Source organism: Staurois parvus, unplaced genomic scaffold (genome assembly GCF_062004578.1).
Source record: "Staurois parvus isolate SC_StPar_1 unplaced genomic scaffold, SC_StPar_1.0 ptg000249l, whole genome shotgun sequence".
NCBI lineage: Eukaryota > Metazoa > Chordata > Amphibia > Anura > Ranidae > Staurois > Staurois parvus.
In genome coordinates, this window is record NW_028318045.1 from 9,373,984 (window position 1) to 9,518,162 (window position 144,179).

The 144,179-nt window shown below is 43.6% G+C and overlaps 1 protein-coding gene across 1 annotated transcript; it reads right to left on the bottom strand.

Moving 5' to 3' along the window:
- Positions 1-907: 907 nt before the first annotated feature.
- On the bottom strand, positions 908-100,036 carry PPARA (peroxisome proliferator activated receptor alpha). Its single transcript, XM_089680759.1, has 8 exons — positions 99,914-100,036; positions 40,296-40,394; positions 36,662-36,916; positions 26,090-26,247; positions 22,786-22,924; positions 15,810-16,009; positions 13,104-13,551; positions 908-10,018 (listed from the first exon to the last, which is right to left on the bottom strand). Exons 3-8 carry the CDS (start codon positions 36,888-36,890, stop codon positions 9,771-9,773), a joined length of 1,422 nt encoding a protein of 473 aa, XP_089536885.1. The 5' UTR covers positions 36,891-36,916; positions 40,296-40,394; positions 99,914-100,036; the 3' UTR covers positions 908-9,770.
- Positions 100,037-144,179: the final 44,143 nt, after the last annotated feature.

The following is a 144,179-nucleotide window of genomic DNA, read 5'->3' on the forward strand; positions in this document are numbered from 1 at the left end:
GCTTGTGTGTTCTAATGGCTCCAATCTTTGCAGTTGTCAGGACTGCAAGGTCTCAAAAGAGATTGTGCCTGTCAAAAGTGGGTAAGGCATGTCAAGATTTTGGCAGACATTTGGGTGGATGGGACGTGGGATGGGTAAATGCCTGCCAATTTTTAATTGCTGGAGATATTGTTTACATCACTGTTTGGTGCTGTAAACTGAGGTAGCCTCCAGCAATGCATTTTTCAAATATCCAGGTTTAAGTGTACCACTTAGTTAAGTACACATAAGGTCCAATTGAACTTTTAGTTTAAATTGATTAAATACATTCCAGGTGCATTATAACCAAAGTGCAAAGTCTTAAAATTTGTTTTGATTAGAAAACAGCCACAGTAGAAAGTGTGCCCCTGCCAACCTGCTGTAGAGAAGGACCCGTGATACATGTGTTGAAACGGTGGTCTCTCTTCAGAGGTTCAACACACCCCCTACTGAGTGCTCTCTATCTTACTCAGTAGGGGGCATGCCAGACCTCTGCAGAGTGACCACTGCTTCTTCAACAAGAGCAAATTTGCCTCTATGCAACATGCTGGCATGGGACAGGCTTTCCTACTCAGGATGTTCCTGCTTTGTAGAAAAATGAACTGTAAGACTTTACATGTCTTTACACACCTTTTGGTTTGATGCACTTAAAACATATTCTGCACATTTGACATGAAAGTTCAGTTGAGCTTTAAAAGTCACATTTTAAGTGATTCTGGGATCGGCAAAACATGCATCGTTAGCAGTCACCAGCAAGTGCCATTGAGAATTATCGGACTTGGCAAATCCCCCTCCCCAACCACCAGTGAACTATCAACCAGACCAGATATAACGGACAGACGAAAACCTGGTAACACTTTTGTCTTAAAACAAATATCAAAACAACAGATTCTTAAAAATCATTTGTTTTACTACTGCAAATGTGAAATGAAAAAAAATGTTGCACCATCATCCCTGTTTATACTTTTGGTTATGCCCTCCCCTCCCAAAAGGTTACAAGTTTAAACATTTTGTTTACAAGTTACAGTTTTAATTTTTTACAATGCCACATTAACTACTATACATTTTCCATCATAAACACAGTTTTACTTTTTTTTTGCATGATCTCTCAGAATCCACATGGAAAGTAAAAGCAGCAATTCAAATAAAGTTTTATCAATAAACTTTGGAAATAGGAATTTGTATTGTTAATGAAAATAAAGATAATATAACTTTTTCTATGGAAGACGAATAGGAATTCCCTTTACTACGTACAAATGATGCCATATTGCCACAAAGATGAAAGGATTATGGAGTAGCCCTGCTCTGCACAGCAATGTCACCATTATATAATGCGCAAGATCACCTCTTAAAGATGAGTCACAATTGGGTTTTTGCAAGAATCTTGAGAATTAGTCTCATTACCCATGTAGGGCAAACCCAGTTATTTCCTTGTAAAAGTAATAGTGACGTTAGTACTATGCTGTGCATGACCTGTGTAGAAAGAAGAGCTGTGGGAGGGGCTCAACAGGTTCAACCAATGATAGGCTGCCTGCAGAAAACTGCAGGAGGAGGACCAGTAACCCTGCACAAGGAGAGAGCTCTGCAGTGGCCGGTCTTTATTACAGGAAGCTCCTGCACTAAGGCAAAGTGAAGGAGTTGTTTATTACTGGATTACTGCATAGATCTTGCTCAAGCAGGAATATGCTTGTATTTATACAACCTTTGTTTAGCCCAGATTTCAGTCTTCGAGTATTTACATTTGTCCCCTTATTTAGCTTTACTTTGGACCTTTGCACTTTTGTTGATGCCATAGTTTGAGATGCTTCCAAGATCAGAATTCATTGATAGGTGCATTTGACCTGCTGTTTACCTGCCTGTGACTTGGATTTTCCCTGCTTCAAAGGGGTTTTGCATTCCCATAGACTTGTATGGATAAACCATTGGTTTGCACTCCTGTAATGCTGGAAGCGAGGAGCCAAAGATTTTCATGCCCTAGCAGCAAGGCAGGATGTGGGGATTGCTAACTGGGAGTTTTTCATCCAGGCCTCCGGGGACCCAAATGGCCTACTTGTATGACACTAAAATTAAAGTGGAACTTCACTCTCTCAATCAACACTGAATTTTTGTAATCTGTATGCGGTTTCCTATCAATAGATAAAAAAAAGTAAATATGATACTTTCCTAACATTTCTTCAGTTGCTTCCTGCTTTCCATGCCTAGACAAATTATATCATACATCCCATGACTCTTCAGGAGAGAAGGAGGAGCTTTCCCAGCTAAGCACACTCTCCTGCCTGCATGAGCAAAGGGCAGATGGATTCCAGGGCATAAATGCTACATAAATCATCTGCCCTTACTCACGATTACCACAGCCAGCAATAAATGCTGGGGGGGTCATAGTAATTTCTTAGCAAAAATAAAGCATGTATGGAGACATTGATGGATTGGGGAGTTTGCTTTGAATGTTAAAAATGAATTAAATAGCGTTTATAATTCTCAGATGCAGTGAAATTCTGCTTTAATGAACATTTTACAAAATCTTTAATATTTATTAGGGCCCCTTGACTGAATAGACTATTTTCTGGTAAAGGTGAACTTAGCCCCTAAAATGTACTTTTCTGTAGCTTTACAATTCTGCATGAATACATTCCTAAAATGTCACTATACACAGCATTAGTATTTATATTAGCAGTCCTGGGGCTCCAGCCCAGTGATTTTGCCTGGTTTGCAGTAATGACTGCAACAATGTAACTTTACAGCAAGTCACATGGTGAGAAGATGCAGCAAGGACAAATCTGAGTTAGGGTCCATTCATACTTGTGCGACTTCAAAAGCCTGCGATTTTCATTGTGACTTTACAGGACTTTGAATGAGTGTGGCTTTGACAAAGCATCATTGTTTCTGCTGTACAAAGTTACATGAACATTCAGGTGTGACTTTGGAGGGTTTACATTGAAGGCTATGGTGCTCCAGTCGCATGAAAGTCAGACCAAAGTGGTGCAAGAACTACTTTGAAGCCACACAGATATGAATGTTACCCATTGGGAAACATGGGGGCGACTTGTCATGTGACTTTGGACCCCAAAGTCGCCTAACTGTGAATGGACTCTTACGTGAATACAAGCACTGAGCAAACTGTTGGCGCTGTATAAATCCTGTATTATAATAATAACAACATAGCTAAGAGTTACACAGACACCAGGATTCACATTACTGTGTCATCTATGAGCTGAAATCTCAGTCCAGGAACTAGATGGTGACCCAGTGATTCCTGAAAAAAGATGGTTTTATTCAAGAGAGAAAAGCAGGTGAAGGCATTCTCAGTGTAAGTTCAGTGGTTTCTGTGAGCAGAAATATAGTACTTGAAATTTTAAGCATTTGGCTGCTGTTTACTGGCCATCTTAAGAGATTCACAGTGGAATGTTTTTCAGGGGCCTTTAACAGGCATCTCGGAAGTGGTATGTCGCTACTTCAACATCTGGGTCAACCATTGGAAGTCTGCAGCACCACATTACACACTGCTGCACTGTAGTCCCATGCACTTTAATGGGTCGCATTTGAGGCGATTCCATCTTCCAACTAGGACAGATGGTATAATTTTCAAAGTGCCACAACTGCAGTAATGTGTATTAATATAGCTGCTGACCATGTTAACTTGTGGTTTGCGGGTGGCACAACCAGCAGTTTTTACAGCCCCTCAGCCAACAGTGTAAATGAGACTTTACAGATTACTTATCACAAAAACCTAGATCTTAGGCTGGGTCCACATGAGGTGCCAGATTTAAGCTAAATAAGGGGACAAATATAATAATTTTATACCTCCATAAAACAGTACTTATTCAAGACTGGGTATTCAGATTCTTGCATAAGCCCATGAGGGATGGGTTCATTTAAAAAGTAATATACCTCTATTGTAACAAAAAAAGAACATTATACAGCATAGTGCTTTATGATCCAGAAATAAAAAAAAAAAAAAAAAAAAAAATTGGAAGAAGAGCCTCTGCTCCATTAAGTACAGAGAACTCCAGGAGGCTTCATTGACTATACACCACAACCCGAATTTTATGACCAGGATGGGCCGCAGTGCGTAGTGTAACAGAACGGAAAATGATATTTGCTCTCTGTTATAAATGAGCCCCTATTGTCTCTGTTAAGCCATTTGAAACATCTCTGTATTGCGCCTTTACCCCTGTATCCCGTTCAGGCTGCACCAGAGGTTGGGAAACTCCAGAGCTAGGTTCAAGGCTCCTGTTCGCCCATACACAAAGCAATCCTCCAAGGAAAGGCACAAGTCCTCTTGATAAATGATTAATTATTACACAAACAGCTCCATAAAAACAAGGCAGTTACGTCAACATGTTGCAGCCAGAAAGACCTTTATCATAGCTAACTGACAAGTGAACACACTACATTCATAAAGCCCTGAACATATTACGTGGAGTAACAATTAAATAATACACACCTATGAACAACGGAGACACCTATGAACTATCAGATAGCCATGACTGAGGCCTTTCTGACTGAAACGCATTAGTGTAAAGCATAGCTGCCTTATTTTTTTGGAGCCATTTGTGCGATTATCAAGAAATTTAATAGGACTTGTGCTGTGTACAGGATTTCTTTGGAAGATAATATTCTGTTGTATGGTGTAGACTTCTATAAACAGCATGTCTACCAGTAAAATTTGAAATTGTCCCACTGGGCAAAAGCTGTACAGGCATAACACAACAAGACAGGTAATGAATATTATTGAAAAAACACCTTCCCAATTTCACAAAATCACATTTCTCAAAACAGCAGAGAAAGTTGGTATTAAGTTTTAAGACAGTATGCTGCCTTCTAACATGCCAATCTAATACCAGCATTGTACATTGAGGGCCTGTTCACACCAGCCAACATAAAACATGACATTTTATTGGTTCCTATGCACTGTACTGTGGTGACTAGTGTTTACTTTGGGGAAAAATTCAGCATGTCTTCACAATTGTTTTCTAGCAATGAACCTGTATTGATCTGATCAGAATGATGCAGGTCACCACACAAACATTAAAAATCCACCTTGCTGTATGAGAGAGGTGACTAAGTGGTCTTCCTCGACCTTTTTATACCAAAGGATCTCTTTAAATAATTTGCAGGTATCAGGGGAACCTGAAGACCACAGTGGTGTTTAGAATGCCACCCTTACAGTCAGTTAAAATTATCATTGGTGTCATGATACTAGCTCTGGCAAGTGGGGATGGACCTGGAAATTTGAAGGCACCATCAGAAGGGAAGTCACTTAGCCACAGCTCAAGAAACCTAGCAACCTCTACAGGAACCCTGGTTGTGAATGGTTAGACTTAAGTGTCAGTCTAACCAACCTGCATACCAGTTCAGTGTACCATTCTAAATGCTCATTAAAATGTAGTAAGCCCATAAACATTATATATAGCTTGATGAATGTTTTGACATTTTGGACTCATGGACACATTTTTTTTCATATGCTAGGAGGCCACTAAATGTATTGCTGAACAAACCATAAAACTTGCTTATTTATAGAAAAAGAATGTTTCTCAAGAGTTGAGAACTTGCCTCTAGTGACCAACTTTTTGATCTCTGTAAAAAAAAAAAAAAAAAGAAGAAGAGGATCTGTCTAGTAATCTCAGTATCTTTGTCCAGTTTTTGTAAAGTTGTCATCTAGCTATATGAATAGGGAGAGCTACAACTATACAGTAGCTTTTCACAACCTTTTCAACACAGAGAAACCCTTGAAATAACTTTCCAATCTCAGGGAAACCCTGCTAAAAATGAATATATCTACAACTCAGGTTACATTAGTGCAGGGGTGATAAACCTGTGGCCCACAGAGCCCTCTGATGTGGTGCTCAACCTGAATGCTGAGCGTACTTTCAGAAGCTGCACTACACCCACAAAATATAATTGAAGCCTATGACAAAGAGCAGCTTCCACAGTGCATGTAAACCACAGTGCATCAGTGTGAAAGCAGCCTTATAGGGGGCTCAGGACAGTAAGTGCCTGTTTACATTTGCAGTTTGGGGGGCAGTAAAACTCCATAGTTGAGGCATGTCTTTACCACACCCCCTCCAACCACTGATGCAGCATCAGGGGTTGCAATGGCAGTCCTGCCTCCAAGGGGCCATGTGGCCTCTGTTATATTCTGTTTTACACTTGAACAAGACAGGCAGCAGGGGGTGGCATATACTAGAAATGATCCTCTTCATTTCCTCCTGCAACTACTGAAAGACAGTTTCTTCTCTCCCTCCAGCAGCTGAAGGAGGAAAACATTCATTATGCTATTCAAAATTTAAAAAAATGAAATTCTGAACCATTTAATTTCACTGTGGCCCACTACCAGTTACTAAATCCCATAAGCAGCCTTCGCTCTTCAAAAGGTTGGCGCACCCCTGCATTAGTGTGACGGTCAGTAGGGAGAATGCTCCTTATATTTGTGATCATTAGGAAGAATTACCCCCTTACAGATGGCTAAAAAGAACAATGGTGTCAGTGGGAACTTATCAGAATGGCAGAAATTGCTCATCACTCAAGGAAACCCTAGCAAACTAATGAGGAACTTGAGGGTTCCATGGAATCTTGGCTGAGAAACCCTTCTCTACAGGTTATGACTTTTCTTAGGCTGACAGATAAGGTAGTCTACAACAGTATAGATTTATTTTGTTAAGGAGGTGCTTTCCTAACTTATTTGTAAGGTTATGAAAGACAAGGAGAAAAAAATGAAAATATCCCTGAGAAAAACATTCAACAACCAAAAACACAAAGAAGTTTGTTCTCTTAAAACAGGTTCTACATTTTGTCAGGACACAATTTGTTTCATTCCTTGGTTGGAAACAAATATATCTTTTTTTTTTTTTTTTTTTAAATCAGGAAGGAAAAAATATATCTGAAAGGTTCTTCCTTTTTGTTATAAACCAAGTTTACTTTTAAGAATATGTTACTCCCATATTAAGGGGGTAACACGCAATATGTTCCTAAGCACCCACTTCACATTTATGATCATCATGGCATTCATTCATAGAGATCTTTGAGTGAATAAACTACAAATCCCATCTGTCACTGCAGCAGATGTACTCAAAGTTCTTACTGGACTTCCTCCAGCTTTTAAGTGAAAGCTCAAATAGGGGTAGGGGCACAGAGCTGAAGGGAGTGTCTGCAGAAGCATGACATTGCACCTGCAATCCACTGATTGTGGATGCAATGCTTTGCAGAATCATATGTTAAATAATAATAATAATAATAATGAATGCACTTTTTTTCATGCAAAAATATGTGGATTTTTTTTTTTTCTTAAAGGTGAACTTAGCCTTTAACCAATGGGGGGGACATTTATCAAGCAAATTAGCAATGCAATTAGATGCAAATCAGGCTGCCTCTCACTAAGCCCCCAGTCACATCAACGCTGATTTTGAAATTGTGTGTCTTACAGTGAAGTTGCACGATTTCAAAATCGGGTGACCTGCCGATTTCAGTTGCAATTTGCAAGACATCTGACACAGATGTCTATGCAAATCGCACCAAAAGTAGTGCATGGACTACTTTAGAAATTGGTGCGGCTCCAACCAAGTCGGAACCGCACTGATATGACCGCTCGAATAGCGGACAATAGGGTGCGACTTGGCATACGATTTGCAAGTCGCATGGCATGCAAATCGCACCCGATGTGACCGGTGTGTAAGCAAAGTTTAATCGACAGGTTTTTTTTGTGTATTTTTTGACTCCTGGGCCAGAAATCCTGGAAAGCCAACTGAAAGACTTACACAGAAGATGAGGCAGATCACTTTAAACAGATGCACAAAATATTGTACATGTTCACATTTACTCGATAACCCTCTTCCCCCCATTCTCCTCAATAAGATCAGCTGTGTCCCCAGTTTTGTCTGTACCTACCTTCTCCTTCAGCTGCAACCTCAACAGACCATTTGCAGCCCAACCTGGATAAAAATCTAGTGCTGTGCTGCCCAGCACTAACATCCCAAAGCCTTCAATGGGATGTATCCATACTGCAGGAGCAACATCCCTTTCAAGTCTGCATTACTGTGCAGGCGCAGGCAGCAGAGCACTAGATTTTTACCAGCCGTGCTACAGAAGGTGTGAGGCTGTAGCCGTCAGAGGAGAAAAGTATGAATCTCCGCAGCAGTGACACAGCCGATTGTTTTGTGAGGGATAGGGAGATTTTTGCATAAATGTAAACTTGTACTTTAAAGTGTATCTAAGTAAAACAAAAATGTAATATGTTGCAGCTTACTAGTACATAGATGTGGTTGATACATTTTTTTTTTTTTTTCCTTAACTTTTTTCTTTTATTTTTACCTGGCAATTCTGCCAGTAACACTTTCAGTTCTAGAATGACAACTTTCAATCACCATTCAGTAGCAGAACAACATAAACAAACAGTCACAGGCCAAGAGCACAGGAAGTTATAAGCTCACAAGATTTCTGGCAGGATCAATATGTATTTATCTCACCTTACAAAAAAAAAAAAAACAAAATGCTCTCAATTGTATATTTCATTGGGCAGCTGAGGAAGGACTTTATGCATAAAGTTGTATAACTATAATAAATTTGTCTATTGTTTCTGTTTTGCCTTGCAATGCAGAATTGATAAATGCCCCCCCAATGAGTTTCTGAATATTAAAAGTATAGAAAATACATCCATCTTCAGTACATTTTAGTGTGACCTTTTGTATTCTCCCCCCCATAGAATTCCGGCGGATCTTCGGGAAAGCAGTGGTTCTTTTTCAAAAATATGCCAACATATCTTCTGGTAGTAAAGATCCTCTTTTTTACCACTTGCGATCATGTGCTGTAGGTTTTGTAGTGTGCAGGCTTTACAAAATAACTTTTATTTTTTCTTTTATATCAAAGTACCTTACAAATATATTCCATAAACATTTCTAAGTATTTAGCATAAAATTCTGTAATAAAATTCTCTATTTCTCAGTTTAGGGAGCCTGAAAGCCCATCTCTAGGACCATGGTAGAGATGCATCATATAGTGCCTTAACCGAATCTCCGCTCTCACCGTTAAAAGTGAACTTTTTCTGTGTAGAAGCAGCCAACTTTACCCGTGTACCAGTCATATGCATTTGCGCTTAGTACAAAAAAAAAAATATGCCAATGGTATCTTCATTCCCCAATCTCCAACATTTAGCGCCATTAACGTCCGATGTGTGCTGGAAAGTTTTAATTTATCTTTACAAAACAAAGGACGGCAGTGAGCAACAATGGTTTCTGAGAAGTAGAACGGTTTGTGTGATACTCCAAACCTTGATCTAACCATAATAGCAAGTCTGCTTTTAAAAAGACATCAAGGCTCCTGATTTTGACAGTCTTTGAAATGGTATGTACTAAGAGTAGGTCAGAAAGTGAAAGGACTGTGGAGTACCACGATACCAAGGACAACCCTCTCCTTGGATTAACCTGAGTAAAACCTGATTTATATTGCTAGATTTTATAAATCTAGACTGCTTGCAAAACTGGAGACCTCCTGTGACAAAAATTAAAATATAGTTCTTTTTCTTTGATTTATTTTTCTAGGAAGACTGATACGATTAAAAGGAAATTTTTTTTTCTCCAGGAGATCGGTTTGTGACATGTTAAAACAGCTGGAAAATCTGTCTTTTAGCACTGGCAAAGTAGAAGGCACGAATGCGTTTTAACCAAACCCACGAAAGGAGGAAAATGGTTACGTATAACCTTGCTCCCATCAGAACGATGAATAAAAAAAATAAATCTTTGAAACAATTCCTCCAGCCCTTAGTACATGTCCCTGTAGATTTCTTGCAGTAATGGGTGAAGGGAGGCATCAGTTTCAGTCTTTTTGATGGTCTGGACGAGGAGGGCGTGTTCTGTTACAAGCTGCCTCAGGTCGGCCATTTTCTGTAAGAGTTTGGGGAAGAGGAAGCTGTCGTCTGGGTGGTTGGATTGGAGGTGAAGCTTCAGTACATGGACAATGTTTTCTTGCATTTTCTCAATGCTAGGGACATTCAGCAGTCCAGGACGGTCTGTTAAAAGAGAAAAAGAGTAAGTGTATTGTGGAGCTAAAACCCAACACCAGTTTCAATTAATGAAAAAAAAACAAAAACAGTAACCAAGCACTTATAAATATAAAAAAGTAGATATCGATGCAATACTCACCTTCACAAAGCTGTCTTGTGCAGACTACCTGCTCTGCAATCTAATGCTGGTCCTCTACTGGGCTAAATAATGCCCACTGTCCCACTACCTGTAAGTGCACAGTGTCATGAGCCCACCCCCAGGGTTTGCACCATTATGGTTGTCTGCACTCACAGTGAAATGAAGCAGAAAACTGTGCTGTTTCCACTTCAATGGCGATCACTGCATCATTTAGAACCACCCCGTGCAGAAGAGGACCCTGCATATCACATGACCAGCCTGAAAATTTCAGAAAAGAAGACTAGTATATTTGGTGCACACACTGTGGTATGTGGCTATATACATAGGATCACTTCAAAGTGTGCACTCTATATGGTCTGTGGACACGAATGTTGGAGCCAAATTACCTGTATAAAATGGAGTGTGAGATAGAGAGATTGCTCAGTGGTCTTCAATTTGTTCATGTTAACCTGCAACCAGACCTGCTGCTTACACCTTCCTGTATGCGACCCAGCTTGCCCTCTGTCTTGTCTGTGGATCTGGTCCTTTACAGCCTGTATTTTGCACTCTGCTTTCTGCCATATGATGCTGTACCCCATTGCCAGGCTATTATTACCTCAGCTTGTATCCTAACATTGTCTCTACTTCCTGATTCAGTCATTTTCTGTCCGTCTGTTACCGATCTTCAGCTTGTGTGGACTATGTTCCTGCATTCTACTTGGGTACTGCGGTGTTCCTTCATTTGGTCTGACGCTCACATCTGAAAGCTGGTACTACCTGCAATATGGGCCTTTGTGCCACCGTGTCCTCACATTTTCGGTCACCACTTCCAGAGGGGATGCAAAACGAGCCCTATCTTCAGTTCGGTCTCCAGCAGATATGTGACAGCTAGCCTTGACATTAACTAGCCAGTTGAAATTAACTAAAAACTACTGGTAATGTGGTAATTAGTCTCTTCCCAAATATCTAAAGAAATCCCCTCATATCCTGCAACTTGTTTCAGATGATTCTCCATGCAGTTCAAGTTTGGACATATATGGTGGGAATGCCCAACTGTACAAATGTATTGGACCTGTGTGTACAAATACAATAAAACAATACCGAAAAATCTGGGTTTCCAAGTTCAAATGAACCCATTAGAGGCTCTCTACAGGTGTAAAAACTTGACTTGTTTCACAATCGCCAGTGCCAGCTGATAACCAATACATAATTTGCAACAGCTAAATTGTTGATTGTAAAAGCAAGAAAAAACCATCTACATTGTCCTGTGCAGACCTAAAAACGTTCTCAAAATATATCTTTTGGATCTCAGAAGGCTTTGCAAAGAACAAATTGTAAACGTTTCAACAAATATGGGCTCCGTGGATAATTCGCTGCCTTTTTCTATCAAAACTCGCTACTGATTGACAAATATGCCACTTAATTCCACAGAGATCTTCTTCACAGGATAAACATCAGATGTCAATCAATATTATTTAATTAAACACAACTTGCTTCTTTTGTACTATCATGGTAAATATTTTAGTCATAAATCTACAGACAAGACGACTTTGTTTTTAGTGTTGGATAAAGTAGGTAAAGACTACAAACATCCATCAGCTTATTATTGCCATGTTCCAGTCGCCACCAGAATAGGCAAATGGGGACGCAAGTCCTGTTTCTCAAGGTGACAAATTCTATTCAGATAATGGTTTCATACCTGCCAACATCTTCATCCCAGTCCCGAGATCAGTGACACCCATGGCCCACACATATCACATTCTCCTTTTGGGCAGTCCCATCCAGATCTTCATCAGCTCTACCCCATTTTCTGTGCAGTCCCACCCTCGCAGTCTCAATCCCCTCAGTAATACCTTCAATTTCAATAACACTAGCACCCTCCAAACCTGCCTTCCACAACACACACAGACTAATGGAGATTGACATTTTGGTGGTCATGATGAAATTCATCAATAACTTTGAAAACTTGCCTAGTTCTGGAAACCAGAAAAAATACTTATGTTTTAAAGCTAAACTCAAGGCACAAATAAAAGGCACCAAATTTTGTGGTTCTGTAAAAAATACCATCCAATCAACAGACTGGGGATGGAGAGAGGTAAAAAAAAAACCCAAAAATTTTAGTTGTGAGCTGAAAAGTCTTTTCATTGGTGAAAAAGACATAATTGGTCTGTTCTGCAATAAAAGATTTTTACCTTTCTCCTCATAAAGTCTACAATGTACAGTGACCTGCGCATGCACAGTTTAGGAATCCTAGGATAGGCTTTGTGCGCAGGTGAATTAAACAATCGCGACTCTCCACATTGGCCAATCAGAGAATGCTTTATATTCATTGAAAAAATACAAGACTGTTCCTGAATGACTGAGATGCCATACAAGCAACTCTCTCTCTTTCCGGCAGTAGAGAGTCACTGTTAGCTGTGCAGGAAGACAACAGTGCTTGCTGTGTGCAGCACAAGTTTCTACAATCTTTTACAGCATCCCCAATGGCCAGACTGTTTTGCCATGGAAAGAATTAATTTGAGCCAAGCTGGCCCAAACAAAATATTTAAAATTAAAGGAAACCTTGAGTTTTGGTTCAACTTCTTTGCACATGTCAATCAAGATGGATCAAAAAGCTGGGAGAAGCCTGTGAGAAGATGTCAGAGTAAGCTTGCGGACATCGTATGGTTGGAGCAGAGTTGAGTATAGCTCCATAACGGTTTGTGGTGCCTTCCTGGCTGTGCTACGTAATATGGCTGTATAATGCTTAGAAGTGCATGGACAGAAATACAAATTTGTTTGGTAGGTAATATAGTTCCCTTTTATGTATTTCATCTGTGCATACCATTCACTGCTTGGAGTTTAACTTTAATGACAACAATAAAACTGACTGCTTGTATGGCCAAGAAGAGGGTAAGAAGTCATTGCTGTTGTGATAGCAGCAGAAGTACTCTGATGACATTATTATATCTTATCATATAGAGAAAGTCTTACCTCCACAACAAATAAGAGCAGCAACAAACAATGCAATATCGCTGTCATCCAGTTCCAGGGCATTGAACTTCATGGCAAACTCAAACTTCGGTTCCATCATGTCACCAACTGGCTTCCTCAAACTCTTCAAGAACTCCCGGGTAATAAAACCATTTCCATAAGCTACCAACATCCCATCTTTGTTCATCACTGAAGCCAGCATGGCAAACATGGCTTCATAGACTCCGTATTTTAACAGAGTCACCTGATCGTTCAGGTCCAAGTCAGTAAAACCCGGTATGGATTTGGCAAACTCTGTAAGTTCTGTGACAGTTTCCACAGAAGTGCACTGACAACAGTGGAAGATGCGTACCTCGGCTTCTTTGTTCTGAATACCGTTGGCCACTAGTTTGGCTACCAGTGTTTTCTCTGCCATACACAACGTCTCCATGTCATGTATCACAAATGGCTGCAAGGAAGACAAATGTAGATAGAGTATGAGATTCAAGTATATGTAAATCCCAACAACTTCTCTTACTTGCTTCCTTTTGGATTGTTAATTATATAATATGAAAACATCTTGTTTTATCTGTTCTAGAAGTGCAAAAAAAAGCTTGTTGATCCTACTAGAAATCTTCTCAGCTGAAAAATTCCTATGCTGTCTCATTGTGCTGCTGCATTTGTATCAGTTACCTTGTTTCCAGCTCTCTGTAAGGTCTAAAGAACACCTCCCCTCTATCTAGTCTATTATGAATGCTGCTGCTAGATTTATATACTAACCTATCCTTGACTACTGCCCTTTTCTGCCAATCCCTTTCACTGGCTTCTGCTAGCCCAGTGTTTCTCAACTCCAGTCCTCATGGACCCCCAACAGGTCATGTTTTCAGGATTTCCCTCAGATGAAACAGCTGTGGTAATTACTAAGGCAGTGAAACTGATCAAATCACCTGTGCAAAATAATGGAAATCCTGAAAACATGACCTCTTGGGGGTCCATGAGGACTGGAATTGAGAAACACTGTGCTAGCCCAACGTATAAAATTCAAAATACTGACCAAAGCATACAAAGCCATCCACAACATTTACCCCGGCTACATCACCAACCTCATCTGCAGATATTGCCAAAATCCTCCCTTGCTCCTCCAAAGACATCTTGCTCTCTAGCCCTTGTTACCTCCTCCCATGCTCACCTCCAGAATCTCTACCATCCTCTGGAACTCCCTACCCCAGTATGTCCAGTCTGCTACTACCCTGGCCGCCTTTAGGTGATCCTTGAAAACTAATTTCAGGGAAGCCTACCCTGCCCTCCTATTACTTCTGTATTGAACTGTGTTGCCATTGTGCTGTCTCCCTTTATATTGTAAAGCACTATGCAAACTGTTGGCGCTATATAAATCCTGTATTAGAATAATATTAATGTTACAGAGAGGAGATGGGGGTGTTTTATAGTTCTTTCCTAGGCTTACAATGCTGTTTCTCCTTAGATATAGCGCAGTGATTGAGTGTTGTCACCCTAGGACAGGAACTGTGTTACTGGCAGGATCACCAGGTGAAAAGAAAGACTGAAAAAAATGTATGCAGCCATCACATCCAGGGGGCGATCAGCTGCAATATATTATATTTTTTTCACATACGCCATGTCAACAATGATAGCCCCCATGTTTTTGTCCACAAATTAAATTTTTTAGGACAAGAGTCAATGTGCAGTAACCCACAGGAACAAATCACAACTCTTTTTTTCCATACTTCAATACTTTGCAGCCTGATTGGCCGCTGAGGGTCAGCGCCCTCTGCGCACACCATTGATCTTTGTACAGTCTAACAGAATAATCCCAATCATGTTTGCACTGAAACATTTACCCCAGAGGCTGTTGATCACAAAGCAGCATAGAGGTTAGGCATAAATACTTGTGGGTGACTCCATACAGGTACACTGCAAGGTGAACAAGTTCATTCACAAACTGAGCGCCTGAACTTTGTATATTTGCTCTGTATCTATTAACCAGACACTGCCCTTCATAAAGAACTGCTGCAAGGTTGAGCCAGGATGACAAAGTAACTTTTTGCTTATGAATTTACCTGCTAGTGAGGATCAGTCCTCCCTTGGTATTTTCCCAGTTCTTTACATACCCGCTAGAGATCATTTTTAAAATGTGATAGGGTCACTTTAAATACAAAGGTTTATCAAAACTACATTTAAGCCCCGTACACACATGAAACGACACTCGGCTCAGATGTACACGGCTGGCTTCTGTCAAATGGGCATGCTGGAAAACCAGCATCCGATCGGTATTCAATCAGTGCTGGCAGCGAACGCTGACCAGTGTGTTCAGGTGGGGGGGGGGGGGGAGAGCTCCCAAACTCTTTTTTTTTTGTTCAGCCCGCTGGATTGAACGAAAAATAACGGACAGTGTGTACCCAGCATTAGTTTGATACAGTCTTGACATGTTTACAGAAATATCTACTTAGGTAACTGATTGTTCTTTTATGCAAGCCACATTGTAAATTTCTTTGTAACAAAAAGTATTCTATTTAATGAAGCTTTCTCTATTGGTTGGAGGGGAATGCAGAGTTTTTATCAGTAAAGTGAGCAGTAGAGGACACACCTGCACTGCACAGTCCACACACAAGTTCAGGGAAGGTCAGAGTGACCTTGAGAGCTGCCAAATGCATCATAGGGAACCTTTCGGATCTCTGGAGAGAGAACAGCAATTAAAAGAAGACTTACTGGGTTGCTGCCTTTCCCTGTGAGAATGGCCCGAGCTTTTAATTTGTTCATATTGAAGTTTTTCTGATAGGCGTCATAGAGGAGTTTGGCCAGGGACAGAAGGTCGGCCATTTGAGAGTCCTTGATATCTTGCTCGCTGGTCAAAATTTCGGCTGTCAGTTTTGCTTTTTCTGAACGAGGCATTCTCCCAAATCGAATTGCTGAAAAGACACAAGAGGACTTGTAATTAGCAAAATAAAAGAGGTCCTAGCTTCTCAAAGTGCTGTGTTGTGACCAGGGGAAGACTGACCATTCAGGAACTCGAGCACTGCCCAAGGACCCAGGGTCAGTAGGGGGCCCCATGAGATGCCCCTGGTACCTTTCATAGGCTTTTTGGGTGTGGTTTGAGTGTGGGCGAGGATACAGGGGCCCCATGATCCCCTAATGCTCGGGGACCCCATGAGTTGTTAGGCCCCTGGTTGTGACGCAGAACCAACAAGATACAGACATTCATTCTCCACCAATCTAGTGCAGGTTCAAAAAGGGTTCTGCTGTCTGCCAAAATCTGTATTTCAGTATATTTGGTGTCATGCTTCATTGTACATAGGTTTTCCTATACAAATCATTTGAAAATTTTTTTTCTCTAGAGATCCTTCCTTCTTGCAGGATGACAGTGCTAAGCCACTGCCTAGAAAGTAGCAGCAGCAATGTCATCATACCATGTGTTCCTTCAACTGGCTATTGGGTTGCTTATTGGATAGAATGGATAGACAGCCCAACAGCCAGCTAAACAAGCACACATGGTAAGCTGATACTGCTGCTGCTTAATGTAAGGCAGTGGTTTAGTGTGGTCAGCCTGCAATAAGAAGTGCTGTTACTAGCGGGATCTTTAGGAAGAAAAAAAACACAACAACTTTGCAATAGATTCATAAACAATTATTTGTATACTTTGAGACATAATATTAAACATACTGAAAAATAGATTTACATATACTTTAAATGAACGTAACAAACAACACAAATTCCTAAATGGAGATATAGCTACCAGGGAAATTAATCACAACCCAGTCCCAGTGGGGAGGAAACATGTTAGGGAAAACATTTCATGACATCAGCATTCCTGTACAGCACCCGGCCACAGATACAGTTATCAGTATTGATAACTGCAAGCGGTATGATGCACATGCATTCATAAAGATCTAGATTAGTGTTGCACAGAGGTCAAACTAGAAATGTTACACAAATATATGGGGGCCAAGCAGTATGTCACTACGCAGAGTGTACTTTAGCACATGCCCCATTGAGCAATTGACTATTAGAGCAGCTAATATGGAGATACAGTACTACTATAGCAGAAATATATAGGCGGCATTAAATGGGGGAGGGTAGCCCAGCACCTAAGACCAAATTTCACCTTTATTTGTATATAGAGACAACATTATACAGGTATAAATGTGCGAATGCGCAGAATTAGAACTGTATGGTATCAAATTTGGAAGATATGGGAGTAACATAGTGGAAGATTTAGATGTGACATCATGAATTAAAATATATGTCTCCAGCACACAATGGATCTGTAGAGACACTGCAAGATTATTTTAGGAGGGGTCCATGGTTTTCTGGCAATATATATTCTTATCCATGTTGATACCAACTTGCTAGCATTTGCTGCAGGACCTTGCCCAGAAACATATAGCGGGGCAGCACAGTGGCTAAATGGTTAGCACTTCCGCCTGGCAGCACTGGGGTCATAGGTTCGATTCCCATACACGGCACCACCTGCCTGGAGTTTGCATGTTCTCCCTGTGCCTGCGTGGGTTTCCTCCGGGTACTCTGGTTTCCTCCCATACTCCAAAGACATGCTGGTAGGTTAATTGGCTCCTTTCTAAAATTGTCCCTAGTATGTGTATGTATGAATGTGAGTTAGGGGACTTTAGCTTGTACGCCCCTTGAGGGTTAGGGACTGATGTGAATGTACAATATATATATGTGAAAGCGCTGCGCAAATTGATGGCGCTATAAAGGTACCTGAAATAAAATATAGTAATATTTTATGTGGATCTAACAACACTCATGTGAGAAACTGCTCAGGTGATACCTTAGTACACCATCAAGGCTTGTTGAAACAACACACAATGTATCCAGTGTATATAGAAAGAAGACTTCTATGGACTTTATCTCCACACGATTATAGCCATTATCCATTAGTCTGACCAGGTACAGTGGGTTCTATTATAGTATTTCTGCATATTGCTGTGATGCCATATACTGTACTTGCCTCACAACTGAAGAGCTTACTTGATATATTGGCTACAATATACCCCTTCATTCACACACATATTTATTATTATTATACAGGATTTATATAGCGCCAACAGTTTGCGCAGCACTTTACAAAATGAAGGTAGACATTACAGTTACAATACAATTTGGTACAAGAGGAAACAGAGGGCCCTGCTCGTTAGAGCTTACAATTATCTACCGTATTTTTCACCGTATAAGACACACTTTTTCTTCCCCAAAACTGGGGGGGAAATGTCAGTGTGTCTTATGGAGCGGCCGGTCCGGTATTTCCACCGCGGCCGTGTCAGAATACCGGGCTGGCCGCTCAGCTCTGCAGCGGGACCTTACCTGTTCCTCTATCCAGCGGCGTGCTGTCTTCCCGGCTTCTGTAGTGTGGGCACTGGGCATGACAGCCAGGTGCCAAGTGCGCATGCGCAAGAAGCAGTGCTTTTTGTGAATGGTAAGGCGGTACCTGGGACACATGACAGATCCCAGAAGCCGCCGGACCAATCACAAAGCGCAAGTGCTTCTCGCTCATGCGCACTGGGCACCCGGCTGTCATGCCGAGCGCCATTACAGAAGCCGGGAAGACAGCGCGCGGCTGGATCGAGGAACAGGTAAGATCAAAGAACAACTGTGGAAGTAAGAGCGGGTACCTGTCAAATTCAGGTACCCGCTCCCCACCTCCCCAAAGGTCAGCAGTCATCTGTACTGTCCGCAGTCTCTGGTCATCCCTGTGCTGTCTGCAGTCTCTGGTCATCCCTGTGCTGTCTGCAGTCTCTGGTCATCCCTGTGCTGTCCGCAGTCTCTGGTCATCCCTGTGCTGTCCGCAGTCTCTGGTCATCCCTGTGCTGTCCGCAGTCTCTGGTCATCCCTGTGCTGTCCGCAGTCTCTGGTCATCCCTGTGCTGTCCGCAGTCTCTGGTCATCCCTGTGCTGTCCGCAGTCTCTGGTCATCCCTGTGCTGTCCGCAGTCTCTGGTCATCCCTGTGCTGTCCGCAGTCTCTGGTCATCCCTGTGCTGTCCGCAGTCTCTGGTCATCCCTGTGCTGTCCGCAGTCTCTGGTCATCCCTGTGCTGTCCGCAGTCTCTGGTCATCCCTGTGCTGTCCGCAGTCTCTGGTCATCCCTGTGCTGTCCGCAGTCTCTGGTCATCTCCTGTACTGTGTCTGCAGTCCATTAGTTCAGAATTTTTTTTTTCCTGTTTTCTGCCTCTAAAACCTAGGTGCGTCTTATGGTCAGGTGCGTCTTATACGGCGAAAAATACGGTATATAAATGCTTAAACAGGACAATTATCTATCTAGCACACCTTCAGCCATTATAAAACCTATGGATTCCTAATAGGAGCTGTATCTATGACCAAAGTACTCTAATGCAGGCCACAGATGAGTCGAAAAATGAACAAAATTTGTGTCGAATAGTTTTTCACATCATTGACCTGCCAGCTGCCACGCACGATTTTTGAATCAGGCAATCGAAAGTGCCCAATCCAACATGCTGGGGTTTTTTTGGTGAAAATCAAAAAAACAACTGATGGCACCATCGTATGAGCTATTTTCATTTTTCGATCAACAGAACTTTTGTTTTTCAACTCATCTATGGCCTGCTTTATGGATTTATGAGCACTCTTGTGTACCTGGTTGCTAGCAATCTTTCAGTTATTGCGTTGTTTATGGTTCTTAGGTATGCTGCAATTTGAATAGCATTATGTGAAAAACATCTTAGTTACCATCATTTTATGTCCCGCTTGTGAATTTACATGAATGTCAAACAGGATTAGCATTTTAAAGTGATTTTTAAAAAGTCTGTGGTATTTGCTTGCATCTTTTTGAAATTAAAGCCATAATAACCCAAAACATAATACATTGCAGTTTACCAATCATTAGATGTGATTACTGCATCCATTTTATTTTCCTAGGCTTTTTTCCCCCTCTGTTTCTACCTGGTGTTCTGGTAAGTAACACACCTCCGGTATTAGAGAGACACCACTCTGGATGAAGGAGCACAGGGGCACCTTTGGATAGCAGCACTGTTAATCTGGGGGGGGTTAGATGTAGTAGCAAATATAATATTCTCAAAAAAGTGTAAGCCAAACTCCAGCTAATACTGTATAAGCAGTTATAGCAAACATTTTTTTCCTTTTGGAATAAATGTTTTACATAAATTATTTAAAGTTGATCATTGTAAGCTTGTTCTTTTGAAAAACAACAGACTGACTGGCTGGATCACCAGGTGAAAATAGAAGAAAGAAAGAAAGACTAAAAAAAGAAAAATAATGTAGCCATCGCATCAAAAAAATTGTAAGCTATAGTATAATAAATGTTTGCTTTTGGGTTTAACACTACTTTAAATATATTTTTGTGCTCTATTATATTAAAAGCATCATATTACTGTTTTTATCCCTGGTAGATAGATAGATCTTAGTTTGGGAAATTTGTTTGTTACAGGTGATGGAAGCAGTTTATCATCCTAAAACCTCATTGATTTTAATTCCCGTGATCCTTTATGATTTTGCTGATCACAAGGTCCCAGGGATTACAGTACGTGATGTGTCAGTAGTATGACACATTCCCCCTTTTTTCTCCATAAGCGCTGTTTATGAACACAGTCCCTGCCTGCTATTGTGAGTATTTTCATCATGCCAACTGTTGGCTTTTAGGTGAAAGTAATAGAGCAACTATGAAGCAGCCCAATCACTTCCATATCCACCGTAACACCCTGTTGTATCGTACACCGCACAATCTTAGCTGTAGGAGTACAGGGGAGACCTCAGGGGTCTAATAGACCCCTGCTGCCTCAATTAAAGAGAAGCTGTCACAGGATATATGTTATCACATAGGGGGCTACTGGTTCCAAATGTGATAACAATATTGTTTTGGTTAAAAATGGAAAAAAAATACATTTTTAAAGCTTAAGTGCAGCCAAAATCACATACAGAAAAATCAGCACAAGGGACATAACTTACATCAGTAGAATGTGTCCCTTGTGCAGATTCCTCTTCAGTTGGTGAAAATCGTCCTCCATTCTGCCCCTCCCGACCAATGTAATCTTTCAGTGCAGCTTGAGTTAATACAACTAATAGGCTGTCCAAGCCCCTCATCAAGACAGCCTGACTATGCCCACCCTTTCCGCCCGGCTACTCCTTTCATAAAAGTCATATGAGGCTTTAATGAATTAATCAAAATTTATAAGTGAATTGGGCAGAGCTATCCAGAATCCACCTGTCCTTCATTCCTAGATAGTGTTTCATTCATAGAAACTGTAATATGGCTTCTATGAATGACAGCCTTTCAGATGTATTAACCCCCACTGCACTGAAAGATTATGGCAACGGGAGTGGGGGGACAGGTCAGAGGAGGATTTTCACTAACAGAAGAATCAGAGATTCATACGACTGACTTTAAATTATGTCCGTTGTGCTGTTTTTCCTGTTTGTGATTCTGACTACACTTAGGCTTTAAACATTTAAAGTGACAAATAATACAAAACAAAAATTTAAATTTTGAAAGCACTCCTGCCCCTGCATACAAACATGCATGCATAAACGCATGTGTTGGGGCACCTATGTACGAAAAAGGGCGATTACACTACACATGGTATATATCACTGTGCACACAACGCAGGCCTATTATTCACAGTTAAGTCTAAACCAATAACCTGTAGGGGCTTTTAAAGCATCACCTATGGACAATTTTGGGTACCACAGTTTGTCACCATTTCACTGGCAATTTTAAGGCTTGGCATGGTTTTTGATTTACTCAGCACAACCTCATTTTTTGGATTTCACAAAAAAATTGGGTAATATATTAGATTTCAGTTTTTTGGGTTTTTTTGTTTTGTTTTTTTAATATGGGTTTGATAAACCGTTGTATTGAAGCAGAGTTTCAGTCATTTGTGTTTGTTAAAAGTCAGCAGCTACAGTTTTTGTAGCTGCTGAGTTAATAAACATTCACCTGTCCCAGGGTCCAGCGATGTGTTCACCCGCGCTGTCCCTTCTCTCCCTGGCATCTCAACTGTGGGCACCAGGCTGTGACCGCTTGCTTCACAGCCGGTTGCTGACTGCGCATGCGCGAGCTGCGCTGCACGTCCTGATTGGTCCAGCATTCTTCTGAGACCTGTGAAGTGTCCCAGAAGACTGCAGGAGATAGAAGGGGGCCGAACTTCCAGCTCACTTCACCTTGACGAAGTGAGCCGGAAGTGGGAGCAGGTACCTGTCAAAACCAGGTATCCGCTCCCCTCTCCCCCCAAAAAGTGCCAAATATGGCAGTGGGGGGGGGGGGGGAAGGAGGCAAACAAGCAGAGCTTCCACTTTTGATTGGAACTCCGCTTTGATGTCATGTGACATAAAAAGACTGCAACTACCTCCATTTTATTTTGCAGGGTCTCGGCTTTCAGAAAATGTTGGGGGGAGGGTTAACTAATCTTCTGGCCTAAAATTTGCATTTAATTAATGAGCAAAAGATTAAAAAATGGCTCCGGGACTGAGGTGGTCAAACTTTGAATTATTATGGCAAATTGATCAGGGAACTGTAACATCCTGAGATAAGGGCTGGATTCAGTAGCCCAGGGGTGACTGACAGCTCTGCATTTACCCATGGAAGGATCTTGGAAAGAAGAGTTCAAAAGACACAGTCCATTGTAAAGAATGGTTGTACAAAAGGACCTGACATGTCCATAGATGGAGGTCAATGTAAGTAACAGGTGCTGGTAGCTTACCATTATGAGACATTCCCACACTAAGGCACTTTTCGAATCGGCAATATTGGCACTTGTTCCGATTTTTCTTCTGGATTTTACAGAGCCGCTCACACCTGTCATAAGCCAGTTTGAGGCGTATTGTTCTTCGGAAAAAGCCCTAAAAGAACAATATATTAGTCTTCATTGAAACAGGAAGCAATACAAACATAGAAAAAAATCCTGCATTCTATCAGTTATCTGCCCATTTACTTAGAAACATTAATCATCGGTGTTCTCAGTATCTTATTACTTGGATAGCCCACTGAAAACCTTTATCACAGTTATGCCTGGAAGCTGACGGGCTAAATAAATCACCAACTTCTTAAATCCCTTGGGTTCTTCAAATAAACAAGGAATGAAAATGGAAGATTGAGCCCCCCTTGTAATGAATGAAAGAGGGGGCAGATCCTAAAACTTGGATTCTCAGTTTTCACCACTAGAGTCCTCCAGATACATACGGAGTTGGTGGTCCGTTTTTGGTGGACTGACCCTTGAAGATGAAATCCTCACAGACATCAGATATTCAAATTTACTAACAGACAGATTTACAATATTTAAATAAATTCTCCACTCAGTGACAGACTGATTGTGCTTACAGCTATGCTTTCTCTTGAACCTTTTGCAAATTATGCCATATTTTCTGTAATGTCATTCACAAAACTATCCTCCCACTGGCTCTTTGTAGACAGAAAAAAATATATCACTTAATTCACAAAACAGTAAAGAGGAGTTCTGTCTTGCACAATGGAAGATCAAGATTGAAGTTATTCCTAAACACTGGTATGAACAGTCTGTATACATAGTTAGCATCTATAGGTAGTATCTACCCACCTACAAAGGAAATCCAAGGCAGCAAACCAGTTAAAAGACCCTGCCAGGTCTCCAAATGTTTTGATTCAAAAGGCCCCTGAAATAAAATAAGCATATGTTTCCCTCTCTGGTAGCTTGTTTCTCCTACCTGTCCGCCGTTCCAGCGCTGCAGCCTTGGATACACTGTAGTATTTGGCCCTTTTGGGAGTGTTAGATGTCTGTGCCTCCTTCCCCAACCCTCCAACCTCACTGCTGAATCTTACATTGACGTAGGGGGTTGACGTAAGGAACCATTTCATGGTGGGGGATGCAGACGTCAAACACTCAGAGGCTGAAGTGCTAGAAAGCATTGAGTATACACTGTCTTTTAGGGCAGGGACCCTCTGGATTAAAATATTTTAAGACCTTACAGGGTATTTTTAAATTGTGACTATCACTTTAAAAAGCATCCAATAATCAAATAATATCTGTAAATGTATATGCAAAGAAAACACAGTACGGTTTTCCTTTGATGAGGGTGTATTTCCGTATTATCACTGAGATTTAAAGCAGTATTAAACCTAGGAACAAACGTATTATATTGCAGTTTACCAATTCTTAGATGTCATGGCTATAATAGTTGTCTTTTTAAGGATTTCTTTCTTCTATTTTCATCTGGCAATTCAGCCAGCAAGTCTGCTGTTTTTCAGAATCTCAAGCTTTCCAGCAGAATGTAAGAGTTTACATGGATGAGACCATCCATATACCACTGGCAGGGGTGATTAAAATGACCAGATTTTATTTATTCATGTAAAGCCTTTATCCCAAAAGGAAAAAGAGTTTGCTGTAACAGATTATAAATTGTGAGCTGGAGTTTGGCTTCAATTTTCCATTGCTATTGTATTCAAATCTGCTAATACATTTAACCCCCCCCCCCCCCCCCAAGACTGATCGTGCTGCTGTGTCCTGGCTCATTCCTCCACAGTGGTGTCTCACTAATATAGGAGATATGTTACTGGCCAGATCACCAGGTGAAAACAGGAGGACAAAAGCCTAAAAAATAAACTGATGCAACCACCAGATCTAATGATTTGTAAGCTGCAATATATAAAATTTTTGGTTTGGGGTTTAATATTGCTTTAACTGGACAAACAATGGGTAATAAGTGCATGTGGATTCCTGGAATAAATACCTTGTTACACAATGTATTGCATCTGGCAACCTCATCTGATAGTGAATATTTACAAAGCTCGGTTAAAAATTGCATTACATATACAGCACAGCAAGTGCTTCCCATAAAACAATGAAAGATGTTGATTTGAAAGCATGAAAGGGCCTGATGTATGACATGTCCTGGGTAATTCTGTAAAACGTAGAGTTCTGTGTACGCAGCCCTTTAGCAATCAAGCAGCAGTCACAGAGCTTCTGTACTTTATACCACCATACTATCTTCATTGCTGGATTGTCCTTTAATTAAACATGATAAAATCAAAATAAGGTGATATACAGTAATTTTGTAGCCTGAAAAAAAGACATGTCTATGTCAAGCCTTATAAAAAGAATTATAAGTTGTTGTTTTTTTTTGGTTTTGTTTTTTAGGAGCCTGTAAAGCATTGCACCTGTGATCAGCAGATTGCAGGCACAATCTCAGGCTCCTACAGTCTGTCCTTGTAGCTGTCTACCCATACCTCTGATACAGGTAGGCAGTTACAGAATGACAAGCAGAATCAGTGAACTATGAGCGTTCTCTCCAGCGCCCTGGTAGTTCATTAATAAATACAAGCTGGTAGTTGAAATTCTCTCATTCAGCTGGTAGTTGTAGTTCTCTCCTTCACAGAACTCTATGAATTAATGATGGGGCCAGGTGGGCAGAGTCCTGCATGGCCGTTTTTTTTTATATAAATTGTGCCAGTGGGTGCAGGGAGAGGATCCCTGATCCGCTGCCACAATGGGGGCTGCTTATTTAGCAATAAGTTACACTTTTAAGTGGTTTTGACCCTACTTCTCCTATGGATCACAGGAGGGCAGTTAGTTCTGTACTCCTGTGACCCTTTTTCAGCCAACAGCAGGCTAAAGACATTACTCAGCTGGTCCAGGCTCCGGCAGCTGGCTCAGCCACTCAGCGAGCCGATGGGAGACAGCCAACCACTCCTTCCCTCTCCACAGCACAGCCCTCCAATGAGCACTGGAGATGCAGAGCAGAGGGCCACTGACTGACGGTCATCTTTCTCTGCTCAAAGCAGGGGGAGAACAGAGCAATCAGTGGTCTTTGATTGCTCAGTTCTCAGTGCAGAGCTGGTGGAAACAGAAGCAGAATCGGACCACCTTTTAAATTGTTTTTTTTTTTTCTAAAAAGCTGCAACACTCCTTTCCTCTCCAGAGTTGCCCCCTGCAGTAATCCCTTTTTGCGCCTAGATATCTTCAGTCTTTCAGGTTGAATGACATCCAGTGTATTGCTAATTTATTTTATTTTATACATTTTATTTTTCCACACCTTGCAGCCCTCGCAGGCATGCACTCCATAGTGAAATCCTGATGCCTTATCTCCACACACCCGGCATTCGATGCTTAACGATTTGGTTGGGTCTTCTGTGCCACTCAGTGCTGCTGGGAAGGAAATAGAAGATGGACTGGATGCTGGTGAGAGGGTATCTGCAGCAAAACATAGGAGAAAGGGGGGATTTAATGAATTGTATGAAAAATCTCTGATAATCTTTTATTAGAATTTTCCACTTTTCTTCTGAGATCTCTGGTGTGCACAAACAGGATTTCTATGAATTCAGCTGTAGAGCTCATCTGCAAATATAAACGATTTAAAGCTGAAGTTTAATCTGCTGATATTTTGCCTTCCCTGGCCCCTCCACCACCATCAACATGCTAATTAAATATTTTAAATAAAAGCTTTTCATAACATACCTAAGTTTAGACCCTGTGATGTCATCACTAGGTCTCTGTGCTTCTCTATTCACTGCAGGCACACCATGGTTGGTGGGAGGGTTGGCAGGGTGCTGTACATCGCCTCCTAAAAGCATCACAATACCTAGCCTCAGTACTCCTCTAAAGAGCCTTTAGTCTTGATGCAAGCAGTGGGTTGGCTCTTGGGGACAGTTATGCAAATATCAAAATGCCTTGATGGGTGGATGAAAATCTGGCAGAATGGCCATTCCTAGGCTGCATTTGCCTGCCTAGGAATGCCACACCAGGAACAGCGACGTTTTAACAGAAAAACCGACTGACGCGACTAAATGCGCGTTATGCGCTTGTAGTTAATGCCCACATATGATGCTAAGCCTCAATGATAGAAAGTACTGAAATCCAATTATTTATCGGGGGTAGGCCAGCTGGGAGGAGAGAGCAAGATGATGATGCAATCCATTCACTATATCCCTCTGCCCCTCCCAAACAATTGTATATTGTGTCCTCACTGCTTCCTTCGCCCCTCTATGGCACCCACCACCTCCTCCTATTACTCCACTCTCCCACTGACCCCAACACCTCCACTAGTAGTTTCTCACGCTCCTGCACATCTCGCTCCCATGCCACCTTTCTCACCCTTCTCCTCCTCCTAGCCGCGGGGGACATCTCCCCGAATCCTGGCCCTCCACCTCCCTCACCCGCTCAACACCCTCCCACCTCCACGTCCTACTGCAACCCCCACAACTTAGTATCTGTCCCCCTGCTCCCTAAAATCTCCCCCCCCGTTTTCATGTGCACTCCTGAACGCCCGATCGGTGTGCAACAAGCTTACCGCCATCCACGACCTCTTTGTTTCCCACTCCCTCAACCTCCTAACGATCACGGAAACCTGGATCCAGCCCACTGACTCTACCTCCCCTGCTGCACTCTCCTACGGAGGTCTCACCTGGACCCACTCACCCAGGCCTAACGGTCGTAAAGGTGGTGGGGTTGGTCTGCTCCTGTCACCGCAGAGCACCTTCCGAGTCCTCCCAAACCCCCCCTCCCTATCCTTCTCTTCCTTCGAGGCCCACTGCGTCCGACTATTCTCCCCAACCCCCCTGAAGATTGCTGTAATATACCGGCCTCCTGGATCCATACCCCGCTTCCTGGATGACTTCTCCTCCTGGCTACCCTTCTTCCTCTCCTCTGAGCTACCCACCATCATCCATGGGGATTTCAACATCCCTGTCAACCTCGACAACCCAGACACAGCCCGTCTCCTCCACCTAACCTCCTCCTTTGCACTTGCACAGTGCATACAATCCACCACCCACTCCGACGGAAATATCCTGGACCTTGTCTTCTCCAACCGCTGCGCTCCCCACAACCTCACTAACACCCCCTTCCCTCTCTCTGACCACAACCTGATCACCTTCTCCATCTCCTCGTCCTCCAACGCCTACCCCTCCAAATGTCACACTACTACCAGCCATAACCTCCGCAACCTTAACCCTGCCTCCCTCAACTCTGCAGCTGATCAACTCCACGACCGCATCCTCCCCCTGTCCTGCCCCGACTTGGCTTTGACCGCCTACAACAATGCGCTCTCAACAGCCCTTGACTCACTAGCGCCTTTAACCACACGCAACATCAGACCCCGACCGCTCCAGCCCTGGCAGACTGATCACACCAAAACCCTCAAACGACAAAGTCGTGCCCTGGAGCGACTATGGCGCAAAACCAAATCCCAACAAGCCTTCACCTGCTACAAATCTGCCTTCCACACCTACACCTCCTCCCTCCATGCTGCCAAACAGGCCTACTTCTTGACCCTCATCAAGACCCTCTCCTCCAATCCTCGCCGACTCTTCTCTGCCTTCAACTCTCTACTCTCTCCACCCCCACCTCCACCCAGCACATCACTCACTGCCCTTGAGATTGCCAATCACTTCAAAAACAAGATTGACACAATTCGCAAGGACATTGCCGCAACTTACACACCCTCTCAACCCATCCCCTCTCACACAGCTACCCCCTTATCCCCCCTCCCCCTCGACATAACCCGCAGGGACTTCGTCGCTGCTCAAACTCTCTCCAACCCCCTTCACCCTCACTCAGCTACCCCCTCATCACCCCTCTCCCACGGCCCCACCACTGCTCTGACCTCCTCTTCCACCCCACCCTACATTCCTCATACTGAAGCTCCCCCAACACTCCGCACCTTTGACCTTACTACCATCGAGGAAGTCTCCAAGATCCTCTCTGATGCCCACCTCACCACCTGCCCCCTCGACCCTATCCCCTCACAACTCCTACGACCTTCCTCCTCCTCCATCCTACGCTCCCTCACCCACATCTTCAATCTCTCCCTCTCCTCAGGCACTTTCCCCTCCCCTCTGAAACATGCACACATCACCCCCATACTTAAAAAGCCCTCCCTGGACCCCAATGACCCGAACAACCTCAGACCCATCTCCCTGCTCCCATTTACATCTAAACTCCTCGAGCGCCTAGTCTACACCCGCCTATGCTCTCACCTCAACGACAACAACCTCCTCGATCCCCTACAGTCCGGCTTCCGTCCCCTACACTCCACCGAAACTGCCTTACTCAAACTCTCCAACGACCTGCTAACCGCCAAAGCTAATGGCCACTATTCAGTGCTCCTACTCCTTGACCTCGCTGCGGCCTTCGACACAGTTGACCACCCCCTCCTCCTCAAAAAACTACACTCCCTCGGCCTCAGAGATTCTGCTCTCTCCTGGCTCTCATCCTACCTGTCACAAAGCTCCTTCAGCGTTACCTATAATGCTACCACCTCCCCCTCACTCCCCCTCTCTGTTGGGGTCCCTCAAGGCTCTGTCCTTGGGCCCCTTCTCTTCTCCATCTATACCTCCTCCCTTGGCCAACTCATACACTCTCACGGCTTCAACCACCACCTCTATGCCGACAACACACAAATCTATCTCTCAACCCCCCACCTCACCCCCTTGGTCTCAGCCCGAATCACACACCTACTGAGCGACATATCAGACTGGATGTCGCTCCACTTCCTTAAATTGAACCTCTCCAAAACCGAGTTTCTTGTCTTCCCCCCAGCCCGGACACCACCCCCCATTGATTTCTCCGTCACATCCAACAACGCTACCATCAAACCCGCCCTGCAGGCCAGAGTACTGGGTGTCATTCTGGACTCCAACCTATCCTTCCAGCCCCAAGTCCAATCTTGAACAAACTCGTGCAGACTCCACCTCCGCAACATCGCCAAAATCCGCACGTTCCTAACCCCAGAAACCACTAAACAGCTCATCCACTCTCTCATCATATCACGACTCGACTACTGCAACTCCCTCCTCACTGGCCTGCCTCGCCGCTGGCTATCCCCGCTTCAGTCGATCCTGAATACGGCTGCCAGACTCATTCACCTTTCCAACCGCTCTGTCTCCGCCACCCCCCTCTGCCAATCCCTCCACTGGCTTCCGATTGCGCAACGGATCAAATTCAATATCCTAACGCTGACGTACAAAGCTGTCCACCATACTGCCCCGAACTACATCACTGACCTAATATCCAAGTACCGCCCAGCACGCACACTCCGCTCCTCACAAGACCTCCTTCTCTCTAGTTCCCTAGTCTCCTCCTCCCATGCCCGCCTCCAGGACTTCTCCAGGGTGTCACCCATCCTCTGGAACTCCCTGACCCAACCCATCAGATTATCACCTACTCTCCTCTCCTTTAGGCGCACCCTGAAAACCCATCTCTTCAGGGAAGCCTACCCCACCCCCTGCTAACTTGCCGACCTCCTCCACTCTTCCTACCACTCCATCCCCCATAGCTATCTCCTCCTGTGCCACCACCCCCTCCCTCCTAGATTGTAAGCTCGAAAGAGCAGGGCCCTCGAACCCCTCGTGTATCACATTGTATTGGTATTGTTCTGTCACATGTTCTGTCCCCCTTTGTAATGTACAGCGCTGAGCGAACTATTGGCGCTTTATAAATACTGTATAATAATAATAATAATGATGCTGGATGTCCTCCAGTCAGGAAATGAGGCAGGCTCTGAATTGCTACAACCTGAGAAGCTCACAGTGTGCAGTGAAATCATAGTAAGCAGTTCCAGTACAAAAGAAGAGCCTGTACAACTGTGCAAGACTGAAGGGAAGGCTGGAGATCAATTACAGTATATCTAAAGACCAGACTTATTTTTGCATTTTGAATTGAGTAGGGATTGATTTAAACCCTTTTTTTGCCACCTGGGTTTCATTAGGAAGATTTCCTTCACTCCCTATCCTGCAGACACAACAGGAAGTGAGGAAATATCTCCAAAATTTAACAAATCCCCTCTCAGTCACCAGAACACATATTCGCATTGGAAGATTTCACCCTTATTCCATGTATGGTCACAACTTAAAATCTTGGATTTTTCTTTTTAGTCAGATGACAAAAAGTCACCAGGACCAATAGAGGGGTGACTTTCCCTAGCGGGTACCCAGACAAAAGTAAAGACCTAACAGGGGTTCTAATCCTTCCATACTTCCCATAACAAATTGCCTGTATATGTACTTTAACCATCTCCCGTCCGGCCGTTGTATATAAACGGCCGGATGGTGGCAGCGCAGGGTCGGGTGGCCGTTTATAAACAGCCTCCCCGCACCCTGCTTGTGCGCGCTCCCTGGGAGCACGCAGCACCTCGATTCGGTGCCCGCTGTGTCCGGACACTGGAACACCAATCGTCGGACGGGACCTCTGTACAAGGTCCCGATCACGTGTTCACTGTCTGGCCAATCAGTGATCACATGCAGAGTAGTAAGCAAGATGTCACTTGTGACATCATTGCTTACTACGTGTGAAATCTGTGAATGATCACAGAGGCCACATGGTACAAGGCTATTCACAACAGCCTTGTACCATGTGACAAGCTGTGACCAATCACAGCTCACTCAGTAGTTCTCAATGGCTGCAAGAATGCAGCTAGAGAGAAGGAGAAATGATTGCTTTTACATCCTTCATGGGTATAAAAGCAATCAGTGTAAAAAAAAAAAAAAAAAATCTTCATCACCCTCCACAAGTAGTACAGTGTCACTATGGTGACACTGTACGGCTAGGGTGACAGTATGTAAAAAAATAAAATAAAAATAATATAAAAAAATAAAAAAAAAAAGTAAAGAAAAATGTTTAAAAATTATAATTTTTGGTTATAAACTAATTTGGGTTATTTTTTTTTGCTAAAAATATAATGGAATATATTTTGGCCACAATTTATGATGAAATACTATTTGCAAAATTTTATAAGAAAAACACTTTTTTTCTAAATTTTTGGACTTTTAATTTACATAGCAAAAAAAATAAAATCCCAGTGGTGAATAAATACCACCAAAATAGAGCTTTATCTGTCTCAAAAAAATGCTAAAAAATGAATATGGGTACAGTGTTGCATGACCGCGCAATTTTTATTCAAAGTGTGATAGCACTGAAAGCTGAAAATTGGCCTGGACAGGAAGGGGGTAAAACTGTCCGGACTGGAAGTGGTTAAAGTGGAACTTCACTTTCTCAATCATCATTGACTATGTTCTATCCTTATGCTTCCATCATTAGTAAATAGAAAGTATATCATATGTACTTGTTCAAAACATTCTTTTTAATTTCTTCGGTTGCTCCCTGGTTTCCATGCCTAGGCAAATGAGGTCATACATCCCAGCAGTCTTTAGGAGGGGTTTTTTCAGCTAAGCACACCCTCCTGCCTGCATGTTTGAGCTAAGAACAGATGGATTCCAGAGAATAATTGCTACATGAATCATCTGCCCTTACTCAAGATAAACAAAGTGATTTCTCAGCAAAGTAAAGCATGGAGACATGGATGGATGGCTGAGTTTGCTTTGAATATGAGAAATTAATTGAATAGCATTTTTGGTTTGTGGTGCTCAGGTGTAGTGTAGTTCCACTTTATCTTTGTCTTAGATTCTGGCTCTTGGGAGAGCTGCTAATACACAAAGTTATCTGACGTGTGTGATTTTCCACTCCTCTTTAGAAAAATAAGATTTAAAGAGGAAGGTTAGTCATAAATACTTAATAATGTTCTTTAGCAGGAACATACATTCCACATTAATAATTGTGCTACCAAAATTAGTGTGTGCTGTAAATTGTCTCCAGCATTGTTCCTGTATCTTCTTGCTGGAGGCTGCCATTTTGCCAAACCCCAGAGCCCTAGAACAACAGTAAATCATAAAGCGGAACTAAACCCATTGAATTAACGGATTAAAAAAAAACAGTTACATTCCTGGAATGCTGGGATCCCTAGGACCCCATTCACACTTTTCATACCCTTTCAGCTCGAAGCTCAAAAACGCTCAACAAGTAAAATCCCATTATTGCTAATGGTCCCTGTTCACACTTAAGCGTTCTGTTGCCTGCAGCAAAACACCTGTCACTCAAAAAAGTACTTGCACTACTTTTCAGGCAGATCTAAGAGTTTTGTTTCCATAGACTTGAATGGAAAATGCCTGAACAGTGGGAATGAGCATTTTGTCAAGCGTTTTTTCAAGTGTTTTTTTCAGGTGGTTTCAAATCAAAAGAGCACCTATTTCTATTGGCCACAACAAAAACACCTGAAAAAAACGCCTATATCATCTGCTAAAAAAATACTCAAAGATGCCTAAAAAGAAACGCTTGAAAAAACGTCTGAAAAATGCTCAACTCAGTGTGAATGGAGCCTAAGCTCAGTTCACACTGATGCGGTGATTCGTATAGGAACCGCACTGCATTCCTGTGCAAATCACATGCAATTTTTGTGCGGTGCAATTTGGGCCATACATTTTGTATGGCTCAAATCACACCGCATTTGCCCCGAAAAAGTGCAGGACCCTTTTTTTGCCCACACCAGAATTGGATTGCATGGATGCTCACATCCATGCGATCCGATTCTGCACATCGTACTGCGTTTTGCGAACTGATTTTGGGGTGACGTTAAAATACACACCCGCAGCGGTTCATATAAACGGGTTGTGATTACGATGCAGTGCGGAAATCAAACAGAAACCTGTGCAAATTCCGCACATCAGTGTGAACCTGGGCTTACTGTCACATTTGCTTGTGTCCTCAAACTATCAAACCATCAAATGGCTGGAGTCATAACTGATCACATGTGCAGCACCATGGCAGTTGCAGATCAAACAGAAGCAGCTTCCTTGGCTGTAAAGGATAGGGAGGGTTTAATTCTGTTTTAAGGCTGTCAGCAGATGGGCCTCTACAAATTTAGCTGTGCCAAAAAATAATGAGCAACTGAGCATGTGCAAAGCAGGGTGAGACAGTGTATTACTAGATTTTAAACTGTACAGGCACTTATTTTTAATGTTTTACATAGCTATACCTGCAAAAGGGGCCAACCAGAACTTATCTAGCAGGACTTCGTTTTCTGACTAAAGTTCCGCTTTAAGCAGTTTTAAATCAGAAAAGAAATGAAATGCTCAACTGCTTCAGTATATGAAATTGTCCAGTTTGTAACCCACTGAAACACAAGCAAAAGGTTAAATTGTTCAGTAACACAAGATTAAAAGTTCCTGTGCAGTTTAGTCCGGACAGGCACAAAAGCCGATAAATGCTTATGAGGAGCAACATTAAGCCTCTGCCAGGATCGAAGTAGTATTTGTAGACAGTTCCAGAGATATTGGGGAAGATGGTTGCAGTAAACAGACCAAGCATAAAGAATAGGCCAGGACTGCTGCAGATTAAAAGGTACCAGCACTTTCTTGGGGACCATGAAGCATTCACAGTGCTCTATAAAATTAATCGGTGATAGCACTCTCTCAGCTAAACCAGCATTCAGCAGTATATCATTTGTTTTTTTGGGTTTTTTTTAAACCGAAGTACATTTTAGATAGTAGATCCTAAACTGCAAAATAGTGTGTGTTCAGACTGGAGGTCTACAAGCTACTCTTCATTTTCAATATCTGAGTCACTGCAGAAATCTCATGAATGGCAATGCTGTAATTCATTCCACAGTTCATTCTATGGGTCACCTTCTCCCTCCAATAACAGACGGAGATGTATTCCCACAAATTCCTACAGCCTACTCCCTGTTCTTCCAGGGAGCTACCTCAATTTCCAGTTAGTCACCTGATGCTGCCTTGACTTATGGCTAATTCAGAGTTGACTCATGATGGTCAATACATTGCTGTTTACTAGAAAAGTTAGTGCTAATAATAAGTAAAACAAATTATTTATGCAATACATTTGAAAAATAGAAGCACCAACTCTATGAAAAGGTGAAGCGGGTCACAGCTCAATTCTTAACTGGGTCATTACTGCCGTTAGATGGTTCCAGGAGCCCAGTAGGAAATACGCTTTTGGCCATGTGCATGGCTGTGATATTGCTAGCCATAGTTCTCCATCTAGAGATTATCCACTACATGATCCACTACTGTGTCCTGCACCTCTTAGCTGTTTCTCCCAAGCAATGTGTAGTGAATTCATTAGTTGTGGACAACTCGACCGGTCAGTGCTGTGCTCGAGGTTTGGGGGTGATCCTACCACTGGGTCTCCCAGCAGAGAAGACCCAAATGAGCCTCCAATGTATGCAAATAGGCCACCCTTTTGGCATCACAATCGTATAAAATTTGCTGAAATTCTAAAAAACCTACCTGTTTGTTGCAGCTCAACCTACTCCATGATTACTCAATGCAAAATACTAATTCCATCCCACCAGATGTCTTAGAGAATCATCTCTGGTCTATCCAACTGACAAGAAAAGTCCTGGCTCAAGCCACGGTCCTCCTAGAAACCAGCTCTTTTTTCTCCTTCTGCTTGACTTTACTCTCCATTATGCTTTATATTTGATCATTTCCCCTACTATTCCACTCTTCATTTCTGTTAATGGCTGAACATTCATTACCTATAAAAAGGTGCAGAATTATACCTTTTGCTTACCTTTGCATGGAATTGCTTTTTTATATCAGGGCAGTATTTCCCATTTGTTTTTACCTCTTTTATTTATGTCCTGTTAGCACTGTGACTCTGACTCTGTACCTCTGGTCATATTTAAGGTGGACCAACATTCAAATGGTAACATACTGTAAATCTAAGTTAGGAATGTTATGAAAACACTGTTTCAATCTCCCTTCACCGACACGTGTGAAAGGCTAAATATTAGGTCACATCTCTGCTGATGTCATCTATTCTAAACGTGTATCCCTTCATCAGATATCACATGACTAGGCCTTCTGACATGTGGCAAGCACTGAAGGAACTAAGATCCTCATTTTGTCCAGGAAAAGTATGTATTTTAGCCCTTCTAAGCAGCAGTCTTGCCTCCAGAATTTACTTTGATGAGAAGCTCACTAGAGAGCTCTGATGAAGAGGGCACAGCGCTTGAAACGCGTAAGCTATGCTCCTTTGGATGGAAAAGCGCCATAGCATCAAGGATTGGACTAGATAGTAATACATGCATTTTACCCTGTACCTTTGTGAGAATACTGGAATTTGTTTTAATAAAAGGTCTTATAATAATGCACTAGGCTAGTGCGTAGTCTTTTTGCTTTTGTTCCAGTTTGGTTTTCTCCGATCTGAAATGGATGGTATTTTGGCTCAAAGTGGTGAATGTTTGTTATTAGTTCCATAAAAGAGAAGAGGAGCTTATTTTGGGTCATTTTTGTATCCCTAGCATGGAGGGTTCTTCCGTCTGTAGTGCTGACAAGAACATTTAATTTGTCAAGAAAGTAAAGTGGATATAAAAAGTCTTCACATCCCTGTTAAAATGTCAGTTTTCTGTGATGTAAAAAAATGAGACAAAGATAAATCATTTCAGAACTTTTTCCACCTTTAATGTGACCTATAAATTGTACAACTCAGTTGAACAACAAACTGAAATAGTTTAGATGGAGGGAAGTAAAAATAAAAAAAACTAAAATAATATGGTTGCATAAATGTGCACACCCTCTTATAACTGGGGATGTAGCGGTGTTCAGTATTAAGAATTGGGAGGGGTCCGAAAACCTTCGCAACCCAAATCCAGCATAAAGGGGCCCTTAAATCCCTGAGGGCCCAAGGGCAGCTGTGGAGTTCTAAAGCCTGCCCCTGCATCTCTCACAGTATGATGTATAATGAGTAAACATTAGTAGCCAGATGAAGATGTAGTTGCACTAGTTCCCAGACACACCTTCTCCCTTACACTCACCCGTCTGGTCTGTGCTAACGGACCCATTGGAGCCGGGGCTATTTCCCAGATACTGGTACTCTGCCACACCGAATGAGTTGGAACCATCATCCCCAATATTCTGAGAGATATCCTGGATGTCCCCCAGGTCTGTGAAGAACTCCTTTGACAGCGGGCTCGCAAGATCATCATCCTCCAAGGGAGCAATGGAGCAAAACTCCACATCTGGGTCTACCTTGATGGTGGACATGGTAGATTGTGTCTGTAACCATTACACTGCAGATAAAATAAACAAATTTTTTCAAAAATACTGATTCAAAATCTGTTACTTATTCACAATTTAACATACAAGGATCTACAATATATGGGCAAAGGTTTATGAGCACTTGACCCTCGCATCTATCTACTGTATATGGCCAAAAGTAGGTGGACACCCTTCCAAATTATGCATTTCAAGTGTTTCCAGGAAAGAGTACTGTTAAAGAGGAGTTCCAGGCTCCCCCGAAAAAATTTAAAGTCAGCAGCTACAAATACTGTAGCTGCTGACTTTTAAGATAAGGACACCTGTCCAAGGGCCCAGCACCATTGTCACCCGGTTCTTCACTAGCCTCCGAGTTTCCAGTGCAGGCATCTTCAGTAAGGGAAACCAGATAAATCTTTTAAAAAGTAAATAAATGTTAAAAAAAAAAAATCTCCGTTTTTTATTGCAGAGGTGGGAGAGGAGTACAGGGAACTGAAAACAACTTGAATCAGTATGCGAAGTCACCTAATCTCAACAGAATAAAGTGAAAAAATTAATAATGAAAAAATACGTGTGTAGACAATTTTGGATGCTCTGCTAGACACTAAGGGGTTATTTACTAAAGCTGGAGAGTCCAAAATCAGACTCCCTTCTGCATAGAAACCAATCAGCTTCTAACCTCAGCTTGTTCAATGAAGCTTTGGCAATGAAACCTGGAAGCTGATTGGTTTCTATGCAGAAGGGAGTCTGATTTTGGACTCTCCAGCTTTAGTTAAATAAACCCCTAAAGGTCTTTTCACACAAACCTCTACACAAATATAAACCAAAGAACAGTGTAGCACAACCAAATCAATAATCAATCAAATAATACATCAATCAATAAATAAATACTGAGGCAGTCCCACCCAAGATGTAATGCGTATAGGGGGATGGAGTCACGCATGATGTCGCGACCAAATTACTGAGTTGTAACGTCAATGTCAATAAATGCTTCTTGTCCCTGAACAGTTGAGTGCTTTAATTTGTAAGTGTCAACCTACTTTTAGCCATATAAATTGATCAAATAGAGAGCACTTTTGGCTGTCTCTATTTTAAATAAATGTTTCTACATAACTGAGCTTTATGAGAATGGAGAAGAGCCGCATGTGAATGAGAACTCATGCCCTCAAAGGGAAATCGCTTCTGACCTACTGTTAGCTTAGAGGTCAAATTCTGGAGGTGAGTGGTCAATCTTCCTTTGGTGGAGGTGGTTGATATATTAGGAAGATTTACATTTACATCAAGCACTTTTTGGTGACTGGATTTTTGAACATTGATGAAATCTTTGCTGAATTGAATTAACAGACACCTTATTTATTCATATATTGATTTCTGTTTTATTTGAGTATAAATTTGGTTGCGCTACACTGTCCTTTGTAGAGTACAGGGACCTAAAGTCACCCAAGGAGGTGAAGGTCTACTTTAACACCTGGCAAATATGAATGCAGCTCTGTATTCATGAACACATTATTACATTTATTTTCTAAAATGTAAGTTGTGGAAGTACCTGAATTTAACATAACACCCTGTACAGTAAAGCTCAGATTGGGAGAGGGAGAAACAGCGCAAAGAACCAGTCAGTTGTGCTGTATTTATCATGTTTTAACAAGGAGACATGCTGATAGGAGGAGAGATCAGAGAGACAGAGAGATGATCTAATCAGTCTGCTGCTTCTCATTTTACTGTTCAGACACATGGCAGTGGCATATAAAAGAGGAGTGCTGTCTGCAACAGGTGCTGACTCTCTGAAGGGTGCTAGGGCTGCTCAACCAGGGGCGGACTGACAACTCATGGGGCCCCTGGGCAATAGGGAATCATGGGGTCCCTGTGTCCTTGCCCAAACTCAAAAAAGCCTAGGAAAAAAGGTACCAGGGACATCTCATGGGGCCCCCTACTGACCCCGGGCAATGCCCGAGTTTCCAAATGGTCAGTCCGCCCCTGTGCTCAACATTGTTTTTGTATTGCACGGCACTGCACCCTGTACACTGGGCTGTATAACAAGTTGGGAAACAGAAAAACAAGACATAAATGATTTCTAGTACTAGAGATGGCCATTTCAGGTAATGTTTTTCATCTATGTATTCATCTAGCAAACACAAGTACTGTACATAAACCCTGTCCTAATACAGCCTATAGCTGGTGACTCTACGGGGGTACTGCATTTTAGGATTTAACTTTAAATGGACTAAATCTGTGATGTATAACAGCAAAAGTGAATGAAAAACAAACTGCCAGCAAGCACAGGTTTTTTTGTTTATTTTTTCATTATGCGGCCTGTAGCGCATGCGCAGTGCAATGTAGACTCTCATCATCTGTAAATTGCCAAATTACAAATCTAAGTGCCGGAATAATGGGCTTCACTGTGTAAGCAGAATTTCATAATCACTGGGAGCTCAACTGATATACCAAGACGCAACACTGCCTGCCTTCACAGTAAACACGTGAAACAGATTTGGAGAGCTGGTGACTTTGCATCTTTTTGTATCTGGTTCTGACATGGCACCATCAGTGGCATTCACTCTGAGCATTCATCATTAAAAAGTCAAGTGTTGTGAGGAGTGCAGCTTCTATTTGGACTTATATTGTATTCCTGGGCAGTCAAATATGACACTTCCAAGACAGATTTACAGTATTTGTGAAGGTGATACAGATTTCCATTCTAGAGAGACACATATTTAGACATCAGGATTAGTAGTGCTACTTTAGGGCAGCCAAAGGAGGAATTTATGACTCAGGCAGTAACCTTGTTATAAATCTGTCTCACAATGCCTCTCACTGCTCTTATTTAGCATTGCTTTGTCCTGCAACAAGATTGATAAAAGGTCCCTCGTTGTCCCCAGCTCTCTGGACTACAGAACACCTCCTTCTGTGTTATGCAGATGAGAAAAGGAGGGTGAAGGTCAGGGGCGGACTGACAACTCATGGGGCCCCCAGGCAATAGGGGATCATGGGGCCCCTGTGTCCTCACCCACACCCAAAAAAGCCTATGAAACAGCCAATGAAAGGTACCAGGGGCATCTCATGGGGCCCCCTACTGACCCTGGGCCCTCGGGCAGTGCCCGAGTGCTCGAATGGTCAGTCCGCCCCTGGTGGAGGTGTTCCGTAGTCCTGTCCTAGGGTGACAACGCTACTCCTAGTCACCCTAGGACAGGAAGTGTGTTCTTGGCAGGATCACCAAGTGAAAATCAGGGAATAAAGCCTGAAAAAAAGAAGTCCAATGAAGCCATCACATCTAAAGTTTGGTAAGCTGCAATATATTAACTGGGTTCTTGGGTTTGGATACGCATTAGCTTACAGCATGTACTGATGGAAAACACATTATAATTTTCCTCTCCAATTTATAGCAACAGGCTAAGTAAATATGAATGAGCTTACCCTCTTATATTCTGCTGACCATGGGAAACCAAGAGTTTTGAGGCACCGGTTCACAAACATTCCATTTCTGGCCAGGCAAGAAAAAAAAAAAATGTTCCTCTGCAAAGTAAAAAAAAAAAAAAGTTAAGCAACACAACAAAATCTAAAGACTTAGAATAATGGCCTATGACAGGAGAGAAGTCAGGGCTCAGAGGAATCAGGGGCTGGAGGAAGGCGACTCCTGATGAAAAGGTTCCCCTCTATCTCTGTCTCAGTGCGATTAGCAGCAGGTAATGGATTAATCATTACAACTACACGTCAAATCATTAACCCGCTAACGAGTTCACAGAGCACCCTTACTAATGCATTGTAACACACCGGTTTATTGCTATGCCCTGCGCAGTGCGATTTATACCTATGCTGGAGTCAATTTTACCTGCACCGTAGTACAATTACAAAACCTCTAACATGGTACATTTCTTATTAGTAACTGAAGAGTACCCATTTTATAGTAGTACAATGCTCTGAAGGAGAAGGAAGATTTAAAAGTTGAACGGCGGGCAGATATAGAAAAAAAAAAAAATGAATACAGCTAAGTGTTTACTAAAAACATTATAACTAGTGCAAACACCTAAATGTGATTTGATATCAGCATCTCATGATCCTCTGTGCTACAGTACTCAGACTGAAAGGAAAGGGCAACTAAGGAGCCAATCACGTGTCCTGAATGCATATATGGTAACAAGGAATATTCTGACAGGAGGAAGAGAGAGGTGACCTCATCAGTGTGCTGCTGCTCCTTCACTGTACAATCACAGATTGGGGGTGGGGAAGTGACCTAGCTGTGTTGCAGAAAAGTCAGGTCTGATTGCAGGGGTATGGAAATTTAGATAAAAAAAAACTACTTGTCCAGAGACTAAATCAGGGCCCCAATCTACTTGCCCCTCATGACAATCTACTTGTCCAGATAAAAAAAAAAAAAAATTCACCAAAACCGTATTTAAAATCGGAGGTGATTTTAGGAATCTCTGGGGCTTTTAAAAACAAAAGAGGCTTTATGGCGACTTAAAAGTGTAATATTTTTAACATTGCGCTGTTTATCTCCTCCTCCCCTCCCTGCCTGTCTCCAGCACCGCACCCGGGGACTAGCAGGGAGGAGAGAGTCCTTGCAGTGTAATGAGCACTGATTGGCTGCTCCTCAGGAAAGGGTGGGTCAGTGCTTATACTTTATCCCTTTCGCTGCCAGAGCTCTTTTTGCACGTTTAAAAAATAATAATTTTAGGTCTGAAGATTACATAAAACCCCCAAATATATTTTTCTGAAAGCAGAGACCCTAGAGAATAAAATAGTGGTAGTTCCAATATTTTATGTCACATGATATTGCCGCAAAATTTCAGTAAAAATTACAAGTTAATTTTAGAACACAAAAAAGCAATAAATTGCCTTTTTTTTTTGTAAAATATAAAATATGAGGTTGTAGTAAGTAAACAGATATCCAACTTGTCAAACCTTAAATTTGTGCAACGAACTTCAGTACCCTATATTTTCTATAGGTCGACACATGTAAAGCTCCTTATAGGTCACCAGTTTAGCATTACGGACGAGGTCTGGTGCTAGAATTATTGCTCTCATTCTGGCGTGTGCGGCGGTACATAACATGTGTATGGCAATCGACAGTTTCATGCGTAGGTGCCCCAGCATGTGCTTTTAGGTTTGTACGTGCGTATATGTGGGGGTCTCAATATTTTTTTTTGGGGGGGTGGTATGTGTTTTGGTGTAACTTTCATTTTTACTTTTTTTGTTTTTCATCACATATGTGATGATTTTTGGTTCTCTGAGACATCCAAGGTCTAAAAGACCCTGCATGTCTCCCCTCTGCTCCACTGGAGATTGCATTACAATCTCTCAACGGGGACCCAGAAGTGACATCATAACTTCACTTCAGGGTCAGCACAAGAAGGGGAGGGGAGTGGACTTGTCCGCTCTTCTCCATCCCCTCTAGCTGATCGCAGTCGGGCCCACAGATGGGCAAGTGAAGCCCGGGAGACCTCACGCCGGGGGCGCAAAGAGGCTAGCACTGTGTGGAAGCAATCAGCAGCAGCGATGCCGCCAATTGCTTCACTTGACAGGTGAAGCGTGCAGCAGGGCTAAAGGTAGAAAGAAACTACATGTCCCAGGCATCGGGCGATAGGAATCCAACATCCCTGTGACTGTACTGTCTAGTAAGGCTGGGTAAATCTTAGGACTGGATCAACAGAAATTCAAATTCTTTGGAGATGAAACAGCTCTCAAGATGTATGTCAACTGTGTATTTAGCTTTTTGCCTGGAGATAAAGGATACGTTCACCTTTAAAGAAATATTAATTGCATATCTTTTTTCAGGTAAAAAAAAAGTGCATTTACTATTTTTTTTGTATTTGTAGGAGCCTGAAAAGCAATTTTACCTGCAATCAGCAGATCTCAGGTGCAATGCAGGGCTCCTGCAGACTGTCAGTGTATCTGCAGTCTCGTATCTTGTACAGGCATGCAGTTACACAATGACAGGAAGACCCAATGAACTACCTAGAGCGCTCACTAGCGCCCTGGTAGTTCACTGAGAAGTAAAAACTGTCAGTACTTGTAGTTCATTCATTCACAGGAAACTGTGAATGATGTGGCTGTATGGGCAGAGCTCTGCACAGCCACGTTCTTTTCCAATTGTGACAAAGCATGTGGGGAAATCTGCAAGGGAGGATCTGCAAGAGGCTGCAAGAGGCTGCAGGAGTGGGAACACCCTAAAACTGGGAGGAACACGTAACTTGTTTTCAAAAGGTGAACTTATCCTTTAAGCTTTAACCACCTCCCGTCCGGACACTGTATATAAACGGACGGACGGTGGCAGTCCAGGGGCGGGTTGCCGTTCATAAACGGCGCCCGCCATTTTGGACTGTGCACGCTCCCTGGGAGCGCGCAGCACCGCGATCCGGTGCCCGCTGTGTCCTTCGGACACAGTGGAGCACTGATCGACATACGGGACCTCTGTGCGAGGTCCCGATCATGTGATCACTGATTGGCCAATCAGTGATCACATGCAGAATAGTAAGCAAGATGTCACTTCCTGACATCATTGCTTACTCTGTGAATGATCAGAGAGGTCACATGGTACAAGGCTATTCACAACATCCTTGTACCATGTGACAAGCTGTGACCAATCACAGCTCACACAGTAGTTCTCAATGGCTGCAAGAATGCAGCCAGAGAGGAGAAATGATTGCTTTTACAGCCTTTATGAGTGTAAAAGCAATCAGTGTAAAAAAAAAAAAAAAATCTTCATCACCCCCCACAAGTAGTACAGTGTCACCATGGTGACACTGTACTGCTAGAGTACCAGTATGTAGAAAAAAACAAAACAAATAATATAAAAAAATTAAAAAAAATTTTTTAAAAGAATTTAAGTATTCTAATTTTTGGTTATAAACTAATTTGGGTTTTTTTTTACTAAAAAGATAACTGAATAAATTTTGGCCAACATTTATGATGAAATATTATTTATTTGCAAAATTTTATAAGAAAAACACTTTTTTTCAAAATGTTTGGACTTTTTCATTTATATAGCAAAAAAAAATAAAAATCCCAGTGGTGAATAAATACCACCAAAATAAAGCTTTATCTGTCTCAAAAAAATGCTAAAAAATTCATATGGGTGTTCATGACCACTTCAGTGTTGCATGACCCCGCAATTGTCATTCAAAGTGTGGTAGTGCTGAAAGCTGAAAAGTGGCCTGGACAGGAAGGGGGTAAAAGTGTAAGGACTTGAAGTGGTTAAAATACAGGTCCACTTTTCAGAAGCTAGGATAGAGGACTCTGGGGAAATGCAGACAGCTGACAGCACAGGGGAGTATGTAGTAAGTCCAGTTTAGTGTAGCGTGGTGTGTGACCTTGAACACGGTTATCTCCCATGTACTAGTTTAAACAACTATAATGGAGTTACAAGTGTCTCACATGATGCTGGTTTGTGTGACCAATGGCTGGGACAACAGAACAAGTTATTGTACAGAACGCACAATGCTAGAGTTCATTCATTGCTTGGAAGGGCTGAGAGTCCAGGAAAGTTTCCTGGATTAGTTTCTATATTCTGGACAGGCGTACTTAATCCATTTTTGTTACAGTAAAACACATGGGATCTCTCTTGATACAAAATAAATATTTCAACTGCCAAAAAAAATCCAATATTTTTCATACATTTTTTTTCTGTTCTTTTTTTTTTCCTTTTAACTTAAAACTATAGGCAAAACCTTTTTTTTCTTTTTAGATAGAGTAAGGGAGGGTTATAACCTCTATGTCTTTTTTTGCCATCTGCGTCCCAAATTCTTGTCCCAAAACAGGCAATTGAGGGAATGAATTAGAGCCCTCCCTCCCCAAGGTCCCCATTGTAAGGGTTCCCCACTATTATTGTTCTGGGGACAACCCAAAATTTGGAATTTTCTTTCATTTTCATGCTTGTTGAGAATGTTAAACAGAAGAAATAAAGGGAGTGAAGGAGGTAGTAATAAAAACCGGATAGGGGTTCTAAGTCCTCTCTATTCTGTCCAAATCTTTAAAAAAGTTGTGCCATTAGTTAAACTTTAAAGTGTTATTAAACCCACAACAGTAAAATCAGACTGTATATGCAGTAAAGCATGCTTGTTATACTCACTGAGGAATCTAAGGGGTTAATCCTCTGCATTCTGTAAAAATGGCCGTTTGATCCTGACTTCTCTTCTCCTCTTGTTTAGTCCTGGTTCACACTGATGCGGTGCTGAATTCGTAGCATTTTCTGTGCGAATTGCGCACCTCATCAGAATCGCACACCGTTCATGCGAAACACTGTGGATTTGTATGTTAACAACACCCCGAAAGCAGTTCGCAAAACACGGTGCAGATTCGGATCTGGTGTGAATACCCATGCGATCCAATTCTAGTGCGGACCAAAAAAAAAAGTGTCCTGCACCTTTTTGGTGCGGGTGTGGTGCGATTAGAGCCATACAAAATGTATGGCTCCAATCGCGCCACACACAAATTGCATCGGATTTGCACAGAAATGCGGTGCGGTTCCTGTGCTAATCACATATACTGCATATATGTGAACCCAGGCCCAAATGTCCACGTCTTATCTCCTGATAAGACAGACTGAACCGTAGCCATTCTGCACATGCTTAGTTTCGTGTGTATTGGTAGAGAGGTTTTTTTTTTTGTAAGAGGTTGCATGTGATCAGCACAAGGCCAATCCAGACACAGGGTCAGGGGTCATGCAGCCTCATAGGACAGTCAGAAGAGAATGAAATCTTTAACCAGTGCTCGGCCAGACACTCCTGGTCTTCCCCCCACCCCACGCCCCCCCCCCATCCTCTCCATCACTACTAACAACGTCACCATCTCTCCCACCCCACACGCCAAAGTCCTGGGTGTCACCCTGGACTCCCACCTCTCCTTCCTACCCCACATTCAACTGCTATCTAGATCTTGCAGGCTCCACCTCTACAACATCTCCAAGATACGCACATTCCTCACCCCAGACACCACCAAACAACTCGTACACTCCCTCATCATCTCACGCCTGGACTATTGCAATTCCCTTCTCACTGGCCTACCTAAACAAATGCTATCCCCACTCCAGTCTATCCTGAACTCAGCGACTAGACTCATCTACCTCCCCCCTCTGCCAATCCCTTCACTGGCTCCCGGTTGCCCAATGCATCAAATTCAAACTGCTAACTCTGACCTACAAAGCCATTCACAACGCCGCCCCAAACTACATAACCGACCTGATACCCAAATACCACCCTACCCGTGCCCTCCGCTCCTCACAGGACCTCCTACTCTCTAGCTCCCTGGTCTCCTCCTCCCACGCCCAATTGCAGGACTTCTCTAGGACTTCCCCCATCCTCTGGAACTCCCTCATCCATCAGACTGTCACCTACCCTCCTCACCTTCAGGCGCACCCTGAAAACCCTCCTCTTCAGAGAAGCCTACCCCAACCTCACCTAACACCTGACCTCATCTAACAACTAACCTCCTCCACTCCTCCCACCACTCCATCCCCCACAGCCATTTCCTCCTGTACCACCTTCCCCTCCCTCCTAGATTGTAAGCTCGAAAGAGCACGGCCCTCGAACCCCTCGTGTATTGTATTGTTACTGTCTTGTCTCATGTTCTGTCCCCCTTGCTACTGTACAGCGCTGAGCAAACCCTTTGGCGCTATATAAATACTGTATATTAATAATAATTTAAGTCAAAAGACTGCTATATAATGCTGGTGAGAAAAGGTATTTCACAGTTTATATTTACTAAAATAATTGCATTTCCATGTTGTGTGTACTGTGGGAGACCAGATATAGTAAATGTTGGGGTTTAGTAAGTGTGTGCGTGTGTGTGTGCGTGTGTGTGTGCGTGTGTGTGTGTGTGTGTGTAACAGGCCAAGCAGATAAGACGTAGTATACCTTAGAAAACATCCTCATTACCCAATATAGCTTTTAGTAATTGTCGGAACCCCCCCCCCATTAAATTCCTTATTCACTAATTCAAAGCCACTGTCTGGAAATAGTTCTGAGTAACACCAGCTGATTGCTCTATTCTTCTTTTTTTCCCCGAACACGCATTAACTTTTTTTAAGCTTCCTGTTTTGTAGACAGAATATAAACCAGTTTCTGTTTCAACAAACTAAAGGTTGTACAGCTCTGTAGTATGGGAGAAATATCATACGCTTGTTATAGCCATTAGTGATTAGTCTATTTAAACCCAAAGATAAAAATGTTTATACTGTATAGAGCAGCTCAACTGCAGAACAATTGTATATTGCTTGAGTAAACTGCTAATCCTCCTAAAGTAATGGTGATGAACAAAGCTGACCAGTCTGGGTGACAAAGGAGGCTGCCACCATAGATACAGTGAAGGAGTGAATGTGGCCACAAAGGAATAGGAAGTGTGCTGCTAACCACACGTGAAAAGAAAAAAAGACCAAAAGAGAAAGCCAATTAAGTCACCATATATTAGGAATGGTAAGCTTCACTATATTATATTTTTGTGTTTGTAAACACTTTAATTAAAGGCTAAGTTTAGCAAAAAAAAAAAAAAAAACAACAACATCCGCACAAGGGACATTAGTTACTATCAACATGATGTGTCCCTTGTGCTGATGGCCACTGACACACACACACACACCATGAGGTCCGCCTCCATTCATAGAGCCCTTTTCTTGGAAGCTCTAGTATGACTTCTAAGAATAGAGGAAGGGGGTTGAAAAGGTTGGCATAGTAGGCACTCTTGCTGAGTGTCTGTCACAGGTATTAACCCCCGCAGCACTGAAGGATTATGGCTTCAGGGGCATTGGTGGTGGGGGAGTTAATGCCTTTGGATTTCTACTAGCAGACTAGTCCGCAGCACAAGTGACAGAACACATTAAATGTAAGTACCATCCTTTGTGCTTAAAAAATATTTATTTTTCTTTTTACTAAACTTGGGCTTTAAATAGGAGTTCACCCTAAATGCCCCGTCTTTTCGTGGTGCTATATAAAAATAAAATAAAAATTATAACAAGCCCAGCCAATGCCCCATCTTAGCCACACCCATTCTTATTATGCCCACCCCTTTTTAAACATCCTTTTTTTTTTTATATCTTTACCAAAATGTATCTGGAAGTCTCTATCACTCAGGTCTACATCATTAAAGCAGAACTTCACTGCATCTGAACATATAAACCAAAAACACCATTTGGTTCTTTAATATTCAAAGTAAATCTACCCATCGATCCATGTCTCTTTGCTTTATTTTGCTTTGAAAACACCCTCTAGCATTTCTGACTGTTGTCATCTTGAGTAATGGCAGATGATTCTTGTAGCATTTATTTCCTGGAATCCATCTGTCCTTAGCTCAGGCATGCAGCCAGGAGGTTGTGCTTAACTGGGAAAGCCCATCCTTCTTTCCTGGAGACTCATGGGATGTATGACATAATTTGCCTAGGCCTGGAAGCCAAGAAGCAATCAAAGAAATCTATTTACTTATGCTAGCAGCAGAAGGATAAAGAATATTCAGTGTTGATTGAGAGAGAGAAGTTCCAGGTTAACAACCTCTAAACAGATTAGTTACAAAACACACCCTAAGACTAGGTCCCACTAGAATGTGGTGTGGGAAATCCGTGATCTGTGAGTGTTGACAGCATCGCGTTCAAAATGTACTGCAGTTATGATCTGCAGCAGGTGTCAATGTTAACGACACCCCAACCACAGGCTGAAAATGTTGTGCGTTTGCCTGCACCGGAACGCAAGTACTATGCAATCCGTTTGCAGTGCGTTTCCAAAAGCACTACTTTTGGTGCAATGCAGTATGGTTTAATCACATTCAAAATGAATGGGCTCAAACTGCACCATACAAAACTGCATGTGAATCGAACAACAATGCGCACTGCTTATTATTACAAAATTGTAATGTCTTACAGAAACGTACGGTATGCTGTGCGTATAGTTATTACACAATGGCTCTATGTGTCATAGGTGAATTGCTGTCCAGGTTTAAAAACAAATTGATGGTCACTGAACTTGACACAAAAAAGATTTCAATGCAGAATAAAAGGTACAGTATATTATGACCAACACTATCTTCATGGTAATGTTACTTTCCAACATATACAGACAGAAACTGCACTGCAAAGCAGAAATATAATGGAGGGCATCTATAGCCATTTTTTCTGGTTTTGAAAAGAGAAGGGAAGTATTAGACCTACTGTCATGTTTCTATTGCTGTCACTTTCCTGGTGGGTAGGCTCACCCCTCTATTTGTTCACATGATCATTGTCAGAGGTACAGAAAGTAATAGGAATGATGCTGGGTGTCATTTGAAACAGAAGAGCACTATTACTGAAGTACACAGGGCATGTGTTAGTATGCCCGCTTCTTCTGCCCCTTCTGTTCCCTCTCCAAACCGTCAAAATGAGTTGAAGTTGCTGTCTAAGGCTGGCCATATATTATACAATTTTCTTGAGAATTTTGCTTTAGATTTACCAAAAACCATATAATGAGGTCAAACCTAAACGCTTTCAATTGTATCCAATTAGGCAGGCCCTTGCACTACATAGTTGAAGGTAAATCTAAAGGAAATTGGGCAGAAATTGGACAGAAAATTGTATAATGTATGGCCAGCCTAAGACTCCTTTCACACGGGCGGTTAGATTTCAGCTTTTAGCTGCGGTTAGAGGAACTTATTTACCACAGCTAAATGCAGACAATGCATCCCTATGGCTCCATTCACACACTGCGTTTAGCAACGTTTTCATAAGATACAGTTTTATGCATTTAGGAAAAATAAGGTTGACGGTGTCCAGGAGAGATGTACCGCAGCAATTTGTACATAAGCACAGTTAATCGCAGTACAAAGAGAAAATAAGTAAACAGTTGCATTAGAAAAGGCAAGAATTTACTACCGCAGCAGCATGTACACGCACGTAAACGCAGATAAACACAATGTACAAACACAAGTGATCTATGTGCCGGGAGTGTTGGAATCTCAAAATAAAAAAAACATGCATTTACAAGCGACAGAACAACCACCCGTGTGAAAGAGGCCTTAAAAATGGACAGTCAGTTTTTATAAATACTTCTCAGACATGAGATAGAGACATACAAAACAACATGGTTACTTTTGTATCAACTGTGTTTCATTCATCTGTAAAATCAAAGTCATGAGCTTCACATATGTCAGTAGCTTGTTTCTATTTAACCCCTTATTAACCCTTATTTCACCCTAATCAGCCATTATTAACTCCTTCTTCCCCTTCTCCCCTCTAACTATTATTTTCCCTTTTTTTTGTTTCTTTATTCCTGTTTTTCTAACCATTACTATTTGGTTTTTTTTCCCCCATTTTTTTTACATTTTGTTTTTCATTATTTTTGTGTCACATTAAAAAAAGCCAAAATCGGAAACAAAGACTTGTATTTGTAAACAACTTTGCACCAGAATTATAATTCTAGTGTTATTTTAAACTCAAGTTTACTTTTACTACAGTAACTTTTTAAAATGAACACTGCATTTTATTTTCTAGTTTTGTTACACTTTTGGATATGGATGCAAAAATAAATTTAATTAATTAATAAGTAATCTTTAGCCTGGGTTCACACTTGTGCGGTGCGGCATACCGCATGTGATTCGCATTTTGTATGGCTCAAATTGCACCGCATTCGCACCAAAAAGGTGCAGGACCCTTTTTTTGGTCTGCACTAGAATCGGACCGCATGGGTATTCACACCTATGTGATCCAATTTTGCACAACGCACTGTGTTTTGCAGACCGATTTCGGGGTGTTCTTAACATACACACCCACAGTGGTTCGCATAAAGGGGTGCGATTGTGATGTGGTGTGGAATTTGCACAGAAACCACTGCGAATTCCACACCGCATCAGTGTGAATCACATGTGAGATTCGGGAGCAGCAAAACCAGGCAGTTGATTCACTGTATTACTGCCTCCCCAACTGCCCACTCATGGCCATACACATGCTATGGGTGTGATGCGGTGCTTCGTGGCCTCAGCAAAATTGAAACAGCATGTTGCTTTTGGCAGGCAGTGCCATGCCAGAACTGCACTACTATTGCGTGCAGGGCATTTGATTTAAGCGCAGTAGTATGACAATCATAGGGTTAAATCAGGTGGTAAGGAGGAGACATATTGCTTCCTCGCCACCTGTCAAACACCTCTACAAAGCGATCTGAGCATGGATCATTTTTCAGAGGAGTGGCAGTGGCTGCCACACTTGTGAACGATCCCAATAAGAAAGAATTGTACATTTCACTTGATCTTAAACAATGGCAAATTTATAAGTGTTATAAACAGGTCCATAGCAAAAACCTAAAAATTGCACTGGTCCATAATGGGTGTACAGGTTTAGGAAAACTGGTTAAAGATGGCTTTTTAATGATAAAAAGTGAAGCTCTTATGAAAAATACGGTTTCTGTATATTGCGACACGTCAGGAATGTATTCATGCAAATATATAAAATTATTGAAGGGTCCACTTTAAAAAGAAAGAACGCTACCTGTATGAGTATACAATTTGTTTATCTCAAGGGACATAAACTTTAATGTCCTCTAATTCCACAATAATCTCACAGATGCTGACTGTGCTGCTTGAAAATCCTTTCCACTAATCCACATCCTATTTGTTCCCAATGCAAACCAGATGCCAGCAATTTACTGTAAATACATTTTAAATAAAATTAATTAAGGGAATATGGAGACTGCCATTGATGATCTATCCTTCTAAAATGCTAGCTACCCGCTTTCCATACTCCAATATTTTCTGGTGTAGTAGCCTGGAACAAGTAGCAGGAGGCAAATGTGCTGCCCATGTAATAAAGAGTTGTATTTAGACATCACACTCCTATGTCCACACTTTGAAAGCAACCCTTTTTTCTTACAAAATCGGTGATTCATATCATGTGATTATTTTAGTAAAAACTAATGGTAGAATAAGCTACCGGAGGAAGGATAATAATACTAGAGATCCAATCCTAGTTTGGTGAAATGCATTGGAGAGGGTGGAGTCTTGCCGGGGTGGTGTTTCATGCATCATGTGGAATAAATTTGCCCATACTTGGGATTTTCTGGGGTGCAGCTGGATTTCTTTTTTGGTGCTGCATTCACAGAAAGCAGAACAACCTCTCACATGGCAACGCACCTGGCGGCAAAAAACAGTCGGTGAGCCATCAGAGGCCTATTTTCTTGGAGGGAGTATACGGTTTGGTGGTATGGATAGCTGCTAACTTTGGGGCATGAAATAAACGAGTGACACCTTCTAGCACATCATATAGGCAAAGGAAAAATTCCTCCTTCCCACTATGCCTTCAAGCTACACAGACCACAAAGCATTGGTGGAGTGTAGGGCAGCCCTTTGAAGTAATGGGATGCCCTATACACGTAGCATGAAAAACCACACTAAAATGCATGTTCAGGGAATACTAGGTGTGAACCTACTCTAAGAGTCTTTTGACTCCTCAACTAGAGATGTAACATTTCCAGAAATTTTGATGCCATGAGGAAAAAAAAAAAAACTTTTTACATATAGTTACATAGTTAGTCTGGCTGAAAAAAGACAAAAGTCCATCCAGTTCAACCAAAAAAAAAAAATGTTATAATCCCATACCCACAGTTGATCCAGAGGAAGGCAAAAACCCCAGCAAAGCATGATCCAATTTGCTCCAGCAGAGTAAACAGTTCCTTCCTGATCCCCCGAGAGGCAATCGGATATTCCCTGGATCAACTTTACCTATAAATGTTAGTATCCAGTTATATTCTGTGTATCCAAGAAAGAATCCAGGTCTTTTTTAAAGCAATCCACTGAGCTGGCCAGAACCAACTCTTGAGGGAGTTTATTCTACATTTTCACAGCTCTCACTGTGAAGAAACCTTTCCATGTTTGGAGATTAAATTTCTTTTCCTCCAGACAAAGTGTGTCCCCTTGTCCTCTGTGATGACCTCAGGGTGAATAGCTCTACACCGAGTTCACTATATGAACCACTGATGTATTTATACATGTTGATCATATTCCCCTTTAATCTCCTCTTCTCAAGAGAGAATAAATTCAGTTCCTCTAATCTTTCCTCATAGCTGAGCTCCTCCATGCCTCTTATCAGTTTAGTTGCCCTTCTCTGTACTTTCTCCAGTTCCCCAATGTTCTTTTTGTGAATTGGTGCCCAAAACAGAACTGCATATTCCAGATGAGTTCTTACTAAAGATTTGTACATAAAAAGTCTCAGAAATATTTTACTGAGGTCTTCATGTTATATACAGTAGTTTGAATACCATGTCATAGATATATTATTTATCATTGTAAAAGAACATAATCCACACTTTTTTAAAAATTTTCATGGGAAAAAGACCCCAAAAAAGGGCTTTGGAGAAAATCAGAAAAAAAAAAACTGTTTTCCCCCCAATTCTTCTGGTTTTTTTTCCCCCAGGTCTTTCCATTTATTCTCTCAACATCACCGGCACCTTCTTCTCCCCTTACTAAATATAGCCACAAATATACAGAGATGGACAGAAATGGGATACAAAACAATAATTTAAAAAAATGTAAAATGTCACAATTTATACATTTTCAGGCTTGATATTGCCACCTCTAATCTGCTGCCCTGAGCACAATCCATCAAGTTCCATTATAATTAATGCAGCCCTATGTGATATTATGTATACATGGTCGGGTTTTCTAAACAGCGTACTACATGACAGGACGGCTGTACGAGGCTGCAAAGAAAACCAGCTGCCCTCTCTCACCTATGCAAATAATACCTTATTCAGCCCAGGGCCCCCAGATGTGTAAACTAGACTGCAGCCACTGAGAAGTCACTTTTCCTGCTATTCAGGATTGTCGGAGCCTTTCTAGTAAATGGCGGTTTCATGTCATGGTATAGAAATGTGTCAAAGTTATACACAAAAAAGCTTTTCTAATGGAAGAGCCTTTTAGATCCCTGAATAATCTGTTTATAAACCTGTCTTGGCTTGGAATCTGGGACGGCTGTTGATATGCAAATCAGCTGAAGGAAACCAGAGCCCCAGAACCATCTCTAACCTGCACCTTCTCTGCACATTGGGTTTGGGATCAGTGGAAGTAAAGTTGGCCATACATACAACGATTTAGCCTGTTCAGCCTGCGGGTTGATCCAAAGAAATCTAACAGATGTGTCCATTCATGCTGAATACTGCAGATGGATACATTTCTCACTGCAGGTTATTGTACTCTGATAGCCAGTACTGGCAGATGTCAGAATACCTGAACAGTGACTGCAACTGATTAGCAAAGAATTTTCCACTGGTTTCTATGATGTGGTGCCAACAGGGCCACCCACTGATCAAATTTATCAGCACTTCCTGTTGGAGGCCGACAATGCTAAGCACCTGCCTTGCAATTTGCAGCAGTGTTGTCAGGCTGACATGCTCGTTCCTTTGATTGGGCACAGAGCTCCTTATCTGCAAGATCCGATAGGCAGCCCACCAACCAACTGAAGAAGTGTACACAGCTGGCTGACAACGCCGCTAACTGTAAGGCAGGGATTGGCCTGCAACAGGATGTGCTGTTATTGGTAGGATCTCCAGGCAGAAAATTGAAACAGATCAATGAAAAACAATTCGCTCAAGAAAACTGTATACAGTGAGGAATGATTCCACACATAAAAATAAATGTAGGGGTTACATACACTTTAAAAGTGGAGTTCCAGTCATGTTGTAAAAAAAAATAAATAAAAAAAAGCAGCTACAAAAACTGTAGCTGCTGACTTTTAAAAACAGCCACTCGCCTGTCCCACGATCCCGCAGTGTCCTCCCCGCAGCCCGTTTCACTGGCCATCTGGTGTTCCTGGCGCTGGCATCTTCAGTGTGGGCACCTGGCTGTGACAGCTTGTGGCTTCACAGCCCTGATGCCCGGTGCACATGCGTGAAGTAGCACTGCGCTTTCTGAATGGTCCCATAGTCTTCTGGGACCTGTCACGTGTCCCAAGAAGACTACAGGGAGGGGGAGGAGGGATTGGGGGGGGGGGGAGAGGACAACTTCCACTTCCAATCGCCTAAGGGATTGCAGCAGAAGTGGAAGCGGGTACCTGTCAATTTTGGGTTCCTACTCCCCTAAGGTGCCAAGCCTTGGAGAGCGGGGAACCAGTCTTTAAGTCTTTAAAGTGGAAATTCCCGTTTTAGGTGGAGAGTGCTTATAAAAAATTTCTACCTATTTAACCGGTGTACACAGAGGTCTTGTCTGTATGTGGCTAGATTTTAACCAGCGTTGAGCTATTTTTACATTATATTGGCAAGCATTATCTTCATTGCTCTAACTTGTACTGTCTAACTTGCAGTGGTAATTATTACATAGAATTTATGCCTCTATTTATCATCGTTTGCACAATCAGGGGCTAGGGTTGCTTTTCTGCCATAGACCTCATGCACACTGCTTATGTGAGTTTAGAGGCGTTTATGTGTACACAGCATTTTTTCTTCTGCAAGAACACTCCTCTCCTGAATGTGCAAGGGATTTTTCTTTTTTGCCTCTAAATGACCGTAAACACCTATGTGTGCATGGACACAGACATAGAAGGGAGTTTAAAGGCAGAGAACAAAAAAAATCCCAGAAACATCAAATGCCCTTAAAAGTAGTGTTTTTTTATGCACAATGTGCATGGGGATTTAGCAAACCTCTTATGATCACTGCTGTCTTAAAGAATTGCAAGTTATCTCTGGAAACCTTGCAGCAAAATATTAGGGCATCTGTCTATAAAAATAAATAAATAATAATAAAATAAATAACAGGTGAACCACTCAACAGGACATTAACTCAAAACAGGAGAGCAACTCAAAAAGCAGATGGGCTCCAAAAAAAAAAAAAAAAAAGGAAAAGAGAGAAGAGGAGAAGAAGAGAGAAAGAAGGAGAGAGAAGAAGAGAGAAAGAAGGAGAGAGAAAGGAGAGAGAAGAAGAGAGAAAGAAGGAGAGAGAAAGAAGGAGAGAGAAAGAAGGAGAGAGAAGAAGAGAGAAAGAAGGAGAGAGAAGAAGAGAGAAAGAAGGAGAGAGAAGAAGAGAGAAAGAAGGAGAGAGAAGAAGAGAGAAAGAAGGAGAGAGAAGAAGAGAGAAAGAAGGAGAGAGAAGAAGAGAGAAAGAAGGAGAGAGAAGGAGAGAGAAGAAGAGAGAAAGAAGAAGAGAGAAAGAAGGAGAGAGAAGAAGAGAGAAAGAAGGAGAGAGAAGAAGAGAGAAAGAAGGAGAGAGAAGAAGAGAGAGAGAAGGAGAGAGAAGAAGAGAGAGAGGAGGAAGAAGGAGGAGGAAGAAGGAGGAGGAAGAAGGAAGGCGAAGAAGGAAGGCGAAGAAGGAAGGCGAAGAAGAAGAAGGAGGACGAAGAAGAAGAAGGAGGACGAAGAAGAAGAAGGAGGACGAAGAAGAAGAAGGAGGACGAAGAAGAAGAAGGAGGACGAAGAAGAAGAAGGAGGACGAAGAAGAAGAAGGAGGACGAAGAAGAAGAAGGAGAAGGAGAAAGAAGAAGATGAAAGAAGAAGAAGATGGAAGGAGAAGGAAGGAAGAAAGAAAGAAAGAAAGATTAGTATATTCAGAGTTCTGACCTCCATCTCACTAAAATGCTTTGGTATGACCTGAAGGCCATTCCTAGAAGACATTTTAAAAAATTAACAGATTTACACACAAAAAAATGAGCAAAAGGATTCCTTACAGCTGCTCAGGTCTGGTTAGCATTTACAGAAAACAATTGTTATTTTCTCAATAAAAGTAAAAAAAGTTTTCTGCAGGCAGCCTGTAGTGTGTGGAACTTTTGGGTCCGTCTCACAGTCCTGCTCTCTGCACAGGCTCTGTACAGCACAGTGATAATGTCACTGCCACTTTTACAAGGTAATATCTGGATTTGAAAAGGCATTTTGTGCTCACAAAACGGATTTATATCATTTGTGGTTATTGAGGAGTAGATTTAAAATAATTATTTGTTCCTGGAGTTCAGTAAAATATATGTTGTTTCTCCCGTACACAGTGTGCCAATAGTCAGTCTGGTTTTGCCTGAAGTTACTTAGGGCTCTAAGAAAGGATGTCAACTATTAAAACTTTTTTGGACAGAATAGGGAAAAGTTGGAACCTCGGTCTGGTTTTTATTGCTACCTATGTCCCCACCATGATAGTTATTTGACCTAGTGACCAATGTCAGCAGGACAGAAAGATATGGAAATAATACTAGGGGTGTCATTCAACCCAAAAGAGGACAGACACTAAACCACAGAGTGGAGTGTCTACAGCGGGGGTCTCCAAACCTTCTAAACAAAGGGCCAGTTTACTGTCCTTCAGACTTTAGGGGGGCTGGACTGTGGCCATTGGGAGTAGAAATTGTCCTGCCATCAGTGGGAGCAAACATTGCCTCTTTGGCATTAGGGGGAGAAATAGTGCCCCATCGTCGGTGTTAGTGAGAGGAATAGTGCCCCATTGTTGCTAACAGTGGGCGGAAAAGTGCCCTATCTATGGTGTCAGTGGGAGGAATAGTGCCCCATCTATGGTGTCAGTGGGAGGAATAGTGCCCCATCTATGGTGTCAGTGGGAGGAATAGTGCCCTATCTATGGTGTCAGTGGGAGGAATAGTGCCCCATCTATGGTGTCAGTGGGAGGAATAGTGCCCCATCTATGGTGTCAGTGGGAGGAACAGTGCCCCATCTATGGTGTCAGTGGGAGGAACAGTGCCCCATCTATGGTGTCAGTGGGAGGAACAGTGCCCCATCTATGGTGTCAGTGGGAGGAACAGTGCCCCATCTATGGTGTCAGTGGGAGGAACAGTGCTCCATCTATGGTGTCAGTGGGAGGAACAGTGCCCCATCTATGGTGTCAGTGGGAGGAACAGTGCCCCATCTATGGTGTCAGTGGGAGGAACAGTGCCCCATCTATGGTGTCAGTGGGAGGAACAGTGCCCCATCTATGGTGTCAGTGGGAGGAACAGTGCCCCATCTATGGTGTCAGTGGGAGGAACAGTGCCCCATCTATGGTGTCAGTGGGAGGAACAGTGCCCCATCTATGGTGTCAGTGGGAGGAACAGTGCCCCATCTATGGTGTCAGTGGGAGGAACAGTGCCCCATCTATGGTGTCAGTGGGAGGAACAGTGCCCCATCTATGGTGTCAGTGGGAGGAACAGTGCCCCATCTATGGTGTCAGTGGGAGGAACAGTGCCCCATCTATGATGTCAGTGGGAGGAACAGTGCCCCATCTATGATGTCAGTGGGAGGAACAGTGCCCCATCTATGATGTCAGTGGGAGGAACAGTGCTCAGTTGTTGATTTCAGTAACAGGAATTATGCCCCATTGTCTGTGGGAAGAAAAATATCCAAAGGGCTGGATAAAAGGCAAAGGGCTGCATCCGGTCTTCAATCCACAGTTTGGAGACCACTGGTCTATGCGGACCAGTGAGCACTGTATAAAAAGCTGGGCTTTAAAGTGGCCATAAATGTAAAACGTTTGTGTTAGTTTTACAGTGCAAGGGGTTTTAAAGGTCTGTTTTTAATTTCTTTGTCTCTGGAGATTTACCCTCTCCATGAGTCCTGATGGCTGTTAGGAAAATCCAAAGTTTTGAATCATCACCAGAATAGGAATAGGGAAGAAATCTTCCAATGCGGAAACTTGTTCTGGTGTCAACTGTCTAAGAAGGGACTTTCCTTACTTTAGAGAGATTTTCCCACACTTCTTGTTGTGTCTGCAGGTCAGGAAGTGAAGGGAAATCTCCCCAATGGGAAACAGATGGCATGCTGACGGGGTTTTCAACCAATCTTTTGACATTCCATGCACACTAGCAGTTTTTTTTAGCTCTTAGAAGCTGTTAGCAGTTTTTTTCAGCTCCTAGAAGCTAAATGGTGTTATCCTATGTGTCCATACGCAGTATTGTAGGTGATTAGTGTTTTTCAAGCTTCAGTGATTAGAAGCAGAAAAAAACGTTTTTGTCAAGTTTTTGAGAGCGTTTTTCCAGCAGAAAAAAAAATATTGAAAGCTAAAATGCTCGGAACAGCTTTTTTCTAGCTTTTTTTTCTCCCTACATGTACTGTAATAATGCTAAGAAAATGCTAATGCTTCTAAAACATTACTTAACCATTACTACAAGCCAGCACAAAAACGCTATTAGCGTTTTTTTTTTCTAGCGTTTTGTGAACTTATAGAAAACACTAGTGTGCATGAAGCCTTAAACCCAAAAACAAAACATTTTATATATTGTAGCTTACCAATCAGATGTGGTGGCTGCATTAGTTTTATTTTTCCTAGGCTTTTCTCCTCTGTTTTTACCTGGTGATCTGGCCAATAACAAACCACCTGTAATAGAGTGCCTCCACTCTGGATGAAGGGGCACAGGGGAACTTTTGGACAGCAGGATTGTCATTCTGGGGGAAGGGATAGTTTGATGATCCTGCACATTTAGATACACTAACCAACTGAAGCCTGTAGTTATGCAAGCAGTTACAGCAACGTTTTTTTTCCTTTTGGGATAAAAGTTTTACATAAATAAATAAAAACTCATCGATGCAAGTACCCCTGTCAGTGGTAAATGGTTTGTTTAATCCCCCTAACTGACACATCTGCAAGAGAGCTTGTTTTTTTTTTTAAAAGAAAAAACAACAGACCTACTGGCTAGATCACCAAGTGCAAATAAGGGAAAGAAAGCCTAAAAAATAAAACTAATGCAACCACCACATCTAAGAATTGGCAAACCAACATATAATACATTTTTTCATTTTAGGTTTAATATAGCTTTAATACTTAAACTTGGTGTGATGGTTCGGAAATTTGTTCTGCACAGCACATTAGGCATCATACCGATGAGTGAACGCAATTTATTGTTTGATTGGAGCGGTCTTGTTATGTGGTGTACTTATGCGCTGTAGTACAGGGGAAAATGTCCCAAGAAAGAATTTTTTTTTTTTTTAGATTTTATTAATTTAATAATATTTTTTCAAAAATCTTTCTTTTGTTCCTCACAATGCACAGAGTAATGCTCTTTACGTATGTAAGTAGTAAGATGCAGAAAAATCCTTGGTGATCCAAGCCTGCCACAACTCTTGTACAGCTTGAATGACAGCTGCTCTGGGACATGTGATGTCATTTTCAGTCTCTGCCCTCAACCTTCAGAGCTGGGGGACAAGAGGGAACCATGTGACTGGCATTTATTTAGAATGTCTTATTTGTATTTTAAATAGAAGGCATGTTATAGATGGCCTACAGTTTCCAATGGTGGATTTAATATCCTGTGACAGATGCTCTAAACCTGCAGATACTACAACAAATCTCAGACAAACAGCAACCTTTGTGCATTCTGCCATAGCTGCCTCTGATAATGCCATGTTATCCCCCCAGTATAGGCTACATACTACATACATTAGGACACACAACTCCATATGTACTAAGAAATAGGTGCATGCAACACACTGGTTGAATGTGCCCTGCAAAGTGCATTTCATGTTTACTGTAGTAAATCTTTGATCTGAGAATAGGTAGATGAACCCAGGAAAGGGGAGTGTAGTCACAGACCAGGTTCTAAGGTCTCTCTTTAACAGACTGACAATTCCTTAATGTTTAACCCATTAATAAACATCACCCTGAAAACACTGTATGCAGCAAATTTCACAGTCAGTTCATGTGGAACATGCATGCAAATCTAATTTGACTTGAGGTTTGACAGACTGTGTCCAAAATGAATTCAGCTCATCAGCAAGGAAGAAGGTTGTTTCTCATAGTAACCAGAATTCAAATTTTTTGGGGCTTGTTAAATGTTGTGACAGTCTCATATACTTCACTTTGAGGGGACAGACAAGAGCAAATGGAGGACAGGAAGGCCGGCCAGAGCAGAGGCGGGCCGGAAAGGCCGGCCAGAGGAAAGGCGGGCCGGAAAGGCCGGCCAGAGCAAAGGCGGGCCGGAAAGGCCGGCCAGAGCAAAGGCGGGCCGGAAAGGCCGGCCAGAGCAAAGGCGGGCCGGAAAGGCCGGCCAGAACAAAGGCGGGCCGGAAAGGCCGGCCAGAGCAAAGGCGGGCCGGAAAGGCCGGCCAGAGCAAAGGCGGGCCGGAAAGGCCGGCCAGAGCAAAGGCGGGCCGGAAAGGCCGGCCAGAGCAAAGGCGGGCCGGAAAGGCCGGCCAGAGCAAAGGCGGGCCGGAAAGGCCGGCCAGAGCAAAGGCGGGCCGGAAAGGCCAGCCAGAGCAAAGGCGGGCCGGAAAGGCCAGCCAGAGCAAAGGCGGGCCGGAAAGGCCAGCCAGAGCAAAGGCGGGCCGGAAAGGCCAGCCAGAGCAAAGGCGCGCCGGAGAGGCCAACCAGAGCAGAGGCGGACCGGCCAGAGCGGAGGCGAGCCAGAAAGGCCAGCCAGAGCGGAGGCAGGCCGACCAGAGCGGAGGCAAGAGGAAGAGGCAGAGGAAGGCAAGAGCGGAGGTCGGCCAGGAGCGGAGGCGGGCCGGAAAGGAAGGCCAGAGCGGAGGCGGGCCGGAAAAGAAGTCCAGAGCAAAGGCGGGCCAGAAAGGAAGGCAAGAGCGAAGGCAAGCCAGAAAGGAAGGCAAGAGCGAAGGCAGGCCAGAAAGGAAGGCAAGAGCAAAGGCAAGCCAGAAAGGAAGGCAAGAGCAGAGGCAAGCCAGAAAGGAAGGCAAGAGCAGAGGCAAGCCAGAAAGGAAGGCAAGAGCAAAGGCAGGCCAGAAAGGAAGGCAAGAGCAAAAGCAGGCCAGAAAGGAAGGCAAGAGCAGAGACAAGCCAGAAAGGAAGGCAAGAGCAGAGGCAAGCCAGAAAGGAAGGCAAGAGCAAAAGCAGGACAGAAAAGAAGGCAAGAGCAGAGGCAAGCCAGAAAGGAAGGCAAGAGCAGAGGCAAGCCAGAAAGGAAGGCAAGAGCAGAGGCAAGCCAGAAAGGAAGGCAAGAGCAGAGGCAAGCCAGAAAGGAAGGCAAGAGCAGAGGCAAGCCAGAAAGGAAGGCAAGAGCAGAAGGAGGTTAGAAAGGAAGGCAAGAGCAGAAGGAGGTTAGAAAGGCAGCCAAGAGCAGAAGGAGGTTAGAAAGGCAGCCAAGAGCAGAAGGAGGTTAGAAAGGCAGCCAAGAGCAGGAGGTTTGAAAGGCAACCAAGAGGAGAGGAAGGCTAGAAAGGCAGGCAAGAGCAGAGGAAGGCCAAAAAGACAGGCAATAGCAGAAGGAGGTTAGAAAGGCAGACAAGAGCAGAGGAAGGCCAGAATAGAAATGAAGATAAAAGATGGAGTCCAGGAAGGTAGAAAAACACAGTTGGAGGACATGAAGGCAAACAAATGAAAAGAGTGCCACAAAATGAGTAAACAAAAGAAATATCAAAGAGAAATTATAAGAAATAGAACAAGTAAAACTGTGCAACGAGTCCATGAATGGAGACAAGAGAAATGAGAGGCCAAATAGGAAGACTTTCAGAGAGAGGATGAGGTTAGTGAACACACTTGCTCTATAGCACATTTGAAAATGAAAACAAAAAAATTATTACTAACATACCGTTATAAATAAATGAGCACACTTCATGTGCAGTCTATTACTACCGCTTGAGAGAACACAAGTATCCTACAATGTATGGTGCTACAAAAATCTGTCAATGGCTAATGAGCGCATAAGAAATAGGGACTGCAGAGGTCCAAAACTAGGTGCTGTGCCGGACAGACCACCTTCCGATCTAACACACACAACTTTTGACCAAAGATATTGATTTCTGACCAGTGAATTCTAACCTTATGATAAGATTAAAGTCAATGGTCATAGGACTATCACTGATTGTTACTAAATGGTTGTTTTGTTGAGCTATGAACACTGCAGTATTGACTTCTTCCATTGACCCCTCGTCTAGCAGAGTACTTTTTAAACATCCTGGTAGTCAAGGGGCTAAATCAAGCTCACAGTCCTATCATTAACATATTATCATTTTTACTGGAATGGCAAATCACAAATACATGGACTAGCTACAACTAGCATGATTTTTGCGCTATCAAATCATAGAATTAAAAAAAAAAAAAATCATAGTTGTTGATGTTATTCACGGTTCATCTGACACATTAAATCAGTTTCTCCACTTTCAGGTGTAAAATGCAGAGAATCCGGTTTCAATTTCTGAAATATTTCGGAGAACCAGGGACTGGTTCTTCACCTCCACCATTTAGTTCTCTGACTCCAAACAGTTATGACAACCCCCGGTTAAAGTGTATATTTAGTCAAAACATTTGTTTTTTTTCAGTTTTAGGTAGAATGGGGTAGGATTAAAATCCCTGTCAAGATTTTATTGCTGAATAAAATTGCTAAAATCACTAAACAGATTATGAGATTTATGTTTATAATAAAAAGACCTATAGTTCATTTTTTTTATTTTTCTAACTCCCCAGGGGATCAAGTGCAAATAGCATTTGGTCCCACTCTGACTGGTGGCCCCATTGTCCCCTAAATACACCTATCGCTGGTTGTAGCTCCACCCCCTTTTGAAGCCCATCTTATGGGAGTTCCTATGTGGAACATCACAGAGCCCCACCCTCCTTTAAATGGAGTGATCTGTCCCTATGATGACTGAATGATCAGCGCTGCTTGTTCATTCACATTAGTATTAGATCACTTGGAGCTTCCACTCTGTGTAAAGTATCTGCTGATGTCCTGCATGAAGAAAAAGCAGCCGCAGATACATTACACAGATTGTGTCATATTTTTATTTATTTTTTTCTGAATGGCCGTGTTAGTCCCTGCAACCACAGGCCAGAGCTGTCAATCACAAATCTACCTCCTTTCTAGCAATTTTGTGGGAAGTGGGAGGAAGCTTGTCTAACCATTTTGCTTAGAGATGAAGGGACGAATTTGAGTCTGACAGGACTCTCATAGCAGACTGGGACTTTGCCATCATTAGCAGTCACTAGCATGGTTCCTAATACCTGGAATTGGATGTACACAGTGCTCATTATAGTCTGGCTTCAATTTGCAGCTATTGGATGGCGGTTAGCTGTGGTTTAGTCATTCTGAATCAATCATTAACATTGATCTTTTTTTTTTTTTTTCATTCAACCAGCTAATTGAACAAAAAAAAAAAAAAGATCCAATTCCCCCCTACACACATACACACACACACACACACACACACACTCGATGTGGATGGGGTAATCCTTCCAATAGTGGTATTGTATTTTGACACCGTCAGAATAGAATGATCAGTGTTGCCGGTTATAGCCATGGCACTGATCATTTGGGAAAAACCCAACAGGGTGGTTGTACACAAGTCGATCAATACCCTGTTTCCCCTAAAATAAGACCTATCCTGAAAATAAGATCTAGTGCTATTTTTGGGAATTGCTAAAGTAGAAGACCTACCCTGTAAATAAGACCTAGTTGTGATCAGGGCTTTTTTTTCAGCAGAACATGGTGGAATGCCATTCCGCCACCTCCGGCACTGGCCTTGCGCACAACCAGATCTACTGTCTCTTATAAACACAGAAGTGCGGCTGAAGTGACAGCACTATATATATATATATAGGTCCATAAATATTGGGACATCAACACAATTCTAATATTTTTGGCTGTATACACCACCACAATGGATTTGAAATGAAACGAACAAGATGTGCTTTAACTGCAGACTGTCAGCTTTAATTTGAGGGTATTTACATCCAAATCAGGTGAACGGTGTAGGAATTACAACAGTTCGCATATGTGCCTCCCACTTGGTAAGGGACCAAAAGTAATGGGACAATTGGCTTCTCAGCTGTTCCATGGCCAGGTGTGTTATTCCCTCATTATCCCAATTACAATGAGCAGATAAAAGGTCCAGAGTTCATTTCAAGTGTGCTATTTGCATTTGGAATCTGTTGCTGTCAACTCTCAAGATGAGATCCAAAGAGCTGTCACTATCAGCGAATCAAGCCATCATTAGGCTGAAAAAACAAAACAAACCCATCAGAGAGATAGCAAAAACATTAGGCGCGGCCAAAACAACTGTTTGGAACATTCTTAAAAAGAAGGAACGCACCGGTGAGCTCAGCAGCACCAAAAGACCTGGAAGACCACGGAAAACAACTGTGGTGGATGACCGAAGAATTCTTTCCCTGGTGAAGAAAACACCCTTCACAACAGTTGGCCAGATCAAGAACACTCTCCAGGAGGTAGGTGTATGTGTGTCAAAGTCAATAATCAAGAGAAGACTTCACCAGAGTGAATACAGAGGGTTCACCACAAGATGGAAACCATTGGTGAGCCTCAAAAACAGGAAGGCCAGATTAGAGTTTGCCAAATGACATCTAAAAAAGCCTTCACAGTTCTGGAACAACATCCTATGGACAGATGAGACCAAGATCAACTTGTACCAGAGTGATGGGAAGAGAAGAGTATGGAGAAGGAAAGGAACTGCTCATGATCCTAAGCATAGCACCTCATCAGTGAAGCATGGTGGTGGTAGTGTCATGGCGTGGGCATGTATGGCTGCCAATGGAACTGGTTCTCTTGTATTTATTGATGATGTGACTGCTGACAAAAGCAGCAGGATGAATTCTGAAGTGTTTCGGGAATATTATCTGCTCATATTCAGCCAAATGCTTCACAACTCATTGGACGCCGCTTCAGAGTGCAGATGGACAATGACCCAAAGCATACTGCAAAAGCAACCAAAGAGTTTTTTAAGGGAAAGAAGTGGAATGTTATGCAATGGCCAAGTCAATCACCTGACCTGAATCCGATTGAGCATGCATTTCACTTGCTGAAGACATGACTGAAGGGAAAATGCCCCAAGAACAAGCAGGAACTGAAGACAGTTGCAGTAGAGGCCTGGCAGAGCATCACCAGGGATGAAATCCAGCGTCTTGTGATCTCTATGCATTCCAGACTTCAGGCTGTAATTGACTGCAAAGGATTTGCAACCAAGTATTAAAAAGTGAAAGTTTGATTTATGATTATTATTCTGTCCCATTACTTTTGGTCCCTAAACAATGCAAACTGTTGTAATTCCTACAGCGTTCACCTGATTTGAATGCAAATACCCTCAAATTAAAGCTGACAGTCTGCAGTTAAAGCACATCTTGTTCGTTTCATTTCAAATCCATTGTGGTGGTGTTTAGAGCCAAAAATGTTAGAATTGTGTCGATGTCCCAATATTTATGGACCTGACTGTGTATATATATATATATATATATATATATATAGCCATTTATAGACACTATAACTTTCATGTAAACCAATTTACACGTATTGGGATTTTTTTTTTTTTTAGCAAAGACATATAGCAGAATACATATTGGCCTAAATTTATGATGAAACTAAAATTTTTTTAATTTTTTTAATGGATATGTTTTATAGCAAAAAATCAAAAATAGTTTTTTTTTCAAAAGTGTCTTTTTTTAAAAAAATAACAAATGCAGAGGCGATCAAATACCACTAAAAGAAAGCTCTACTTATGGGGGAAAAAAGGACATCAATTTTATTTGGGTGCAGCGTTGCATGACCGCGCAGTTGTCAGTCAAAGTAATGCAGTGCCGTATCGCAAAAAATGGCCTGGTCAGGAAGGGGGGGTAAATCCTTTGGAGGGCAAATGGTTAAGTATAACCAATGTACAAGCTACCATAGAAAACTATGATCTTTAGGAAGTGTACAGTATCCACTATCCCGTAACAAACAGGTGTTCTGGGGTCAACAACCGTTTGCAAGTAATGGTGATTCACTAAACTAATAGAGAAGTTGAAAAGCTGTGCACCTGCCGTTTTTGAATAGTGTATTTACTGGATACATTGATACAACTGGAGACCTGCTACAAGGATACTGTGCTATGGCCATGTATGCCCATTATGTCACTGTGGAGGAGAACATAAAACTCACACAGAAGCTGATCCTATGTATCTATTGTTCCTTGTTGATCGGAGCACCTGTTTGATTGTTACATTTGTATTAATGACTACATGCTACAAGGACACAGAACTATGACAGTTTACTATTGTAGAGAGACATTAACCACTTCAAGTCCAGACACTTTCGCCCCCTTTCTGTCCAGGCCAATTTTCAGCTTTCAATGCTATCACACTTTGAATGACAATTGCGCGGTCATGCAACACTGTACCCATATGAATTTTTTAGCATTTTTTTTTAGACAGATAAAACTATTTTGGTGGTATTTATTCACCACTGGGATTTTTATTTTTTTGCTATATAAATGAAAAAGTCCAAACATTTTGAAAAAAATAAGTGTTTTTTTTTTTTTTTTTTTAAGAGTGGTACTCCCATGTATTTTACAGTCGAGCACAATACAGTGCACCACCATGCACATACCATGTGTTGTGGTGTGTTGCTTTACTAAAAAAAAAAGTAATGTAAGTGATTTGTTCTGAGGCATGGGCATGCCCTCCCACAGTACTTTATTCTGCCACTAGATGTCTTCTTTCAGGATCAATGACAGCCAGCATCATTCAACCAACTCCATCAGAGCCCAGGCTGTCATGGACCCAATCCCAGCCTTTGACTCTTTTCCTTCTTCCTATCAGTATGCTCCTTGACAGCATATGAACTGATTGGCTCCTTGCATTGCTTCTTTTTCTTCCAGTCTAAGTTCTACTCTACAGAGACTCCAAAAGCCCAATACCAGGGTTAATTCAGTTACTTGCGCTGCTTGTATTTAAAAAAAAAAAAAAAAACGCATTTAAATGTTGAAATAATGAATACAGAACTGTATTAATCTAGCCTCTTATAAAAAATGTTTTTTATGTTCCCACATAACACCTGAGATGTTCTTAATGAACCAACAGTTTAAAGCATCAGATGTGAGGGGGAAAAACTGCTAAATTTAGATTACAGGAATACTTCAATGCCATGCTGGCCAAAAGAAAAAAAAAAAGGGACTGACATTTCTCAAAAAATAAAAAATAAAAACCGCCTGTGAATGTATGAGGAAAGATCCAGTAAGAAGCTGGCTTAGTTAAAATAGGTTAATCACGCCCTGTCTGGCCTCGTGATTCAGCTAGAAATGACATGCACCGATTAGATTAAGTCACACCTTGTATGTTCAAAGATCACCAGATACAGAACGTATCCAATAGGGAAAGCCTACCATACTGCAGAGCTGGTGATAACATTTACTTCAAGCATATGTCAAACCAGAATATATTTTATGAGATGTGAAAGGGTTAAACTGACATCAAGTTATTTTTTTCTGTCCATATACAGTTGGGACTAAGGCTCCATGTACACGGGACGCTTGTAAAACTCTTCTGAACGATGGAAACTTCTGGAAAACATAGGTTAAAAAATGTCTGTTTAGCCGCGTTTGCATACTGCGTTTATGAGCATTAGCGTTTAGAAGCGTTTTTTTAAAGAGACCTTCCAAAATGCCCAGAATGCACTGAAAAAAAACTGTAAAAAATATACTATTTCAGACATTATGAGAGAAATAGAGAGAGCAGAAGCAGGGAGAGCAGTATGTGTTGAGATGACCTGTCTTTTCTGGTTGTATTCACTATGGATTCCATCATGAGCATTATGCAGCACGTTCTACCATTTTTTCTGGCACACAAAACCTGGAACTGACTGCGCTGGTGTACTGGGTCTATTTTAATACATGGAACACACTTTGCATGCATTTCTGATGAGGAAAAAAGGCTCTGGACAGCATTTGGATATTCAACAGTTAAAAAAAACGCAAATGCTTATAAACGTGGTTAGCCGCGTTTACACGCGTTTGAAACACTGATAAAATCTACTCCTGAACGCAAGTATGGTTTGTTCAAAAAAATGACTGTAACCTCAACTGCCTGTAAACGACTTCGTGTACATGGACACATAACAAAACATTAGGGAGAGTTCAGGGGCTGCTAAAAAAAAAAAAAAAAAAAAGCTGAACAGCTCCCGAACGTCAGTTTATCAGCTGCAGTGTACATGAGCCCTAAATATGCAACAAGAAGTTAAAAGGAAATTGACAACTGTCACAGGCACAGGTGTCCCCATTGGCAAATTTCCCTTCTATTCTGGTGAAAACTAAAATGTTGGATTTTTCCTCACTTCCCGTTTCAGGGGCAGTTCACACTGTGACTCGCACAGGAACACGCAGTGCATTTCTGTGCATGCGATTTCAGCCCATTTGAATAGGATGAAATCATGCCGAACTGCCACAGAAGTAGTGCATGCGCTACTTTACAAAACGCAGAGGGATGACTCTCCCCAACGGGGACAGAGACAGCAATAAAAACTTGGCTCTTCACCACTCAGGAGGAAAGGTTCTTCCTTTACATACATTTTAAATGTCTCTAAATAAAAGCTACATATAAACAAAAAATAACCAGTGCCAAAAAAATTTGAAATAATTCCCAATATAAAATGCTGCTGCTCCTTAATGACAACACTAATACAAATAAGAAAAAAAGAAAAAACAGCGCAAACCAATTTTAAATATACATAATATATCAACTCAATTGGTGCAGAAAATAATTGACCAATTGAGTTTTTTGGGAGTTGATATACATTATGTATATTTAAAATTAGTTTGCGCTGTTTTTTCTTTAAAGCTACATGTACTCTGTAGCATACTTCTCTAGCACCATCTCATACATACACAAAGGCAGGGGGATTGCAGGGAGATAGCCTTTGGTTGGGAACGTTTTGAGCCTTGCAAGAAATAGTTCTACAAGGGTTCCTCAAATGGCTCAATTTGCTCTGTGAATGTTTTGTTCAGACTGGATTCATTAGTAATCTTGGAGGCCCTTCAATAAAGCATTTTTTGCCACTTTTCTGTCGTTATGGCTGAATTAAAACATCCTGTGCCAAATTCATGAAAGCCATGCAAGAGTTGTCCTGCCTTATGCAACGCATGCAAAAAATTCAGGTAGTTCTTGTCTGTGACACTTTTACATTCTGGTACTATGGCTGCAACTGCGATTCATTTAGCTACGAATCTAAATTTGGACTAAATGTTCGTTATTCGGAGATTATGATGCATCTGAATTTCCAAATCACAATAGTAACAAATTTCAACGAATCCAAAATTAATTATAATGCAATGAAATAACATAATAATAATGAATTATCCAAATTCAAAAATGAATTAAAATTTGAAATGTGACCATATTGTCATAAATACAGTAAGGCAGGGGTAGGCAGCCTGAAAGAGGTGGAGATCTACCTGAACAACATGGGAGAAGTCAAAGATCACCGGGCACACTGTTGCCTCCTCACAGCTTCCCGACCCAAACTACTGCTACAGGGCTGCGCAAAATCACATTTTATATATATATATATATATATATATATATATATATATATATATATATATATATATATATATATCTCTATCTATCACACACGATTTTTTTATTTCCGGGTAGGGGGCGCGCGCAAGCCATTGGCAGCTACACTGGGGATGTCAGTGACAGTTAGTCAGTCCCCTTCCAGTGTCAGAATGCCCACTGCAGTTCCGCTATAAGTCGCTGATCGCTACCATTACTAGTATATTAAAATAAATAAAAATTCCAGTATATATACCGCCATTTGTAAACGCTATAACTTTCACGTAAACCAATTTACACATATTGGGATTTTTTTTTAGCAGACATGTAGCAGAATACATTTTGGCCTAAATTTATAGCGAAATTTGTTTTTTTTACTGGATATGTTTTATAGCAAAAAGTCAAAAAAATTTTTTTTTCAAAATTGTCAGTCTTTGTTTATAGAGCAAAAAATAAAAAACGCACAGGCGATCAAATACTACCAAAAGAAAGGTCAATTTGTGGTAAAAAGGACATAATTTTGGTGGAGGAGCATCAGTGTCTGCTGCACTTGTGATCAAGCCCATAGTTAATTCGGCAGCAGCACCCTTAGGGTTCGGTCACACGTAACCACAAGTTGTGGTTACGTCGCAATTTTACCGCCCCCAATCTCTAACTCAGCAGCCAAAGGAGTAAACGTGTCAGGAGTTACACCGCCTGTTGCTTTTGGTGGGTCTACCGCCTGCCAATCGCAATCCATTCAAGTAACAGGGCCACTCTGCAAGAACCCCACAACTGTATGGGATTTTACCCCCCCCCCCCCACTGCAAATATAAAGAATCTCTCATCATAATATGATGACTGCATCTGAAATGAATTTTGTTTTACTTGCTTTGTTATGATTCAGAGATTCTGATGAATCCACCTCCATCTAACCCAAACAGAGTGCATAAGTATTATCTCCAAAAATAATAATAATAAAAATGAATTAACATGTCAAATCGAATCCGAACATACAAAACAAATTCCAAAAACAAATCATTCTAATATAACAAATATGACAAAACGTAATTATTCGCTTAACGAGTGGATCCGAAACAAAACAAATTTTTCCATCTTTCACATTCTTAGCTGCAGCTAATTCAGTAGGAAATACCGCCATATCTGTGATAAGAAAAGTGGGGGTAAATTAGACCTCTAGCAGGTTGGAGTATTATTATTATTTTACAGGATTTATATAGCGCCAACAGTTTGCTCAGCACTTTACAATATAACGGGAGACAATACAGCAACAATACAGTTCAATACAAGAGGGTTAGGAGGGCCTGATCCTAGGAGCTTACAATCTAAGAGGGAGGGGCTGGTGTTACAAAAGGTAATATCTGTGTGGGATGGACTGGTAGGAGATTCCAATGTACATTTTACAGACAGTTACATGAATCTGCCAATTGTTGCACAGACAGGAGACAGATTTGCAACTGTTTATGAATTCCAGGTATTACATGCACCTGGTATATGTTACAATTTCATTCACAATAGCAGCCTTGCCCAGTGCAAAAAAAAAAAAAGGTAAATTGCCTAATGTCCTATGGCTTCAGCTCATATCAAAGCCCTTAAACAATAAGGTGTGATGTGAACAAGCCCTTAGAATGTGAAAACAGCTTTGAAATGCAAATCGGGGCTCAGCTTTCCTAATTCCTAATTCCCTAGGCTTGGCATTGACAGAGACCTTCCGCCATCCAGTGAAATAGAAAGACAGACCCCTTCCACCTCAGTATGTAGGCACGGGACACTACCATCTGAAAACAAAACAGTAATATAGTAATCTGTGGACAATGAATTATCATGACCACTATGGAATTAGTATTTTTTAGAAAAACAGATTAGAAATAGTAATCACAGCCTACATATTTTTCCCTAAAATCTCATACTTACCAAATTTTCGCTCCCCCAGCACAAGTCAGGAGAGGCAGTCTTGTGTAAGCTCCAAACAGAGTCAGAGCTTACACAGGGCTGAGGACCCCTCCCCCGCTGTACATAGAAAAAGAGCCAGCCTCTCTTTTTTGCTACCGAGATGGCCTATGGACTATGAGATTTGTGGGCATAGGGCAGTGTACATGACCACAACTAACATGCACTGCTTATTCCAAACAAACAGAAGTGAGAGGGAAAATGAGAGATTCAAGGGCTCACAGAGGGTGCTACAAGGGAGCAAAAAATACAATAAACTCACAAAAAAAGAATTACATGGATGTGTATGAATTATTTTGGAGAATAAGGATATTGTTTAGTGTCACTTTAACCACTTGCCTACAGGGCACTTATACCCCCTCCTGCCCAGGCCAATTTTCAGCTTTCAGCGCTGTCGCACTTTGAATGACAATTGCGCAGTCATGCAACACTGTACCCGTATGACATGTTTATAATTTTTTTCACACAAATAGAGATTTCTTTTGGTGGTATTTAATCACCACTGAGTTTTTTATTTTTTGCTAAATAAAACAAAAACCACCTGAAACTTTTGAAAAAAAAAAACAAAACAAAGAAAAAACTTTTTTTTCATTTTAGTTATAAAATTTTGCAACTAAATAACATTTCTTCATAAATTTAGGTCAAAATGTATTCTGCTACATTTCTTTGGTGAAAATAATAAGGGAATTTGTATTTTTTTTTCAAATGTTTCTATTTTGTTTTTTTTTATTACTTTTTTTACTATTTTATTTTTCAGAACTTATGACCAAAGCAATACAATGTTACCATAGTAACATTGAACTACTCTGGGCAAGTGATCAGGATTTTCTTTTTTAATACATTATGATTGCTAATACCAATGTATTTAATTGATATTTGCAATCATTGTTACTGAATTAAACTGATTCATTCAGTTTTTTGTTGTGATTAGCTGTGTTTGGGCAAAGCTGATCACAAGATACAGATGGTATGTGATTGGCCCTGTCTGTATCATGTGACTGTCTTGACCAGTCACAGCTTACAACATAATTGTATACAATGAATGGCATGACAGGAAGCCATCCATTGTATACAATCGACATGTGATATGCTGTGATTGGTCACATGACACTGGCAACGGGTCAGTGTAGTGATATGTCATCGGCTGTGTCCCGTGGATACAGCCAGTGACAGGCTGCGCGGCCCCACGAGCAGCTCGTTTTGATATGACACCCAGTCACAATGGCGAGTGTCCTGCCCGGCCATCAATCTGCTATAGGCCGAGCAGGAAGGTGTTAAGGGCTGGTTTACACCACAATTACCGAGTTCTGGAGGCCTTTCTGCACACATGTTTACATGCATTTTGATGCCTTCCAATGCGTTTTTGATGCATTGTTTGTGTGTTTTTTCCCCCCTTTTTTTCTTCATCTTAGTTCAAGACATATATACGTTTTCCATCCATTTTGCAGTGTTCCATTCAGAAAAAATTCAGCATGTCCTACATTTGTTGACTGCAGTGGGACACACCAAACTAGGACAATTGGAGTACATGGGAAACACTGTACATGCGTTTTTGATGCAGATTAAAAACACACTGCATGGCATCTGGTGTGAACCAGTCCTAAAGCTAAATTTCCAGGTCTATTTTTTTTTTTACATAGTTATATCGGTGCAGATTGCAAAAGAAAAAAAACACGCATGAAGTTCAGCTTTAGGCCTGGTTCAGACCAATGCATTTTTTATTGCTTTTTGCTTTGTCCAGAAATGTACTACAGTCCATTTAACATGATTTCCTATGGAACATGTTCACATCTATGCTTTTTCCAGCCACAGCATTTTTGGAAAGGGTCAGGGACTATTTTTAATGCAAATGGAGTGTTTTTAATTCAATAGAGATCAATGGAAATATGCTGAAATGCATGTAGTGTGTTTTTTTTACGTCTTCTGCTTTTTTTTTTTGGAAAAATTTGTTTAACTCTGATTCATTTATTCATTTTCTAACCAATACCAAATTTTCAGAATGACGAATTCAAATTGGTCGAAAATTGATCAGCCAATCCGAATTCTGTATAAAGAATTGCTGGTTGCTAAGGAGCGGACTGGGCATGTCCTTAACAACTGATGACTCATCAGTTGTCAGTGGGGTTCCCCGTTGACAGCTGAATGTAAAAAAAGAATGTTGGCAATTAAAAAATTTGAAAAGAAACTGTGTGGGTCCCCCCACCACCATGAAGGCTCCCACCTTTTTACACCATTTAAATAAGCTAGGGGGCGGGGCCACCCAATAACTTCACTGGGTGACCCCACCCCTTTGTGACATCATCGACCGTGGCACGTTGGGTCGATGACGTCAAAAGGAGACCACTGGGTGGCCCCGACCCTAATCTTAAGAGCGACCAGACGATCGGAGACTTCGTTGGGTGTGGAGCTCTTTTTTTTCCCACTGGTCAGCGGCGTTCATCATGATGGAGATTGGATCTACTTCACGGGAATTTTTTTTGTTTTTAGTTTTTTTTAATAAAGGACTTGTCAAAATGTATAGATTTTACGCCCCTTGAGGGTTAGGGACTGATGTGAATGTACAATATATATGTAGAGCAGTGGTTCTTAACCTTTTTGGAGGTACTGAACCCCACCAGTTTCATATGCGCATTCACCGAACCCTTCTTAATTGGAAAAATAAAATATGATTTTTAAAATTCAAAACATAGGTATATATTTATACATAGGTGCACAAAATGAACAAAACCATTAAGAACAAAGAACAAAACCATTAAAACATGATTTTCACACAAAAACAAAATAATGAATATTTACCGCAAATCAGTGTGACTTCTGCTGTTGTCTTTCAGAGGCCAGTTCAGAAATGCGCGGCATTACCTTGGCAAGTGCCACTCTCATGTCATTTTCGCAACAAAGTCTGTTCCTTTTCTTCGTCTTTATGTCCAGCATCCTCGAAAAGGATTGCTCGCAAAGATATGTTGTAACAAACGGTATGAAAATTCATCCCCCATAGTAATTCATCCCCCATATAGTAATTCATCCCCCATAGTAATTCATCCCCCATATAGTAATTCATCCCCCATAGTAATTCATCCCTCATAGTAATTCATCCCCCATATAGTAATTTATCCCCCATAGTAATTCATCCCCCCATATAGTAATTCATCCCCCCATATAGTAATTCATCCCCCCATATAGTAATTCATCCCCTATATAGTAATTCATCCCCCCTATAGTAATTCCTTCCCCATATAGTAATTCATCCCCCATATAGTAATTCATCCCCCATATAGTAATTCATCCCCCATAGTAATACATCCCCCATATAGTAATTCATCCCCCATATAGTAATACATCCCCCATATAGTAATACATCCCCCATATAGTAATACATCCCCCATATAGTAATTCATCCCCCATATAGTAATTCATCCCCCATATAGTAATTCATCCCCCATATAGTAATTCATCCCCCATAGTAATACATCCCCCATAGTAATACATCCCCCATATAGTAATTCATCCCCCATATAGTAATTCATCCCCCATATAGTAATACATCCCCCATATAGTAATTCATCCCCCATATAATAATTCATCCCCCATATAGTAATTCATCCCCCATATAGTAATTCATCCCCCCTATATTAATTCATCCCCCATATTAAGTCCCCAAGTCCCCCCTGTGTCAATTCACTTACCTTTGCTCCGCACGTTCCTCTCGCTGTATTCCCGCGCCGTTCCGGTCTTCAGGGCGGACTGTGAGAGGAGCCTAGCTCCTCTCACGTTCGTCACGCTGCCCCGCCTACACACATCCTGACAGCCAATCACTGGCTATCAGGATGTGAGTGGCAGCGAGACTGGCCAATCATTGCATTTGAGTCCCTGCCGCCCGAGAGGAGGGAGGGGAGCGGGCGCCCGGCACACAAGAGCCGCGGCTTGCCGACCACTGGGCTAAGCGATGTTGCGTGACCACCTGCAGCCAATGATGGACAAGCGGGGCATGTCATCACAAATCATATGAGTCGGGTGTGGGTCACCTCCGCCGAACCCCCGAGACTGACTCACCGAACCCCTGGGGTTCGATCGAACCCAGGTTAAGAACCACTGATGTAGAGTGCTGTGTAAATTGACAGTGCTATACAAGTACCTGAAATAAATAAAAAACTGCTTTTGTGTTTTGATACTTTTTTTGGCGAGTTGCAAAATTATTCACAGGGGTGGGGGGGCAGATCTGGGGGACCCTTTGTTTCAGGGGGCTTCCAGATTACTATAAATCACCTCCCGCACCCCCACAACCACTGAGCCAGGGTTGTGGGGAAGAGGCCCTTTTCCTTATCAGCATAGGGACATGCAGCTTTGGGAGGGGGCCCTGCTACAAAACATCCCCCCCCCCCAGGGGCGGACTGACCATTTGGAAACTCGGGCACTGCCCGAGGGCCCGGGGTCAGTAGGGGGCCCCATGAGATGCCCCTGGTACCTCTTTCATAGGCTTTTTTGAGTTTGGGCAAGGACACAGGGGCCCCATGATCCCCTATTGAGGGCCTGGGGTTAGTAAGGGGCCCTATGAGATGCCCCGGTACCTTTATCATAGGCTTTTTTGAGTTTGGACAAGGACACAGGGGCCCCATGATCCCCTATTGCCCGGGGGCCCCATGAGTTGTCAGTCCGCCCCTGTCCCCCCCCCCCCATGTTGGAGGCATGTGACCTGATGTGGATCAGAACCAAAAAACCTAGCGAAGATTAAGGGGACCCCCATGCAGTTTTTTTTTTTACCAAATTTTATTTGTCAGTGAGCACATCTGCATCACTGGGCAGTCAATGTTTCTGTGCTCACAGCAAAGACCAGGCTGTCATATATAGCTCTTGGCAGGGGCAGACTGACAACTCATGGGGCCCCCGGGCAATAGGGGATCATGGGGCCCCTGTGTCCTTGCCCAAACTCAAAAAAGCCTATGAAAAAGGTACCAGGGGCATCTCATGGGGCCCCCTACTGACCCGAGGCCCCCGGCAGTGCCTGAGTTTCCAAATGGTCAGTCCGCCCCTGGCTCTTGGTACCCACTAATGATCAGTAGCTGGTGGTACCCACTCCTGATCATGTGACCACTGTGACAGTCAATCACCATGGTCACATGACTGCCGATCCTTCCTGTCACCCCCAGGTGTTCAGAACCTTTTAAAGGGACGCCAGGGTGGGTGGGAAGGGGTTAAACACACTGGCAATTGTATGGTATACAGAGTGCTTTGACAAAACGAAGTGTCATTTAGTTCAGGCTTGCATCTCTTGTAAAGTTTAAACTGCGCACATAATTGTAGATGACAATACAAATGTCATTTTAAATTGCACACATCTTATTCTAAAATGTCTATTTTAGCTCATATATGGAATGAGAAGGGCGCCATGTAATTTACCCCCAGAGATGATGGCCTGTGAAATAACCCTTAATTACAGGCTACGCATACCTTCAAAAGAAGGCTGGAGTCTGAGGACCCTGCAATACGCCACTGTAAAAGATCTCTGTTAGGCCTCATGCACACAGGACGTTTTAAAAACGCTCCTCCTCTTGGCAGCAGCATTTTGGCAGAAAGAAAGAGCCTAACGCTTTTAAAAGTGCTTTGGTGCGTTTACAGGCATCAAGCACTTGGGCGTTAATTCATTTCATTGGCCAGTATAACAATTTATTCTGGCCATTGAAATGAATTTACACTCAAGCGCTAAACACGCCTAGCGTTATCATGCGTTTAGGCATGTTTACACGTCAGGCATTTTTTCTGCCGAAATACTGCTGCTTCTAGATGCACTGGCCCTGGGGGTTTTTGTCCTGCTGGTAAATGCTACTGCTTCTAAAAGTCTGTGTGTGCATGGATACATAGGACAACATGGAGGATCCTTTAGGAGCCAAAAAAAAAAAAAAACACATCTGACGCCTCTAAGGCCTCATGCACACTGGGCGTTTTTATAGCTGTTTTTGGCTTCTGGCATTTTTTTTTTTTATGGCAGTAAACTCCCCAGCATGTTATCCTATGTGTCCATGCACACATAGACTTTAGCGTTTTTTGGCTGGAAAAAAACTCAGAACTAGTGGATTTCAAGAGGGCAAACTGGCGTTTTTGAGCCAACATTTATTTATTTATTTTTTGCTAAAGAAAAAAAGCCTGCTGACGCGGACAAAAGCAGCTAAATGTGGCAAAACGCTAATGCAAAAACACTAAAAATGCAGAAAAAGTCAAGTTTTTAATGCAATTTTAGACAGCTAATGCTAATGGTGTTTTTAAAACGTCCGGTGTGCGTGAGGCCTAAAACTGGCTGCAAAAATGCCCAGTGTGCATGAGGTCTAAAAATAGCTGCAAAAATGCCCAGTGTGCATGAGGTCTTAGTCTGCAAAATAATGAAAATATGTTTCAGCGTCTTTTTAAGAAAACACATCTTCCCAAGACCTGTTGTTTTCCAGCACTTTTTGCTCCGCTACCACAACCAAAAATATCACCTACTTATTAGGTAGGGAGGTACCACACTGTGCATGTCTCAGCTGAAGCACACTTCATGACCTGGTGTGACCCAGGAGATAGGAGCTTTGTATTACAGGCGTGTGCTGCTGCTGAGCCTGATCACCAATATTTGGTGCGAGCAGTTTTTGCATGATTTTTTTGGCACAGTGTATGTTAACCCCAAGCAATCTGCTGTTGGCATATCACAAAATTACTAAAAGGTGAACTCCAGGCAGATAGAAGACACAAATTAACGCAGTCAGTATTCATTCATACTAGTTGTGTGTGAACCAGGCGAACTTTGCTTTCTTGGGATGTTTTACAAACCCGGCAAAAAACTAACAAAAAAGATTTTTTTTAAAGTTATTTTTTCTTTTCGATTTTTTTCTGTCTTTGTTTAAAGCTAATTTCCAAGATACATATCCGCCCAATGAATAAAATTCAAAACATTAACAATCACATATAAAGCCATGTATAACTCTGCCCCAAATTACATCACCAATCTTGTCTCCAAATATCACCCAAACCGTACTCTCTGCTCCTCCCACGACCTTCTACTCTCTAGCTCCCTTGTCTCCTCCTCCCATGCTCGTTTCCAGGACTTCTCAAGAGCCTCCCCCATGCTCTGGAACACTCTACCCCAATCTATCAGACTATCGCCTACTCTGCCCACTTTTAGGCAATCTCTGAAAACTCTCTCTTCAGGGAAGCCTATCCTGCCTTCAGTTAATAATGGAATCTTCTATTCTTTCTACCAGTCCATCCCCCACCAGCACCTCCCTCTTAGATTGTAAGCTCCAAGGAGCAGGGCCCTCCTAACGCTCTGGTATTGAACTGTATTTTTGCTGTACTGTCTCCCTTTATTTTGTAAAGTGCTGAGCAAACTGTTGGCGATATATAATAATATTATACACACACACACACACACACACACTTTTTTTGTTTTCTTTATGGAACATGGGTAACTGGACCACTGGGGGGAAAAAAAAAAAAAGCTTTTTCAAAACTACCATTCAGCTGACCATTTAATTTTAGGGCAACAATAAAATTGCACAAATCCTTTACATTTTAGGGATGCTTTAAAGTTGCATGTGAAATTAGGAACAGTATGATGTAGTTCTTTTTTTGCACACAGCTACATAAAAGTCAAACGTATGCTGCATTTAGATCCACATAAAAACAAAAACTACACAACAAAAACAGAAAAATCTGCATGTGAGGTCCTCAGCCTGGACCACAGATTGCCCTGTATGCGTGTAAACGTTAACATGTACACAGTGTAAACGTGCACTTTTGGAGTACAAGAGCTGTGATGGGATTACGGGGAGGATCATCGCACTCAGGTCATCGTATTCCTGTTGGAAGGTCATCAGGGCGTTAATTATCATCATTATTAACAATGGAATTACATCTCCGGAAGACAAAATTGATGGTGGATTTTACACCGTATTACTTTTTTTTTTTCCTTTTGGGGAGGGGTGGGGATATTTCCTTTAAACAAAATACTTTGTCAATGGTGTCTGTTTTTATTTACATTGTATTGATGAGTAAATCTATTGGCAGTGTCCAATTGACATCACCAATGATCATGAGCAATGCCCCAACGACCCACTGACATAAACATGATGACCTGCACTGATGATCCTCACCCACTGAACTGGCAACTGGTCAGTGATGCTGGCTGACATCACTGGTCAAATATGGTCATGACCAGATGTGGTCAATGACGTCACCCAGTATATGTCAGATTCTATGTTTAAAAACAGAAGTAGGCATAGGAAAGTGTCGTTTTGCTGCAATAGTATTTTTTTTTCCCTTTGAAAAATGTCATTTGTGCTTCAGAACATCAAACAGGTAAACAGGTGTACAGGTACTCCCCAATCATGTCATTTGAAAGAACTGCATATCTGTTGAACATTTTTCGCATTGCTACATGTCCTCCATGGCAATGCCCAGCTAAAAAAAAAAAAAAAAAAAAATTACAAGATTTGGTCCCCATAGATTTCAGTGGGGTTTGGTTGGTATGTGTGGCTCCATGCACACGGGGTGTTTTGATAACACTGGTAACGTTAACTGTGTAAAGTCACATTAACGTGAGTTTTTCAGATTTTTTTTAGTGTTTTTGCATTAGCGTTTAGCCGTATTCTCCCCCATTTGCATTTTTTAGTGGTCTTTTTTTACAAAAAAGTCCAAAAACGCCAGTTTGCGGCGATTTACTGCGTTTTTCAGTGTTAGAGCGTTTTTACAAATAAAAAAACTCCTCTACAAATCCACTAGTCCTGGCTTTTTTTTCCCAGCCAAAAAATGTGCCTGCCAAAAAACATTGATTACAGTCTGTGTGTGCATGGACACATAGGATAACATGCTGGGGAGTTTACTGGCCGTAGAAAAAAACGTCAAAAGCCAAAAGCTGTAAAAACATCTAGTGTGCATGAGGACTTGAAGTTTGTACATTTCAGTCTACACTGAAGACTAAACACAGGGAAGTTTGCTTATCACTACATATGACAGTAATGCCCCGTACACACTATAAGAATATCAGACGAACGATCCGGTTATCATCGATCGTACCCTGCTGGTTGAAAGCGATGTGCTTTTACGCATGAGAATATTGTACGATATAAAGGCATTGCGTACGAACGTCGTAGCGTAGCTGTGGAAATGATGTAATGTATGTGTGACCCTGTAGCCACGCCTTTCGGTGCCATATTTGTTTTCCCTCAGCGACGGATCTTTCGTGACAAATTTTCGGAATAGTCATGGATACCGTATCCGAATGTTCTGAAGATACTGCAATTGCCATTATGGGTTTTGTATATAGTGAATAATTAAGTTATTGTTGAAAACATAATTTTTATTTGTGGTTTTATTTTTACAACAACATGCAAACACACACATTCATTGTGATGCAGTGACATATGTAATGTTAGTTTTTTGGGGGTTGGGTGAAGAAAACTGATTAATGACATTAATGGCTGTAATGCTTCGAATATTCCGTGGTGTTTATTTTCTTCAGGTTCTTCCGGGTCATAAGTAGTTTCCGATTATGCGCGGTCTTTCATATCCAATTCTTCTCGTACGAAAACTGTACACATTAAACGAAAATCGTTCATTCTGTTCCCAAACGACAAAAATTTTGATGTTTGCGCCATTGTTAATTTTCGTTCGTAAGATTGGAATCGGCTGTTGAAAATGATGTACACACCGTCAGAAAATTGCACGATTGTTCGTCGGATTGATATGTTCGTCCGATTTTCTTATAGTGTGTACGGGGCATAACAGAAGTGTCCAGGATGATCACTTCAAGGAACCATCCTTCAAGGATCTGATTGAATGCTGAGGCTTACTTCACTTCGCACAGCACGATCACTCTGCCAGCCTGGGTAAGCCTGCAAACTGACTACGGCCCAGTCACGGGTCTCTCCTGCGTCATGGAGCACACAGATGGTTTCTTGTGTGTTGTCGCCTGCCTGCTAGAACTCTGTAGGTGGCTTTGCCAGTGCCAAGTTCAGCCAGGACATGCAAAGCCAATGATGTAATGTCATTGGAAAGTAACACCCGAGCTTTTAAGATCATCCCTAATTCCCAAGGTAGGAAAATGCAGAGGTAAATTATACTGACTCTGAGCTCATACAGCAAAACTGGGCATCAGATTCAAGGCTCATTTACATCCAAGGGCTCTCCTGAGCATTTCCATTCCAAAAAATTACTCCAATCTGCCGTCCACTAACAACTATTTGAATACGTTTTAAGATGTAAAATCAGGCAAAAGTGGGTCCAAGGCATTTGATATTTAAAGTTGTAAATTAAAACGTTAAATAACAAAAAAAAAACAAAAAAAACAAAAACAACAACAAACATGTCTATACTTTACCTGCTCTCTACGATAGAGCCAGTGCTCCTGGCTCCTCTGCTCTTGCTGGTTCCCCCAGTAGGAAGCTAATTCCCATAGCGGTGTGTGGGTTCACTCCTGAGTCCTGCTGCTGCGTCCATTGACACATGACATAGACAGTGGCACTCGGCCTTGGCCCCCCCGCTCCCTCGTTACTAGAGTGGACAGGAGTGGGAGTCAATGGCTTCTGCTGCTATCAACCTGCCCAATGAGGAGGGACAAAGCCAGGAGAGCTGCCGCTCTCATGCACAGTGCTGGATCATGATGGGGCTCAGGTAAGTACAGGGGGGGCAGGGGGATTCTTTTACACAGAAGGTTTTTTACCTTAATGCATGAAATGAGGATAATAATGGAATGAAGATAGGGGGCATCTGAAGATAAAAACAATAACAATAATGCCCCAGCTATGGGTATAGGCCATATACATACCTCATGAAGACTGGCTGGAAAACTCCCAGGACATTGCTAAGTGAGGCCCAGCTGTTACTTACATTTATTTTTGGATGGAATGCAGAAATTTTTGAAACTTTTTTAGGTTTTTACTGCCAATTTTGTTCCTTTAAGGGCCTATTGTTCACTAACTGCAGGTCACAAGGATGTATAAAATGCTGCATTCAGATCCCCATAGTGTTCAGTTTTATACAGAACTGAATGCAGCAGCATTGTAAGCTATGAGCCTGTTCACACAGCTGTGCTTTGGTTAGTAATGCCCTGTAGTGTTTAACAGTTTAAAATTTTGAATGCATTTTACAAAGTATGCATGTGAATGTTTGTGTGAACAATTATATGGGGATCAAATAAATGGACATGGCCATATGCACTGCTGCTTGTTGATTGGTTCATTCAGAGCTATCAGAGTGTAGACATCAACAATGTATAGGCATCCGTGGTGGTGCAGGCACAGAATGACATTGGCTTTAAAGTGGTTCTAAAGGCTGAAGGTTTTTTTATCTTAATGAATTCTATGCATTAAGGGAAAGAACCATCTGCAAGCAACTCCCCCTGGCCCAGACCCTGAGCCCGATGCCCTTGTTGCCATCTTCCATTGATTTCAAGTGCGATTTTGGGGCATTTTTTTTTTACAGCACCAAACCTACACCAAAAATGGTGCAAGCAGGATTTAAAAAATGCATCGGACCCACAACGGATCAGTGTAAAGAGTTCCATAGGAATATATGGTCGAGCGCTTTTCTTCTGCTTTTTTTTTTGTTAACACAAAAGCTGAAGAAAAACGAATCAGTGTAAAAGCAGCCTTAAGGGTGAGGTCATTCTGCACCGGCACAGCCACTGCTGCCTAGTAAACGACTGGTGGCCGGGGGGGGGGGGGGGGGGGATGTAAACGTCAAAGTGCAAGAGCCAGTACAGCTGCCTGAATGCATCTCATGTCTGTAGAAGTTGAGATGCGTTATGTATACCGTATTTTTGCCCCATAAGACGCACTTTTTTCCCCTAAAAAAATGGGGGGAAACGTCTGTGCGTCTTATGGAGCAAATATGGAGCAGCCGGCCGCTGCAGTGTTAGAATACCAGGCCGGCCGCTCGGCTCTACTGTGAAGAAGAACCTGCTTCCATCAGCCGTCTTCTCTCCCTCGCACCGGCATCTTCAGTGTGGGCACCCGGCTGTGACAGCTTCCGGCTTCACATCCGGGTACCCACTGCACATGCGCGAGAAGTGCTGCACTTTGTGAATGGTCCTGTAGACTTGAGGGATCTGTCATGTATCCCACAAGACTACGGGAAGGGAGGGTGGGGGGAGGACAACTCCACGTAAGTCAAATTCGGGTACCTGCCCCCCCCCCCCCAAAGGTCCGCAGTCTCTGGTCATCTCCTGTACTGTGTCCGCAGTCTCTGGTCGTCATCTGTACTGTGTCCACAGTCTCTGGTCATCTCCTGTACTGTGTCTGCAGTCTCTGGTCATCTCCTGTACTGTGTCCGCAGTCTCTGGTCATCTCCTGTACTGTGTCCGCAGTCTCTGGTCATCTCCTGTACTGTGTCCGCAGTCTCTGGTCATCTCCTGTACTGTGTCCGCAGTCTCTGGTCATCTCCTGTACTGTGTCTGCAGTCTCTGGTCATCCCTGTACTGTGTCCGCAGTCTCTGGTCATCTCCTGTACTGTGTCCGCAGTCTCTGGTCATCTCCTGTACTGTGTCCGCAGTCTCTGGTCATCTCCTGTACTGTGTCCGCAGTCTCTGGTCATCTCCTGTACTGTGTCCGCAGTCTCTGGTCATCTCCTGTACTGTGTCCGCAGTCTCTGGTCATCTCCTGTACTGTGTCCGCAGTCTCTGGTCATCTCCTGTACTGTGTCTGCAGTCCATTGGTTCAGATTTTTTTTTCTTGTTTTCCACCTCTAAAATCTAGGTGCGTCTTATGGTCAGGTGTGTCTTATGGAGCGAAAAATACAAATTTTTCTACAGTATTCTTCTGATATATTTCTGTTAGCAAGATCCTGAATAAATTTCAGTAACTGTTTGCAGGAGCCTATAATAAACTCAGAAGCATCTCAAATTGATGCCATTGACTCACTGTAGGGAGATTTCCCTTTACTTCCTGTGTGGTCAGCAGGACGGGAAGTGAGAGGAATAGGTTTTAAACCACAATCAAAATATATTTCAAACTGCATCCATAATAACTACCAATTCTAACTCTTCTCCATGTTATATAAAAAGAAGTGAAAGAGGATGATGTTGTCTTTACAACATAGGTTTCTATTAAAGTTCTAGCCCCTAACAAGCATCTTGATGAATCCCTGTCTTGATGCGTCTAGAAAAATGCCCTATTTGCTCCTTTGTTAATGCATTCCAGCAGCTTCCCTGTATAAACCTTTCTGGAGACCCAACCATTACACTTGCTATATGACCAAAAGTGTGTAGGCACCCCTACCTACAAACGACTGAATTCAGGCATTTCCAATGAAGGGTACCGGTAATGCTACAACATAAAAAGCTATTTTATACAACTGCATGCTTCCAACCTTGTATTCCCAGTTTCGGGAAGGTTCTTTTCTGTCCAGCATGACAGGTTCTTTTCTGTCCCTGTGTACAAATCCAGCTCAATAAAGACATGGTTTGACCAGTTGGTTGTGAAGGAACTCAAGTGTCCTGCACAGAGTCCTGACCTCAACATTACTGAGCATCTTTGGGATGGATTGGAATGCTGACTGTGAACCAGATCTTCTCATCCAACATCAGTACCTGATCTCACAAATGAACACAAAGTCCAGACACATGCCAAAATCTGTTGAATGCCTTCTTAGAAGAGAGGAGGCAGTTGTAGCCACAAGGAAGGGCCAACCTTCATATTAATGGCCATGATTTCGAAATAGGATGGCCAACAAACTCATATTGGCTTGATGGTCATGTGCCCACTGACTTTCAGCCATATAACGTATGAAGCATTTACTATATGTATAAAGGCTTGTGTTTTAGAAATGCCAATATACCCTTAATCTAACTTATTATGAAATTTGAAGCAAGTAACAGTCGAACCATTACCTAGGAACACACCTGGATTGAGAAAACTTAACGTGAACCTGTTACTTTGCCCTGGGCCATCCAGGGCTACAATGATGTCCTCCCTAGCAGTCTGAACCTTTTACTTCCCTGTTTTTCAGCTTTCAGGAGTGAGGAAAGGAGGCTCTTTGTTATTTCTAAATCACTGTAGTTGGAACTTACACAAGGCAGAGGACTCCCAACTCAAACCACCAAGCACCAGCGCGGTCACACAAAACTAAAGGTGAGTGCGTGGTGTGCTTGGTTACTGGGTCCTCCCATGCACTGAACTAAGTGGTAGGGCAGTAAAGGAAACACCAGTCTGCAGAGGTGTCACTAGGGTTGGTGTCACCCGGTGCGGTAACACGTGGTGTCACCCCTGTCCCGGGCTCTGTGCTGGGAGATGGAAGGATGTCCTGTGCAGGATACAGCCAGTGATATGTGATGCAGAGGGGTGGGGTCATTACTATCCATGGACTGACATGTAGAGTAGGAGCCGTCCAATCAGAGGGCAGGGGTGGGTTTCACTCCGGTGTACGGGGGACAGGCTGGTTGTGAATTGGCCTGCAGCCGCTGTGATCTCAGGGATCGCACACCCCCCACCCCCGGGACCAGACATCTCCCCACATGGCACGGCTGTTCCTGGGGCTGCAGGAGGGATGAGGAGCCCAGGTGACCGGGGAGAGGATGAGGGACACTCCACTGGGATGGATAACAGCCACTGACAGCTCTTCTTTTCATTTTGGTGTCACCCCCTGTGATAGTGTCACCCGGTGCAGCCCGCACCCCCCTAGTGACACCACTGCCAGTCTGTACTGCTGGTCAGGGGCGTATTTACCACAAGGCAAACAAGACATTTGCCTAGGGTGACATTTTTCAGGGGGGCAGCGCCGCCTCCTGAAAGAAGGGATGGAAGAAGGGACACACGCAGCATGGGGACCAGGTGGGATCTGAGAGAGGCTGAGGGCTGCTTGATGGTGTATGCAGAGCCTGACTCTTGTTCCTGGGGATGTCCGGAGCTGTGAAGGTGAGTGTCTTCTCTCTCGACGGGGTGGGGTGGCCAGTGTATGGGGGATGGTGGTAGTAGAATGCTCTCTCGAGTGGGGTGGGGGGGCTGTGGTGTTGTTGGTCAATGCCACGCTCTCTTCGTGGGGGGGGGGGGTGTTGGTCGGTGTCAGGGTCTTTCCGTGTGTGTGTTGGGGGGGAGACGAATTTTGTGTTGCCTAGGGCAGCACGAAACCTAAATATACCCATGCTGCTGGGGAGGGGGCAATAAAAGGAAAGTTATGATTTCAGTCCAAATAAGGGACAGTGCCTTCATGTGAGATGTCATCATGCTCCATGATCTTTGTCCTTATTTATCAAAGTGCCTTCCAGAAGATGTCACAGACAGTCTGCATTGTCTTACAGAAACTAATTACATTTTCAATTTTTAACCTTCCTTACTGGAATAAAGAATCTGGTTGGTTGCAGTGGGTCAATACAGCCTGCCCGTGAACCTAATACTCTAAAAATGGGGCTCACCTAAAAGCTGGCAGCTGTTATAGAACTCTCTGTGTAGTGAACCTTCCAATGACTCATCAAGGGTTGTCAAATATTTTCAGACGCTCACAAATAACATGTGAAGGACCCCAATTCAGTACTGTGGTATTGAGACAGCTGCCCACCAGCTCCAATGGGGACAAAGCCCCATTGATTCTCACAGCCCAGAAATCCCACTTGTATCTGTGGCAGTTCCACCATTGGCCCAGCAACGAAAAAGCTTCCAAACCTCTCTCTATATCTGGAGGGCATGTTACAAAATAAATGGAAACTCCTAGCTGCTAAGAGCACCAGCACTATGTATTTCCATAACCTTTGCACAGATGAACCTCCAAATTATTTTCCTAATTCCATTAAAGTGGACTTTCACCCTAAAGGTGTTGTTGAGCTGATCTGCATCCTTCCCCTCCATCTCTTATAAATGGAGGTTTTGTCTTTTTTTTTTTTAAACAAAGTAATTTATTCCTCCGGCGCTTCCGCATTTCTCACCTAGGTGAAAAATATGTTTGGTTCTCCCCACCCCCTGTATGTGCAGATGTGCTGAAGGGCTTCAGTTTCTGAGAAAGCCTCATGGCATATCTTTGCATGCCGACCATCAGCGTAAGCCTGTGCATGCACAAAGACTGCTTCCAAGGAAGTCCAATACTTTCCCTGTCTTTGTGCATGGACAAAAAAAAAAAAATTACTTGCATGAGCGCCAGGGGCGGACTGACAACTCATGGGGCCCCTGGGCAATAGGGGATAATGGGGCCTCTGTGTCCTTGCCCAAACTCAAAAAAGCCTATGAAAAAGGTTCCAGGGGCATCTCATGGGGCCCCCTACTGACCGAGTTTCGAAATGGTCAGTACGCCCCTGATGAGCACTAATGTGCCAGGCAGAGCCCATTGGAATATCTGTGCATGCACTATAATGGCAGGGGGTGAAGACACCTGGGAGGAGGTCTGAAGTTGCTATTTAAGTTTTATTTATAGAAGTGACCGAAATAGGAACTAGATCTCCTAGATTGTAAGCTCCAAGGATCAGGCCCTCCTAACCCTCTTGTATTGAACTGTATTATTGCTGTATTGTCTCCCGTTATATTGTAAAGCGCTGAGCAAACTGTTGGCGCCATATAAATCCTGTATAATAATAATAACTACATAATGTATGGTAACACAGACAGTTCTCCTTTCTAACTGCCCATAGCAACCAGATGTTTAATTTATATTATAATTTTATCCTGTACCCAGTCTGGACCTGCAGAGAGGCAATATAAAGTATGCCATTTGGGGAGTGAATAAGAATTATTATCTAAGTATAGCTACATTTTAAAAAACACAGATATAACATATTGCAGCTTATTAGTCCATAGATGTGGTGATTGCATTTGGATCCTTTTATCAGGCTAAAAATATTTTTGCAAGTACAGAATATACCCATGGACCCTGAAATTCAATATCAAGAAATGATGAATCCTTGTAACTTTCTCTGCACTGAACTGAAATCTGAAACGAAGTTATCAGCTTTCCAAGCAATTATCTGTGAACTACATCTCTTCTCCGTGTGTAATGGACATAAGAAGGGCGAGGTGTTTTGTAGTCATAACACACTTCCTGTCCTAGGGTGACAACAGCGCTCCTCTACAGCTATAGAACAGTGCGTGAGCATTGTCACCCTAGGGCAGGAAGTGAGTTACTAGCTAGATACCAGGTAAATAGAAAGAGGAAAAAGGCTTTAAAAAAAACAAATGCAGCATTTCTGTTTGAGTTTTATTGTGCTTTAAATCTAAACTCTAGGCATGAAAACTTTGGCTGCTTTCATACTGATCTTGCGCTTTTGTGTAAAAAAGAAAAAAAAAAAAAAAAACACCAGAAGAAAAGCATGTGATCATTTATTCCAATGGAACTCTTCACACTGATCTGCTGATGGTCCATTGCATTTTTTAAAGTCCTGCTTACTGCATTTTTGGTGCAGTAAAAAAAAAAAAAAAGAAAAAAAAAATACACCACAAGACACACCTCCCCATTGTAATCAATAGAATACATGGCAAAAATGCACCAATGTTGCGTTTTTGTGTCACGTCCTTTAAAAAATGCACCGCAAATGTGGTACAAATGCAGCTAAAACACATATATGTTGTGCGAAAGTAGCATTTAATTTAATTATAATCCTCAGTAGTCACAAAGGATAGATATACACTGTGTGCACCAATGCCCTTATAAACCCAGATATTACCTTGTAAAAGTAGCAGTAACATCACCACTGTGCTGTACGTAGCTTGAGCAGAGAGCGGAGCTGTGGGAGGGACCCAGCAGGCTCCACCCACTACAGGCTGCCTGCAGGAAACTACAGGAGGGGGTGGAGACAAGACCAGTCATCTTGTACAAGGAGATAGAGCTGCAGTGACCGGTCTTTATTATAGGGAGCCCCTGCACAAAGACACTGAGATAAAGTTTCACCCTGGATTACTGCACAGGTCTGGAAGAAATACACAAAGCACACCAAGATTCAAAGACTATGCATGACTCTTGTATTTGGACAATATTTGCTTATCCCGGAGTTCAGCTTTAATCTATCTGATTTCTACCTTTTCCACTCAAATTACAAACTGAAGAACATTTAGTGACAACAGAGGGTGAAATGGCAAAACAGAGACATTGTTATAATATGGAACACAGAGAAGAACATTATTAGTAGCCATTTGAGGAATAGAATGTATATTTTGATGTTTTGGGTATGGTGAATCTTTACTGCCCATTCATAAATTAATCCACATTAATATTTAAAACAGACTATTTCCCATGGATCCTTAACAAGGTTCAATGCACCAAAAACCATACCGGGCTATTTTTTCGAAAACCCAGCACACTACAACACATGCATACTCATCAATTAGTTGGGACTTGGGGGCATAGTTTACTGCACTGACTTGTGGTGAAGGCCCATTAGAAATGAATGCATATGCAGTGCATGCTAACAAGATATGTTAACACATGGTAACACGCAAGAGGGTGTAAATCCAAGACAAGCATCACTTGTTTAGTCCCACTGAGAAGCCTTTTCATATTGGCCTCTACATGGCATAAGCAACCTATATACAACACTGACACTTGTACACCTGATAACACTTTTAGGCTGCCCGTATATTATACAATTTTCTTGCACAAATTTCCTTCAGTTTTACCAAAACCATATAAATGTAATATGAAGTCAAACCTTAACCACTTGCCTACTTGGCACTTTTACCCCCCTACGTGCCCAGGCCAAATTTCAGCTTTCAGAACTGTTGCACTTTGAATGGCAACTGCGCGGTCATGCCACATTGTACCCATATGAAATTTTTATCATGTCTTTCACAAATAGAGCTTTCTTTTGGTGGTATTTAAAATTGCCACTAAGGGTTTTATTTTTTACACTATAAACAAAAAAAAATAACAAAATATGAAAAAAATAAAGTTTTTCTTTGTTTCTGTTAAAAATTTTTGCAAACAGGTAATGTTTCTCTTTCACTGACGTGTGTTGATGAAGCTGCACTGATAGGTTGCACTGATATGCAGCAATGATGGGCACTGACAGGCAGCACTAATATGCAGCAATGATGGGCACTGACAGGCAGCACTAATATGCAGCAATGATGGGCACTGACGAGCGCAACTGTTGGGCAGCACTGACGGGCAGCACTGATCATAAGTGTCATGATGATCAGTGCTGATGTCCTCTGTGACATTTGCCGGTTATTGGCCGTACTTTGACAGCGTGAGGAAAGTGCTGCCGATAACTGTCAACTGTATTTACTTTGTGATCTTCTGTGTCATTGGACACAGCTGATCATGTGGTAAAAGGCCATTGTGATTGGCTTTGTACCTAGTCATGTGATCAGCTGTGTCCGTAGGACACAGCGATCACTAACAGCGCCGGGTGTGCGCCACTGGGGGCACTTTCTGGGAGGTCATATGACCCCCTCCCAGAACTGGACAAAGTGGTTAAATTTGTATACATTCGAAGAGGCCCTCGCACTACATAGTTGAACGTAAATCTAAAGGAAATTGAATAAGAAAATGTTATAATGTATGGCCAGCTTAGAGCAGAAATACACTGTATCTGAGCACCACAAACCAAAAGTGCTATTTAATTCATTTTTAATATTCTGGCAGCTCCCCCATCCATCCATGTCCCCATGCTTTATTTTGCTGGGAAAAAAAAAACAACCCCCAGTATTTCTGGCAGTGGCCACCTTGCAAAAGGGCAGATGATTCATGTAGCCTTTACTTACTGGAATCCATCTGCCCTTAGCTCAGGAATGCAGTCAGGAGGGTGTGCTTAGCTAAGAAAACCCCTCCTCCCCTACTGAAGACTCCGGGGATGTATGACATTTGCATGGAATACCCAGAATGCAAACCAGGAAGTAACTAAAGAAATGTAAAAAAAAAAAGAAATTTTAAAACATGCAAATATGATATACTTTCCTATCTATTTACCAATGTTAGCAGCATAAGGATAAAAAATAGTCAATGCTGATTGAGAGAGCGAAGTAGAGCTCTTGTGTTGATCAGTTACATCACCATATCAGGTGGGATACACTGTACTGCTAGTAACCGGGACCTCATCATATACAAACAGCACTCCCTTCTAGGCATCCATTCCCATCCCCCATCTTTACAACAAGCCATAATGTGTCTAAGGGGCTTTCCTGTTCTGCAAGTCTCAGGGTTTAAAGGGCACGTTGGGGGATGTCCTAGACACAGCAACAGTCAGAACACATTATGTACAAATAGGCTGCAGCTATGCACATTCTGGTGAGAGCTACATACTATGGACACAGGCTGCCAACATGAATACCCTACCTATGGGCACAGGCTGCCAACATGAATACCCTACCTATGGGCACAGGCTGCCAACATGAATACCCTACCTATGGGCACAGGCTGCCAACATGAATACCCTACCTATGGGCACAGGCTGCCAACATGAATACACTACCTATGGGCACAGGCTGCCAACATGAATACACTACCTATGGGCACAGGCTGCCAGCATGAATACACTACCTATGGGCACAGGCTGCCAACATGAATACACTACCTATGCGCACAGGCTGCCAACATGAATACACTACCTATGGGCACAGGCTGCCAACATGAATACACTACCTATGGGCACAGGCTGCCAACATGAATACACTACCTATGGGCACAGGCTGCCAACATGAATACACTACCTATGGGCACAGGCTGCCAGCATGAATACCCTACATATGGGCACAGGCTGCCAGCATGAATACCCTACCTATGGGCACAACCTGACAGCATGAATACCCTACCTATGGGCACAGGCTGCCAACATGAATACCTTAAGGACATAGGCTGCCAGCATGAATACCCTACCTATGGGCACAGGCTGCCAGCATGAATACCCTACCTATGGGCACAGGCTGCCAGCATGAATACCCTACATATGGGCACAGGCTGCCAGCATGAATACACTACCTATGGGCACAGGTTGCCAGCATGAATACCCTACCTATGGGCACAGGCTGCCAACATGAATACCTTAAGGAGATAGGCTGCCAGCATGAATACCCTACCTATGGGCACAGGCTGCCAGCATGAATACCCTACCTATGGGCACAACCTGACAGCATGAATACCCTACCTATGGACACAGGCTGCCAACATGAATACACTACCTATGGGCACAGGCTGCCAGCATGAATACACTACCTATGGGCACAGGCTGCCAACATGAATACACTACCTATGCGCACAGGCTGCCAACATGAATACACTACCTATGGGCACAGGCTGCCAACATGAATACACTACCTATGGGCACAGGCTGCCAACATGAATACACTACCTATGGGCACAGGCTGCCAACATGAATACACTACCTATGGGCACAGGCTGCCAGCATGAATACCCTACATATGGGCACAGGCTGCCAGCATGAATACCCTACCTATGGGCACAACCTGACAGCATGAATACCCTACCTATGGGCACAGGCTGCCAACATGAATACCTTAAGGACATAGGCTGCCAGCATGAATACCCTACCTATGGGCACAGGCTGCCAGCATGAATACCCTACCTATGGGCACAGGCTGCCAGCATGAATACCCTACATATGGGCACAGGCTGCCAGCATGAATACACTACCTATGGGCACAGGTTGCCAGCATGAATACCCTACCTATGGGCACAGGCTGCCAACATGAATACCTTAAGGAGATAGGCTGCCAGCATGAATACCCTACCTATGGGCACAGGCTGCCAGCATGAATACCCTACCTATGGGCACAACCTGACAGCATGAATACCCTACCTATGGACACAGGCTGCCAGCATGAATACCCTACCTATGGGCACAGGCTGCCAGCATGAATACACTACCTATGGGCACAGGCTGCCAACATGAATACCTTAAGGACATAGGCTGCCAGCATGAATACCCTACCTATGGGCACAGGCTGCCAGCATGAATACCCTACCTATGGGCACAGGCTGACAGCATGAATACCCTACCTATGGGCACAGGCTGCCAGCATGAATACCCTACCTTTGGGCACAGGCTGCCAGCATGAATACCCTACCTATGGGCACAGGCTGCCAGCATGAATACACTACCTATGGGCACAAGCTGCCAGCATGAATACCTTAAGGGTATAGGTTGCCAGCATCAATACCCTACCTATGGGAGTTAAATGCCAGGGACACAGGCTGCCAGCATGAATACCCTAGGTAAGCTACATGCCATGTGCACAGTATGCCACCATAAATTCCCTAGCTCTGGTAGTTACATGTTAAGGGCAAAGGCTGCCATCATGTATTCCCAAACTACGTAAGCAACATGCCATGGGCACAGGCTGCCAGCTTGAATGTCCTAGCTAAGGTAGTTACATGCCAGGGACATAGGCTGCCAGTATGAATACCCCAAGTAAGCTACCTGCCATGGGCACAGGCTCTCACCATAAATACCCTACCTATGGTAGTTGCATGCTAAGGGCAAAGGCTGCCATCATGTATTCCCTAACTATGTAGACTACATGCCATGGGCACAGGTTGCCAGTATGGATACCTCGCCTATGTAAGCTACATGCAATTGGCACATGCTGCCAGCATGAATACCCTAGCTATAGGAGTTACATACCAGGGGCACAGGCTGGCAGTATGAATACCCTAGCTATAGGAGTTGCATACCAGGGGCACAGGCTGGCAGTATGAATACCCTAGCTATAGAAGGTACATACCAGGGGCACAGGCTGGCAGTATGAATACATACCAGGGGCACAGGCTGGCAGTATGAATACCCTAGCTATAGAAGTTACATACCACGGGCACAGGCTGCTAGCATAAGTTTCCCAACTGTGTAATCTGCATACCATGAGCACATGCTGCTAGTATGAATACCTTAGCTATGTAAGCTACATGTCATGGGCACATGCTGCCAGTATGAATGCATGCCAGGGGCACATGCTGCCAGTATGAATATATGTCATGGGCACATGCTGCCAGTATGAATGCATGCCAGGGGCACAGGCTGCCAGTATGAATGCATGCCAGGGGCACAGGCTGCCAGTATGAATGCATACCATGGGCACAGGCTGCCAGTATGAATGCATACCATGGGCACAGGCTTGAATACCATGGCTGTAGAAGCTACATGTCATGGGCACATGCTGCCAGTATGAATATATGTCATGGGCACATGCTGCCAGTATGAATGCATGCCAGGGGCACATGCCAGTATGAATGCATGCCAGGGGTACAGGCCTTTAGCATAGTTTCTTCAATTATATAAGCTGCATACCATGGGCACAGGCTTGAATACCCTGGCTATAGAAGCTACATGCCATGGGCACATGCTGCCAGTATGAATACCCTATATAAATAGGCTACATACCATAGACGCAGGGTGCCAGCATGAATACCCTGTCCATAGGAGTTACATGCTATGGGTACAATCTGTTGCGTATACATCGTCTATGGGAGGTACTACAATTTTTTCCTGAGCTGTCTATTTTTATAGACCACAGACTTGAGGAGTGATAAAGGAAGCCGTAAAACTTGCTTTTGATAAGGGGTGGTGGGGTGGGGACAGGCCAGTGAATGGTCTGGAGTGAAGTCCAGTACAGCAATATCATGATGGTCTGTAGGTTTGCTCCAGTGAATGTCAATAACTGCCGTAATCTGTTAACCATTTGATAACTGACATTCCGTTATGATCATGATCTTTACTAACGATTTGTGTTCTTTTTGAACTGTATCATATGGTACTCCCGCCTCCCCACACACACAATACAATACAATTGTTCCATCCATTCAGTCAAATCAAATTAGAATGCATATGGGGTATTCTGGCTGTTTTTAAATGCTTTTCAGGTTAAATAAAATAAAAATTCCAGTTAAGGTTTTACATTTGTGCGGCTCCTCAAATGTATTTTGACAAAACCCTTTCATCTGTCTTCAACTGAATCCAAAACTGGTAACTGAAAATTATACGTGAAATGAAGCTTGCATATAAAAAACCGTCAGTAGGTAGCTCCTTATTGCAGAAGGGACATGCGATGTCTGTTCTGGAATAAGACACACTTACCTGCTTGCTAACATTCTTCACATTGGGTGCACTATGTGCGCAGCATGCATTCCCAGAATCCCAGATCACAGTGGCTGTACTGGAATGACTGACTCCTATGCACATGGCTGGGATCATGTCATCCCCACAGGCCAATCAAGAAGCCAAAAATATGAAATCCGTCAACGAGGGTCATAACTGAGTTTAGTTACGCCTTAGAGAAGGTGAACCTCCTAACAGAGGTACTTTATTTATTTATTTCAGGTACTTATATAGCGCCGTCAATTTTACGCAGTGCTTTTACATATATGTTGTACATTCACATTGGTCCCTAACCCTCAAGGGGTGTACAATCTAAGGTCCCTAAGTCACAGTCATACATACACATACTAGGGACAATTTAGACAGGAGCCAATTAACCTACCAGCATGTCTTTGGAGTGTGAGAGGAAACCGGAGTACATGGAGGAAACCCACGCAGACACAGGGAGAACATGCAAACTCCAGGCAGGTGGTGCTGTGGCTGGGATTCGAACCAACGACCCTAGTATTGCCAGGCAGAATTGCTAACCAATTAGCCACTGTGCTGCACTGTACTTTAAATCACTATTGCAATCAAATGGCGATTGAATCTGGTTTAAATTGATGAAATACTGTATTACTATGTGTATAGCTAGCATCTGGCTTGAGTATCGGTTGTGGCTGTGGGAGAGTGAAAGGCTCTAGGTGGCAGGTGCCATCTGTGGCTGTGCAGGGGTTAGCAGCATTTGGTTACAGAGCAGGGTTAGGGATGCTCTCCAGTGTTCTATTATTCATTGTCTATGGTGATCAATACTATTATTAGGTTACAGTAGATCAGCTGTGGCTTTTAAAGGGTTAATAGCATTAGGTAACAATCCGGTGGTCCTGAAAGGGTTAAAACGTAGGGTATGTGTTATGGAAGGTCACTAATGCTATGTTATTCATTGTCTAGGGTTGTGGACGAATCAATCCGATTTGGTTACATTATATGAGCTGTAAAATGGTTAGTTGCAATGAAGTGACAGTGCTGTGGCTCTGAAGGGGGTTAAAGTGGCTGTAAACCCTTACCTATACCCAGTGAAGTGACTGGCCTCAGGTGACACATAGAAATTAAAGTGATTCCAAAGGCTTAACCTTTCTTTTTTCTTTTAAATAACAAACATGTCTCTACTTACCTACTGTGTGTAGTGGTTTTGCACACAGCAGCCCGGATCCTCCTCTTCTCAGGTCACCTGCTGATGCTCCTGGCCCCTCCCTCCTGTTGGGTGCCCCCACAGCAAGCAGCTTGCTATGGAGGCACCCGAGCATGCGCACTCCCCACCCGCTGCTCCATGTCTCCATTCACACGCAAAGCTGTGGATCGGCCCCGCCCCCTCTCTCTTCTCATTGGCTCACTGGCTGTAACTGAAAGCAACAGGAGCCATTGGGCTCAGCCAATAAGGAGAGGGAGCCCCAGGATAGCGGAGACTCCAGTGCACATTGCTGGATCAAGAGGGGGCTTAGGTGAGTATTGGGGGGGCTGGTGCACAGAGAAGGTTTTTTACCTTCATAACTAGACTGCATGAAGGTAAAAAACCTTGAGCCTTTACAACCACTTAAAAAAAAAATCCTCCAACGTCAGTTGTACCTGTTTATCTGCGGTCTTTTCTTCTCTACATCTGTTCAAAGTGCTTAATTTATACAGCTCGTCTGAGCTTCCAAAAAGCAGGGAGCAGAAAGCTCAATGAGAGCCGATTGGAGGAAAGGGCCACATCCTCCTTCACACAGGAGCAGAGCTGAGGCTGCCAATCACAGGCTGCTGGAGCCCCCTCCCCATCTTTTTCTTGGTGTCAGGCAAACTGGTCAGAAGTGACAGCAGAGCAATGAGGCAGCAGACAGAAATGACACTTAGTGCACTTAACAGAGACAAGTACACACTATAGAGCGGGGTGCTCAACCTTTTGAAGAGTGAGGGCCAGTTAAGTGATTTGTGTCCTGGGTTACAACGAACTATGGGGCTTTACCTCCCCCCCAAACTACAAAAGTAAACAAGCCCATACTGTCCTGAGCCTCCTATAAGGCCACGTTTACACTGATATGCTGCACTTTATCTGCCATCACTCTCCAGGCTGCTAGAAAGGATTTGAGGCGGAGTGCACTGGGTATCACTCCACCTGGGACAGGAGCTGGCATCACAGAGGAGGCATCGGCTTATGCTGCTCCTGCTCCCTCCACTGCCGGCACCGATTCACTGCACTCTGATGCTCTGGATCACGATCATGATCAATGGGTTGCCGACCCCGAGTGTGCGTTTCCCTGCTTTGAGGTTGCGGGCCACAGGTTGCGCACTCCTGATATAGAGGGATCAACTTTGTTCACAATTCATGTCTGAAGTTTACAACCACTTTACGGTATTTGTTATAGAAGACATGCTGGTAGGTGAATTGGATCCTGTCTAAATTGTCCCTAGTATGTGTGTATATGAATGTAAGTTAGGGACCTTAGATTGTACGCCCCTTGAGGGTTAGGGACCTTAGATTGTGCGCCCCTTGAGGGTTAGGGACCTTAGATTGTGCGCCCCTTGAGGGTTAGGGACCTTAGATTGTGCGCCCCTTGAGGGTTAGGGACCTTAGATTGTGCGCCCCTTGAGGGTTAGGGACCTTAGATTGTGCGCCCCTTGAGGGTGGTTAGGGACCTTAGATTGTGCGCCCCTTGAGGGTTAGGGACCTTAGATTGTACGCCCCTTGAGGGTCAGGGACTGATGTGAATGTACAATATATATGTAAAGTGCTGCATAAATTGATGGCGCTATATAAGTACCTGAAATAAATGAATAGAAGGTCACAATTGTTAGACTATAATTTATGGCTATAGACAGATGAATATAATAGCACAGTGAAGGTGCAGGGTTTCCCCTAGACGACTAGGTTCACACCTATGCAGGTTGCGTTTGAGCAGTTTCTGTATTGTGTTTTGTGCTGTGTTTTTTGCACCTGCGTTTTTTCAGGGGGGTTTTCGTGTTTTTTTAATTTTTCTTAATGCTAAGTAGATTTAAAACGCAAAATGCAGCAAAAATGCAATACATGCTTTTCTGCAGCGTTTCCTTTGAAGTCTATAAAACCAAAAACACAGCTTTTTGTGTTCAAAAAAGTCACTGACCCTTTCCAAAAACGCATCAGGTGAAAAGACGCAGATGTGAACATGTCCCATAGGAAATCATGTTAAATGGACCATACTGCATTTCTGCAAAACTCTGCAGAAAACACTTAGGTGTGAACCTAGGGTTACTAGCAGTTTCATACGGGATGCAATTTAGTGCGTTTTTTTATCAACATGTCCAGTGTTTTCCATGGATTCCAATGGTGCTAGTTCACACCAGTGCAGACAACAAAAGTAGAACATGCTGCATTTTTTCTGTATGAAAAGTGCATCAAAAAATGCACAGGGACGCATGTAAATACACAAGAATGCACATATCCTGAACTGAGATGAAGAAAAAAAAGGGGGAAAAAGCACCAGAGCGCATCAAAAACACGCATGCAGAAACGCACATGGAGCGCAGACATTGTGATGTGAACTAGACCGGTTTTTTTCATGCACATTGAAGTGCGTTTACATGCGTCTTTCCTATGTGTTTGCTTGTAATTCCTTTGAGTTCAAAAACACATCTGGTGTGAATGGGTTAATATGATGAAGTGACAGTGCTGTGCCTCTGAAGGGGATTACTATGGAAGGTCACTGATCTTGTCCTGTACCCCTGACCTGTGTTGGGGGGTCACACGTTGAAGGGTTAATCCTACTACCAGCAGTGAAGGGGTTCACCATAGGAGATGAATGGGAAGAACTGCAGGCAGTGATGAGAGGGATGCTGGTACACAATGGATCTCCCAAGCTGTAATGTCTCTATGGGGACACAATGTATCAGCACAGGAAGGATATGGGTATCTCTTGTCTTGTACGGGGTCATTACACTGGGATTGTATGGGGTTAATGTGGGGGATGGGCGGTGCCAGCCACTCCCCCTGTACTGATCGATGATCACTGACCTCCCGGTGATCGGTGCTCCCCCTCCGCCCGGTGTCCGGCACTCTCCCGGCTCGTCCTTGTTTGTGCTGTCCTTTGACAGCGCCGGATGTGACGCCCGGAGGAGGAGGAGGCCGGGCCCCCCGCACACACCTCCCGGACCGGCCACTATCACTGGCTGCACCCGTGGAGGAGGCGGAGCCGAAAAGGCGGGGGGCGGTACACTGTGCGCGTGCTGAGGGGAACGGTACATCGCTGTGTGTGCATATAGGGAGGGGGGAATCCTGACATCGCTGTGTATGGAGGGAGGGGGGAATCCTGACATCGCTGTGTATGGATGAAGGGGGGAATCCTGACATCGCTGTGTATGGAGGGAGGGGGGAATCCTGACATCGCTGTGTATGGATGAAGGGGGGAATCCTGACATCGCTGTGTATGGATGAAGGGGGGAATCCTGACATCACTGTGTATGGATGGAGGGGGATACTGACATCACTGTGCATGGAGGGAGGGGGAATCCTGACATCACTGTGTATGGAGGGAGGGGGGAATCCTGACATCGCTGTGTATGGATGAAGGGGGGAATCCTGACATCGCTGTGTATGGATGAAGGGGGGAATCCTGACATCGCTGTGTATGGATGAAGGGGGGAATCCTGACATCGCTGTGTATGGATGAAGGGGGGAATCCTGACATCACTGTGTATGGATGGAGGGGGATACTGACATCACTGTGCATGGAGGGAGGGGGAATCCTGACATCACTGTGTATGGATGGGGGGAGATACTTACATCACTGTGTATGGATAGGGGGGGGGGGATTGAATCCTGACATCACTGTGTATGGATGGGAGGGGGATACTGACATCACTGTGTATGGAGGGAGGGGGAATCCTGACATCACTGTGTATGGATGGGGGGAGATACTGACATCACTGTGTATGGATGGGGGGGGGGGGGGATTGAATCCTGACATCACTGTGTATGGATGGGGGGGGGGATACTGACATCACTGTGTATGGAGGGAGGGGGGAATCCTGACATCACTGTGTATGGATGGGGGGGGATACTGACATCACTGTGTATGGAGGGGGGGAGTACTTCTGACATCACTGTGTATGGAGGGGGGGATACTGACATCACTGTGTATGGGGGGGGGATCCTGACATCACTGTGTATGGATGGGGGGGGGGGGGGGATACTGACATCACTGTGTATGGATGGAGGGGGGATACTAACATCACTGTGTATGGATGGAGGGGGAATATTGACATCACTGTGTATGGATGGGGGGGGGATATTGACATCACTGTGTATGGATGGGGGGGGGAGGATACTGACATCACTGTGTGTATGGAGGGGGGAGTACTGACCAGGGGCGGACTGGCAACTCATGGGGCCCCCGGGCAATAGGGGATCATGGGGCCCCTGTGTCCTTGCCCAAATTTAAAAAAGCCTATGAAAAAGGTACCAGGGGCATCTCATGGGGCCCCCTACTGACCCCAGGCCCTCGGGCAGTGCCTGAGTTTCCAAATGGTCAGTCCACCCCTGGTACTGACATCACTGTGTGGAGGGGGGGGATACTGACATCATTGTGTATGGAGGGGGGGGGGATACTGACATCACTATGTATCGATGGAGGGGGGATGCTGACATCATTGTGTGTATGGAGGGGGGGGGATACTGACATCACTGTGTATGGGGGGGGGGATACAGACGTCACTGTGTATGGATGGAGGAGGGATACTGACATCACTGTGTGTATGGAGGTGGGAGATACTGACATCACTGTGTATGGAGGTGGGAGATACTGACATCATTGTGTGTATGGGGGGGGGGATACTGACATCATTGTGTGTATGGATGGGGGAGATACTGACATCATTGTGTGTGTGGAGGGGGGGATACTTGCATCACTGTGTGTGTGTGTGGAGGGCAATACTGGCATCACTGTGTGTATGGGGGGGAGCAGGAGCGGACTGACAGCTCATGGGGCCCCCGGGCAATAGGGGATCATGGGTCCCCCAGTCAATAGGGAATCATGGGGCCCCTGTGTCCTTGCCCAAACTCAAAAAAGCCTATGAAAAAGGTACCAGGGGTATCTCATGGGGTCCCCTACTGACCCCGGGCCCTCGGGCAGTGCCTGAGTTTCCAAATGGTCAATCCGCCCCTGGGGGGGGGGAGAGGCTAACATCACTGTGTATGGAGGGGGATACTGTCATTACAGTGTGTGTGGAGGGAGGAGGAATCCTGACATCACTGTGTGTGGAGGGGGGGGGGGGGGTATCCTGACATCACTGTGTGTATGGAGGGGGGGGGGGATTACTGACATTACTGTGTATGGATGGGGGAGATACTGACATCACTGTGTGTGTGTGGGGGGCAATACTGGCATCACTGTGTGTATGGGGGGTAGATACTAACATCGTTGTGTGTATGGGGTGGGGGGGGACAATACTGACATCACTGTGTGTATGGGGGGAGATACTAGCATCACTGTGTAAGGGGGGGGGGGCGGGGGCAATTCTGACATCACTGTGTGTATGGAGGGAGGTTCCTGACATCATTATTTGTTTGGGGGGGATAGTGACATCATTGTGTGTATATGATGTGGGGGTGGAGCCTGACATCATAATGTGTTTTGGGGGAGGGGGACAGTGACATCACTGTGTACAGGGCGGGAGGGAATTATGACAAGGACTGTATGTTGAAGGGGAGAAAATACTATCAGCAGTGTGTAGGGAATACTGCCATCTCCGTGTGCACGTTACGTGATGGGACGATGCATTTTCTATGGGAAAGTCCTAAGTGTTGTCATCAGAAGAGGACTGGAAGGAAACCTTTCCATGGGGACACTTGTTCCAGTGATAGATGTGTAAGAGGGTGATTGGTTCAATGGGGAGAGATATGCTGTTCTGTCTTTGGGATGGGAAGTAAAGGTTAATATCCACAATAGGACGCAGATTTTCTGGAGCAGGGGTCTCCAAACTATGGCCCGTGGGCCACATGAGGTCCACAGCTGATGTTCACAGTCTCTGCCCCACCGCCCAACAGAGTAACTGATGTAAGGAGGGACTCTGATTAGGACATTAATATAAAAGGAGAATCTGGTGAGGACATTGCGGTAAGGAGGGGCTCTCATGGGAACACTGATGTATAGGGGGGACTCTGGTGAGGGCAATGATCTAAAAAGGGAAACTGATGTAAGGGAGGCTCTGGTGAGGACACTGATGTAAGGAGGGACTCTGCTGGGGATACTGATGTAAGGTAGGCTCTGGTGGGGACACTGATGTAAGGAGGGACTCTGTTGGGGATACTGATGTAAGGAGGGACTCTGTTGGGGATACTGATGTAAGGAGGGACTCTGTTGGGGATACTGATGTAAGGAGGGACTCTGTTGGGGATACTGATGTAAGGAGGGACTCTGCTGGAGATACTGATGTAAGGAGGGACTCTGTTGGAGATACTGATGTAAGGAGGGATTCTGATAGGGGGACTGATGTAAGGGGGACTCTGCTGGAGATACTGATGTAAGGAGGGACTCTGTTTGCAGGGGTCTCCAAACTATGGCCCGTGGGCCACATGAGGTCCACAGCTGATGTTCACAGTCTCTGCCCCACCGCCCAACAGAGTAACTGATGTAAGGAGGGACTCTGATTAGGACATTAATATAAAAGGAGAATCTGGTGAGGACATTGCGGTAAGGAGGGGCTCTCATGGGAACACTGATGTATAGGGGGGACTCTGGTGAGGGCAATGATCTAAAAAGGGAAACTGATGTAAGGGAGGCTCTGGTGAGGACACTGATGTAAGGAGGGACTCTGCTGGGGATACTGATGTAAGGTAGGCTCTGGTGGGGACACTGATGTAAGGAGGGACTCTGTTGGGGATACTGATGTAAGGAGGGACTCTGTTGGGGATACTGATGTAAGGAGGGACTCTGTTGGGGATACTGATGTAAGGAGGGACTCTGTTGGGGATACTGATGTAAGGAGGGACTCTGTTGGAGATACTGATGTAAGGAGGTATTCTGATAGGGGGACTGATGTAAGGGGGACTCTGCTGGAGATACTGATGTAAGGAGGGACTCTGTTTGGGATACTGATGTAAGGAGGGATTCTGTGGAGATACTGATGTAAGGAGGGACTCTGCTGGAGATACTGATGTAAGGAGGGACTCTGCTTGAGATAATGATGTAAGGAGGGACTCTGCTTGAGATAATGATGTAAGGAGGGACTCTGCTGGAGATACTGATGTAAGGAGGGACTCTGCTGGAGATACTGATGTAAGGAGGGACTCTGCTTGAGATAATGATGTAAGGAGGGACTCTGCTTGAGATACTGATGTAAGGAGGGACTCTGCTGGAGATACTGATGTAAGGAGGGACTCTGCTGGAGATACTGATGTAAGGAGGAACTCTGGTGAGGACACTGACTGAAGGTGGGACTCTGGTGAGGACAATGATGTAAGGGCGGGGGGCTCTGATGGGGACACTGATGTAAGGCGGATTTGCTTTGTTTTCCTAAAATTCTTTCTCTTTTGTTCTGAATCATATTCTGATTATAAAAGTGATTAAAGTAAAAATAAATGAATTCATTTAAATGATATTTATTTGTAAAGTGATGTTTTTCTGTCCTGCATGTATTTGTGGCCCTTGTACTGAACAGTTCGGAGACCCCTGTTTAGAGCATAATTGAATGTGATTGTAAACCTCTGACATATAAAATGAACAAAGCATATCCATCTATAATGGGTATTTGCCTCAGTCCAAAGCACCTAGTGTGATTTATGTCTGCAGTCTCCTTCCTTTTATATTTTTATAGGTCATTGCTGACAAGCTGTGTGGACTCCAAGGGATTGAGGGGGGTGGGGAGCTCTAGCACACAGCCTGTGATTGACAGCTATGAACATTTCCTTATGAGATTCTGTAGAGGGGGGTGTATCCCTTCCCACAATTCAGGTCTCAGATTACATTCAGTTCTGCTCTCTGAGCTGTGCAGTGTGTGACATCAGATCCCTGTCACCTGCCTGAGAAAGCTCAGAAATTCTGTCTAAAATATGTGCTTTAGGGGGCTGCAGATACACTGGGACAACTGTAGGATGATTATTTAATCTCTGTATATCACCTGAGGCCAGTCACTTCACTGAGGTACCTACCTACCTATCCAGAAGAAGTGATACCAGTGTTGCTGCATGACATCAGTGGGGTTTGAATCCCAGGAGACCGGGCAATAGGAAGTGCACATACAGGAAGCATCCAGGGGTGATCCAAAAGGCTCTGTGGCCCTTTGGGGTCACTGAGTGGAGGTGACAGGCCATTGTAGCCATTGAAGGATTACATATTGGTGTGCTGTGCACCCACACTGCATACATTGCATGCTCTGGAGCAGTGAAGCACCTGGATTGTGTTATTCACATAAATAGACTTTTATTTCAGTTTCACATATTGATTTAATGTGTTATTTTTCTCATCAGTTGTTTGTACACATTTGGCACATATTATATATATCCCACAATTGGGATTCACAATATACACGTGTTGTGTGTATAATTTAGTTTCTGTATCCCATTATTGGGAGTCACTGTTATACACTTTTTGGTTGTATCCCAATATAGGGATTGGGTTTATATTCATTATTGTGTGATTTATCACTTATTTATAGGTCACCTATTGCGTCCACGAGCAGGACCACGTGTGTTGTTTCACTATATTCACCATATATATTATGTATACATAATTTTAGATTCATATATTTATGTAGCTCTACACCACTTGTTATTTTTAAGTATATTTTTTCACCTATAGGTAAAGGATTGAGGGATCAGCTGCATAGTGTGGTATTTAGGTACATATTTAGCGCAGGGGGAATAATACATGAAATAAACTATGCTACCCAATGTACCCTCTCCTCTTCCCACTTGCCGTCTGGCAATCATTACATGTTGAGTAGTTTTTGCCGCAGGCACAAATCATCGTGACCACGGCATGCAAACATTCCTGTCTGCTGGCTATTGCAGCTTAAGGAGGGGTGGTAAATATGTGGCTCAGGCATGCATGTCTACTGTCCTCCCAAATGAGGCTTAAGTTAAAAACACATATACAAGGTGCAATAAATAAATGAAATAAAGTAGGCTACCCTAAATGCATGACCCTGTAAAAAACCCATCCCCCCAATAATTTTTTTAGTGCAAATTTTGCATAGGTGGCCCATTTAAGCAAAATTTTGTTGTTGAAATATCAATTTTACAACACCCCTCCCCCCCCCCTTTCCTAGTCCTATTCTATTGGGAAGTGTACAGTGTGTATTGTGATGGCAGTATCTCCTGTCAGCACGGCTCTGAGGTGCTTATTCACAGATGACTGACAAATCACCTGCAAGTCATCTGGGCAGCTAAGACAGAACATGTTCTCACTATTAGGTTCCAATGTGTGCCACGGAGGTCTTATTTTGGAAATACAAAGTGATCCTTCACTGCAAGTTAACATCTGCCAAGATATATATTATCTATCTAATAAACAGATTATCTGGCCTATTTACTTCCCCAACATGCCAAATTTTTTATTTCTTTAATTAAAAAAACAACTTCAAACTAATCTGTTGTTATAGTTATGGTTTTGGGTTTCTTCTTCAGTCTGACAAGTGGTTCCTGAAATCTGTTATTAAGCAGAACAGCCAAATACTAGCTGAAAGTTGAAATCAGACTTGTGGTGGGAGTACCTGCTTTGTAATCTGGTGAGTTATGGCAGCTACATAGGAGATTATGCATGAAAAGAGCTAAAGGTAGTGGTCACCAGTGTGGGGTTCACTAGTGGTCTCCAAATTGCAGTCTGGGGGTTGGGTATGGCTTTTTGCTCACCTTTATCCAGCCCTTGGGGCATTATTCCATCCACTGACACCAACAATGGGGTATAATTCCTCCCACTGTCACCAAGAATGTGACATAATTCCTCCCAATGACATGGGGTACTATTCCTTCCACTGACACCGACAATGGGGCAATATTCCCCCCCTCTGACCCCTATGATGGGGCACTACCCTTCCCTCTGACATAAACAATGGGGCAGTATTACTTCCCCTAACATCAGCTATGTGGCACCTTTATTCCCACTGACACCAACAATGGGGCACTATTCCACCCTTAATACCAAAGATGGGGCACTATTCCTTCCAGTTACACAAAGAATGGGGCACAATTCCTCCCAATGATACCCACATACCCTAACAATGGGACACTATTCCTCCCCTCTGACACCAATGATGGGCACTATTCCTCCGCTCTGACCCCAACAATGGGGCAATATTCCCCCCCTCTGACCCCTATGATGGGGCACTATTCCTCCCCTCTGACCCCAACAATGGGGCAGTATTCCTCCCCTCTGACACCAACGATGGGACACTATTCCTCCCCTCTGACACCAACAATGGGGCAGTATTCCTCCCCTCTGACCCTTATGATGGGGCACTATTCCTCCCCTCTGACTCCAACAATGGGGCAGTATTCCTCCCCTCTGACACCAACGATGGGGCACTATTCCTCCACTAATAACAAAGATGGGACATTGTATCCTTCCACTGACACCAACGACAGGGCACAGTTCCTTCCAATGACACCAACGATAGGGCACTATTCCACCCAATGATACCAATGATGGGGCACTATTCCCCCCACTGACACCAACAATGGGGTACAATTCCTTCCAATTACACCAACAATAGGACATAATGCCTCCCTGTGACATCTAAAATGGGAAAAAATTCCCCCCTTTGACACCAACAATGGGACAACATTCCTCCAACTGACACCAACAATGGGCATAATTCCTCCCAATGACATCAATGATAGGGCACTATTCCTTGTCCTGACATAAAAAATGGAGCACTATTGCTTCCCCTGACATCAACTATGGGGCATGTTTACTCCCCCTGACATCAACTATGGGGTACTATTGCTCCCCCTGACATCAACTATGGGGCACTATTGCTCCCCCTGACATCACGTATGGGGCATGTTTACACCCACTGACACCAATAATGGGGCACTATTCCTCCCCTAATACCAAAGATGGGGCAGTTTACACCAATTGACACCAGGACATTTTCTACTTCCACTTGCTAAAGTCCAGCCCCCTAAAGTCTGAAGGGCAGTAAAGTGGCCCTTTGTTTGGAAATTTTGGACACCCCTGGTTTGCGAGACAGAGAGGAGGAGGGGCAGTGACACAGAGTCTGTAGAAGCACCGCCTCTAAAAGTTTGCTGGACCTTTGACTAAGTGGACATTTGATAAGTGGAGTTAAAAAACCGGAGTGGAAAACAGGAATCTAACAGGAGTCTACAAAAAGAACATTGGGGAACTGGAGAAAGTACAGAGAAGGGCAACCAAACTGATAAGAGGCATGAAGGAGCTCAGCTATGAGGAAAGATTAGAGGAACTGAATTTATTCTCTTAAGAAGAGGAGATTAAGGGGGGATATAATCAACATGTATAAATACATCAGTGGTTCATATAGTGAACTCGGTGTAGAGCTATTCACCCTGAGGTCATCACAGAGGACAAGGGGGCACTCTTTAAGTCTGGAGGAAAAGAAATGTAATCTCCGAACATGGAAAGGTTTCTTCACAGTGAGAGCTGTGAAAATGTGGAATAGATTCCCTCAAGAGTTGGTTCTGGCCAGCTCAGTGGATTGCTTAAAAAAGTCCTGGATTCTTTCATAGATACACAGAATATAACTGGATACTAACATTTATAGGTAAAGTTGATCCAGGGAATATCCCATTGCCTCTCGGGGGATCAAGGAGGAATTCTTTTCCCTGCAGGGGCAAATTGGATCATGCTTTGCTGGATCAACTGTGGGTATAGGATTATAACTTTTTTTTTTTTTTAATGGTTGAACTGGATGGACTTTTGTCTTTTTTTTTCAGGCAGACTAACTATGTAACTATGCAAAAGATGAGGTCACCCTTCTCATGCTGTGTAATGGTTTGACACAGCGAGGGTGGGTGGATCACAAGAGGACAAGTAATCACAAATATTTTTACAGGAAATACTTTATATATAGTTTAACCTCCCTGGTGTTAATCCCAAGTGTTGCTCGGGGTTAACTTTCAGTACCAGAAGCGGTAACCCCGAGCAACACTCGGGATTACACTGCAGCGGTCCCTCGAGTGCTTACCTTGTCCTGCAGTCCCGCAATGTCCTCCCGCTGCGTCCCCGGCCATGTCCTCTGGCCAATGCCGGCATCCATCTTCCGGGTTCTGTTCTCTGCGAGCATGGGGATGTACAGGGGAGCGGAACCAGCAGGAAATTCAAAAAAGTTATATTGTGACACACACAATTCATTGTAATATGTTAGTATTACATTACTATCAATCCATTTCACCTCAGATTTATCCCTAGTGCTTTGTCCTGTGCCCTGCCTGCACTTTCTTTCTGCCTGGAAACTTGAGAACATCCATGGCATCCAAAAAGCGTCCCTGTATGCCAAAAGCGGTTTTGGACCAGCTAGAAGACAGCGATAGTGAAGTAGAATCACTGAAAGTGAGGACAGTGATGATTCTGTGACTGAGCTCAGTGATGGGCAAACTTGGTGCACTATTGACTGTGGTGCAGATCAGGCAGCTCCCCCAAGATTCCCATTTACTGGAGCACCTGGTATGAAGGTAGACATCGAACATGACAACCCCTTGGCATACTTACAATTATTTCTGACCGATGAGGTTATTGAAAAAATTGTTACTGAGACAAACTGGTACCAAAAGCAACAATTGGCTACTCTGCATTGGAAGTTTCCAAGAAGCAGAAAGTGGGAACCAGTGACCAAAGATGACATTTTGAAATTTCTGGGCCTAATAATACTTCAGGGAGTGGTGGGGAAACCCCTGCAAAAGTGGAATTGGACAACTAATAAATTACTTGCCACTCCATTCTTTGGCACGGTCATGTCAGAGTACAGATTTTCCCTGATCATGACATTTTTACACTTTGAAAACATTGAAGAATTTGACAAAAATACTCATCCTGCACCAAAACTAAAGAAAATTTGGGAAGTATCTCAAATGATTCTGAAGAATTTCCAATTGAGCTATGTGTCAGAAGAGATATCAGTACAGATGAAAGTCTAATGGCCTACAAGGGAAGGCTCAGCTGGGTGCAATACATTGCATCAAAGAGAGCACGATTTGGCATAAAATCCTACATGCTATGCGAATCGCCAACTGGCTACATTTGGAATTTAGTGATATACACTGGAAAAGTAACTAAATTCAATCCAAAATACAGAAACTATGGAATGGCAACATCTTCCGTTCTTTCACTAATTGAGCCATTGCTAAATCAAGGCTATTGCGTAACAACTGATAACTTTTATACGTCTCCTGAACTTTATGAGTTTCTTCTACAAAACAAAACCGATGCCTATGGAACCGTTAGGGCTAACCGGCACGACATGCCACCAGTGTTTGGCAATAAGAAGCTGAAGACTGGAGAAATGGTTGCCTGGCAGAAAGGCAAAATGATGGTACTGCAATGGCATAACAAGAAAGATGTGTGCCTAATGAGTACAATTCATATTACCTCCACTGTTATGGTACGCACAAAAGGTGGGACAGAAATCATGAAGCCACAAGTAGTGATAGACTACAATAACACCATGGGAGGTGTTGACAGAGCCGACCAAGCAATGACATTCTACCCAGCAATGAGGAGGCAGCAAAAGAAGTACTACAAGAAGATCTTCAGGCATCTTCTTGAGCAATGCTTGTGGAATGCCCACATTCTGCTCAAAAAAAGAGTGACAAGCCTGTGATTCAATTGGATTTCATTTGGATAATTGCCGAACGTATCTTTATGAACCACCAAACGCCATCAAGGACTGTGAATAGAGGTCGTCGTGCTGTTGGTGTTGAAATTTTCCACATTTTGTCATGTTACAACCAAAAACGTAAAAGTATTTTATTGGGATTTTATGTGATAGACCAACACAAAGAGGCACACAATTGTGAAGTGGAAGGAAAATGATAAATGGTTTTCAACATTTTTTACAAATAAATATCTGAAAAGTGTGGTGTGCACTTGTACTCAGCTCCTTTTACTCTGATACCCCTAACTAAAATCTAGTGGAATCAATTGCCTTCAGAATTATTATTATTATTATACAGTATTTATAAAGCGCCAACAGTTCGCTCAGAGCTGTACATTACAATGGGAGACAGAACATGCGACAGTACAATAACAATACAATTCGATACACGAGGGGTTTGAGGGCCCTGCTCCTTGGAGCTTACAATCTAGGAGGGAGGGGATAGTGGTACAGGAGGAATGAGCTGTGGGGGATGGAGTGGTAGGAAGAGTGGAGGAGGTCGGGAATTAGCAGGGGGTGAGATAGGCTTCCCTGAAGAGGTGGGTTTTCAGGGTGCGCCTAAAGGAGAGGAGAGTAGATAATAGTCTGATGGATTGGGGTAGGGAGTTCCAGAGTATTGGTGACGCCCTGGAGAAGTCCTGGAGGCGGGCATGGGAAGAGGAGACCAGGGAACTAGAGAGAAGGAGGTCTTGTGAGGAGCGGAGTGTGCGTGCTGGGTGGTACTTGGATATTAGGTCGGTGATGTAGTTTGGGGCAGTATGATGGACAGCTTTGTACGTCAGTGTTAGGATTTTGAATTTAATCCGTTGGGCAACCGGAAGCCAGTGGAGGGATTGGCAGAGGGGGGTGGCGGAAACGGAGCGGTTGGTAAGGTGGATGAGTCTGGCTGCCGTATTCAGGATCGATTGAAGCAGGGATAGTCTGTGGCGAGGCGGATCAGTGAGGAGGGAGTTGCAGTAATCGAGTCGTGATATGATGAGGGAGTGGATGAGCTGTTTAGTGGTTTCTGGGGTTAGGAACGTGCGGATTTTGGCGATGTTGCGGAAGTGGAGTCTGCATGAGTTTGTTAGTGAATGGACCTGGGGCTGGAAGGATAGATTGGAGTCTAGAATGACACCTAGTACTCTGGCTTGCAGGGCGGGACTGATAGTAGCATTTTTGGACATGATGGAGAAGTCAGTGGGGGTGGTGTGCAGGCTGGGGGGAAGACTAGGAGCTCGGTTTTGGAGAGGTTCAGTCTAAGGAAGTGGAGCGACATCCAATCTGATATGTCGTTCAGTAGGCTTGTGATTCGGGCGGAGACTGAAGTCACCTAATTAGTAAATAGAGTCCACCTGTGTGTAATTTAATCTCAATATAAATACAGCTGTTCTGTGAAGCCCTCAGAGGTTTGTTAGAGAACATTAGTGGGCAGCACAGTGGCTAAATGGTTAGCACTTCCACTTGGCAGTACTAGGGTCGCTGGCTCAAATCCCAACCACGGCACCACCTGCCTGGAGTTTGCATGTTCTCCCTGTGCCTGCGTGGGTTTCCTCTGGGTTCTCCAGTTTCCTCCCATACTCCAAAGACATGCTGGTAGGTTAATTGGCTCCTGTCTAAATTGGCCCTAGTATGTGTATGTATGCATGTGAGTTAGGGACCTTAGATTGTATGCCCCCTGAGGGTTAGGGACTGGTGTGAATGTACTCACTTTTGTTGCCAGTGGTTTAGACATTAATGGTTGTGTGTTGAGTTATTTTGAGGGGACAGCAAATTTACACTGTTATACAAGCTGTACACTCACTACTTTACATTGTAGCAAAGTGTCATTTCTTCAGTGTTGTCACATGAAAAGATAGAATAAAACATTTACAAAAATGTGAGGGGTGTACTCACTTCTGTGAGATACTGTATCTTAGTTTGGGAAATTTGTTTGTTACAGCTGATAGAAGCAGTTTATCATCATCCTAAAACCTCATCAAGTTTAATTCCTGGGAATCAATTTTGTTATTGCTAATCACAAGGTCCCAGGGATTACAGTACGTGATGTGTCAGTAGTATGACACATTCCCCCTTTTTTTCTCCATAAGCTCCGTTTATGAACACAGTCCCTGCCTGCTATAGTTCATCATGCCAACGGTTGACTTTCAGGTGAATGTAATAGAGCAACTATGAAGCAGCCCAATCACTTCCATATCCACCGCAATATCCTTTTGTGTTGTAGTATCATACACAACACAATCTCTGCCTCCATTAGCTGCAAGAGTACAGGGGAGACCTCAGGGGTCTAATAGACCCCTGCTGCCTCAATAAAAGAGAAGCTGTCACAGGATATATGTTATCACATAGGGGACTACTGGTTCCAAATGTGATAGCAATATTATTATGGTTAAAAATGGAAAAAAAAGAGTTTTAAAGCTTAAGTGCAGCCAAAATCACGTACAGAAAATTCAGCAAGATGTGTCCCTTGTGCGGATTCCTCTTCAGTTAGTGAAAATTGCCCTCCATCCTGCCGACCAATGTAATCTTCCAGTGCAGCTTGAGTTAATACAACTAACAGGCTGTCCAAGCCCCTCATCAAGACAGCCTGACTATGCCCACCGTTTCTGCCCAGCTGCTCTATTCATAGAAGTCATATGAGGCTTTAATGAATGAAACAAAATTTATAAGTGGATTGGGCGGAACTATCCATCATCCACCTGTCCTTCATTCCTAGATAGTGTTTCATTCATAGAAACTGTAATATGGCTTCTATGAATGACAACCTTTCAGATATATTAACCCCCACTGCACTGAAAGACTTTACATTGTAGCAAATTGTAATTTCTTCAGTGTTGTCACATGAAAAGATATAATAAAATATTTACAAAAATGTGAGGGGTGTACTCACTTCTGTCCGATACTGTACTGTATGTATGTAAAGCATAAATTGATGGCGCTATAGAAGTACCTGAAATAAATAAATACATTAGTGAACACACAGCATTAGGAAGGCCAAGGAACACACCAGACAGGTCAGGGATAAAGTTGTGGAGAAGTGTAAAGCAGGGTTAGGTTATAAAGAAATTTCCCAAGCTTTGAACATCTCATGGAGCACTGTTCAATTCAAAAATGGAAAGAGTATGGCACAACTGCAAACCTACCAAGACATGGCCGTCCACCTAAACTGACAGGCCAGGCAAGGAGAGCATTAATCAGAGAAGCAGCCAAGAGGCCCATGGTAACTCTGGAAGAGCTGCAGAGATCCACAGCTCAGGTGGGAGAATCTGTCCACGGACAACTATTAGTTGTGCACTCCACAAATCTGGCCTTTATGGAAGAGTGGCAAGAAGAAAGCCATTGTTGAAAGAAAGCCAGAAGAAGTTCCGTTTGCAGTTTGCGAGAAGCCATGTGGGGGACACAGAAAACGTGGAAGAAGGTGCTCTGGTCAGATGAGACCAAAATTGAACTTTTTGGCCTAAAAGCAAAACGCTATGTGTGGTGGAAAAGTAACACTGCACATCACCCTGAACACACCATCCCCACCGTAAAACATGGTGGTGGCAGCATCATGTTGTGGGGATGCAGGGACAGGGAAGCTGATCAGATTTAATGGGAAGATGGATGGAGCCAAATACAGGACAATCTTAGAAGAAAACCTATTAGAGTCTGCAAAAGACTTGAGACTGGGGGAAAGGTTCACCTTCCAGCAAGACAACGACCCGAAACATACAGTCAGAGCTACAATATAATGGTTTAGATCAAAGCATCTTCATCTTTTAGAATGGCCCAATCAAAGTCCAGACCTAAATCCAATTGAGAATCTGTGGCAAACCTTGAAAATTGCTGTTCACAGATGCTCTCCATCCAATCTGACAGAGCTTGAGCTATTTTGCAAGAAGAATGGGCAAAAATGTCCCTCTCTAGATATGCAAAGCTGGTAGAGACATCCCCAAAAAGACTTGCAGCTGTAATTGCAGTGAAAGGTGGTTCTACAAAATATTGACTCAGGGGGGCTGAATACAAGTGGACGCCACACTTTTCAGATAATAATTCAGATACTTTTTCAAGGCACTGTAAATGAACCTGGAAGGGAATCTGCAGCAGTGTGTGGGCACCTCTAAGAACCTGCATTTTTTTTCTATTACCAGTTTAGCCTAACAGAAGGTTTAATTTAATGGGAATCTGTCTCAATCTAACTCGTTGGAACTTGTCATTCTTTTTCAGCTGGAAGGCAACTTTTTCCCTCTAGCCAGATATATGTAATGCTTTTACTGATATAATTAAATGACTTTATGTGATAGAGGTGGAGCTCATCTTGTATGCAGTATTTACCATACAATTAAATTGGCACAAACATACCTGATCGCACCCAACCCTACTGAGAGATTATTTCACCAGATTTGGTTTACCTCCTGTGTTTTATCTAATGAACTGCATAAGTCTTTTAAAGGGGAACTCTGGTCTAATTAAAAAATGGTTTTAATGTCTAAACCTGACCTGGCCATAGATGGTTCACATTTCGACTGACTTCTGCTGAATAGGCCAAAATTCGAGCCATTGATGGCTGTGCAAGTCCCACCTGGCTCAGCAAAAGTTGACCTGGAAAATTATTGGCTGAACAGTGACTATAGCCTATCAGATGTAGTCACTGTTTGCAGTGCCACTGTATTCAGGCAGCCATGGGTGCCATGACTGTTGAATACAATACGCGTTATGGAGATGCTGACATCCATGCTGACTTAGAGCTTTCACTTAAGTGACAGTCTATAGTTTTTTCCTTCACTCCTCCCCAACTGCTACATATACATTTACATAGGTGAGAGGAGGGATGGGGGAGCTTGGCCAGCACAGACAGTACATGGACTCTCCCAGACGAGGTGAGTGCTATGATGTACAAGGAGGGAGGGGGCTGTGCTAGGGAACTGACTCTTCTGACATAGTCACATTTGCTAGGAGGTTCAGAGACACATAGCAAATGAACAAAAGAATATTTTATGGAAAGGAAAACATGGTAAGTTAGTATTTAAAATAGAAGATTTTTTTGTGCTTTTGTCTGCATTTTTTTTTCAGGTTGGTAACAGGGTCTCTTTTCTTTAGCCTGGGTTCACACTTCTTCGGTGCGGAATATGGCCTGTGACTCGCACAGGAACCGCACCGCATTCCTGTGCAAATCACATGCAAATTCTGCAATTTGAGCCATACCTTTTATATGGCTCAGATCGCACTGCATCCGCACCAAAAAGGAGCAGGACCCTTTTCTTGGTCCGAACTAGAATCAGATCGCATAGGTATTCACACCCATGAGATCTGATTCTGCACATTGAACCGCATTTTGCGAACCGATTTCAGGGTGTTGTTAACTTAACATGCACACCCGCAGCGGTTTGCATGAACGGGGTGCGATTATGATGCAGTGCGGAAAAACTGGTGCAAATTCCTCACCACATCAGTGTGAGCCCAGGCTGATACTTTAAAAGGATAACCTCTGAAATCTCAATGAGATACAAGCCTTCTGCTGGTCCTTCCTTGAGCTCAGTTTCCAGGTCTTATCTTCAGATCCTTTGATGGACACAGAGGGAGATCAGGATTCCCAGCAGCTGATATATAAAAGCTGGAGGCGGTGAAAGGTGATCCCTGTCAAGTCAAATTTGTTTATTTTACCTCATTTCCTTTTTAATGTGCCATACTAAAGAAAGCAGACAGTGTTGAAGGTGTAAATAGCACTGCTGGATGACTTCATTCACGAGTCTCAATTCACAAAGCTTTGCCAGGAGGATAAAGATCTTTCTTTTCAGTCCTTTGACTTCAGAAAGTTTGGAGTTTTAGTAATGCCGTTTACTGGCTAATTTAATTTAGATGCAGGCTTTCAGAATGCCTAATGCCCTGTACACACGATAAGAAAATCGTTTGAAAAATTTCACGAAACCACTGATCGAACGATTTTGTTTTCGTTGATGAGCAGGATGTTTTAACCGATAACGATGTTGTGAACGAAAAAATCCGGTTGAACAACAGTGAAAAATGTTGTTGTTTTGCATACAAACGACTGATTTTCTATGTGGTGGTATGACGGTCGTATGAAAAAAATCTATCAAGCGCTATCACGCATGAGCAGAAACAGAAGATGACCCGAATGTTTATGTCCAAGGAATCTTCATAAACATGAACGAAAAATCCAAATGTTAAAAGTAGATTGGCCTAATGAGATAATAAAACCAGAATTCTACATATTATATGTTATGTATCACTATTTATGTATATAGGTAATGTAATAAACTATATTATACTCATTGCTGGTAATTGTGTATATATATAATCGCTCCTTCTGGCCAGAAGGGCGTGGCTACAAGGTCACACGCACACTGCATCACTTCCACTTGTACGGAAGACGTCAACACTACGTATTGCCCAACGAACAATTTTTTTAGATTGGTTAATGTGGGCCAAGATTTCGACCAATGAACGAACGTCTTCCGGTCGTCGGATAAACGATTGGTCTATTTTCTAATCACCTTAAGATCCCATCTTCAGTCTTCACTGAAGACTTAACCACCTGATTTTACCACCCCATGACTGCTTGTGTGATCAAGCCATGACTGACACTTTTGCTGCACAGTGCACAGCTGGCCTGTTAAAGGAAGTTGAAAAATAACAGAGTTGGGGCTTGTTTACCCTTGCAGTAATTTTTTACCACCCCTCTGAAAAGTGATCTGCAGTGGAGCACTTTTCACAAGCGGCTCAGAGGTGATATGTCGCCTACTCACTACCTGTGTTAACCATTAAAAGCCCACAGCACTGTGTCTCAGTTGAATTGTGACCTCATTCACTATGATGAATGAGGTCTTAAGAATGAGGTTCTTAACCTCTGAAACTACTAAGCAACTTATTCACTCCCTGGTTATCTCTCGCCTTGACTATTGTAACTCCCTCCTCTTTGGCCTACCTCATCGCAGGCTATCCCCTCTTCAGTCTATCATGAATGCTGCTGCCAGACTCATCCACCTTACTAACCGTTCCATATCTGCCATCCCTCTCTGCCAATCCCTCCACTGGCTTCCCATTGCCCAACGGATAAAATTCAAAACATTAACAATAACATATAAATCCATTTATAACTCTGCCCCAAATTACATCACCAATCTTGTCTTTAAATATCACCCAAACCATTCTCTCCGCTCCTCACATGACCTCCAACTCTCTAGCTCCCTTGTCTCCTCCTCCCATGCTCATCTCTAGGACTTCTCCAGAGCCTCTCCCATCCTCTGGAACTCTCTATCCCAACCTATCAGTCTATCGCCTACTCTGCTCACTTTTAGGCGATCTCTGAAAACCTATCTCTTCAGGAAAACCTATCCTGCCTTCAGCTAATAACGGAAAATTCTATTCCTCCTACCAGTCTATCCCCCACAGTTATTACCTTTTGTACCACTAGCCCCTCCCTCTTAGATTGTAAGCTCCAAGGAGCAGGCCCTCCTTTCCCTCTTGTATTGAACTGTATCGTTGCTGTATTGTCTCCTTTTATATTGTAAAGCGCTGAGCCAGGGGTGGACTGACCATTTGGAAACTCAGGCAATGCCCGAGGGCCTGGGGTCAGTAGGGGGCCCCATGAGATGCCCCTGATACCATTTTCATAGGCTTTTTTGAGTTTGGGCAAGGACACAGGGGCCCCATGATCCCCTATTGCCCGGGGGCCCCATGAGTTGTCAGTCCGCCCCTGCGCTGAGCAAACTGTTGACGCTATATGGCCGGCTTCCTGTTCACCCGGGGCTGGTCACTCAGGGGGTTGGTAAAACCACGGCACATCTGTCTATTTTGGCCGTAGGGGGGAACTCAAACAAAGATTGCTGTGTTCATGCTACTGACAGACTGCTTCATATATGTCATTTATTATTTTGCCCATAGTTTTGCTTTACCTGAAAATAACTGTCACTTTTTTGAAGGTAAGGATCCTTTGTGAACTAAACCTATAGTCTGATATATTAAGGGTTCTTCTGATTCCGCCGACCAGTGAGGACTCTGATTGGTTGCTGTGGGTGACACAGACAGTCATTTTCATATGGACACAGACCTGTTTTATAATGCAATACAATCATATAAAGTGTTTGTGTGTTTTATGACTGCACAAAAAAAATATGATCAGTGTTCTGGATATTCAGGATGTTGCCTAACAAACACCCCCACACACTAAGACGCTGCATTCCCTGGCACATGATGAGGAGAAGTGTCACGTGTGGGATTCTTGTCCCGACTCTGAAAAGAGAAGCTTGTCCCTAATCTGCTACAACAGCTCAGCGTCCGGCCAGAATTCCAAGTTCACCTCCTCAGGAGAGCCAGTGTAATGTTTTTATAGAAGTAGAAATGAATATCCAGGCAGATATACAAGACACAAATGAATGCAGCTCCCTATTCATTAGTACATCATTAAATGTATTTTGTTTTTAAATGCATTAATTACCTTTATTTGACCTGGTTTTGGCCTCTTGCAGTCTCTGTACAGCAGAGCTCAGACTAGGGAAAGTAGAGATACAGAACAAGGAGCAAATCAGTTGTGCTTCATTTCAGTGAGCATGCTGATAGGAGGTGAGAGCAGAGTGACAGAGGAGTACGTATCAGTATCAGTCTATTGTTTCTCCTTTCACTGTCCAGTCAAAGACTGAAGGAGGAACATGACCTGTGAGTGCTACCGAACTGTGGCAGAGCTGTGCTTTGTGACAGAGCTTTGTAAATCTCGGAACTGGATAGGCAGAAATACAAATCCTTCGGCAGGTGCAGCTCCCATGTATGAATTTAGCTGGTTGCCTTGAGTTCAATTTAAAGTGGTTGTAAAGGCTCAAGGTTTTTTACCGTCATACATTCTATGCATGAAGGTAAAGAACCTGTGTGCAGAAGCGCCCACCCCTAAAACTTACCTGAGCCCCATCTCTATCCAGCAATGTGCACGAGAGTCCTCCTCTCCTGGGTTTCTCCCTCCTCATTGGCTGAGACAGCAGTGGTAGCCATTGGCTCCAACTACTGTCAATCACAGCTAGTGAGCGAATGAGGAAAGAGTGTGGGAGAGGCTGAGCCACACTCCATGTGTGAGCAGTTTGGGAACAGGCCTGCTCGGGTTCCCCCATAGAAAGCTACTTGCTAGGGAGGCACTAGGTGGGAGAAAAGGGCCAGGAGCGCTGGCAGGGGACCCTAGAAGAGGAGGTTCGGGGCCGCTCTGTGCAAAACCACTACACAGAGCAGATAAGTATAACATATTTATTTAAAAAAAACTCAAACCTTTATTTTTGTTTGAAATTCTGTATATAGCCCTACAGAACAGATAGTGTACAGTCCACGTGTTTTCATCCAGTGGCGTCGCTAGGGGGGTGCGGGGGAGTGCGGACCACACCCGGGTGACACTCACCAGAGAGGTGACACCAGGGATTTGTTTCAGAAGGAAGGTGGCACCCCTGGTGCTGGCCCTGTGCTTTCTCCTCACTACTGTCACTTCTAAACACAGAAGCCAGGCTTCTGTATTTATAAGTGACAGCACTCCTTCTTCCTCCCCGGGAGCATCTCCGCTGCGATTCTCTGCACTCACGTCTCTCTCAGCCTGCCGCCTGTCGTACTAGAGCCGGGGAAGCTTTCGCTAGGCACCTACCTAGCTCTGATGTGTCTTATGACAGGTCATAAGGAGGAGCCTAGGAGGAAGGGCATCTCCCGCCTTACATATCTGATGTCTGTGTTGGGAGGTGAGATTTGGGGGTAGAAATTAAAAGCATTTGATATTGGTATTTGTACAAGAAGAGGGAGTGGGGCTGTGCTTGGAGGGGGAAGACAATACTGTCAAGGATAGGGATTCAAGGGTAGAACTCTGCACCCTGTACCTAGCACCCTTCAGAACTCTGCACCCTGTACCCACCACCCTCCAGAACTCTGCACCATGTACCAGCACCCTCCAGAACACTTCAGCCTGTACCCAGCACCCTTCAGAATTCTACATCATGTACCCAGTACCCTCCAGAAATATTCAGCCTGTACCCAGCACCCTTCAGAACTCTGCACCCTGTACCCAGCATCCTTCAGAACTCTGCACCCTGTACCTGGCACCCAATAGAATTCTGCACACTTTGCCCAGCACCCTTCAGAACTCTGCACCCTGTACACAGCACCCTTCAGAACTCTGCACCCTGTACCCAGCACTCTCCAGAACGCTGCACCCTGTACCTAGCATCCTCCAGAATGCCGTACCCTGTACCCGGCACCCTTCAGATCTCTGCACCCTGTAGAAATCTGCATCATGTACCCAGCACCCTCTAGAACACATTGAAATTTAATCGACAAGTACACTTCTACTGATGGTTACCTTGTTTGTGTCTTGGTGGAGAATTCTGTATCCTTTTGAGATTCAATTTACCCCACAAGTACACATTCCTTTTCTCAAGCATTCCATTTGATATGTTTTTCTTTTGGGATGTGCACATAGGCTTTGCGTTGAAAAAAATTTAGATGGTTCAAATTCAGGACATTTTCGTAGTCAATTTTGGAGATGATATGCAATCATAACTGCCCCCCCAGTATGTGGTTGGCATATCTGCATCAAACAGTATGACTCTTCCACTCTCACATAGAGTATGGTTCATTCTTTCTGCAATCCTGTTTTGTTCTCGGTTGTATGGTACAGTATTTTGAAATATTATGCCATGCTTTCTGATAATCTCCTGTGTGTTATCACCTGTATATTCAGTTTCATTGTCTGTGCACACTACACTCGGCATTTTGCTAAATTTTTTGCTTACTTGAGCCGAATACATTTCAGGTTTCTCTGGTACTTCACTGCTATTGTCTAACAGATATAGTATAGTATATCTGGAGTAATCATCTCATCCCATGAATCTGGCTCTGGCTTTAATGTTATGCAAGTTCCTTTTCTGCCCATTATTATTATTTCATTTCATTATTATCACTGAAAATAATTGTTTATATAGAGCAACCCTGGATGTCAAACACCATAAGTACACCACATTTGTTATTCTTTATTTATTCTATGTCAATTAGTTGTAGATATAATAATAATGATTATAAGTCGGAGCTTCTTAAGGCCTAAAAAGTCAATTTAGGGATTTCTTTGTGTTGCAAATGCTTAATTAAAGTGTTAAAATCTTCAACTGACTCTCCATGTCCTTCTTTACAGCCATCTGTCATTCCTCTTTTGGACTGGGCTGACATGAACCATCCCCATGGACTGGGGATGGCTTGATGGAGCAGATAGAAATACAGTTTTGAGTTAGAGGTAGAATAGGCTTCCCAGATCAGATGTGATTTCAGGGATCACCTAAAGGTAGACAGAGTAGAAGATTTCTGAACACTGTAGGGCTTTCCACAGGATGGGAGAGGCTATGAAGAAGTCCTGGGAGTTAGCATGGGAGGAGGTGAGCATGGGAAGAAATGAGCATGGAAGGAGGCAACGGGGAAGCTAAAAAGCAGGAGGTCCCGGGAGGAGGTGAGAGGACGGTTTGCTTGATATTTCGAGATGAGGTTGATTATTATTATTATACAGTATTTTTATAGTGCCAAAACGTTTGCTCAGTGCTGTACATTATAGTGGGAGACAGTACATGAGACAATACAGTAACAATACAGTACACGAGGGGTTCGAGGGCCCTGCTCCTTGGAGCTTACAATCTAGGAGGGAGGGGATAGTGGTACAGGAGGAAATGGCTGTGGAGGATGGAGTGGTAGGAAGAGTGGAGGAGATCGGTAAGGGCGGGGTAGGCTTCCCTGAAGAGATGGGTTTTCAGGGTGCGCCTAAAGGTGAGGAGGGTAGGTAACAGTCTGATGGATTGGAGTAGTGAGTTCCAGAGGATGGGGGAAGACCTGGAGAAGTCCTGGAGTCGGGCTTGGGAGGAGGAGACCAGGGAACTGGAGAGTAGGAGGTCTTGTGAGGAGCGAAGAGTATGTGTTGGGTGGTATTTGGATATCAGGTCGGTGAGGTAGTTTGGGGCAGTATTATGAATAGCTTTGTACGTCAATGTTAGTAGTTTGAATTTTATGCGTTGGACAATCGGAAGCCAGTAGAGGGAATGACAGAGGGGGGTAGCGGATACGGAGCGGTTTGTAAGGTGGATGAGACTGGCCGCTGAGTTCAGGATAGACTGAAGCGGGGATAGTCTGTGGTGAGGTAAGCCAGTGAGGAGGGAGTTGCAGTAGTCGAGTTGTGAGATAATAAGGGAGTGAATGAGTTATTTAGTAGTGTCTGGGGTTAGGAACGAACGTATTTTGGAGATGTTGCGGAGGTGGAGACTGCATGAATTTGCCAGCAATTGGACATGGGGCTGGAAGGATAGATTGGAGTCTAGAGTGATACCTAGAACTTTGGCTTGCGGGGTGGGACTGATGGTGGCGTTATTGGTCGTGATGGAGAAGTTAGGGGGGGGAAACTAGGAGCTCGGTTTCGGAAAGGTTTAATTTGAGGAAGGGGAGTGACATCCAGTCTGATATGTCGTTCAGTAGGCAGGTGATCCGGGCAGAGACTGAAGGGGTGAGGTGAGGGGTAGAGAGGTAGATTTGCGTGTCATCGGCCTAGAGGTGGTAGTTGAAGCCGTGGGAGTGTATCAGTTGGCCAAGGGAGGAGGTGTAGATGGAGAAGAGAAGGGGCCCGAGGATAGAGCCTTGGGGGACCCCAAAAGAGAGGGGGAGATTGATGGTGTAGTTTGGGATGGCTTTGTATGTTGTTAGAATTTTGAATTGTATATTTTGGCTAAGAGGAAGCCAGTGGAGGAATTGGCAGAGAGGGGTGGCAGCCGTAGATTGGTTAGTAAGGTGGATGATTCTGGCAACACCATTCATGATGGACTTAAGGGGGGTAGCCAGGATAAAGATGTGCCATCAAGAAAGGAGTTGCAATGGTCAAGAAGATAACCAGGGAAAGGATTAATAGCTTTGTGATATTATAGGTTAAGAAGGGGTATATTTTGAAAAAGGTTAAGTCGTCAAGATTTAGCCAGCAATTGGTTGTGAGCTCTGACATGAGTGGAGTGCTACAGTAGGCTTGCCATTGTTCTCAATGATAAAGTTGGGGAAAGGGGATCAGGGGGAGGAAATATCTGATCAGTTTTTGACAGAGGAATACGTCAGCAAATAAACTGGTGATGCATGAGGGAATTGAAGGGGTGAGCTGAAGGGTAGAGAGATAGATTTGGGTGTCATTGGTGTAGAGATGGTATTGGAAACTGTGGGAAGTTGTCAGTTGGCCCAGAGGAGAGATGTAGAGAGGGAATAGAAGTGACCCAAGAACAGAACTGTGGGGGACCACAGTGGAAAGAGCAAGCTGCTTGCCAAGAGTTCCACTTCATACAAAAGGTTGTGGATTTGTGTAAGCAATCTCAGTAAATTTATACCACACAGTGGCCAAGTAAAGCTGTTTAAGTACCCTAGGCACTAATCTTGCTGCAGGCTTTGTGCCAAATAAATTATTTGTAAATCATTAAAAATATGACATGGTCACTTATTAAATGCACAGTGTGTAAAAAGGAAATGATCAAACCGTAATATTTACATAGTATCATTACTATATTCCTATATCCATTTTAATTAAAATGTATAGTTACTGATATTTTTAAAACCCAGATCTAAATATTGCATTGTCACTCCTATTCAGATGTAGTCACTGTTTGGGTATTCTGACAGTTGTGTGAATACAATAGCTGGCAGGGGAGATTCTGGGTTCAGACATATTCATCAGTATAGAATAATAACGCAAGAGACCCAATTCTTTAGCAACACCTCTATGTTAGTCTTGTTCAAAAGAGTAGGCTACAGGAATTATGGGTTTAAGCTATACAACCCAAGTTAACACATAAAAATAGAACACTGATAAAAAAGAAATAATAAGTTAGCAACACTTAACAAATTATGTAGTCATGAGTAGTAGGCTTCAACTATTAAACTGCAACACCAGCAATAAGAGGAGGAAGAAAAGGCTCCCTCTAGGCCACTGGCGCCGTAATTGAGGATGCAGAGAATTATGTAAATGTATACTCCAGCATAAATAGATATAAGTACCCTAATTTGAATAATAATAATGGACTAATAAGAGAAGAGGTCCCTTTGACTAAAGATGGCAATTTGAGTCCTATGATGCTAAAATTACTGATATGGTGATATCTGCTGTCTTCTGCTAGCAATGATGGGGCTCATAAACATTAGTGAATACTGGTAATGCAATGAAGTTAAATAGATAGTCTGTGGTACTGCTCAAAGCAAAGATCTCCTAATACTGAGGTGTAAAGGTGTCTGCATGCAAAGTGATGACAGAAAGAGGTTGGGCATGCACCAGCTCACCAATCCCATGGATAGTACAGCCTCCTAGGAACAAAGTTCTTGCCCAGGCTCTTGGCTGCTTGCAGGAATGTGCAGAGTTGCCACATAATGGCCTGTCAGCGCAGCAAGCAGATATGTCTGTGTGAAGACCAGATAGTGACCAGATAGTGATCCCGGTGTGGTGGTCGGTGTTGCCGCTGTGCTGAACTGATGTGCAGAGTCCCGCAGCAGTAGGCAAACAATCTGTCTCTGGAGGAGAACGGCAGTCCCATGTGTTCAGCTCTGAATCCCATGCCGAGAGAGCAAGCCAGTTCCTTGCTGTGGAATATTTCTGCTCTCCCAGCTTTCTTCTCGTTCGTCAGTGCTATGGTAGTTGTAGTTCAATCAGAACTCAAAAATACTGGATGTATTCACTATAGGACTACAGGTCCCAAGATCCTCTGCTGTCAGAAGAACTGGATCCACTCTGCTAAGAGGAAGTGATGTAGCAGCCCCAGTACTGGGAATCACAAATGTAACCTTGAAAGGAAACAGCTTTATACATACCGGTCCATCAACCCTTTTTATGAAACTTTCTGTTGTAGCAGAACTCCTGACACAGATCTGAGTTCACATTTCTGGGTGTATGGAATAGCGTGTCTCCCTCTTACGGCTGTGGTTCCTCCCAACTGTGTCCTGCAGTGACTGGAGGTCAACAGGAGGCAGAACTGTCATACAGAGCCCAGAGGTCATGAGTGGGTAATGCACATATTGCAAGAGTCAGGACTCTTCTTGGTCTCCCAATAATCCCTATATTGCTGTTGTACTGCACCTCCACCAGCACTCAGATCCCCCCCCCATCTATAAAGTTGTATCTGGCACAGTATTCTACACAGTCACTCTACCCATTACTGACCATGCACACCAAACAATGCCTGGCACCCTCTAAATCACATCTGACTATAACCTGCAGGCTGAGGGAGCAGGACAGTGATCTAGATGGGACAATATCACTTGCTGTGCTGTGAGATGCATAGACTGTGTAGGGTTTTATTGCCCTCTACTGTCAGCTGCTAGCATCACACTGTAATGTAAAATCATGTATGTCACTTCCTGACTGGGGGGGGGGGTGTTGGGAAAAGATCCTGGGAGGAGGAAAGTGGAGATAGAGAAGGTTTCAGCAACATGTTCTGTTCATGCTACTAATATCACATCAGAAGAGACGATTATACAAGTATTTCTATGTTCTAATACTTTACCTCTAGCTGCCCATAGCTTTTTGAGCGTATTGATGAATCCTTGTGCAGGGTACCTATTACTATCTCACATGCACAGTGCCAGATTACTAGGATTGAATTCCAAACTTGTTGGGTAATGTTTGGAGGGTCTCCTCATCACCTCAGATCCTGTCTTCAGGTCTGTGATACAAAGACAGATGTCACATCATCCTTAGGAGCCCCTGCAACAGGACTTTGCTGCAACGATCATCTGGAGGTGTTTCTATTATCAACTACACCTGGTTATATGTGCACAATTCTACCATGAGCCCTTTGCTGATAATACCTGCTTGTATTACTTCTATACTGGTGTGCATCTATATGCTTTAGCATAATGTTCCATGCTGATTGCAATAGTTCCTCTGCTCCCTATTACTTTGAACAAATTTCTGTTAATTTACCGGGAAGGGAACCCTCTATGTTTATAAAGGCCCTGCCCTGGGTGGAGGCACTGCCAACTTTATCAAACACATTCTTCCACTTAGTGAAGGTTTTAGTTCTCGTATTTACCCAGGGCCAGTACAAGGGGTGGGCAGGAGGGACAGCTGCCCCGGGCGCAGTGAAGAAGGGGGCCAAAGAAAGGGTGCAGGGTGGTAAAACCTTTCTATAGCATGTATTAACAGTGGGGGAGGGGGTGCAAGTCTGAATCCTTGCCCTGTGTGCTGGATGGCCCTGTCCTGGTACTGTATTTTTCTTCAGGTTTGGTGCAATATATTGCTTGGGGAGGGCAATTTCTCATAACCCTCCCCCCAAAAGAGGGCCACAACTGTATGCAGTGTGTTTTGGTGGGGGTAAGCTATGTGGGCAGCCAGTGTGTGAAGGGGCACACATGTTATTCGACCAGCTCAAGCAATTGGGTCTGTACCAGGAGCTCTGCTTTAGAGTGTCAGTAAATGGATTGGCAGATGTGTATTTATAAAGCTGTTTTATCATGGGTCAGTTCTTGTGAGTTTGACCCTCTGACAAGATCGCTTTAAAGTATTGGGGCTCATTGACAAAGGCGCAGATAGCCATACACTGGGAAAATAGACAGTTTAACCTGAGAGTGACAGGTGTTTGTATAATCACCTGTACAAATCAAAGACAGACTACAGCTCTACACCAGTAACCGAACATCCAAGTACCACATAACCTTTCAATCCGACACGGATTACTTGATGCAGAAAAAAAGGACAGTTACTGGAACGGGTGATGAGGACAATGAAAGCTTTGCAGTACCCTCTGCTGGTGACACTCTGCATAGCCTCAACTGTACATAATATTGCAGCATTTGTATTACCTGTTTGCTGTGGTAATATGGAATTCTTTCCTGACAGGTGCCTCTGTTGGAGAAAAACATTGCTGAATTAATGGGATCACAGATGGCGAACAATGCATCTGACTATGGTAACAATAGATGCACGCTACAAGATGTTCATGGAAAAGTTTGTTGTTTGCATGTCATTGCAGACTTGTAGGTCAACCGGCTTTCCATGTTTGAATGGCATGTGTCAGATTTGTAGAGCAGTAGAATCCAAATATAAAACCACCTACAGGTTACATTACACCTACTTAAAGTATTTGTCACTTTTGTGCCAGCTAAAAACTACATCCACAAAAACATATTCTGTAATAGAAATATATACATGATGAATGTACACATGGTTATATTTATTTATTTCAGGTACTTATATAGCGCTTTACACATCTATATATTGTACATTCACATCAGTACCTAACCCTCAAAGGGCATTCAATCTAAGGTCCCTAACTCACATTCATACATACACATACTAGGGCCAATTTAGACAGGATCTAATTAACCTACCAGCATGTCTTTGGAGTGTGGGAGGAAACCGGATTACCCGGAAGAAACCCACGCAGGCACAGGGAGAACATGCAAACTCCAGACAGGCTGCCGTGGTTGGGATTCAAACCAATGACCCTAGTACTGCCAGGCACAAGTGCTAACCTTTTAGCCACTGTGCTGCCCATATATGGGTAACAGAGTGCACAGAGTGTCAAGTCATCCATTTTGCTTGCTGGACCAATGCTCATGGAAATGGTATCTGTCCATCAGTGACATCCATTGCCAAAGCCCCAAAGCCATGACCATTATTATGGAGTTGGCTCTTCGTTGTGTATGTAAAAGCCTCCATTCTTTTGTAAAGACATTCCACAAGAGTTTGAAGGGTGTCTGTGGAAATTTGTATCCATAGTTGGATGAGAAGCCCTGGCTTGCAGCACTAAAAACCAATTAGGTGATGGTGATGGAGCAGAGGCTTGGGGAAGAAAGTGACCAGCCTAAAATAAATTAAAGTGGTTCTAAAGTCTCAAGGTTTTTTACCTTCATGCATTCCATTTGAAAAATTGAATTGCTGCGCTGCCATGCTAATGTGTATACAAATACCCTTAAGTCATGAAAATTATAAAAAAAATTACAAATAGTGACGGGGACTACAAAACACCTCCCCCTAAGTAAGTATAAACCTGCTGCATAGTGTAGTGACCACCTGTGTGCAAATCTGCTAGTGCAAACAAACTTGATAGTCCTGAAAAACATACAAATTCAAATGTGCAAATCAGTTCATGAATAAAGTCCTGGTGCTGTGAAACACCTTCTTCCTCAAAATAATCAATGTGAAATAGTGACAATTTGCTGACCTTGCCAGAAGACAATGGTGATAAGGGCTCCACTCATGCTCCCCCTCCAGAGCCCCACTCGCCACAAGGTATTGACCACCTATGTGAAGGTAGGTCAAAAGGCGCTTTTGGGTGCTTTGACCAGCCCCTAGGGTAATTCAATCTCCTGTGCCCTTTAATGACCGCTGCCCTCGAGTTCTCGTGTAAGGAAACATTTCAAGCGGTCACAAGTGTTATACTGTTTTTATTAAGTAAAAACCACTTAAAACTGCACTTACATGTATTCCATATATATGGCACTTTAAAAACAAATGTGTCCCAGAACGCTTGCGTAGACCAGATGTGACTCTGCTAGCCCCGCCCAATGCGTTTAGTCATATGACATCATCAGGAGCAGAGCTAGATCTCCCCTCTGGAGTTCTATACAGTATAATAATAAAAACACATCCAAAATGTATGTATAGCATATAGAAGGGCTTAGTAGTAGTGCTACTCATCAAGCCAACGAAGAGCCGTTGCTGGGCAGAGCTGGGAATCCTTGGATATCAGAAAAGTAGACCCAGGATTAGGTGTTCTCAGAACTAGTTAGACATTCATTTAAGTTTTAACCAACCTCAAAATTAATATTTATATTTCAGACAGTTACTGGCTGGTTGAATCACCTACTGGTTTTTAAAGCGGAACTACACTCTTTTGATCACTATGAATTATTTTAATCCCTCTGCTGCTAGCTAGAAAGGAAAGTACACTGCTAAAAAAAAAAATTCAAAGGAACATTTTGAAAACACATAAGATCTCAATGGGGAAAAATATCATGCTGGGTATCTATACTGATATGGACTGGATAATGAGTTAGGAATGTAAGGATGCCCCATCGTTTGATGGAAATGAAAATTATCAACCTACAGAGGACTAAATTCAAAGACACCTCGAAAATCAAAGTGAAAAAATGATGCAGCAGGCTAGTCCATTTTGCTGAAATTTAATTGCAGCAACTCAAAATGGTACTCAGTAGTTTGTATAGCCCCCACATGTTTGTATGCATGCCTGAAAGCATCGGGGCATGCTCCTAGTGATACGACGGATGGTGTCCTGGAGTATTTCCTCCCAGATCTGGACCAGGACATCACTGAGCTCCTGGACAGTCTGAGGTGCAACCTGGCATTGTCAGATAGACCAAAACCTGATATCCCAGAGGTGATCTTTTAGATTTAGGTCAGGTGGGCATGGGGGCCATTCAATGGTATCAATTCCTTCATCCTTCAGGAACTGCCTGCATACTCTCTCCATTGTCGTGCCCCAGGAGGAACCCAGGACCCACTGCACCAGCGCAGGGTCTGATAATGGATCCAAGGATTTCATCCTGATACCTAATGGCAGTCAGGGTGCCATTGTCTAGCCTTTAGAGGCCTGTGCGTTCCTCCATGGATATGCCTCCCAAGGCCATCACTGAGCCACCACCAAAACGGTCATGCTGAATGATATTACAGGCAACATAACATTCTCCACGGCTTCTCCAGACCCTTTCACGTCTGTCACATGTGCTCAGGGTGAATCTGCTCTCATCTGTGAAAAGTACAGGGTGCCAGTGGTGGACCTGCCAATTCTGGTGTTCAATGGCAAATGTCAATCAAGCTCTATGGTTCCGGGCAGTGAGCACAGGGCCCACTAGATGCTGGACATCGGGCCCTCAGGCCACCCTCATGAAGTCTGTTTCTGATTGTTTGGTCAGAGACATTCACACCATTGGCCTGCTGGAGGTCATTTTGTAGAACAGTGCAGTGATCATCCTGTTCCTCCTTGCACAAAGGAGCAGATACCAGTCCTGCTGATGGGTTAAGGACCTTCTACAGCCCTGTCCAGCTCTCCTAGAGCAATTGCCTGTCTCCTGGAATCTCCTCCATGCTCTTGAGACTGTGCTGGGGGACAGAGCAAACCTTCTGGCAATGGCACATATTGATGTGCCATCCTGGAGGAGTTGGATTGCCTGTGCAACCTCTGTAGGGTCCAGGTATCACCTCATGCTACCATATTTCGGCTCGTCGGGGTGATTTTGATAAAGTCCTCCTACAAAAAGAAAAATTCTGGATTTATACTCTAGGGGCACTTGCCCCATCTGGATTAAACACGGAACTCAACTTTGGGGTGTTTTTGAAATGAATTCCCCTGAACTCTCTATATACCCTGAGTTATAATCTACATTGCGATATCCTATATATGAACTAAATATGGGCCTCTGTGGACAAAATATGAACCTAATTGTTCAACCTTTTCTACTCTTATTGGGTGGTGAGCATATAGAATAATAGGACTGATTTTGAAATTCTGGTAGCTGGACTTGGTTTTGATGTTTCCCTATGTGAACGTAAAATATGCTAATAATAATCTCCTGTTTATCATTCTTTTGGAAGATAATTTGATCTATAGTAATTAGGCTCCTCTTCTACATCCAGCAATCATTTTAAAATTCAAGATATGTGTTTTAATTCACTTTTGGATATTCCCAATGTAGTGATATTCTTTCAACACAAGATGGCGAGGTGGAGACTTTCTGGTATGCAATTAGTGCACCATATAAGGCAAAGGATTGAAGTCCCCTCCCAGTTCTGACGAAGTCTGCGGTGATTGGCGGACGAAACGCGTCAACGTATTGACGTCACTACGCTCGGCGTCTTCACAGGGTGCGGCGCCCACGAGGCGGGAAGGAACGGCGGTGTCACAGCTCCCTGTTAGGTAGGCCCAAGACCTTTTGAGAACTACCAGTGGGCTACTATCACAGCGGTTCGCAAACGGCAATCCCTCAGGGAAACATATCTTCCACCGGTGGCAAGTTATTTAAAAGCTTACGGCTGTTGAGATTTATAGAGCCTACATGGCGTTAATAGGGCATGCTTCATGGGCCTAATTTACCCTGTATACTCGGGGAATTTTTTGGTATTCCTCTCAGGAGGAGAATCTACATATATATATATATATATATATATATACGCTATCCTACTCAGGTATTTTTTGCTGTGACATAGCCACATCCTTATAAAACCGCAAATAACCTTCTCAAATTGAGCAATTTTTTGAAACCCTTTATTGGGTATATTAAACTCAGGTATCTACGGCCTGCTATATGCTATATACACATTATATGTGCTTAAAATCCACGCATCGTGTATACCTGGTCCCTCACCCCCATATGCATCTTTGAAAAAGCATCAAGGACCTGATCTTAGTTCAAGTCGACAAGAGTCTTCTTGATCCGCATTGATGGTAATATATCCACATTTTTATATATGTTTTGTTTTCGGGGTACCTGATGCCCAAGATCTACACATTTAATTTTTTTCTATGTATATCCTCAGAATCATTTGGTACTGTGGACCTTGTTCCATTTGGGGTGGCTATCCAGGAAGTCCCTACACTTGAGAGGCGGGTATGATAGTTTCACCTTTGAGAAGGTAACAGCAGTATCCATTGACTATTGTGGAGGGAGGTCTGGTTAATTTTGGATGTGATTTGGTCTCCATACTGCTAGATACATACTATGTATTTTTGTGTTCCAGCTTGTACATTCCAGGAGGTCCCTGATATACACTGGGAACACACCCACTGAATACACGGCTCACACAAATATTAAGCAGGAAACCTACGGAAATCCAGGATAATTATTTCATCATTACACCACTCTGCCTTATATGGTGCTCTGTTGGCTAAGATGACCCTAAATTGAAGACGCTAAGTGTTTTTTAACATGATTTTATTTTTTTCATATGTACACCGTGCTCATGTTTAACCTTCCTATGATCTATGTGATCAAATAAAGTATTGTTAAATTCATTTGAATTCACACTACTCCGCGTGGATTACTTAGAAACCTTCTTTTTCAGATAGGTGTGTTCTTGTCACACTATCATATTGTTTAGACTACCAGTAGTGACACTGACCCTAGCCAAATGCAAAACTAGTGAAAAACAGTCAGAAAAGATGAGTAGGAAAAAAAATATCAGTGGACACCACCTGTAATACCATTCCTGTTTTGGGAGTCGTCTCATTGTTGCCCATCTAGTGCAACTGTTGTTCATTTCATTAACACCAAAGCACCTGAAACTGATTAACAACCCCCTCTGCTACTTAACTGACAAGATCAATATCCCAGGAGCTTAATTAACTTGATGCTATACTCTGATTAAAAAGTGTTCTTTTAAATTTTTTTGAGCAGTCTATGTTCACTTATGTAAACTTTTTTTTTCTTCAGTTGTTTCCTGGTTTGGCCTAGGCTAAAATGGTGTTATATATCCCAGGAATCATCACTGGTCCTTTTTTTTCCTTTTATCTGGAGGGGGGCTTTGTGAGCTAAGCACTCTCTCCTGCTTGCATGCCTGAGCTAAGGGTAGATGTATTCCAGGAAGTAAATGCTACATGAATCATCTGCCCTTACTGAAGATGGTCACGGTTAAAAATTCTAGGGGGTGTTTTTCAAAGTAATTTCTCAACAAAATAAAGCATGGAGACAAGGATGGACAAGTGAGTATGGTTAGAAAATCAGAAATGAATTAAATAATGTTTTTAGTTTGTAGTGCTCAGCTACACTTTAGTTTCGCTTTAACATCTCAGGTATGCCTGTGGAAAGATCACCTTCATTGTGCTGGAAAATGTGAGGTAGCTAAGAAGGTGGGATTTTACCAGAAAACATTTTTGGTGTTTCCAGTATTGGAAACGTTTGCTGTTTGCCTGTGATTGCTGATTTGTAGGTTAATTTTGTTGGAGAACATTTGGGCTGATAAGTGTGACATTCAAAATGCTGAACTGATAAAACGTGCTCTGCTGCCCTCTGGTGGAATAATAATTGAAGTGTATGTTTTATTTTTAAATACAAGCACAGAGATGGTAAACAGCACTTCACATCTTGTTAACAACTTGCCCCTCCTGAGGATTTACCCCCCTTCCTGACCAGACCACTTTTTGCGTTATGGTGCTGCGTTACTTTAACTGACGATTGCGTGGTCATGCAACGCTGCACCCGAATGAAATTTATGTCCTTTTTTTTTCCATGAATTGAGCTTTCTTTCAGTGGTATTTGATTGCCTGTGCAATTTTAATTTTTTTCATTATAAAAAAAAAGACCGACAATTTTGAGAAAAAAACAATATTTTTGACTTTTTGCTTTAAACATGTCCAGTAAAAAAAATAAAAATATAAAATTTCTCATCAATTTAGGCCAAAATGTATTCTGCTACTTGTCTTTGCTAAAAAAAAAATCCCAATATGTGTAAATGAATTGGTTTACATGAAAGTTATAGCGTTTACAAATGGTGGTATATATACTGAAATTTTTTTTTTCACTAGTAATGGCAGCAATCAGCGACTTATAGTGGGATTGCGGCGGGCATTCTGACACTGGGGGGAACTGACTTGGTGTCACTGACATCTCCAGTGACACCAATAGAGTGATCAGTGCTAAAACAAAACACTGGCACTGTACTAATGGCACTGGGCAAGAAGGGGTAAACATGAGGGGCGATCAAAGGGTTAACTGTGTGCTGGGTGTGTTTTACTATGGGACCGCGTGTTTGCGCTTTAATATAAGCACACTGCTTTGTATGGCTGTGCTGTGCACAGCCATGCAAAGCAGTGTTTGCGAGCTGACAGGGAGAACTGTTTTGTTTACAAACAGTTCTCCTCCCCGTCGGAGATGCTTGGCAATCACCGGGCGCTGGTGAGAAATCACCAGCCGGGACCCGATGAATGACAGTTGCAGCCTACCCGGAAATGCAAAATCATATATATAGGTGATTTTGCGCACCCATGCTGCCCTGTAACAGTATTTCTGCTATAGGGTGGATGGGAAGTGGTTAATATTTAGGCAAAAGAGAGCCCCTCCTCATAATCATACTTCCAACACTTTATAGGAAAGTGAATTTTCTCCTGGATTGCATGTGTAGTGCTACCCCAGATGGAGCAGCTGAATTACAGTCCTTTTTCCCCTTTGCAGCACCCACAGCCAGGCAAATGGTATTTTCCAGACGGCTCAATAAACAGTCTAGGGGATTTGGTTTTTGCTGCTAATTTTAGAAACAAAAATTGAATGGGGAAAAGGGAGTACACGGAATGCCTGGAACTGAAGAAACTTCAAACAAACGGTTGAGTTTCTGCTAAATTCTCTGACTGCTAAAGTCCAGCTGAATGGTAATGATGCAGCGAAAACAAAAGATAAAGATTCCAAAAAGTTCAAGTCAAAGATGCTTCACCTGGCTGTATTACAATGAACCTGGCTGCTCTTGACCCAAGCTAGAGATATTGGAGGGCTCCTGGTTGTCTTGCACTGCATTAAAGCTGTCCCCTGGTTCCAGACACGTGCGGTATTGCACTACACTGTGCTCTCTGTTGCTTAGGGTGTGATGGCTAGGGTGTACTCGCTCAGTCCCTTAAGAAAACTTCCCAGCACAGGGGGCTCTTCTAGATGACTGGACCCTGGACTCTGCTCCCAGACTGCTAGAGGTCTGAGTATTCATGGGTTGTCTACCCACCTTCTGGGCCCACCTCCCCAGGGATTGGTGGTAGCTTCTTAAATATTCAGACTGCCACCTCTGTCCCTCCACCCACTATGTTCTAGAAATATCTAGAGAGTTTCAGAAGACAGGGGGAGGTAACAGATCAGCAAACTTTGAAGCACTGCACACTCTCCTAAACACAATTAACTCTTGCTCCTCTGCCTACAGGGGAGCCAAACTATATGAACCTACACTAGCAACAGGGAGGGTGCTACACACACAACAAGGTTCAGGCAGCTGTGTCTTCCTCGGTCTATTGGGTGCTTCTGTATGTGCATGGTGAATGGAACAGAAGAGCTTTATCAGAAACAACTCCGAGTGGATTTTTGCACATGGTGCTGGACTAAGGAACAACAACTACATGACCTCTTGACCTCTGGAGCTTCTATTGGGGCCTCAAGATGCAATAAGCAAACAAAGCAGAGTGGTTGGACCAGCATGCTGGACATTTATTGCTGCTATGCTAATCTGCCTTTGCTGTGATGAAAAAACCTTAGTATTTATTGTTTAGCACCCTTCTAGTTTGTTAGTTGTTTGGAAAATGTAGTTGGCTCCTGTGTAGACAGAGGAGCAGGGGTTAATTGTATTTAATGTATTTAAGAGGCTGTGCAGTGCTTCACAGACTGTGGCTCTGTCATCTCCCCCTGCATTCTGGAACTCATTGGATGTTTCCAGAAAATAGTGGGCGGAAGGACATAGGCAGCAGCCTGTATATGTATGTAGCTTCCACCAATCCCTTGGAAGAATGGCCTAGAAGGTGGGAAAGCAGCCCTAAATATTCTGGAGCCTGGCAGTCTGGGAGCAGAGTCCAGGGTGAAGTTGTTTGGAGGGACCCCTGTGCTGGGGCTCTGCCCCTAGGGCAGAGAGGAGAAGAAGGAGTGAAAGAGGAGGAAGAAGCGAGCTTCAGAAACTCACCCAGCTTAGGTCTCAGCTAGGCTTAGCTGTAGACTTCTAGTCAGACCAGAAGCAGCCTGTCCAGCAGAAAGGCCAAGACAGCACTCTGGATCCTAGGAGTTTCTCAAGGGGAGTGAGTACACCCGGCCATCTACCCTAAGGGAAGGAGAGAACAATGTAGTGCAATACCTCATGTGTCTGGGACTAGGTGAAGCTCAAATGCAGTGCAAGACAGCCAGGAGCACACTAATTCTCTAACCTTGGGACTAGAGCAGCCAGGTTACGTGCAATACAGCCAGGTGCCGTGCAATACAGCCAGGTGCCGTGCAATACAGCCAGGTGCCGTGTCTTTAACAGAACTGTTTGAAGCTTTTATTCCTTGTTGCTGCTGCGTTATTATTCCCACTGTTTTGCAGCAGAGTTTGCAGTTTGGATTAGAGCAGCCAAAGACTTAGCAGATCCTCAACTATTTGTACATAGTTCTACAATGTTCTGCAGTTTGGGGTGTCACGGACCGCCTTGCACCCCACCTGGGAGCTTGATCACATGATCCTAAATAATGCAAACTTTAACCACTAGCCTACAGGGCACTTATACTCCCTTCCTGCCCAGGCCAATTTCTTTAATTAAATTTTTTTGTGACAGAAAGAGCTTTCTTTTGGTGGTATTTAATCACCTCTGGGTTTTTTATTTTTTCTTAAACAAACCAAAAACCACTGAAAATTTTGAAAAAAAAAAATTTTTTTCTTAGTTTTTGTTATAAAATTTTGTAAATAAGTGATTTTTCTCTGATGTGCGCTAATGAGGCTGCAGTGATGGGCACTGATAGGCTGCACTGATGGACACTGATAGGTGGCACTGATGAGGAGGCACTGGTAGGTGGCACTGATGGGCATTGACAGGCATCGCTGATGGTCACTGAAAGGCAGCACTCATATATGGCACGGATAGGCAGCACTGATAGGTGGCACTGATAGGCGGCACTGACTGGCACTGATAGGTGGCACTGGCTGGTATTGATAGGTGGCACTGACTGGCACTGATGGGTGACACTGAAAGGCAGCTCAGATGGGCACTGATATGTGGCATTGATGTGGCACTGATGGGCACTGGCAGGTAGCATGGATGAGCACTGAGAGCTGGCACTGATGGACACTGACAGGTGGCGCTGCTGGGGCTACACAGATCATCAGGGCACACTGATCATCAGTGCTCTGATGATCAGTGTACATGTCCCCTCCGAGGAATGCCAATTACTGGCTCTCCTCTCCTCACAAGCTGTCAGCGTGACAGCTCGTGAGGAGAGAAATGCTGATAACCGACATTTCCCTGTTTACATATGATCAGCTGTGATTGGACACAGCTGATCACATGATTGAGCTGACATCTTCTTGTGGATCAAGCGCTGTGCGCTCCCGGGAGCTGCGCATGCGTGGTCAGAATGGGAGGACGTCACATGACATCCTCCCAGAACGAGAGAACCGCCTTGCGTCCGTCATATTACTATATGGCGGGCGGGAGGCGGTTAAACAGTAATATCATCAGTACATTTAACAGTGATCTAAATAACAGCTAGCAGCTAACAACTATCTAATTAATTGACTATCCAAGCTAATCCAAGCTTTCAGATGCCTTGCCCCCAACCTGTGCAATCCCACTAGAAAAGTCATCATAACTCAAAACTCATACAATGTTCCAGCAGTCTGAAGACAGCGGAATTAATTTATCCTCATAGATTTCTTAAGAGAGATTGTTGATAAATATTTCTGTCCCACGTGGAGGAGCTTCTCCAACCAGTCTGCAGGAGGGCCACCATATTTCCTCTCACCATTACCCTGTCCATGATTAATATTACACCTTTCCATCCACTCCAGAAGGGAAGCTTTATTGTCTTTACTTGACTGATCCGCTCTCTCCATGTGATCAGAGGCTGAACTGACCTCTTTTCCATGCTCTGACTAGGAGAAGCAGACAAAATCCCCGGTCTCCTCCATGGGCCATAATCAGTGAGTAGAAGGCTAGCCCCTAGTCCCCTCCAAAAGCCCCTGTCCTGGTTGGTTCTGTCACATGGGGTATCCCATGCACCCCCAATTCCCCACCCAAGTTCATCGTTCCTAAATAAACACAAAACCAAAACCCCTAGACTGTTTAGTGAGGTGTTGGAGAGAGTGTGGAAAATTTCTTTTGCCTGGCTGTGGGTGCTGTGTGGGGGAAATAGGCCCGAAATCCAGCAACTACTTTGGGGGTGGCGCTACAACTGCATCTGCTCAGATACTGTACTTTATTGTAACTACCATGGCCGTATGTAGACCATAACTGAAAACTTCAGTATGGCTGGAGGCCCTCTTTTGTGGTGTATTTCCACCACCAGGTTAACATGAGTTACACTGTAGTAAGGCAACACATCATTTTAAATGGGCTGACAGTGCACAGCAACACAGGGGTTTAAAAACCTGCATACATTTTTTTCCAATACACTACATCAACAGAGCACATCTGTGCCTTGTGGTGTGCCTACATGCAGGTCCTTTGTATTGCATTAGGGGGCAATGCAGGTGGTGTTAATGTGCATTGTAGTAATTTGAAAGTGAAGATGTGAATCTGATCAGTGTATTCTAATGGTGGGGGAGTCCTGCTGCCAGAATACAGTACACAATGGGGAGGATTCCCCTATCTATCTCTAATGTGTGGATGGGGGAATCGGTTCATATTTTTAAATTTAGCCCTCTAGTTCAGTGGTTCTCAACCTTTCTAATGCCGCGACCCCTTAATACAGTTCCTCATGTTGTGGTGACCCCCAACCATAAAATTATTTTCGTTGCTACTTCATAACTGTAATTTTGCAGTGGGAGGAGTAGTGGCACGTCATTGGTGTCAGTGGGAGGAATAGTGTCCCATCACTGATGTCAATGGGAGGAATAGTACCCCATCATTGGTATCAGTGGTAGGAATAGTGCCCCATCATTGGTGTCAGTGGGAGGAATAGTGCCCCATCATTGGTGTCAGTGGGAGGAATAGTGCCCCATCATTGGTGTCAGTGGGAGGAATAGTGCCCCATCATTGGTGTCAGTGGGAGGAATAGTGCCCCATCATTGGTGTCAGTGGGAGGAATAGTGCCCCATCATTGGTGTCAGTGTGTGAGGAATAGTGCCCCATCATTGGTATCAGTGGGAGGAATAGTGCCCCATCATTGGTGTCAGTGGGAGAAATAGTGTTACATCATTGGTGTCACTGGGAGGAATAGTGCCCCATCACAGGTGTCAGTGGGAGGAATAGTGCCCCATCATTGGTATCAGTGGGAGGAATAGTGCCCCATCGTTGGTGTCAGTGGGGGGAGGAATAGTGCCCCATCACAGGTGTCAGTGGGAGGAATAGTGCCCCATCATTGGTGTCAGTGGGAGGAATAGTGCCCCATCATTGGTGTCAGTGGGAGGAATAGTGCCCCATCATTGGTGTCAGTGGGAGGAATAGTGCCCCATCATTGGTGTCAGTGGGGGGAGGAATAGTGCCCCATCGTAGGTGTCAGTGGGGGGAGGAATAGTGCCCCATCGTAGGTGTCAGTGGGGGGAGGAATAGTGCCCCATCGTTGGTGTCAGTGGGGGGAGGAATAGTGCCCCATCGTAGGTGTCAGTAAGGGGAAGAATAGTGCCCCATCGTAGGTGTCAGTGGGGGGAGGAATAGTGCCCCATCGTAGGTGTCAGTGGGGGGAGGAATAGTGCCCCATCACAGGTGTCAGTGGGAGGAATAGTGCCCCATCGTTGGTTTCCCCTATCTATCTCTAATGTGTGGATGGGGGAATCGGTTCATATTTTTAAATTTAGCCCTCTACTTCAGTGGTTCTCAACCTTTCTAATGCCGCGACCCCTTAATACAGTTCCTCATGTTGTGGTGACCCCCAACCATAAAATTATTTTCGTTGCTACTTCATAACTGTAATTTTGCAGTGGGAGGAGTAGTGGCACGTCATTGGTGTCAGTGGGAGGAATAGTGTCCCATCACTGATGTCAATGGGAGGAATAGTACCCCATCATTGGTATCAGTGGTAGGAATAGTGCCCCATCATTGGTGTCAGTGGGAGGAATAGTGCCCCATCATTGGTGTCAGTGGGAGGAATAGTGCCCCATCATTGGTGTCAGTGGGAGGAATAGTGCCCCATCATTGGTGTCAGTGTGTGAGGAATAGTGCCCCATCATTGGTATCAGTGGGAGGAATAGTGCCCCATCATTGGTGTCAGTGGGAGAAATAGTGTTACATCATTGGTGTCAGTGGGAGGAATAGTGCCCCATCACAGGTGTCAGTGGGAGGAATAGTGCCCCATCATTGGTATCAGTGGGAGGAATAGTGCCCCATCGTTGGTGTCAGTGGGGGGAGGAATAGTGCCCCATCACAGGTGTCAGTGGGAGGAATAGTGCCCCATCATTGGTGTCAGTGGGAGGAATAGTGCCCCATCATTGGTGTCAGTGGGAGGAATAGTGCCCCATCATTGGTGTCAGTGGGGGGAGGAATAGTGCCCCATCGTAGGTGTCAGTGGGGGGAGGAATAGTGCCCCATCGTAGGTGTCAGTGGGGGGAGGAATAGTGCCCCATCGTTGGTGTCAGTGGGGGGAGGAATAGTGCCCCATCGTAGGTGTCAGTGGGGGGAGGAATAGTGCCCCATCGTAGGTGTCAGTGGGGGGAGGAATAGTGCCCCATCGTAGGTGTCAGTGGGGGGAGGAATAGTGCCCCATCCTTGGTGTCAGTGGGGGGAGGAATAGTGCCCCATCGTTGGTGTCAGTGGGGGGAGGAATAGTGCCCCATCGTAGGTGTCAGTGGGGGGAGGAATAGTGCCCCATCGTTGGTGTCAGTGGGGGGAGGAATAGTGCCCCATCGTAGGTGTCAGTGGGGGGAGGAATAGTGCCCCATCGTAGGTGTCAGTGGGGGGAGGAATAGTGCCCCATCGTAGGTGTCAGTGGGGGGAGGAATAGTGCCCCATCGTAGGTGTCAGTGGGGGGAGGAATAGTGCCCCATCGTAGGTGTCAGTGGGGGGAGGAATAGTGCCCCATCGTTGGTGTCAGTGGGGGGAGGAATAGTGCCCCATCGTAGGTGTCAGTGGGGGGAGGAATAGTGCCCCATCGTAGGTGTCAGTGGGGGGAGGAATAGTGCCCCATCGTAGGTGTCAGTGGGGGGAGGAATAGTGCCCCATCGTAGGTGTCAGTGGGGGGAGGAATAGTGCCCCATCGTAGGTGTCAGTGGGGGGAGGAATAGTGCCCCATCCTTGGTGTCAGTGGGGGGAGGAATAGTGCCCCATCGTTGGTGTCAGTGGGGGGAGGAATAGTGCCCCATCGTTGGTATTAGTGACACCAATGATGGGGCACTATTCCTCCCACTGACACCAATGATACCTTGCTGACCCCTGCTCCAGCCTGGGCTCGCTCGCTCCCTCCCTCTCCCATGGTACAGACACTTACCGGTCAGATGTCTTCCTTCTCCGGCCGCTCTCCTCCTCTTCACTCGCTCGATCTTCGCGGTGCCGCTCGGCTCCTCCTCTCCAAGCTCCACCTCCTCGCCGGTGATTGGCCGCCTGTGTGCCTCTCCTGAGCTACAGTTCCGGCGGCCAATCACCGGCGAAGGATTGATCCCGGGGGTGTGCCCAGATGACAGGGACGGCATGTCACCCCGCCCACACCTGGAGACGGATAGTGCAGCAGTGTCTCGGTTCCTAAGGCCATCGGAAATATATGTTTTCCGATGGTCTTAGGCAACCCCTGGGAAAGTGTCGTTCGACCCCCAGGTTGAGAACCGCTGCTCTAGTTGAACGAAAAGAACTGAAAACTTGTATGGCTAGGTTAATGTGGTTGCAAAGGCTCAAGATTTTTCATCTTAATGGATTCTATGCATGAAGGTAAAAAGAACCTTCTGCATGCAGCAGCCCCCAGCCATTGGCTCTCACTGCTGTCAATCACAGCCAGTAAACCAATGAGGAGATAGAGGGGGCAGACTTGAACCATGGCTCTATCTGTGAATGAACACACAGAGCAGCAGCTGGGGAGCGAGCCTGCTTGGGTGCTCCCATAGCAAGCTGCTTGGTCTGGCAGGAGGGAGCAAGGGCGTATTTGCCGCGAGGCAAACTAGGCACTTTTCAGGGGGGCGGCACGGCGGCAGTGCCGCCCCCCCTTTCCCACAGAAGGGACACTTCCATGGGAAAGGGACAGGGGCAGGGGCAGGGCCACCATGGCTGAGGGACCGGTATAGCAGCAAGATCTGTCCCCCCATGAAGATCTGTCCCCCTGATGCATCTGCACATCTTCACTGGCTGCAGAGGAGAGCGGAGTGGTGGGCGGATCCCTGGTGTGTGCTTGGAGCGCGTGAGGGGCGGGGCCCGCTGTAAGTACCGGGATGTGCAGGAAGGCCAGAAGGAGGAAGCAGAAGAGGACAAGGTCGGGGGACACCATCATTGGTGTCAGTGGGAGGAATAGTGCCCCATTATTGGTGTCAGTGGGAGGAATGGTGCCCCATCATTGGTGTCAGTGGGAGGAATAGTGCCCCATCATTAGTGTCAGTGGGAGGAATAGTGCCCCATCATTGGTATCAGTGGGAGGAATAGTGCCCCATCATTGGTGTCAGTAGGAGAAATAGTGTCCCATCATTGGTTTCAGTGGGAGGAATAGCGGCCCATCGTTGTCAGTGGGCAGAGCTCTGATAGGAAGAGGTGGGGCCTAAAGAGGAGGGGTGGAGTTTGCCGAGAAAAGGGTGGGACAAATTTAGATGCGGGGGTGGGGGGGTGCCCGATTTTAGTCTTGCCTAGGCAGCACAAAACCAAAATACACCACTGGGAGGGAGGGGCCAGGAGCGCTTGTGGAGGACCCACGAAGAGGAGGATCGGGGCTGCAAAGAGCAGGTAAGTATAACTTTTTTTGATTGCCTTTAATATCAGTTTAAGGCTAGGAAATTGAACAGATTCCCCCACAAGCGAGGTTGGAAGAGGAATCTTCTGACCCAGGGGCTCCATTGTCAAAATACACTGATCAGCAGAATTTGACTTTAAAAGTGAAAATACGATTATTTTATTTATTTCAGGTACTTATATAGCGCCGTCAATTTATATATATATTTATTGTACATTCACATCAGTCCCTAACCCTCAAGGAGTGTACAATCTATGGTCCCTAACTCACTTTCATACATACTAGGGACAATTTAGAGTGTGGGAGGAAACCCACACCGGCACAGGGAGAACATGCAAACTCCAGGCAGGTGGTGTTGTGGTTGGGAATCAAACCAGCGTCCCTAGTACTGCCAGGCGGAAGTGCTAACCATTTAGCCACTGTGCTGCCCTGATTAACAGCTGTTTTGTTCAATAACAATTTCCTTTAATTGACCACGAATGAACACTTTACTGCAAGTTTACATAAAAACAAGTACAGACAAACCAGCAACACTTCTTGCGCTAAAGAAACATTTTCTGGATTCACAGACACATAAAATGCTCAGCTGTATCACGCGTCTTTCTTGTGCACATAGCTACTGCTGCTTTTAATCCTGACCATCCTCCAATGTCCCAATACAGTGGGGTAATATACTAAAAGAATAGGGACTTTTCTCTTTATAGACTTTATCCAATAAGGTCAAGCTGATCTTACTTCAATCATCCAATCATGTGCAAGCAGAAACACTGTTGCATTTAATTCCTCTTGCATATTATTGGGCCTATACGGCCAAAAAATAGGAGGTGAGGGGCTTTTATTTTGCTCAGTTGACAGATATAAATAGTTTTCAATGAACTTCTATTTGTCAAGAGACAACACAATAAAATACAAGGAAATATAAACTCCAGGCAAACAGCTAAATCCAAAAAAGAAATACATGTAAAGGACTTTTTTACCTGCCAA

Excerpts from the sequence above, each read along its gene's own strand:
- PPARA (XM_089680759.1), bottom strand. The coding sequence starts at position 36,890 with ATGTCCACCATCAAGGTAGACCCAGATGTGGAGTTTTGCTCCATTGCT. Across the intron at positions 26,248-36,661 it reads CGTTAGCACAGACCAGACGG|ATACCCTCTCACCAGCATCC; the intron begins GTGAGTGTAAGG and ends GTTTTGCTGCAG. Across the intron at positions 13,552-15,809 it reads CAGGGAAAGGCAGCAACCCA|CCATTTGTGATACATGACAT; the intron begins GTAAGTCTTCTT and ends TCTTCCTTGCAG.